The sequence below is a fragment of the Hydra viridissima genome, unplaced genomic scaffold, assembly GCF_058129835.1.
Source record: "Hydra viridissima isolate aposymbiotic clone 2 unplaced genomic scaffold, HvirCarnegie_v1 scaffold_5, whole genome shotgun sequence".
Lineage (NCBI taxonomy): Eukaryota > Metazoa > Cnidaria > Hydrozoa > Anthoathecata > Hydridae > Hydra > Hydra viridissima.
The window spans coordinates 6,144,162-6,276,063 of record NW_028324304.1 but is presented as its reverse complement, the minus strand read 5'-3'; the positions used below and the strand labels follow the sequence as shown (position 1 = coordinate 6,276,063).

Below are 131,902 nucleotides of genomic sequence, written 5' to 3'. Positions count from 1 at the left end.
TCGCGCACCTTTTCTTTATCGATAATTTTTTCTTCGCAAATGTGACAAACGGTTTCGCATTTAAAACTTATTTTCATCGTCCTTTGTAAAGACCATATTTTTTCTTCTGATCCTTTCAAAAACTTTTTTTATTTCTTTTTCCAACTCGCAGACAAAAAATTCGGCAATGTCGTCGTCCTCGCTTTCCGACACGGAGATTGTAGGCCCACTGTTGTAAATGGTTTCGTTAAAACATTTGATGTAAAAGGAAAAGGAGCTCGGAACGTGTCTTTGAAACTTTTTGGTGTACGACTGGTCTGGGTTTTGTTCGCACGAGTACATCGGTTTGACAAAGCTTTCAAAATCTGCGTAAACAATGAATGGTACCCTCATCGACCTTTCTATGTGCCCAAATTTCATAAAAGAATTTTTTGGAGGAAGATCCATTCGGATCGCGCTGTGCTCTCTGCAATAGGCTGAATGTTTTGAAAGATCATCCTCGCTTTTCATCCCCTGCAAGCAATTTCTACAAAAATATTTTTTTCCTTTTTTTTTGGATGCTTGGGAAGAAATGAGTCGACTCAGATTTTTTATCAGGCAATAATGATTTGTTTTTTCGTCTAAGATAAACAGCAAATCTATTTCATGCTTTCTGTTCAAACATTTCGATATTTGCAAAGGGTAAATGGATTCATTTTCATACCCAAAAATGTTGACGCTTATTTCTGGATTATTTTTTTCAAAATTTTTTATTTGATCGAGTTTGGTCGGAAAATACCCTCCCAATTTATTTTTTTTGATTTTTCGATCAGGTTTTTGTCAATCCTTTCTCCGTGTTTTTCTTTCATGTTCAACGCCCTGGTGACGCTCCACTTGAAGCATTCATTGTCTTCGTTTTCCATGTTGATGATTGATTTTTTGCTTTCCAAAAAGTCGTCGAGAGGGATATACGAACGGCCTCCGATGGGTCTGTAATCAATTAAATTAATGTCCATTTTCAAGATGGCGGACACTGTGCAATTCCAGCCCATTTTGTTGTATTTTTCCATGTTTTCCAGGGTCTCATCTTTTGCTTTTTCGTAAAAGTCTCCCAAGTCCGTTGACTCAAAAATAATCCCAGCCTTTGACATAAAAGGTACAATTCGATGCACCTCCTCTCCCGTAGTAAGGTTAACGCTCTCCATATCGCAAGTCAAAACAAGGCTCGCTTTTTTGTTTTTATTCTCTTGAAGAATTTTTATCGCTCCGTCTTTCGCCAAATCTAAAAAGGCAGAAGGATCCTTTTGGTTTCCTTCGACTTGATGCGAAAATTGTTTTGCAACATGTCTCAGCGCGTGATCGGTCAAATGAAAATCAATTTCAGGTTTTCCGAACACGAGCGATCGAAGCGACACGATTCTTTTTTTTAATTCTCTTTTTTTATTTTTCAATCTCTTTTTTACCGGCTCTGGAACGTACGGATCAACGAACTCAAGCAAGCTGTTGAAACTGTTGACGACCGCATTTTTCACAGCCGTCGTAAACCTTGAAAAAAATCCAGGAGTCATCGCAGGAGGCGAATCTGGAACAGGAGCGTCAGCGATATAACGCGACGGCTCTGTAACAGTCACAACGACAGGTTTTTGCAAATGGGATGGTTTTTGTGGAAGAGCTGGTTTCCATATTATGGGCCTCGGTGGGATTGTTGATGGTTTCGGAGCGATGACAGGCTTTTGAGCGATGACAGGCTTTTGAGCGATGACAGGCTTTTGAGCGATGACAGGCTTTTGAGCGATGACAGGCTTTTGAACAGTTTGACTCGGGGCGATCGAACGAGGATCAGGACGCGGAGCAGGAACCGGTCTCGAAACTGGGCTTTGAGCAATCGAACGAGGAGCAGGAACAATTGGTCTCGCATCTGTCGTCCGTCTACGAGCTACAGGATTGAGACCAATGACAGGTCTTGTTGTTTTTATAGCCTCAACTAGCTGTTCCCTGGTCATTTTTGAAAAACCTTTTATCGCTCGGTCTTTTGCCTGACTTTTCAATGTTGCCATTGAGACTTTTTTTTCTTTGACGGTTTTGTTTTCCATTTTTTTATTGCCAAGAAAATTATTTAACTCAAAATCAATTTTTTTGGTTTTTCCGGTTTTTTTGGGCTTGCCGATTTTTCGCATTTTGTTTTCCATTTTTATTATGCCAAGAAAAAAAATTTTTTAATTCAATTTTTTTTCCGAGAATTTTTTCAATTCCTTTTTTTCCGAGAATTGAAAAATTTTCTTTCGGACTTGGATATTTTTTTTCATTTTTTCGGACTTGGAGTTTTTTTTCTGTTTTCGAGTTTTTCTGAATTGAAAATCTCAATCTTGATCCCATCCTCCACTTTTCCATTTCGACGCTCCAAATATATCCAGCCATGCCCAGTCTTTTTCATCGCTTTGTAAAGGGATCCGTATTCAACAACCTCCCCGGTTTCGATGTTGGTCGTTTTCACAGAAACAGGTTTTTTTCGAATTGAACCAAGCCTCTCGTATTTTGGATCGATCGATTTTTTTGAATTTTCCGTTTTCGCATTTTCCGTTTATATTTCTTTTTTTGGTCGACCCACCGGCTTGTATTCTTTTGCACCTTCCAAAAGCGAATCTTTGCTTACAAGATTGTTCTCAACCGCAATCATCATCAAAGTCAATAAATTGTTTGAGGTTTTTGTGACTCCATTTTCCCTCAGCAAATTTTTCAGATAATTTTTTGTTAGTCTCATGTTTTATTTTTACAAAGAAAAAAAAATTTTTTAAATCATTTTTTGTCAAGAATCTCATGACGGTCTTTTTGATCTAATAAACAGCGTTCATGTTGGTTCCGTCTGAAACAAATTGCATTTTTTTGTCGGAAAAGATCACTGCAAAAATAACGGTGCCATCGGGCACTGCCGTTCTGAATTTTAGGTTGACAACCAATTCAGCCGTTTCGGAAACAACTCTTTCCTTTTGCTTGCTGATGTCGACAAAAAACAACGGATACAAATTTTTATATTCAAGCAGAGACAAACCGGATTGACAAACAAGCTCGTTTGTGCCGTAATATTTTTCGTCAAACAAGAACGCGTCGGAATGAGCCATGACAATTTTCTTTTCTCCAAAATTCAAGTCGTAATTGTAATTTGGATATTTTATCCCATTGACGGTCACGAAAAAATTGTTGACGTCGCAATGGTCGAACACGGCTGGGTTTGCGGTTTGACTGGAAGGTTTGTTTGTCTGAAGGCCGAACACGATATATCTCGGAACGCTTTTGTCCGTTATCCTTCCAAGGGTCCAGGTAAATTCTGTGAGACCAGCTGGAATGGCTTGCCTTTCAACTTTGTTTGCTTTATAATCCACCGGAACGAAAATTTTCTTTGCCATCAAGTTTAAAAATTCGGATTTTTTCAAAACATCAAGCTCAATTCTAGGCATGAAAAGTCGAAGTTTTTTGATGTCGATCACTCCTGCAGTAACAGTTCCAGCTCTGTAAATGGCGTCGTCGTATTCTTTTTTTGTAAAGGTGATAGTGTGTCTAAATCCGTAAACGACTTTGCTGTAGGTTTCGCAAAAACCAAAAATGTGTTTTAAAGGTACCCTAAAAGAAAATGCTCCAATGGATGTGGTGTTTGCAAACAAGTGGTCTCGTCTGACGTTGAACCCTGCGTTTCCAGTGGCGTTTGAAGTGTCTTTGTACCACATTTGCTTCAAACCATCGGAAAGCTGAAAACCGAAAGGACATTTCAACAATCCAAGCATGGTTGTTCCCTGACCTGGGTACATGACTCTTTCCACTTGCTGTCCTGACAAGTCGTAAGTGACGTCGCTGAACAAATACATTATGGCGTTGTTCACCAGAGCAATTTCGCTTGCTGCTGTGTAAGCGGTTCCGTCTGTTTTTTTCAGAACCCCTTCGACGAGGATGTAAGCCTCAGACGGAACTGTTTGCACAGACTGGCAATCAATCTCAAAAGCGATCGATCCTGAAGAAATTAAATCGAGATTTGTTGGAAGGTACTCGAAAAAATCAACTTTTTCAATACCGGTGTCGTACTCGGGCATTTCATCAACTCTTAATCTGTCGGTGTTTATCATTTTTTAAAAATGAGAAAAAAAATTTTATGTCATTTTTGATTCGTTAAAAAAATCACGCAATCAAAAGCCCGCTCCCTATTTTGACCAGATCTTGGATTCTGGAAGCGTTCTTTTTTGTCATTTTCTTTTTTACTTGAATGGACGAACCAAACATTTTTTTATGCAGCTCTTCCATCGGGCTAATAGATGCATACTGATTCACCTTTGACGCTTCGTTCAAAATCGTGCTTGCCAATTGGTTTGGATTCACCGTCCCCGTCTTGGCGTAAACTTTTTTAATCGCTTTTTTTCCTTTATCGATGGCAACGTCTCTGGCGGTTGATATGGCCGAAGAGGCCAATTCTTTTCCGGCAGGTCTGGCGGCTGTGATCGCTTCTCTTCCAATTTCGCTTGCTGCTGCTTTCCTCAATAAATGAAGAAATGACTTTGATGCGTTTGAAGCTATCATTCTCCTCAAAAAAATTTTAAACGTGTCCATGATCCCTCCGACGACGACGACGTTCTTTTTTATATATCTTCTGTTGTTCACAATGAGCATTTTTAAAATGAGAAAATATTTTTTTAATTCGCCATTGTGTTACACGACTCGATGTATTTTTGAATCGATCGGTATTCCTCTTTGTTTATTTCCCCCTGCCTCAAAAGCTCGTCACAAATGGCCACAGCTTCGTTTCTCGATGCAATATTTCCAGCATGACCAGCGGCGATGCTCAAACTAAGTCTTTGCACAAGAGCATTTGGATCGCTCGGAAGAATGATCACTCCACGACCTTTTATTCCCCTCGTTTTTGTGTAATTTTTTTCCCAAAATTTTGAAACAATCTTATCCCACTTTTCGCTTCTCGAAGCTTTTGGTACGGTTGGTTTCCCTTCTCTCTCCATTGCATGCGTTTCGACCAGTATTTTTTCATAATTTTCCAAGTCCTCGTTTGTTACCTTTGTTATATCAGGTCTGGATCTTGTGATCAACTCCCAAAAACCTATCGTCCCATTGTACTTTTCTCCATCAATAATGATGTCGTTTTCATCGATAAAAATTTCTTTGTTTCCAATAAACATTTTTCCGCGTTCTTTTGCGTGGATTCCAAAAACTCTGTCTGCAGAAAATTTTTTGGCTGCGTATTTTAACAAATATTCCAATGCTATATTTCCAACATTCATTTTTCCAAAAGTTTTTTCAGCACTTTTTAAACTTTCAGAAGGCGTATCGCTTTCTGGGTAAGTCAAAGACAGTGGAGTGTCTCCAACCTCTTTGTATGCGATGCTCTTTATCTCGTTTTTCACTTTTTCGTTGCTCTCGATCAGCGCCTTGAAAAACTTGGTCAAATCAGTCTGATAATTTGCATCTGAAACGTTTGCGTTGAGGCTCTCATTGTAAATTTTTTCCCTGTTAGCCATATAATTTTTTACGATCTCATCTCTCTTTTTTGGGTCATGTATTTTAAAGAACTCCATTTTTTAAAATACGTAGAAAAAAACTTAAACAAAAACGAAAACTCGTTTGTGTTTTTTTGTTTATTGACCTTTTTTAAAAAGGTTGTTAAATGCTTGAATGGCTTCTTCTCTTCCTTTTTGGATCAGTGACTCTTTAGCCAATTCGTTAATGCTGCTTTTTGTTTTTGTTCTGATTTCTTCAGTCATGGTTTTAAATTTTTGAAGCTCGCTGAGAACTAATTCGTATTCGGAATCGCTCACAAACCCGTCCATGAGCGATTTTGAAATGTGATCGCTAATCGTGTTCAATTTTGACTCGGAAAGAACCTTTAATTTTTCGTGCTTTTCAGCCTTTATCATCATTTTTTTGTTTTGATGGTTTCCAAAAATGGACGAAGCACCCATTCCAAACGCAATCCCCTCGCACGCAATCGAAACTGGGGTGGCAACGACGGTTGACAAAAGTGCAATACCTGTAATCCCCAAACCAATGCACAACGTTTGCAACCCATCGTCCGCAAAACGAATAATTTTTGCCATTCGATGGTACTTTTTGCTCAAAGCCATTCTTTTCACTTTTTCATCCTCCATTTCTTTTTGGATCTCACTTATTTTTTGAAGACGGTAAACGTGTCCTCTATCGGATGGTGCCGTTGGAAGAACTGGATAAATTTTTTCAGTGTTTTTTATTATCTCCATCTTTTTAACAAAGACAGATTTTTTTAATTCGAATCGATGTGATTTATTTTGCAAAGCTTTTCGCCTTTTTTGACTATGACGTCATTAGTACTGTTGTTGCTCACATCCAAAATGACGTCATCCACAGGCTCTGAAAAAATCACATCGTTTTTGTAAAAGTTTAATTGGTCACTTATTTTGTTCATCAAAGTGACGACAGCAATTCCTTTTTCAAAATTCAATCCAACGGACAACGTGTATATTAGCGTGTGAGAAAGAGCAGCAAATTTAATGTCTTTCTGAGCAAAAATCTCATGATGACCGTTTATGTTAAAACAATTTGGATGATCAAAATCTTTTTTTGCCACAATAATATTTTGCGATGTCTTTTTTTGCAGGTTTTTGATTGTCTCCACCAAATTTTCCAACTCTTTGATTCTTTTCACCAAATTTTCTAAATTTTTGGTTCGATCCGACTCTTTGAATCGCTCCAACTCTTTGATTCTCTCATCCATGTGTCCCAAATACATTTTCGAAATTTCCGTGTTCGAATCGACGTGTTTTTCTGCCGAGGCAACGTTTTTAAAAAACTTGTGAGGGGCATGCATTTTTTATATGAAAAGAAAATGTTTTAACTCATTTTATTTTCTTTTTTTTTTTCGTGTTTTCACATTACTTCGTCAGATTCCATTTCCCCCAAATCCAAATCGTCACTCATGATGCTTTGAACTGAAGGCTCATTTTTTGCAATGACCGCTTCGGGAATCCTAACCTGAATGGACTCGATCTGCGCTCCGACAAAAACACCTTCAATTCTCAAAGAGGCGACAGCGTAGCACTTTTGTCGAACATATCCCAAAGGATCTGCTTTCACCATCTTTTTGTTCTCCTTTTTGAAAAACAAAGAAGAAACCTCAATGTTTTTTTCGCTTTTCTTTGTAAACGATTTTCCGAAAAAAATGGGCGCTGCATGTTGATTATCGGATTTGTTTTTAAAAATGGACAAATCATCTGTCGTTATTTTTTTCGTTCTTCCTCCTTTTTTCAAAGTGGGAATCATTATCTTGACTTTTTCGCGAAGAAATTTTGATATTTTTTCAGTCGTCTCGATAAACTTTTTTTCTTTTTCGTTCATTCCGTTTTTTTCGTTGAAACCGAGAAAGGACATGGAATATCCCTCCAGCTCGTTCGTTCCAAAACTGCAGTTCTCAAACACACCCAGAGAAAACAAAACGGGGGTTCTTAAAATAAAAGGACCTTTTCCAGATGGGTACTCATAAAAAAGCGAAATCTTTTGGTACAAATTGGTTTGGTTGCGGAATATATTTCTCCAACCGATAATTTGCCCTCGTCAAAATTTTCAATCGTAACAAAATTCATCTTTTTAAAAAGAAAAGAAAATTTTTTTATATCATTTTTTCAAACGGATCAATTCTTTATTGTCCACCCATGAGTTGAACGAGTCTGGATATCCTTTCCATTTGACCAGTGATTTGCTTTTTGTTCTGCGAATTATTTTTTCAATTCTGAATATTTCTTGATGCGTCTTTTGCATTTCCTGCTCGTAAAAAGTGCCTTGAATGTCTTCACCGTTGGCGTCAACTATTTTATACGTAGGTGGATCCGTTTGCTGAATTTTTGACACGGTAAAAACCTCCTCGGTCCATCTCGGCGTGTACCCTTTTTCAAAATTGGCCTTCTTTTTTGTAATCCTCACTTTGTCACCCATTAAAAATTTTGGTTCTGGTCTTTCTTTTTGTATCTTTCCATTCAGGTTCATCCAGACCATATTTTTATTCTTTTTCTCGCTGGCTTCAATTGGAGTCATTTTTATGGACGAGTGCTTTGTGTTGTTGTAATTTTTTACCATTTCGTCCAAAACGTCAATGTATTTATTGGTGCTGTTGGCTGAAAAATATTTAAACATTTTTTCTTTCATCGTTCTGTTCCATCGCTCAACGACACAGCTTTTTTCCTCGTTTTCAGTGGAATATAATTGAACACCCAGCGCTTTCACGTGCTTGTTGTAAAATTCTTTTCCTTTGTCCACCCACATTTTTACACTTTTTTTTTCACCAAAAATCTTTTTCAACACTTCAGCCACTTCAAGACCCGTTTTGCTTTTCAACGGAACAATCCACCCATACTTTGAAAACACGTCAATCACCATGAGCAAATATTTTACGCCCTTGTTGAATTTTGAAAACGGTTGCATATCAACCAAATCGGCAGCCCATATTTCATCAATGTCGTTCACAAACACTTTTCTTTTTTTAAAATGGCGAATGGCCGGTTTGTGAAGCTCCTCTGCAAGCTGATCCGTCCATTTTAAAATTGAAAAAAATTTTTTTTTTAGATCCTACACCCAGTCCAAATTTGGCTTTGGCTTTGATGATGGGCGCGATAAGTTTTCTTTCGTTTATTTCTTTTTGAGTGGGGTTTGGAATGGAGTTCATTTCTTCAAGCATCATTTGATCCGCCAAATTTCTGCTTTGAACGTTGTTTAAATATTTATATGCCAAATCGTGGTGGTACGCTGCATTGTCCACTCGGTCCACCGGTTTGCTCCACTCTTGGTACATGTCGGTGGATGTGAGCCTTTTGTCAAGGTTTGTGCCAGGCCCTGCAAAATTCATTCCTGGAATATGCATTTCTCCTGGAAATTTTGCCCACGGAAGCTTTATTTTTTTTGAAAAATTGTTGATCGTTTCAACCAAGTCTCCCCCTTTTGCCACCGAAGATAATCCCTTTAGCGCATGCGAAGAAACAAACTTGCATTTGGTCGTTCCACAAGAGTCGCAAGTCCCTTTGATCATGTTTCTGTTGTTTTTTGAGATTTCATTTCTCAAATGGATCGTTTCTGTTTTCCTTTTACATTTGACGCAGTACATTTTTTTTATTTTAAATAATAATTTTTATATTAAAAAAAATGGACGTTACCGATTTGTCATGGAATATTGGAAAAAACAAAAGGAACAACAACGATCTTTTACCAAGAAGCATTCGAGGAATCATCGTTGGAAAATCAGGTTGCGGAAAAACAACCTTGCTTCTCAATTTACTGCTCAAGCCTGGATGGTTGGATTATATCAACTTGCAGGTCTTTGGCAAATCTCTTTTCCAAAGACCTGCAAGTGGTTATAATCCAACCATCAAAATACTGAAAAGTTCGTTCGAGAAAAATTTACCAAAAAAGATTATCCTCGATTTGTTCAAGGTACAAAACGAAATGGAAAAATTAAGTTTAAACCCTGAATGCGTCATCAACGACCTTTCAAAAAATTATTCAGAAACCGATGACATGGAGTGTCAATTTTTTGAAACGGCTGACGATGTGCCTGAACCTGAAGATCTCGATTCAACAAAAAACAATTTAATGATCTTTGACGATTTGCAATTGACCAAACAAAACAAGTGCGAAAAATATTACATCCGAGGAAGACACTCCAACGTCGACTGCTTTTACCTCGCTCAAAATTATTTTATGCTACCCCGACAAACCATCCGAGAAAATACCAATTTTATTTGCCTGTTTCCTCAAGACTCAAAAAATATTGACCACATCTATCGAGACCACGTTTCGAGCGACATGAAAAAAGAAGAGTTCAAAAAATTTTGCAGACATTGCTGGTCTGAACCTCACGGATTTGCCGTTATCGATTTGTCGTCAAAAAAATACGATGGAAAATATCGAAGCGGATTTAGCAATTTTTATTTTCCAAAAGAAGCCATTTAAAAAATTTTTTTCACCCATTTAAAAAATGTCAGGCATAATCATCGATGTGGATGGAACATCAAACATAATAATAACAGAATTTTTGGACAAAATCGTTTTTGAAAAAGGAAAAAAATATGAGATGGCTTTTCTCGGTCTTGAGACGTACAACAGCTTTCCAAACATCACCAGCAAAAACAATTCTTTCCGGTACAACATGACCAACGGTGCCAATTGGGAAAACGTCGTTATTCCAGAAGGAAGCTACGACATTATCGACATCAACAATTATTTGCAAAAAACCATCTCAAACACAATCAAAAATTACGCGTCTCAAAGCGCAAGCTACGTTGTCGCAAATAAAATCAGCTACTCTCCCGAAAACATAAAAATCGGATCCAATTCAAACACTTTAAAATCAACCATCAAACTTGGATTAAATTATTTGATGGATTTGAACGTGGAAAACAGCATCGCCCCCCTTTTGGGTTTCACAAAAAGACAATTAGACTCCAATTCCGAATACGAGTCCGACGACATTGTCAGAATTACAAACATCAACACGATCAGAATCGTCAACAACGTTATCGGGTCTGCATACATCAACGGCTCGCAATTAAATTGCATTTACTCCTTTTACCCAGCTGTGGGTCCTGGCTTTAAAATCATCGAAAGACCCACCCATTTGGTTTACCTCCCTGTCAAAGTACCAGAAATTTCCACGATGATCACACGCGTTGTCGATCAAAACGGAAATTTAATCGACTTTCGCGGCGAGGACATCACGATCCGTTATCACATTCGAGAAGTGAAATAAATATTTTTTCCGGCATTTTAAAAATGAGCAATTACATTCGTGTCAAATTAAATGTGTCTCAGGGACAGATCGATGAAATAAAAAAATCAATCATTGAAGGAAAACCCGCGAGCATCCGTATTTCAAAAGATAATTTACACGGAAACGACGTTTTACTTTTAACAGAAAGCCAACATCGAAAAATTGTGGACGCTCTCAATCGAGGAGTTGGAGTCACCATAAAAATGAGCAAAACTCAATTGGAACACAACGCAAAAGTAGAAGGAGGATTTCTTGGTGCTCTTTTACCTTTATTGGGAAGGGTTGCAGCTAAAGCCGTCCCAGTTTTTGGTAAGGCCGCTTTGGGCGGGGTTGCCTCTTCTCTTGGATCCAATATGATCGACAAAATTTTACGAAATGGAATAAAATCAGAAGGAGGATTTCTTCCTTTTCTTTTACCTTTATTGGGAGCTCTTGCACCCACTTTGATCGAAAAAATTGTTGGAAATGGTATTGCTTACCTTAAAAGCAATGGAAAAGGCATGAAAATTGTCACATACAAAGGAGACAGACTGTTTTTAACACCCTGGGTCACAGGAAGCTCACTCAAAGATGGATTTTACTTCAAAAGAGATGGAAAATATGTACCTATCCTATCTTGATTGCTTCTCGGACAAAAACTCCCCATTCTCAAGAATCCTTTTTTAAAAAAAATTTTTCTTGGCATAATAAAATGAACAAAAAAACTAGAATATTGCGAAATGAGGACGGAAAAATTAGAAGCATAAAAACACTTGACCACATTGAATATTTAATTAACAAAGGAGTAGGATGGCGCGAAATTGAAAGGTACAAATCAATTCTCGAAGAAAAACAAGAACAAGAACAAGAACAAAGAAAAAAAGAAATTTTTCGCGAAAGATTTAAACACCTTTACAAAAATTAAAGTTTTTTTTCATTACGCGTGTTTTATCACGTCATGAAAAAATAAAACGTTTTCTCGTCGTCGTCAGGAATTTTTATCCCAGAAAAATTTTCAACCCCACGATTATCAAAAAAAATCATTTTTGGCTCAGAAAATTTTCAACCCCGCGATTATCAAAAAATTCATAACGGAGATGAAAAATGGTTTTGTCCCAGAACTCTTCTTTTCTAGTAGTTATATCTATAATATTATTAATATAAAGAGTTCACTTCTCCTTGAAAAAACTTTGTAATGTGAAAACTCAGAAAAGTTAAAAAATTACATTTGCCTTGAAAAAACAGAAAACTTCCATAATTACTGCTTTTCTTCGAATAAATTTAACACAAACATACTGAAGAGACATTGTGTAAAGGTGAATTATTTGTGACGAAAAAAATACATCTAACTGGTCTCTAAGTTCTTACTTTTGAAAAGGTCCATTCAGTACAAGGTCCATTCAGTACAAGTCTCCCCTAACTCAAAGCTAGTTTTAAATTAAAGTGACGTTAGATATAATTAAAAGATCAATCAAGTAGAACACTCAAGTAAAATCCCAAATTGCACTTAAAAAAAGAAGTATAAAAGAAAAGTTAAACTTATTCTTGTATTCTTAAACTTATTCAATCTTTCGCTTTTATCCTATTCATTCTTAACCATCTGTCCTTTATTCAAGATCTCTCCGTGGGTTCCATGCCGCATTATTTAAATACGATGTAATGAAATTTGTATTTTACTTATGAGAATGTGTACTAAGAACTGTCTTTCTTCTTTGTAACAAAGAGAGAATTAAAAATGCAGGTTTTTTATAACAAAAATGAAGCGTGGGAGGCTTGAGTGACTGCGCGATTACGCGTAACAATACTCGCATGAATGACTGATGTAAACACCAGAGTTTTTAATAATCTGGGACGTGCGGTGAATAAAAAGCTGAGGATACGCATGCAGAGGCAGGAGATTTAGAGCTTAAATTTTTGTATTGAATATTGGGGAGTTCGAAGTATGTACCTAACAAAAGCGCAAAGGATTATTACCTCTAGACTTCAAAAGACCTGTGACGACCATGCTGAGCCGGGAAATCTCTGCTCCGTGCACACCTTTCGATTTTGGGATAAAATCCAATTGTGATTCTCTGGACCTGCACACCTTTCGATTTTGGGATAAAATCCAATTGTGAACCCTTATATCCTAGTACATTGAGTTACCTGCTTGAGTATAAGATCATTTTTACTGACCGGTCACAGGTATCTTAGTACATCAACACCAGCGCGACACTAAGTTATTCGCTTATAGATAATAGATAGATATTCGCTTATAGATAGTAGATAGATATTCGCTTATAGATAATAGATAGATATTCGCTTATAGATAATAGATAGATATTCGCTTATAGATAATAGATAGATATTCGCTTATAGATAATAGATAGATATTCGCTTATAGATAATAGATAGATATTCGCTTATAGATAATAGATAGATATTCGCTTATAGATAATAGATAGATATTCGCTTATAGATAATAGATAGATATTCGCTTATAGATAATAGATAGATATTCGCTTATAGATAATAGATAGATATTCGCTTATAGATAATAGATAGATATTCGCTTATAGATAGTAGATAGATATTCGCTTATAGATAATAGATAGATATTCGCTTATAGATAATAGATAGATATTCGCTTATAGATAATAGATATTCGCCCAAAGAAATTCTCACAAACATTGTTTAGCAGTAATATTTTGGTACTTTTTCATTTTCGTTATTCTTGAGTAAGAAGAAAAATTTCAAATGAGTAATAATTTAGTTGACCAATAAATTTTAATTTTTCCTTCATTCAATACCATGGGCACAAATTTTTCCATAATATCGGAATAAAAGGACGGAAGTCCATCTACGAAATTCAAAAATGGATGGTTTTAACTTAGAACTTTTGTACACTTGATGAAGGTAATGAAGCTTAAACTGAAGACAAAATGACCAATATTCAATATGAGGCAAGGTTTTATAATATTTGAAATTCTTTTTCATTGAAAATGAAATAAGTTTGCGAATGATGTACTTAGAAAACATACAATAAAAGTTCGACATTTCTAATATAAAAAAATTTATCTTTAAATATTTTAACTTTAAATCACTTTATACATTTTTTTGTTTAATATTAAATCGCTTTTTATTTAATAATAATCGTTGCATAATCTGCAAAGAATTTACAACATAGAACTTGGAGAACCAGACGGTACACAAGAATCGTTCTCTTCATATTAACAATTCCAGTTTGCTTTGCCGACTAAAACAGTAAAAAATATTTTGTTACAAATCTCTTCAAAATAGTTATTCAGCAAAAAAATTTTGGTCGACTGAGATACTTAACAGAGACAATAATTTTTTTTTTAATTAGCAGCAATTAGAGGGTTCCAAGCAAGCTTAGCAAATTTGAAAGGATTACATAACAAATTATTTCTAAATTGAACTTAACTAGGTAAGTAAAACATGAATAATTTTTAATATTAATAAAACTGCTCTTCATTAGTGTAAATGTAGTATTTTAAAGTGTATGGTATGTACGAATTAAAAATATGTGATTCCATACTTATCTTATGTCCAATTAATGATCCCTTTATGCCTTCTTGGCGAAAAAATAAAAATGATATTGTATTTACAATGGCACGACAAAAAAATAAGACGAAAACTGTTGGTTGAAAACAAAAACTTCGATATACAGATAGTCAATTACGCGATGCTATTGATTCTGTTAAAAAAGATACAATTGTATACGAAGCAAGCAGGACGTTAGGAAAATTTTTCTATCGAACTTAGAGAGTTTTGCTCTAAAAATGGAATAATTCTTATTGCTTTGTTCCCAAATACAACACTTATCTCCATGAAGCTGCTTTTGGGCTAATGGAATGGTATGGTGGGTAAGAAATTGCCATTAGAGATTTATAAGTAGCTTTGTTGATAAACCACATCCACCTTTATTTGGCATATTACGTATCATAAATATCTTAGGAATAGCTATCTTTTCAACGATACATAAAATGATCAAAAAAACACGACAAAATACAAAAAACAGATATTTTTACGTTTTTATTGCTGTTTTTTTTTTTTTGTTTTTATTACGGAATTTTGTTATGGAACTTTACAATGGAATTTTAATATGAAATTGATGTGATACCTATTTACTAATATAAGTATATGTAATTTCCAAATAAATTTACTTTCATTTGTTTTTGCTTTTTATCATTTTTTTGAGAAATAGTTTTGTAAATTGTAAAAAAAAGCGAAATTAGAAATTTGTAAATATTTAAGAAATTTAAGAAAAATTATTTTCTTATTTTATGTAAAATCCAATGTATAACATTTCGATGGAATTTATTCATACGTTTAAATTATCAAAACTTCATTGGATCATTTTCACGAACCTACCTCTAATTTTACTACAATAGTCCAATTATAACAAGAAGATTAATAGTAGAAAATCCCCCTTATTCATAAGGTACATTCAATTTGAGGGAATATTTATGTATGTATGCGTTTATGTATTTATGCATGCATATACATCAACAAATACTTGGAAAACAAAAAGAAATCGAAGAAGCAAAAGAATAAGCATTAAAACAAGTGAAAGATCTTAACCCTCTGCGGTCCAACGTCGATTCGGACTCGATAGTCTCAGCGTTAGTTATAAGGTCAGTCGAGTTGAGCTCGACAGAGCAGTGTGCTTAGCTATAATAGAGGTAACCCTTAGTAAAAAAATACAAATATGAATAATGAAATATAGAATGTTAGTATCTGATTTTTTTTTCTTTTTTCTAAAAAAAATGATTTGGACCAGACTGTTGGAATTCCGAAACAAATATAGGACCGCAAAGGGTTAAATCTAAGAAAAAAGAAACATCAATACTCAAAGCAAGCAGAACGATTTCAGGTAATAAAACTAATTAATTACATATGTTTTCAAAAACTAATTTCATTTTTTCTTCGCTTACTATTTCTAGACTTTTTTTGATTATCTAGGAGTCATCTAAGCTTCCAACAGACATGGAAAATCTAAAGTAATTAGCGAATAATAGATATCGGGTAAATGGTAATTTTGAGATACCCTCACAGATAATAAAGATTCAAAGACTTTTCTATAGTCGAAATGACCATTCAAAATGAGCTGTTGGCATGATGGAGCAGTTAGTTCAAAAATAAAAGAAGAAGCAGAAAATACATTCCACCTTTCGAAATAATGAAAGGTCAAATGGAATAAAAGAAAAAAAAAAAAGAAAAACTCAAGAAATAAAGTGTGGGAAATATAAGAAAAACTCTGTAATACTAAAGCCACATCAATGATTCAATAATGAATCAGGGTGTTAACTAGCCTGATAACGCTGTATAAATTTTATTCCTGAGTAACACACTGTGAATGTGTTTGATGAATGTGTTTGTTTCAACAACTACGTCTTTGTGAATGTACATTGAGACTGAACTTAAATAAATTCATTTGTCAATTCATGGAGTACATTTCCTAATTTTGGATATTTTCATTTGAAAATTTTTGAATTTTATCTGATTTTGAAAAAAACAGATTGACGTAACTTTTTACTTTAAAAGATTAAGCCATTTTACTACACTTTAAAAAAAAAATCAATAATACTTTTGCTTTTCCTACAAATTTCATAAAAGCGCCGTTTTTGATTTTTTCATATTATTCCCATGTGTAGAGATTTATGCACTCTGGTTTTTAGAAATTCTTCATACTGACCGCACCTATTACCCACTATATTTATACAAATAATATAAACCTAACTAAGTTAAATAATCTAAAACTTTTTTTGTGGCTTTAATACAGTTTAAATTTATTATTTTTTTAAAAGTAAAAAGGTACCTTTTAAAACAATAACTTTTGACAGTTTCTATTACCAAAAGGATGCACTGAAATTAAAAAATAATAATGCATCATCAAGTATTTATGATTAAATCTTGAAAAAAACAAAACATTCTAAGAGTTTTTTAGAGATTTAAAATATCACTTACCAAAGTTAAAATTATTCCAGAAAAAATCTATGAAGTTAAAACAAGATTTAGTTTAGTACTTCTTTAAGATTTGTTATACATATAGTTATAAATATAGTTAGATAATTATACATATACACGTATACGTATTATACAAATTGATATAAATATTAGATATCAGACTTTGGTTTTTTAATTTTTTACGATTAATAACGATTAAAATAAAAATTTTTGTATAAGTTACTTAAATCTGATTTTGTTAAAATAGAATAAAATCTGAAGTTAATTAAAAATAGAACTCTTTACGCGTTTAAAACAGCCAGGTTTTCAGTGCAACATGTTTACATTCATTTTTGATAAAACCGTAGAGGTTAAAATTAAAAATTGGCTACTTGATATGGCCAATCTTGGTATGCCAGTCAAAGTAACTTCTTCTTAAGGGTGTATCTATTTTACCACATAAAATGAATCTTGACCAAAAAGTAATTGGCACTCGTTGGGCATGCAATTTTTTCAAAGGACATTCAATACTTTCGATTCGAAAGGCTCGGACACTTCCAAAACACAAAACATTTGTTTGCAAACAAGATATTAATATGTGGTTACAAAAACTAATAGTGTATGGATAAAAGTGATTTATCGCCTGTGTTTGAGGATCCTAATCAAATTTGGATCCTTGATGAGTCATCTTTTGATCTGTGCCCTTCTATTAAAATGCAATTGGAATAAAAAAATAATAATAATTGTATAACATCACTGCAAATAGTGATAAAGAAAGTTTCTCAGTCATGATAACGGTAAATACAAGTAATTTATTTGCATCACTTTTGGTTTTCTATCCATATGAACAGCAAATTCTATCAGAAATTGAAGCTGAAATTCCTAACGATCGGGTAATGAGTAAATCAGCCATAAGTTACCAGATACATCCCAAACATTTTACAAGTATATATCTGGACCTTTCATTGAATTTTTAAGAAAAAATAATGTCTCATTGCCAATAAATCTTTTTCTAGATGACCACAAATCATATTTAACCTTAGATTTGGGACAATTTTGCAGAGAAAATGGCATTGCCATTATTTGTTTGCCACCTAATTGCACCCATTTTGCATCTTTTGGATCTTACAAAAGCCCCTTTAAATGTACAAGAAAATGAAGTTCAAAGGAATCCCAAAGAATCCATTGAAATTCCGGTTATAGCAGAACTGTTAAGTCCAATTGATAAGGCCAAAAATGATTTAAAAACTGATATGACACATGACCAATTAAAATCTTTTAGAGCCCATTGTAATCTTATATATTGAACAGGTGCAATAAAACAAGAAGTCTTATTTTATTACTGGCAAAAGAAAATGGACAAAAAAGAAGGTGTTGATCCTACAACTCGAGAAAAGAACATGGTTCTAGAAATGCCATTAGAGGAAATTCCAGTAAGTAATGAGAACTTTACACAACCAGAATCTACAATTGAAATTAATGAAACAGTTTTACTAAAAACACTGTCATTTGTTTGCAAAGTTCAAAGACCTTTGCAAACAAATGACAGTGTTTTCGAGTTATTATTTATTAGTCTAGAAGAATTTCAGAGCAAAAAAGATCAAAACAAGCAACAAAAGTTTCATAAGTCATTACATCTGAAGAATATATTGCTAATTTAGAGGAGAAAAAGAGAGCTAAAGAAGAATTAGAAAGACAGAGAATTGAGAAAAAGCAAGAAAAGTAAAAGGAAAAGAAAAACAGAGCTAAAAAGGAATTAGAAAGACAGACAAGAGAGAGAGAAAAAAGCTGAAAAAGATTCTGAGAAACAGAAAAGAAAGCAAATTTGTCAAGAAAATTTTAAAGAAAAACAAGAAAAAGCTAAAAAGTCTAAAACTAAGTAAAATTATAAGTAGAAAAATGGAAAGGAATTTAAATTTTATTTTATGTGTAGAATTAATAAATTTCTGTCAGAAAAATAATGTCTTTAGTGTATTAGTCATTTAGTATTCAAGAAATATACAATACTAAACATTAGGACTTTCTTTTTTACTTATTAGTACTTTCTTTAATTCCAAACAAAATTATAGTAATTTCTTCTTGTCATCACCTCAAACTACACCACAGCTTATATTAAGACTTTTTTGAATATATTCATGCCTAAAATAGGGTAAAACTGAAAATTTATTTATTATTCTACAATATTATCAAAAAGCAAAAATTTGAATTCATTATTTATTAGTATAAATTCGCTCCTATAAATTGAGATACCGAAAACTAGGACTTTCTTACATCACACCACGGTATACAGAAATTTTTTTTTAATAGTAATTAATCGAAAAATCAAAATCCAGTCTCCAAAGAAGACTCATTTAATGCGCATAAACACAATTTGAAAAACATGTTTTAAAATTGTTTGTAAGTACTCTCTTAAATAAAAGTTCTCGATGTTGCTTACACAAAAATATTTTGCTTATATTGAAAATCCTAATTTTTATAGAAAGTTTTATTTGAAACTATTGATTCATTTTAAAAACAAATGTGGATAAAAAAAATATTTTAATGAATGCCAAACTGAACACCAAATCTAATTAAAATATTAGTAAAAAATCATTTTATCAAATACAAAATGTTCTAAAAGTATTAATTAGACTTAAGTATTTGATAACTTAATGACTCTAACAAAATCAATTAAGATTTAAACAAAAAATAATTAACTGTTGCGGTGGACTCAAAAGAATATTTTTCAGTAAGAAAGCTTCCCAAAGTCGGACCAATAAGGGCCCTAATAAAGATTTATAGAATTAAAGTATGGAAAAGGTAAAAAAAGGTAAAATAAATATGACAAACAAAAAATATGTTAAATGTCAAGTCATCACCTTACTTTTAACATAATTAACTACAGTTTACCCGATTGAGAAACAGCTATTATATATTCCAGAAATAAGCCCGCTGGTTGCTATTGAATCAGTATATCCAGCATTACTAAAGAAAAATTTTAAGAAAAATAAATACCAAAATATTTTCTGTACAATCTATTTCTTGTTATCTTTTGATTATTTAGTTACTTACAACTTTTAATTTCTTTGTTTACTCTCTTTTATTTCTATATTTATTTAAAAGCAATTAAAAATATTTATTTTTAAATGTTGGTCTTAAAACCTTTATCCTTACATAGCAGTTAAATGCATGTCTGCAATAGATGGAATCAAAGCACATGAGATAGAAATTCCCAAAACACCAAGTGAAAGACTCAATGTTAACAATGTTCTAAAATAAAAATCTTTTTTTTTTAAAGAATGTTTGTGGTTTGTAATGTTTAAAACAGCAATTAAGAATTATATAGAATTGAATAAAGAGATGGTTCCAAAAAAAATCTCTTTCAACTCTATTACATAGTTTATATACAAAAGAAAAAGCTGAAATAATAAAACAGAAGTCAACTAATATGGGAAAAAAACTAAATAATAAAAAGTTTATTGAAAAGGTTAGACAATTGGAGGATCTGATAAAAGATGATAAAATCTATAAACTAAGAAATTTAAGGAGATATATTTAAAAAAAGGAAGCATTTGACTGCAGTCATACAAAAAGTCCTACTGAGGAACAAATGACTTTAAAAAATGAGATGGCCCAAGAAACAAAAGCGTAGTAACAGATAATAGCTGCCCAATGATAATCAAGTATCGAGATTTGATCTAAAAGAAAATTAAAGTTAATAAAGTAATTACAATATAAAGAAATCTTAAAAAGGATATTATAACAACAAACCAATTTATCAGTGATGAAACCTATTAAAGGTGTCAGAACAGTGTAAGTACCAGGCATAATCAGAAAGAAATAACCAACTTTATCACTTGCTAAACCATTCTAAAGATAAAATATAACATTTATTTACATTAAATGTTTTTATTTCACATTTTAAAAATAACCTGAAATTTTATGAAAAAAAACATTTGAACCTTATGTAATAAATATCATAATGGCAGCAATTTACCTTCTTTCACTGAACATTTTAATTGTTCAGAAATGCATGAATATTATTTAAAAAGATTTAGGAGGTTTGGAATAAAATAATTGTGAATGAAAATGATAAGGTATTTACTATCCCTTACAAAGATCAAAACTTTTATTTTAACTTTTAAACTCATAGTTTGACTAAAAAAGCCCAAACAGAGAGGCTGAAATTCTCATATAAATGTTACATAAGGCTACATAACTTATTTGCTTTGGTATGTAAAACTACAAGTTTGAAATACAAGGAGTTTCACATATGAAATGTTTGTAGTAAATGGTACCATTCCACATGATTGTACTTGAATGTTCATGATAAGATAGCAAAGAGCTGGGTTATGTAAAGGTATGATATGACTAATTTTAATGTGAGTACCAACAAAGAATGCCTTGACAAAAAGGACTATTGTGCATCTATTATGTGAGGCATCTTTAATGGTAAGAGTTAATATTTGTTTTAAGCAATATTTCTTTTAAAGAAACAGAACTTTGAAAAGAGATAAGTTTAGGAAGAGATGATGCATGAAGAACACTATAAAGAAAAACTACTTTGAAAAAAGTTCAGTTGGGGAAGAGATGATGCATGAAGAACACTATAAATCCTTGAAAATAACCAACATTGTGATTAAATCATTGGAACAACAACAGAAATTACAGACTTACACTGCCCCTGCCTCTTTATACAGCCCACCTTAAACTCAACATTCTATTTATTTGGATCATATTTAAGTCGCTTCAAAACTTTATTTCACACTTTTATAAGACTTCACATGGATTGCTTGTTGGTAGCAATAATATTTTTAGGCTATCAAAATAACTTTGATTGATGGATTTAAAATGTTTTATTTTAACTTTTTTGAAGCCCTTAAATATTAAAAGATAAAACATATAAAAATACAAAAACTTACATTTGTTATTTTCTCAAGTTGATTGGTCAACAATGGTTCAATAAATGTGATCATTGCTGCACAGAGCACAACCACAAAAGCTAAATGAATAATTAATTACTAGAGCTCAAAAAATCATGAATGCTCTAACTGCTAGGAAACCTTGTCAAATAATTTTTCTTTCCAGTATAAATTTATGAATAAAACACTACTTAAATAATCCACTGAGGAAAATCAATATAATGCCTAAAAAAACATTATAGAGACTTTTTTGCTACACCTGTTTCTATTTTAGATTGAAAAACTTTGATTGGATTAATGATTAATTTATTTTGGCTCTAAGAGAAAGTTCAACCAGCAAAATTACAACCAAGTTTAATTAAAAATTAGTTTTAAAAAAAATACACAAGAATAGTCATCATCAAGTCATCACAGGACAAATATCAATTTGATAAATTAACTTACACACCAAACATATGCCAGGAATAGAAATGATTTTTGTTAATGAGCCTGGTTCTTCGTTTCTTTCATCCCCAATAGATGAGAGCTCTATAATTTTACCACATCAGCAACATTTAACATAAAAGCAAATTAGAATAACTCTATAACAAACTCTAGCTTAATTGTCAAATCCATAAAGGTAAATTTAAAAATCTGTACAATTATTACATCAACATTATTGTTAGTTTAGTAATTATTGCGGTAATATCATTACTTTTGTATTCTTAGTAAATTAGCTGTTAATGGCAAATTATGCTTTCATGTTTTACGTGAAAATTAAGCTGCCAGTGTTGGAATAATGTCAATAAAGAAAAAAATTGAACCCAAAACAGAACTTTGTTTCTGAATGGAACAAGTATTTTCTGAAAATTTCAGAATTTAAAGTAATTTGGTTTTTCAATGAAACAAACTGTTATGTTATAACTACATCAATAGATCCTCAACACAAGTTCCCAACACAAGATGGTTTGAAGACACATGTGTGACCCTGGTTTATAAAATGATATTTTATGTTCTAACTTCTATTAAGAGTTCTCTAAAGCAAAGGATTTTAATATCACAACCAAATTTTTTTGGTGAAAAATAAAACAAAGATGTTTTTACCACATACAAATGTTTTTAATTTTTACAACACAAGTGTATTTTAAAATTTATATAAAGTTTTAAAAATCTTCAAATGTATAACTCAATGCAGAAAACATTTATTTAGATTAATTCTCAGTACACCTTCTATTTAAAAACTAAGTTATTTTATACTTTTGCTGACACATATTTATTCTTCTTGATGTTTATTCCTGCTATCTTTGCTATATGAAAAACCCATGTTGTTATGTTTGCTGGATATAGAACCCACCCTAATATTCAACCCATAAAAATCTACTGAACTTTTTAGATATTTTTAATTTTTTTGGTAAGTTAAAACCAGGGCTATAAAAGAAACAGCATAAAACAACATGCGTATTCTTATAAACAATTATACCAATACAAACTGTTAGTATTTTTGCTCAAATACATTACAGTTATATAAATGTTTATTAGTATCAATTTTAATGTTATATTTGTTAATAACATTAATGATTTGTTTATTGTCAATACAGCAAATTGAAATTATAGTAATACTGCATATTGTAATTATAGTAATACTGCATATTGCAATTATGTTAATAGTTTTTTTATCATAAAGTAATAATTACCAGCTTTATTTGGAAGAATAAAGTATAGAAGCACTAGAAGAAGAAATGTCATGCTACCATACACTATAAATGGAAGCTTAAAATGTCCTACCTAAAAAATTAAAAAATTTCACTGCAAATTTTGTTAAAGTTATTAAGATTTTAAAACTGAACTCAAGCTATGTCAAATACAAAGACAACAATTTTTCTCTATTCCTGCAGTATTGCCATTCTAAAAAAAGATGAAGATGGTCATTTTGTGAGATAAATTTCAAAATTGAAGAGTTTAACTGATAGTTTTTGAAACATAAACTTGATGTTATAAGATGAGATGATATAAAACAATCATTAAAAAAAATACTTTTTCTAGAAATATTGAACAAACCTTGTACAAGATTCCTCCAACAACAGGACTAGTCATTAAACCAGCACCAGTAAATATTTCCAGTATGCCCTGAAAAAGTAAATGGAATAAAATAACAACTCTATAACAGCTTGATAATAATATAATACAAATTAAAGACTGGTTACATACAATAAAAATGTTAGTTCAAGATAAGCAGTCTATAAAAAACAATAAACATTCAAATACAAAGTTATTCCTCAAACGCTTTATGCTCTTTTGCAAGATTATACTTCCTGCTTAAAACTAAATTCTCATAGAGAACCAAATAAAATAATTTAGAAAAAAAATAATTCGTAAATTATTCAAAGAAAAATTAATGCTCACATAAATTACAGCTTTGTTTTCTTTAAACACCACAGCAACAATTGCTAATTCTGCAGTTTGTACACATGCTGTACCAAAAGCAGTTACAGATCGAATAGCAAAACAAAAAACAATAAATAAGGTGCTATCAGCAATAAGGGAAGTATACCTAAGACATAGACATACAAGTAACCATTAAAATTAATACAGTTAGTTGGAATCGCAATGCAATTAGGCATCAACAAATAACCTAAATTGAATGTTACCCAAAAAGCACTTCAGCGTAAGCTTCAATAAAACAACCAATTAGTAATGTGAACTTTGGACCAAATTTAGGAAGCTAAAAATCAAATAGAATTGCTTTTTTATAAAATTACAATCTATATTCCAAATTTTTAATAGTGATATTTATCTTACTATTAATATTACTAATATTTATATTACTTTTGTTAAAGAGTGGCACAAAAGGCCACTCTTTAACAAAATCATATAAGCAGATTAAATTTCAATGGTTTTGAAAAAAGTTTTTGAGTTTTTATTTCAAGAAACAAGTGTGAGGCAACTTTTACCCCACCCTATCATTATTTATTTTTATTATTAATTACTATAACTATTATTTACTATTATCATTATCATTATTATTATCATTATCATTATTATTATTATTATTATTATTATTATTATTATTATTATTATTATTATTATTATTATTATTATTATTATTATTATTATTATTATTATCATTATCATTATCATTATCATTATCATTATCATTATCATTATCATTATCATTATCATTATCATTATCATTATTATTATTATTATTATTATTATTATTATTATTATTATTATTATTATTATTATTATTATTATTATTATTATTATTATTATTATTATTATTATTTTTATTATTACTATTATTATCATTATTATTATCATTATTATTATTATTATTATTATTATTATTATTATTATTATTATTATTATTATTATTATTATTATTATTATTATTATTATTTTTATTATTACTATTATTATCATTATTATTATCATTATTATTATTATTATTATTATTATTATTATTATTATTATTATTATTATTATTATTATTATTATTATTATTATTATTATTATTATTATTATTATTATTATTATTATTATTATTATTGCTGTTGTTGTTGTTATTATTATCATTATTACTACTACTACTACTACTACTACTACTACTACTACTACTACTACTACTACTACTACTACTACTACTACTACTACTACTACTACTACTACTACTACTACTACTACTACTACTACTACTATAACTGTTGCAAATGAGCCCTCGCGTCACCTAACTAATCATCGAGCATACGCAACGGAAATTTAAGATTTAGAGCTACTTTTTTTTTCTAACACTGCGAAATGATGATAACTTTGAGTTTATGGTATTTTCTAGTGCATAAATTACATCAGCGCCACTCAACTTTACGTTTATTGACAAGCAGTTGCTTATGAAGGTAACATGAGGGCAAAACAACATTCCCTCGCTAAGAACAAATTTGAAAAAAAAAAACAGCTTAAGAGTTTGAAACACCATTAAAATCCCCCTAAGTTTACCCCAGTTTCACAACTTTTCATAAATTACTTTTGCTAAAAAATTTCCCTACTTGCATTTTTATTTTCTGAGAATAAGCTCGAGCGAAGTTACTGAAATCTGTTTGATCGGCTCGCTTTCGTGAAAACTTTCAATGTGCAACAGTAAAATGATACATTTAGACGATCGCTTTATTTTCGCACTTCCAAGCAAAAGTAATGCATTTTTTTTATGAAGTTTTTATTTAGAAGTATAATTATGTCTAAAGTAACTTAGTTTGAGTGTTGACATTATCTTGAAAACAAGTAACAGCCTACAAAAAATTCTTATTTCGTGAAGCATGAGGGCTCACTTTTTTTAAAAGTAAAGTATTGATTAGCTTCTGTTTTATACATGCAAAAAGTTTGAAACTTCTAAATAAGTAATAGATTTTTTTCCAAGACTTGTATATTTCATGCTTTTTATGCTAAATGCTTGATTTTGCGGTTGAATGTTGACTTTTAAGGCTCAAACTATTAGCGTAACGCTAGGGCGCCTCTACAAAATTTGATAAATTTTCTAACGTTTATACAGATATAAATTGAAAATAACTGGGGGATTGTTTAGTGCAGAGTACTAGAAGGCTCAAAAATTTTTAACAGCTAAAGGTATTTTTTGAAATTATATTAAACAAAGCAGCCACAAAAAAAAAAAAAATAGATTTTTGACACCATGTTTACAACACAACAGCTTTAATAGCGTTTCCTGGCAAAAGTATATGAAAGAAAATGTAGAAATTTGAATCGCTTTCATTGTTTCGTTCTTCGTTTGTTTCAATCGCTTTCGTTTAAATCAGGCGATTGTAATGGCCATCTTAAATCAATATATTTGGAAAATATTCGGTGTGGAAATTGTTGCCAATAAACTCCATTGCCACACGTTGTACAGGGTGTTGCACCATCTTGCTTAAGCTATATGCTGGCATTTGGTGGCAAAATAGCGAACCAATATCATGAAAACAAAAAAAAAATTTAATTAGAAAAACTATAAACCAATAATGAAGTTGAGTAGTCATGAGTTTTAAACAAAATTATAAGCACCAATTACTCAAAACAGACTCCTAATAAATCTCAACACAATTTGTTGACACTTCATTTCCTTATTCGCCTTGGCTATTAGTTTATGATTTAAAAGAAATATTTTAGTTTTAAAATGTGTTTTTTAAATCATAATAACAGTGAGCACCACGAGAAGGTTAGCCATAGGACTTTGCTCACCGCCTTCGATAAGTTACACTTTGCCTCCTTTTCAAAATTAAAAAAGCCATTTAAATTTAGCTAAAGTACCTCAAAACATAGCTATACAGTTTCAATATCTATTTTCACAAGTGTCATATTCTGACATTCTCCTCCGTTGACTAAAAAAAAGAACAAAAAGTTGAACTAAAAAAAAATCAAACAAAAGCATTTACAAAGAAATATTCTTTTGTCTTTCAGTTCTCATTTTAACAATCAATGATTGAACCCCAAACTTTTTTACCAGGCTCTCTAAATCTGGGTGCTTTGTTAAATTTGATGTAAACTTTTTTTTCACAATTGGCTCGTCAGAAAATATAACAGACGATAGGTGCTTGTATATAAGCCTGTTATCTTCTTCAGAAAACTCTTTTCGAATCTTTTTAAACACCATTTCTGGAGAAGGTGCAACAAAATCAACATCGTCATCACTAAACAATGTTAAATCTTCAGGTTCAAAAATTTTTCTTTTGTTTTGGTTTTCATTTTTTCGTCTAAGGTTATAGATCTTAGGAGAACTATTACAAGCAGTGCTACTGGTAATTTCTTCTTCTTTCATTTTTACTTCTAAAACCTGATAAACTGGTTCGACTACCTGATTTATTGCTCCTGTAGTCGAAGATGTAATCAATTGATCAGCTGGAACCGATGCCGTAGCTATGCCTTTTTTGCGGATTTCATGCCTCACTTTATCTACAATTTTCTTTATCTCAGTGTTGCATCCTTTAAAACCATCCGCCACTGACATTTTTTTTCTAACATCAGCTACTGTAATTGACCCTTTTTTAATCTCCTCTTTGAACAGATCCATAATGTTGCTTTCCTCTTTCTTTTTTTCTTTGTTACCTGAGAAGTCAGACGATCTCTGAACATAACGTAATTGAGAGCTGGTATTAGATGCCAAATTACGCCTATCAAATAAAGCATATTTATTTTCAGCAACTTTTAGACTGTGACACAGATGCTGTGCAGCATCATGCTTTAAACTTGGAAAGTCGCCATGTACTTTGCTCGTTGTATATTTCCTTACCAAGGTTGGATTCATTTTGGAAAAATCTTTTGGTTTTTTACCTAAAGCACGGTTCCAAAACAAACTAAACTGCGATGTTATCATGGATGAATCCATCGCAGCACCGTTGTAACTAAGAAAAACAGTTTCCTTGTCAGTGGGATTAGATATTCCTTCTAATTTATTTCGAAGAAATTCTATGTACTTTGATACTTCATTGTACAGCTCAACGGTCATTACAATATTGGCTGGACCTTTGTACCCTGTCTTGTGTTTTTTCACACTGATGGTGTAACTACTATCTTTATAGAGTGCCTGGCGAAATTCACCAATAGTCATATTGGCAGTTGCCCCAGGCCTTGATGCATTGTTGAATAATGTGTATGCCAGCAAATATGACCTGGCTAAACAATAATTAGACTTTGTTATAACAAAACCAGTGCTGTTGCAAATTTTAATAACGTTTTTTGCACTTTTAACATAGTCAGATTTGTCTAGCTGAACTATTTCTTCTGCAGAAGGAAAATTATGAAAGTCTTCCATATCTTTTTCATGCTGTCTTTCCTGAATCCCCTTCCATAGACTACGCTTCCACTGCTTTATTAAAACTTTTAACTTTGCATACTCATCACTGGAAAGGATTTCAGTTCTTTCTTTCAATATGCAAAAATCCAAAAAAATTTGGACAGAACCTAAATATGTTTTAATTGTTCCTGGCTGTTTTTGGTCTTGCTGCAATTTCAACATCCAAGAATTCAAAAAAGAAGTACATGCTAGATGCTTGTAATTGATATCATCATCTGCTGCATGTCGAACAGCACCCATAACTACATTTTTATGTTTTAATGCAGTACGATAAGGTTTGATTCCACCATCAGGACTTTGCATCCAAACTACAAACTCTTTCAGAAAGCTTTCTTCTTCATTAGAAGCCATGTAAAACTTCTCTTCGCCATCATCAAAGTCAACAGAGGAACCTTCAGACTCAGAACCAGATGTTACCTTTTCACTTCTGTTATGGTTTACGTTTAGCTTAGTTTTTTCATTATTCTCTAGTCTCTTATCAAGATATTGTAAGGCAAGCCAATCCTCATCTTCACTGTCAGATTCACTAGCCAAGAAATTACTATCTTTGTGAATGGCTCTTTCAAAGCAATTTTCCAATAACCCATCTTCTTCTGTACTTGATGAATCCTGAGATGAACTCAAAGTCTCATGCGGCACTTCATCTCTAAATGTTTCAAGGACAGGTCTTGAGAATGCCATTGCTTTTTGAACTTCCTCTTTAGTTTTCAAACCATGGAACTGCCTAAGGTGATTATTCATGCGTTTCACTTCTTTGGAGCAGTGCAAAAATCCACATATTTGTTTTTTGTAAGTGCGGACCTTAGAGCGCCTTTTAGAAGGAGAAAGAACTTTTCTTTCCAAGTTCAAGTTAAAATTTATTCTTGCACTCTCTGCTTTTGAGGCATCCCAGCCATGTTTTTTAGACATTAAATGTCGCTTTAGGTTTACCACTTCTCTAAAAGTAGAAAACTTGATCAAACTCAAAAAAATTAAACTTCATTAAGTTTTACTAGCTAAAAATAAAGTGTCTAGCTTTCAAATTAGTACTAGTCTTCTAAGTTATTAAGTAAAATCCTAACAAGTTGTCAAAACTGAATGCCATTTAACAATGATCTATGGTAGTGTTAAGGTATGATAAAACTGTTGTAACAGTTGTATTTCTACAAAACTCACTCATCACAAGCAGGACATTTTACTTTACGACGGGTATTAGGAGGCAATAATTCTTTTGAGGCAATTCTTTTCATTTCTGACAGTACCTTTTACAATAAAAAACAAACAATGTCACATAAAATAACTTGATTTATTAAAATGCATTACATTGGCCTGATAGTGATCAATGATAAAAAAACGAATGTTAAAGTAAAAGATGCATACCTTTGTTGCTTCTTGAAAATCACCTTTGTCAAGTGCTCTCATTATTTCACTCTTCATGCTTAAATAAAAATACTGAAATTAAAAATATAATTGCTTAGAAAAACATATTTTTTTTTATTATAATATTATTATGTTATTAATAGTGTTAACTTAAAACTAGTTAACCTTTCATTATTCATTTTGGAGCCTGCAGTTTTTACCATCAATACGGCCTAGAAAGCAAAAGTGAATAATATATATATATATTTATTTTTTTTATGATAAAGAGTTTAATACACTTTTGATATGAACACTTTGCTTTAGGTGCTTTACTCATTACTTATATTTTCTATTAAAAGTTTTTCTAAGTGCAGAACAAATACAAACTATGCTCTTAACTACTAAAGTCTACTTTTAAGTTAGGCTTAGTCTCATTCATTCTAGGAAACAACTTTTGTTCATAATTGTGAAATAGTGGTATGCTATACAAAATACTTTCATACTAAAATTAAATACTAATACAATGTTAATAATAATTAATACTTCATTGTCAAATCTTCTTGGGGAAACTTCATAAACCTCTAAAAAGATTTAATATTTTTGAATAAAGACTACAAAGCAATCAAATCAAAACATTGTTAACTAACATTATTTATGGTAAAACTACAACAACTGTGTACCTAAACTGGTTTTCTGAGCCCACCTTTGAAGACGCTCTTCCTCTAAAAAATTATAACACCAGTCATCCGTTTTCTCATAACCAAGAAGTTGAAAACAAAGAAATGAACAGATATATGAAAGCTAAAAAGATCTGATTCTTTAAACCAAGACAGGTTTTATATTTAAAAACATTGGAAAAGGTAATTCCTAAACAAGTTATGCCAAAAACCCTATGTAATTTTTATTGCAAATCTTTCAGTTTCAGCAGGGAGATAAAAACCTAATAAAAATATTTGTAATGAAAATGAAATGGAATAAACTAGAAATGCAAATAACATACTATTCAATTCTTTATTCCTTAAGCCTCTCATTACAAAATCAGCAAATGACTCTTTCTCACCTATATATTGAGTTAAAAATATTATGCTGTAGATATTATTGTTTGCTACTAGTAAATCAAAATTTCTTATTCTTTTATCGTTTTAAAAACTCAGTATGATTAAACAATTCTAAACATAAATCCCAGTCATCCAATCAACTATTAAAAACTACCCAATATTAAGGTTAAATTTTAACTTCTTAAGAGATTATCTCTCAAGAAATCAAAACTTATCTTTTATACATAGTAACTTAATAAAGGATAGTATCTTATTATAGAGATATGATTTTAATATTTCACGGTATTTGATTGGTTAAAAATGATAACAAACACTGTAAGTCAATACCAGTGTCATGTGAGCTTTCATCACTTAAGTTTGAACTGTTTTCTTTCCTGAAAATCAACAAATTTTACTACGATAAACTATATTAGACAACGAAAGAAACAAAAACTATATTATTATGAAAATAAGAAAAAAAAACCATTTAAAAAGCCTACCTTTCAGTAAGGAACTCATTTAAAAAAACTTCTGCCTGTAAAAAAAAAAGTTAAGTAAACATATTTAATAAGAAAAGGAATAAAAAAACATCAATTTAAACTTTAATTAACTCAATTTCTTACCGTTAAAGTTTACCCAAAGAACTCATTTAACTGGTTTTGAAAGGATAAAAATATAAAGTTTAATTTCATACTTGAATTCTTGACCATTTCTGAAATTTTGAAAATAGACTTATTATTGCTTCAGGTACAAGAACCTTGTAAACATAATCATTGTCCTAAAAGTTAAATAACAGCATAAAATTTATCAAAAAGTTAAACAATATCAAAAACTTTGTCAATACACAACAGAACTAAAAAATGAATTCAACTTCTTAAATAAAAAGAATTACTCAACTTCTTGTATATACCTTAATTTTAGAAAAAACTGATCCTAATGCTGAATATAGGTGGCTAGCTTGTTCCTCTGATAACAAATCAAGCAATTCAATATCAGACATATTTTCTAAAATTAATTGTTGCAGTTCATAGACTTCATAAGTTTGAATTTAACTATGCAAATTCATTAAGTATTTAATTAAAAATTGTTTAAAGTAAAACAATGGCTTTTTTAAAAACAATTAAAAAATATATATACTTTTTTGAAGACCACCTTCTTTATAGATGTTGTGCCTGTAACTATGCAACTATGAAAGTTAAATAAGACATTAAAGACAATTATTTTTAATGACTAAAAATGTTTGTTGATGTGTGTGTGTAACAGCATTTATACAAACAGCCATTTGGTGTAGAATTAATTACTTACTTCTCCAGAAAAAATCATTTTCATGGTTTGAGATGCAGCAATGTCTTTCAACTCTTCTTTATTAAATTTTGGAAAAACTTAAACATATGAAACATATTTTGAAACATTTTCTGGAGAAAGAAACATAGATAAAGAAATATACATATATGTATGCATAAAGAGAATATAGATATACACATATATACAGAAAAAAAAAATTGTACTAGCATTAAAACTAACCTTGACCAACAATATTTTCTTTATCTGTTATAACTTCACCAGCAATGCTACCTATGGTATAAAGGGGACAGCATCTGTATCTATGTTATCTATTCTTAATCAAGTTTCTGTAAAGACAATGATGTATGTATGTATGTATGTATGTATGTATGTATGTATGTATGTATGTATGTATGTATGTATGTATGTATGTATGTATGTATGTATGCATGTATGTATGTATACATGTATGTATACATGTATCTAGCTAGCTACAGATGCAATTAACTACGCATGTAACTAGCAATGTATGTATCTATGTGTGTATCTAGCTATGCATGTCTCTAGCAATGTGTGTATCTAGCTATACATGTATCTAGCAATGTGTGTATCTAGCTATGCATGTATCTAGCTATATATGCATCTATCTATGTGTGTATCTAGCTATGTATATCTCTAGCTGTGTGTGTATTTAGCTATGTATTTATCTACCTATGTATGTATCTATCTATGTGTGCATCTAGCTATGTATGTCTCTAGCTATGTATGTAGCTAGCTATGTATTTATCTAACTATGTGTGTATCTAGCTATGTATGTATCTTGCTGTGTGTGTATTTAGCTATGTATGTCTCTAGCTATGTATTTATCTAACTATGTATGTATCTAGCTATGTATGTATCTAGCTATGTACGTATCTAGCTATGTATGTATCTTTGTGTGAATATCTATATTGTGTGAATATCTATATTTACTTACTAGTTTCACATTACCATATCTTATAGCAGCTCATATTTTACCTTGATAGCTGCTATGGACTGTATATGCATTTATAAATTTAAAAAAAACATTAGCACAAACAGAATAATATAAACGAATCAATATACCAGAACAAGTTTTACAAATAATGTAGCCATTCCCAACTGTGCCTCCTTGACATTTGATGTCTACATTATTTTTACACAACACACATGATGAGCCAAGTGTTGATGTATCATGGCATATTGAGCAAATTAGCATTTTTACTAAACTTTAAACTTAATAAAAACTGAACAATTATAATTGAAGCATAAAATATTATATTTTAAATGAACCAAAAAACGTAGAAAAAAAAAAATTCATAGAAAACCCACTTAAGGTTTTCAGATTTGTTAACGGCATATTATTAAACTCGCTCACTAAAAATATTTGAAATCGTAGCGTTAGGGCTCAAGAGCCCTTATGCTACCCACGTACGGGCTCAAAAGCCCGATGTTGGTAACATGAGGGCTCAAAAAGTAACGTTAGGGCGCACTTCGTAACCTAAGGGCGATTTTCGTAACGCGAGGGCTCCAAAAACGTAGATTCAGGGCTCACGAAAACTACTACTACTACTACTACTACTACTACTACTACTACTACTACTACTACTACTACTACTACTACTACTACTACTACTACTACTACTACTACTACTACTACTACTACTACTACTACTACTACTACTACTACTACTACTACTACTACTACTACTACTACTACTACTACTATTATTATTTACTACTACTACTACTACTATCATCATAATTATTATCATGATCATTTTTATTTTTATCATTTTTCTTATTTTAATGGTTCTTGTTCTTTTTGTTGTTAATTTTGTTGTATTGCTGTTGTTATTGCTATCACAACTATTATGACTTATAAAAGTAATTTTTCAGAGAGAATGTTATGACTAAAAGTATACTGATAGTATCAAATGCTTTTGAGAAGTTTTTAAACACAGACTGTAAGAAACCTATTTTGTGCTTTTAATAATTCTATAAAATGGGTGAAATTTCATAAGCAATTACTAATTGTTAATAACATTTAATTATTCATAACACAATTACACAATAAAGCAAACAAAAGAAGTTGTTCATCTATAATAGTTTTTTTTAACTTTATTCATATAATTTAGAGCATTTTAACAAATTTATAACCCTAAAAAAAATTCTTGGTTAGATTGGTGAGATCACTTACCAACTTTCCTATCAATGGTGCAAATATAAACATCACCAAAGCAAAAGTGGAAAATATCAGTCCAGATACAGTTTGACTGACTCCTTTAGTTTTTGCCTTTTAAATAGTAACATAGCATGTATATTTTGCCTATTAAATAGTGTGTACATATGTATGTATGTATGTATGTATGTATGTATGTATGTATGTATGTATGTATGTATGTATGTATGTATGTATGTATGTATGTATGTATGTATGTATGCATGCATGAATGTATGTATGTATACATTTATGTAACAAATACAATAAGTATTTTGTTTGTTACTTAAATCAAACTCAGCAGAATGTACTTACCACCATTGTAAAAAATGGAGCCATTAAAGCTAATGCACCATATGATACAAAATATCCCATAGATAGTAAAATAACTATTTTTGTTTTCGTTTGAACTTTTGGTAAAATTGGATTTCTAGCATTATTAAGTTCATTACAAGGATTGTTCAGCTCCTGCATAAGACTTTTGTTAGAATCATTTATTGATGAGGAACATTTTCTTTGGCCTAATTTCACCATTTCTAAAATATAAACTGGGTATAGAATATGACTAAGGTATATACTACTTCTTAAAAAACTGATTGTTATTGAGTTCTATCTTGATATTGAACTGCATTTTTAGATCGTGAAAACTAAGAAAAAAAATACAGACAAAATTAAGGTTGGTTTTCATCATTTAATCCTATATATAATATGTTAACCCTTTCATGCACCAATTATTTTTCCATAACTAATACAACCCATAAAAAATCATCTACAAAATGACAGTGGTACTATGAAATGTTAAAGTAGACTTTTTCTACAGCCTTTTTCAATTCACATTTATAAGATGATATTGTTTTTAATCGGTTAGAATGCATCATTTGAATTGGGGAAGCTTAGTTTAATTTGTTGTTATAAAAAAACCCAGCGCATGAAAGGGTTAACAATGAAATAAGAAAAATTTTAATTTGAAGAGAAGAATACAGCTGTTTAGCAAAGATTCCCAGTTTTCAGGTTTAACTAACGTTAAAATTAACAAAATCTATTCTTAGGTTGTCACTTTTTACTGCTTTAAGTTATATAACTTCATAATGAATATTCTGCAGGAGTTTACAATTTTAACGAATTCTTTAAAAAACCCTTGGTCAATAACATTCACCACGTGCGTTGAAAAGAGACCCTTACACCCAGGTACATGCAATTTTAAAGTATACCCCCGTTGGCTAAGAATTTTATAAATCTGAAAAACTTATGGTTGAATTTCTAGAAGAAAGTTGTTTCTTGAAGAAAAGAAGTTTTTCGAAGTTCTTAAAATCTCTAAGTTTCGCGCCGTAAATTATAGTAAACAAGCAGTTTAAATTTTTTTTTTTTTTTTTTTTTTGCGACACAATAACTTTCGCTAATGACCAATTAGAAATGTAAGAGGAGATTTAAGGTTCACAAATAAATTTATCTTACATACACAATCGTAATTTACTTTAAAAAGAAAAACTGAGTCTGTTTTATTTACTGCTTTCGCAAAAACTGAGCAAGCGTGGTAAGAAAGTGATAATTTGACTTGAACTTTCTCAAATAAAAGCATAAACTCTTTTTGCATTTTATTTTCAAACTTCGAAAAAATTCAAATTAAAAGTTTCGTGTGATTCGTAAGTTTATTTTGTTAAGAGTGAAATAATGGAGATCTTGTCTTAATGTTCCGAATGCTCTTATAATAGCTTCTATGTTGTATTTTTCTTCCTAATTGTAATAGAGCTCATCTAATGCGTTATAAGAGACTCATCAGTATACTTGCTTTAATACATTTAAAAAAATATTTTGGCTAAATTTGGTATCTGTTGGATATCCAGATGGAAGGTATTTTTCGCAAACAACTTTTCAGGTATATACAGGATAGTCAGGTATAAAAGTTTGTTAAAAAATTGTACCTGGCATGTTTTGAATTAAAACTTTGTGATCAAGAAAAACCTTGGGTTACACACATTATTATTTGCTACAAGGGTGTGGATGGACCTTAGGCAACAATCAAAATAAGATAAAACAGCTTTTAATTTGTGGTACCAATAGAGAGAACTAAAAGTAATTCAGACGATAATTATTTTTCTAGCATTTATACAGCGGTGGTCAAAAATTAAAGACCACTAATTTTTTAGTTGGTTTCTTAATCTTTAAATTAAAATTAAGAAGATTCTAATTGACATATTAAATTTTTTTTTTTAATCTTGTTAATTAAAACATACGGATTAAAGTGGTATAATTTTTTTAATCTAATTCTAACTAAATAGCGTTTAACTTATTAAAAAACTGATGAGTACTTATAAATCTTCTTTAGATAAGTTGGACAAAATTTAACGACCACTTTCAAATCTTTAATTTGCACTTATTAAAAATAATAATCCATTATTTTTTTTAACTGTCTTAATTGCTTATTACGTTGGCTGTAAAATAAAATGTCGAAACCTGAGTTTCGATATTAAATAAACATTTATTTTTTGAATTGCAATAAGGATATAAAAATATTGCAAAAATGCGTGCAAAGATCGAAGAAAAAGACAGATACGCGGCTCTTGTATTAAAAGAAGAAGGCTATAGCATCAGACAAATAGCAGAAAAGCTCGGAAGGTCTCACTCTTGCATTATTAACATAATTCAACGATACAAAGAGACCCGGTCAATTAATGATCGTCATAGGACTGGACGCAATAAAATTTAAAATGACCGTGATGTTCGCTCCTTAGTGTGATTAATGAAAGAAAACAGACAAGCATCATCTGCAGACTTGTCTACGAAATGGACACTGTCAAATGGTCTGAAAGCAAGCCCTAGAACTGTGCGAAGGGTCCTCCACAATTTAAATTATTTATGGCGTGCTGCTGCAAAAAAACCATACTTAAATAAAAAACAAAAATTTGCCAGGAAAGAGCGGTGCAAACTACATAAAAATTGGTCAACAGATCAGTGGAGTCGTGTGGTCTTTAGTGATGAAATGAACGTTGAGGTAGACAACAGAAAAGGTCGCGTAATGTTGCGTAGACTTCCAAGCGAACGGTTCGATGAATCATGCATTTTGAAACGAACAAAACAAGGCAGTGGTTCAATAGGCATTTGGGCCTGTATGAGTGCCTGTGGAGTTGGCGTTTTTCATTTATTCGATGGTAGACTCAACAAAGAAAGGTACATCGAAATTTTGGAAAACTCGCTTATTCCTAGCATTGATTTATGGCAGTTGCAAGATGGATTTATTTTCCAGCAAGATAATGCGTCGTGTCATAAAGCGCATGTTGTTAGCGATTGGTTCAATTCTAATAAAATTCAAGTGCTTCCATGGCCTGTCAATAGTCCAGACTTGAATCCAATAGAGAATTTATGGTCGTGGCTTGATCATAAGCTTGGTAAAGAACAACTTTACAATTTGGAAGATTTGAAGTCTTCTATCTCTCATCATTTGAAAAATGTGCCTAATGAAGTAATCAAAACTTTAATGAATTCAATGACAGAACGAGTACAAGAGTGCTTGAAAACAAATGGAGGAACAACACGTTTCTAAATTATTTTTTTATTGCTTTTTGAAATATTTTTGAAACTGGTCTTAAATTTTTCTCCAATTTTTTTTTCCATTTATATTTTTTACTAGTCAGTTTTTTAATTTTTTAACATTATTTTGTAAAAAAATTAGAAATTCTTTTATAATAAATATAAAATACAATAAAAATTCTTTCTAAAAATGTTTTTCTTATTTTGATACTTTTTTCCAAAATAAAATTATACTAAGGTTAAAAATAAATTTTGAAAAAAAAAAGAGTGGTCTTTAATTTTTGGCCACCGCTGTAACCTGTTATACTGCTCACACTGCATATGCAGTGTCCAAGATTGAAAAAAAATGAATGGACACAAACTTTTTGCAAAAATGTTAAATGTTTTTAAAAAATGTTTTCATGATGCATCACTTTTAAAGATATAATTTTTATATAGTTTCATTATATTTGTTATAATTTAATTTTACTAAACATAATATAAAAGTTTGGGTTATTTTAATAATAAATTTTTATATTTTTACTTAACTTGATACTTAGCTTTTACAATTTGATTTACTTTTTTATATTATATTTGTATATAAAATAAAAAACTCCTTTTAAAAATTACAAAATAGCTATAAAAGGCATAACAAAAGTGGATAGTGAAAGGAAAACGAAAGAATTAATAAACATTATTTTTAAGTTTTACTTGAGTTAAACGTAACGGAAAAATGCGAGACACCCGAAACACCAGGTGGGTACATGTACAGTTGCATGAAAAATAAACCAGCCACACCATTAAAGTTTTAAAAGTGTTTTTACATTAACGACCAGAAACTCGATTGTGTTTCCACCACTGATCTCTATAATAACTGGATAGCGCAACTCCGAGCAAAGCTTCTAATTTTTTGACGCCAAAGTCGCCATTTTGGAAAGCCCCAAAAATTTAATTCCCGTAAGCCTCAAGTTCTGTTTTTCGGCTTATCGCTTTAAATACACATATCAGATTTCAGCGTTCTGGGGCTTTCCAATATGGCGATTTTGGCGTCAATTTTGATATTAGAGATGCGCTATCCAGTTATTATAGAGATCAGTGGTTTCCACCGATAAAATGATATTTGCTGAATTAGTAAGGTTCGTGACAGTTCTGTAACTATTTTGTGACTTTTATAAACAAGTCGCGATCAAACATAAACGTCAATCAAAATATAACTGGTAAAACCTGTTTTAGAGAACCATTACTCAGAATTCGAAACAAAAACACTAAACGAACTTGAAAATAAAATCTGTTGTCTATGCTCTAAGACCGCCTGATTCAAGAAATATCTTTGGACACATTGAAAATAGAACGGTTCAGAAAAGCTGGAGCATCTTCTTTTTTGAGATTTTTGAAGAGAATGTTTTTTGAAGGAGAGAAAGAGTTTTTGAAAGAAGAAATTAAAAAACTAAGTAAAGGGACATTTTTAAGAGAAAAGAGAAGACAAATTTGAAAATAGTTTTAAAATGAAAATAGTTCAAATATAAGCACACACTCCCGTCATGAATTCCAAAGGTGGTAAGAATATACTTTTATATAATTGTGAATAATTATCTTTAATTGTAAATGTTTAAAGAATTTACTTGAGTTTAATATTTGAGAGTATTTGATAATTAAAACAAGGAGGACCATTTGTAAGCATCAATATCATTTTTATTTCGATTGAGCAATTATTATATCGTCGTCATTTGTATTAAGATTTCGTTGTTAAGCTTTACGTAGGTCTAGAATTTGTAAGTGTGAGAAGTCTAGAATTCTATCTTTACACGAACCATACACAACCACTTGCATCCACACACACTTGAGGTCAACCAAACAACTCAAAGATAAACACCTAAAGACTCTAATACAACCAAACACATTTCCCCAAAGACTAAACAATATTTGCCCTCTCACTATGATCATCAACTATAAAGTCAGTTATACATAGGACTGTCGACAAAAATTGTGGTATAAACTAAAAGGTTAGCTGTCTGGTTTCACTACGACATCAAAGAAATAGAAAAACGTTACCAGAGACTTTGGAGTATCAATATGATATTACTGCTGATCATTTTACCAAAAACAACAAAAGACACCACATTGGAGAAAGAGCTATATAAGAAGCTTAAAAGAGATGAGAGAAAGGAAATACAAATTTGTAAACACTTAAAGAACATATACTAAAGTGGTATACGGTGAGTTACGTTAAAGAAAATCTGTAAGCTTTTTTGCTTAAAAAAATGTTTTTTTCGATAATTTTTTTTTATCAGTTTAAAGCCTATTTTTGTAATAATTTAGTAATGATAACAAGGTGATCGCAATATGATTAAAGTTGCACAATTTCTGAGAGGATGAGGGGTAGGATGGAAAAGTGTGGAATCTGGTTTCAGTATTAAACTGATTGAGAACAACGAGCTGACTAAAATCATTTAAGGGAAATTTCCAATTGCTTTTAGAAGTAAATAAAAACGAATAGCTAATTAATATGTTACCTGCAACAATTTTAAATAACTGGAGAGAAATCTATCATTCTTTTTCATTTTTTATTTATGTATAGTTGGTGGAAAAGATACTCAAATCGTGTTTAATCATGACATTGAAGAACTTGTTGCAACCGTGCTTCATCACGGAAATTAAGAAACAAATAATGTTGATATCAAAATAGGTGTAGATGGAGGGCAGGGATTCCTTAAAGTAACTCTTTCAATCATCCTAAAACCGGAAATCGACAGTAATAAAATCCCAAAGAAAATGAGCTAGTGTGACAAAAGTTTCAAAAATTTGTTACACAAAACTATTATAATGGACTTTTTGCCTTCATTGAACGAATAATTCCATAATCTACGGATAATTTCGGATAAGTTGGATATTTCTACCTTAGATTAAAAAGTATCTAAGGATCTAAAGGGTTTGCTTCAAACGGTGGGAAAGCAAACTTTAATATTAAAGTGCTATTGTTCGTTTTGCATGGCCTCATCTCCTAATTTTCAAAAAGCTGACCATTGTGCTATCTAATCTTTGAGAAGATTGTACAACCAATAGGTGGTTGATGGTACAAAATTAAAAAAAGCAAAAAAGTGCACAAAATGCTAGAACTATTTAAATATTCTTTGTCTACATATACTGCTAGGTGTTGTAGAAAAAACATCAACAGAAATTTTAAAATTTGTTTAAACACAAAAGGTTTGGGTTATATTTTTTTAACCAATATCAGTCTTAGATAAACATCTGCAGGGTAACATGTTTTGGATGGCAGTTGTTGCAATAAATTCCTTAAAAACATAGACATCTTTGAGCTGTCTATGTTTTTAAGCAATTCTGACTAACATGCTCAAGGAGAGAGCCCAACACCTCCTCCAGAAGCCATTAGATTTCGATGATACATGGGTTCCATCAGGCAGTTGTAATACATGTTGCAATCTTCTCTTCAGATGTCAGCAAAGGGGAAAAGTCAATCTGCCACCTCTATATGACTTTGACAAAATCTTCCTACATGGTGCACTGACAGGAACATCACCCATGTATCAGTGCCTGCTTTGCACTATCGGAAGAGTTAGTGGAAAGTTATTAATTCAATTGTTGCAAACCCAGCCAGGAATTAGTCCCAAAAACTCGCCAGTTGTGGAAAAAAGATGATGCTCCTGCTTTTCATTGATTGGAAAAGGGATTCCACACAACTGCACAAACGGTGTCTTTCATAAAAATTTGCTTTAAGTGGCAAAAAAAGACCAAATAGCATTTGAAGTCATTGCAAGCTCATCAGCATCTCCCGAAGGGACAATTAAGCTTTACAGTTAGTAAGATTGACTTCCAATGTGTTGGACAAACAGTTATTAGAAAAATGTTGTTTATTGCACTGATTTGAGGGACATCATTTCAACAATCATTCAACAAAGATAATACACCAATGACTATATCATTAAGCTTAGTATTGATGGGGGTGGAGGCTTTCTCAAGGTCTGGATTGGAGTCATGGCCTCTGAGTCTTCATCTAATAAGGCCTCTCCACCATCGAAAAAAATTTTTCAGACATAGTTCTCAAATGATTCTGGGCTTCTAGCACAACTGATTGTTGCCATTTGTGAGGAGCTACTTGAGACCTATCACAACATTAAAATCCTCCTGATGCTGACTTAAGCAGGTAAAGTTTCTTTAGTAATCCTCAGTGACATGAAGGTTGCAAACAATATCTGTGGACTTCAGTCACGTCACATTCGAACAAACAGCCATGCACTTGGTGTAATATTGACTCGCAAAATCTTTATCTCCGTGGTTCACCTCGTATTTTCGGCTCTTTGAAATTACCACAGAAAGCCATTGTTTGATTTGGTGGTGATTCATGAGCCAATTCTCTTTCATTCACATGAATCTCTAGAGCTTAACGTTTTTCAAGCCATTGAGCTTTATCTTTTGCTTGGAGTTGTGAACCACTTTTGAGGTTTCTTAAGAGCACTTGGCCTCATCTTGAAGAATGCCTGAAACATTTAGGTGTTGCTCTTAAACCCTATTATATAGTGGAGGTCAATTATCTGGCCCAGCGTCTTGAAAAATCTGAACCTACTTCAACAACAAACAGAAAACTAGTGTGCTTTCCAGACTATCGCAGTGGTTGATATCCTCAAGAAGTTCAATCTCGTAGTTGAGTCTTTGCTTTGGCGATAGTACTATGAGGTTTTTGATTACTGTTTATTTGATAACTGGTACAAATCACAAATCTCAAATCAGCAGCAATCTTCGTTAGCTCAATACTTTTTAAAGCCGAACAATCTAATTCTTAAAAACTAAGGTTGGGGTAGCTAAAAACCAGCTGCACCCATAGTCATCACAATAATGCTGTTATTCCTCTTTTTCCACTTGTCATAGAGAACACAACAGGTTTACTGATTTGTGCATAGGAACATGCTCTTTATAAATTCCCAGAAATTCTTTTTTTGATTACGATGCATTTCCTCCAAAAATGTAAAAAACAACTTTTTTCACTGGGTTTCTGAGGTGAAATCATTTTTTTTGGGGGGGCCTTTTCTAAGGGGTCAGGTCTAATTTTTTCCAATATTAACAAGAATGTTCACGAAGATTACTTCCGATTAAAGAGTAAATTTGTGTGCGATTTATGTGATATTTTCTTTATAAATTTTGTCTTTCTTTTCTGTAATGCTTTATTTTAATTAGGGATTCATGACTGGATTAGGTAAAAATTTTAATAATAACATATAATATATTTCCATATTTTGCTGCTTTTAAACTGTGAATATCCTGTAAAACATAACTTAACAAAAAGATGTTCATTGTTTGACTGACATGTTTTTTTGAGTGTCTCATTTTGCCCTGCCTCAATAACTCAAAGTTTAGATTCACTTTTTGTCGTTCTAAAACGAGCATAACTTTAAACAATGATTAAATATTTGTTTATAAATTTGACTATAACTTTGACTATGAATCTAGTTTTTTAAATTTAGGCAAGAATTTCAAACTGTTCTTAAATGTGTTTTTGTAAGATGTTGCTCTTGAAAACGTTACATAGTAGCAATAACGAATATAAAACTGCATTAGGATAAAATGCTTCTTCGCAAACCAGAAGTATCGGATGCAGCCAGGTTAAAAAAAACAACAACAACATAAGATAAGGAAATTTTTTGATAATTTCAATAAAACTCGACTTAAACTTTAAGTCTTTTCCGACCATAAATTTTTTACTAAATTTTGAACTTTATTATGATCTATTTCTCCGTTAGGTAATCTGAGCTCGTCTAACAGATACTTTAGTTCAGGTTTTTGCTGAATCCTATTTATTAGGGCTTCATGGACGCATTTTACTTTCATCGTGTCAATATGCACATCATAGTATAAAAAAATGCGCCCACTAAATGTTACGTAACAAAAACACGGGGTCGATACATTAGAATCGGTAGCATAATTTCCAGCACAAAAAGCAGCAACGTTTTCGCTGAATTCGAAGCTAACAATATCTCGTAATTTATCAATGACGTAGGTAATTCCGTTTGCAGCACATAAAACGACCTCTTCATCTCCATTTCTGGTTACATCAACTTTAGACATGGCTAACCACTGGTGTTGCGATCTCGTTTTTGCTGTGTGTTTATTGCAGTGAACTGAGTTGTCAAGTATAGCAAAATAGCCATCTTCAGTGCACATAGCTAATACTCCACTTTTATTCCCTTGACGTTTTATACCTCCAATTATTTCTGTACCCGTATGATTAAGTTGAGATGATTTTGGTTTAATGGGATAAAACGTTGGAAAAGACTCTTGTTTTGCCGACGAACAGGTTTCGACATTACCTGGAGAATCCTGAAACGTAGTTGCAAATATTTTAACAAAAATAAACTTAGTTAAAAGTAAATAAAAAAAACTCCAAAAGATAAGCGTGACTTTATCATAAATATTTACTAACAAAAAAATAATAATAATAATAAAGTAATAAAAAATTACGACAACCCAAGATGCGTATCGAGAATAAACTGTATAACAAGTTATTAAAATAGCACCCACTCCACCCATAATTTTTTTTACGAGCTATAAATCTTTTTTATACATAATTTACTAGATTGTTGCAAAGCTTTTGGCAGACACTCTTTTCCAAATGGTTTCTTGCTCTGTTTCAAGTCATCTACGCAAAAACCCAACTCTTTGTCCATCCTACCCCAAATAAGTTCGTTTGGATTCAAATCCTATTATTGAGCGTGATAGGACATTAAAGTTGTTTTATTTTCTCAAACCCATACTCTGATTGTGCGAGATGTGTCAGCAGAAGCGCTGTCCTTCTAACTACGACCATTCGCTTCGATCAATCAGCACGACTACTGATGGGATCATGCAGTTCTTTAACTTTATGTAGTTGCGTTTGTTAGTTTGACATGAATAAATATTGCATAAATCTACACCATTAAAACTAAAACAGCCCTAAATACCAACGTTTGGTACTTCAATCCGATTGCAATACTTTTTAGGTTTTAGGGAATATTGCTTGTCCTGTTTATTACTTCGAAGGTAATTTCAAGACAAAATATTGCGCTTAGGTCAAGCAATTCTCTCCTTACACCAATTAATCTTCTGAGTTTGTTTCTGCTTTCCTAACAATTACATTTGCACCAATGTCTTTCTGAAATAAAATACTACTAGAGTTACTTGAAGAAATTCGTTTTTTAACGGGTTTTCTTCAACGTTTCTCGTAATTTAACAATAACTAACACTTGGAATGACTTTAGATGTAATCCTTCTTGTCTGCCAATAATTTGTTGCGTTTAATGCTTTTGATCCAATTTATTTTGACTCACATACTGTGAAGTCAAATCTCAAAATCTTATAAAAATCGTTAACATTAAGATTTTTAAACAATTTTTTTTTTTAAGAAAGAAAGAAAAAAAAAAAGGAATTTAAAATGCCTTTTTTCTTTTTTTTGAAACACTATGTTACGTACTGGTGAATCAGCAAACTCATTTTGTCCATTAAATGCGCCTAGAATACAGTAGCCGCCATTTGGTTGTGACGCAATCACCTATGAAGGACAATTATATCAAGTATAAAACAGACGCTGTGATCTATAATATCAAACTGGCGAAGACATCAGCAAGAAAAAAAAAAAACATGATAGCGAAGACGTAATCATTAAGTAAAGTCTGAGGTGCAATATTTAAATTAACTTCAAGATAAAGTACAATGAACTGCAAAATTTATTGGGAAGGTAGGCTTAAAATCAGCAAAAAAAATAAGTTGAATTACAAACCTGGTTTAACCCATCCATTCTGCAAACAGCAATAGAACCAACTTGAGCAAACAATGAAAACTCTTTCATGATAACGAAATGTCCAACTGAAGTTTGACGAGCTCGAGGAATTTGAGCAGGAAGAACAAAGCATTTCACCTCCTGATTCAATTGCTTAGCAGTTGGAATAGGTGATGGAATTGTGATTGCTTCTCTGGGCTCCTTGATAGAAATGCTGACTGACCGCGTTCTTTCTTCCTTATCACTAAATGAGTCTTTAAATGATGCACCTAAGGGCGTCGAGGGTTCTGATTGACGGAAAATAGATTTGCTAATGATTTGATTGCAAGAAAGATATTATAGTCTACGCATCGGCGTTTTGTTTTACCATGAATATCAAATAATAACGAAGAAAGTATAAACTTCTATATCAGTCATTAAAAACATCGAATTTAAAATATTTAGACATGTAAGGTTATAAGATGCAAGGAAAAAAAGTTACCATACCTCACATATCTTATATAAGTTTGCTTCAACCCTTTAAGATATTTTTTTAAGATAATTTATTTTGCGCAGAATTGATATTCGATTAAATCCGTTAAACTTATTTTTCAAAAATAACAACTTTTGTGTGAATATAAATTTGCCGCATCAAAAACATTCGCTTTTATTAAATGAGTTCTTTTTTTTAATAAACCTCAGAAACCTTTTACTGATCTCAGCATTGATGTAAAAGTTTAGAACTTGTTTTTTACTAACGGAAAAACCAAATGGCGATGTTTTTTAAAGCCCGATTTAGGATTTAAAAACTATTTACGCTGGATTAGAGTAAAAAATATACTTTTTGCGGTATTCATTTTTTTATGAAAAAAAAATGCTTTAGAGTAATTGACATGTTCTGACTCGCGAAACGTGTAAAAATGTCAATAAAATCATTTCAAACAAAAATTAAACATTTTATTTAACTATAATTAAATTTTGATGAACGAAATTTGCAATGACTGAAGATTATCGTGTTTTTTTTTATACTGTATGGATATTATCTATAAGATGACCAGAGACAGAAGAAAATTATGGTAAAAAAAAAAAAAAAGTACGTGGCGTTTGTATCCGTGCTTTTTTGTAGTTATCTGTTTTTTTTTACCGCGATTTTCTTCTCTCCCCAAAAAAAATACAAGTAAATAAATTATGGAAATTTTATGAGTGACGAAATTTAGGATATGTATGAAAAAGAGGACGAAGAAAGGAAAATAATGAAAAGGAAAAAGAAGAAAAGAAAAAGATTCGTGAAGAACGAAAAATAATACAAGAGCAGAGATGGAAAAAGCGAAAACAAAATTCATCTGAGCCTCTTGCTTAAAAGAAGCGTGGAAGACCAGCTAATATTAAATAAAATGTATTTTGTAAAATATTCAATAATATGTATTTTAAGTTTTTAGTAAGTCTTTGAATATTTTGAGAAACTAGATTAAATTTTTTTTCCATTCTTACAAGCTAAAATGCAATAAAAGCTATTTAATCTTGATGTTTCTTAAATTTATTGTCATTTTTCTCATAAAAATTTTACAATAACCATTTTTTAAAATACCCCCAAAAAATTTTTTTATCGCAAAGGAGATTTCGTACCGCCAAAAACAGATTTGTTAGATAGCTTCGTTTTTTAGTAAGACCGGTGCAAGTAAAATGGAGTAGTAGCTTTTATAACAGTTTCTTTACCGCGCATTTTAGTGCATGATTCATTTGAAAAGAGTATGACTCAAAAGATATACTTTCTCAAAGTTTTTAAAAGCAGAAATACCGCAAAAAACAAATCTTTTACCCTAAATCCATTTCACTTGAAATAACTTTTTTTTTAGAAAACGCAGGCGTGCTTAAGTTATTGTTGATCTCGAATCTGTGTTTGAGTCTCTGTCACTTTGCTTACTATGATTGCCAGTAGTTTCTTAACAGCAAAATTTCTTCACTGTTCAGAAAGAACTGGCGAAAACTTTAGAAAAAAGAGTAAAATAAGCTCACCATTTTCAATACTCCATTTATATATACGCACAAATCGATCTGTTGTACCAACAATCAACTCGGCAACCCCATCGTCATCTATATCTTCAACAATAGCAACTTTTGCGTTACTTGCGACTTTTCCTTCACTAAGTAATCGTAAGTCAGTGGATAACTCGAACGAATCTTTTGGTAAGGGATACTAAATTATATACATTTTAAGCATTTAGTTTCTTCCCTATGTTATTGAATTTATAAACTTCTAATTTGATTGAAACTTGTCAGTGACTATGAATTGGCATTGATTTCCTAAATTATGTTAAACGAAGTAACAAAATGGCAGATGAAAGGTACGGAAGGATGGCTTCAGTATCAGCAACAGAGAAATAGAAAGTAGATTATCAATTTGCGAGAATTGGGTCAGAAATACTTTAAAGATATTTAAAACAACAAGTGGTATTCAACGTCTTTCCGGCATTTGGAAGGTTAACAAAAACCTTTGAGCGTGAGAACAGTCTATTATTTACTTACATTAGCCTAATGTAAATTACCAGTCTAATATTTCTTCAAGAGACAATCCAAGAACATCGAGAACTTAAGTCTTGAAAGAAAACCGTGAAAAACGTGCTTCTTTGAATACAACAAGAAATATTTTAATTTGGAATAATTTAACTAAGAAAAAAACTGGTGAAAATTATGCAACCGTTAGAAAACGGATGATGACGGCTACAAGTTTATGTATTAAGGTGCTGTAAGGAGAGTATTGCTTGGTCTATGAAAAGGTGAAAGCAAGAAATTTTCACTGATGAAAGTAGATTTGAAGTATTAAACCAAAATTCTAGTTAAAAGAGTTAAAATTTTAAAAATAGTGGAAATTTTCAATTTTATCAAACAATTTATCCAAAAAAAATACTAAATTTAAAAATGAACTTTTTTAGTAAATATTTTAATCTTTATGAAGGTCCAAAACATTCTTAACATCAAACTTAGGCACAAAATATTTTTATCCTATAAAATTTTATCCTATTTTATCTTGCGGATTACAAAGGAATAATTATGTATAAACCTCTTTTCCTGTCTTATTTTGTGCAGTAGGTGCATCAAACATGTGACATCTGCCTTCTCTATCTAAGGTTAATAGCACAACCTCATCTGAGTCTCGCAAGTGACCACCACACAAAACCATAACTGAACCAAGACCTGTTGCTTTCCATACTTGTGTTGGTTGAACACCTTGAAATTCATATTTCATAAAATTATAATTTTGCAGCCACTATGTATGAGCAAATGATATCACGGTTTTAAACTAGATTGCAAACCACTAATTGGTCCACATACAATGGCTAATGACAAGATATTAGAAGAGGGAATAGAGCACTTATGAGTTTAATTAGTTAACTTACTGCTAAAGTTATTTGGTATGATTTTTTATCTAATGGGTTTGTTTTTTTACATAACAGTAATTTGTCATTAATTCATCGCATCAATTGATTGTAAATGACAAGTTCAACATGTTATATTTTTTTAAAAAAAGATAAAGATGACGCAAAATACATCCTTGACATAAAAAAACTCAGTAAAACAATTGAGTAAAAAGAAAGCATAATTAAATTTTATTTATGTTTTTTGAAAGTCTCTTTGAATACCTTTGTAGACATGCAAATCACCATTTGTATTACAAACACACAGCTCATTATGCCCATCATTGTCAACATCCACCAAGGCTACAGCATTTTGAAAAACTGTTCCTTTAAAATCAACCTCAACTTTACGTACAAGTGAAATGGACCTCATTTTTAAAGCATCTGATATTTGCACTACAATTACATTATTTATATATATATATCATTGAATAAGTTTCAAAGAACAAAAAGCATGCAAAGAATATAGACTTTATAACTTACGCAAAATTTTAAGGTAAAAAGTACCATATAAAAAATCTCTTAAATTTTTAAAATAATATTTCTTCTATGAAGAGACATCATCTTTCACATAACAATAAGTGAATAAGATAAAGATAATCTGGCTAATAAGACAAGATAAGTTGTTTTTAAGAAAATATATAAATCCATATAAATCATGTACAAAAATATATCTTACAAGAAATTTGTTAGTCAAAAGAATTTAATTTGATGAAAAATCATACAATCAAGTCAAGTCTACTCAGCTAAAACTGCAAGCAGATAGTTTTCTTCTCAGTAAAGAAATCAAACGAGTAATCTTGACCTTCCCTTCCTAAGCCAGACATTTTCATGCCACCAAACGGCATCCGTAAATCCCGAACCATCCAACAATTGCACCAAACTGTTCCTACCTTAAACATGAAAAAGAAAAAAACAAAAGTTATAATCAATACTTGTGAAAAAAAAAAGTACAGATAAAAGATACACCAGTGTTTATAGGCCAACTTTCACAAGAGGAAGAAATAGAAGCGATAACTCTTTGTTTGAGTGAGACTTTCACAAGAGGAAGAAATAAGAGTAATAACTCTTTTGTTTGAGCTAGAAAAAACAACTTACGTCAAGTTTCCCAGAAACCCTTTGTAAAGTTGATGCATTTTTACTCCAAATACATGCTGATAAACCATATGGTACATTATTGGCTCGCTTCACTACCTTTTAGAAAAGTAACCAACTCCACTTAAAATTAGACTTAAATACTCCTAGTTTTCTTGTCATTTAAAAAAAAGCATAACAAAGCTTATCAACACGTTGTGGCACACAGAATATAATGGTCAAGAATATCAGCTTTAGTTATTTAGGAATAAAACAAAAATTGAAATCTAATTCATGTTGTATGAAATAATTCTCAGAATTATCATTTTAATGGAAAAGGAGTTTTAATTTGAAAAATCCTAAAAAAGAAGATTCTTGATACAAAAGAATGAAACAACGATTTTTAAAAGAAAATTTGATGATATTTTACTAGCACTAATTGCTTACATATCTACACAGCTCAAGGTTAACAAACACTAAATTTCAAATGTATTTAGTGACATACATAGGTCAGCAACTAAATTTACCTTTAAACGACTCTACATACAGATTTCCAGCTTTATTGGTTTACCTTTTTGTTTTTTTGTTTTTTTTTTCATTATAAATTAAAATGCATTTATATGTTCAAGATAATAGTATTTGCTTATCCAAGACAACAACTTATTTTATCTTATGATAAAAAAAATTACTTTTTTACTTTTTTATGATAAAAACATCTTTTATTTGAAGAACCTTAATATTTATAAGTCCAATATAAATATTAAGGTTCTTCAAATAAATAAAAAAAAAAAAAAAAAATTGAAACAAAGTTGTTCTGTGTCCTTTAAAGAAAATGTTTTATCAGAATATGTAATCTTTTCAGATTTAAGAAAGTTCAGATGATTTCTATGGGAGCAAGGATATTTAATTTCTGTGCAACCTTTTGATAAAGCACCAATAAACAATAAAATGGTTTTAACAGCAAACTACATCTTAGATGTAATTATTCTTCTTGCTTTTTATTGAAACCAATTACTAAATAAAACTTAATGTTGAAGTAAAAACTATGGAGTGACTTACATGTTCAAAAAAAATTTCCTCAGAAATGTTAAATCTTTTTAAGTAGATAATTCGCATCACTAATTCTTTTAGTTTTTTTATTATGATTTAATTTGCTTTCAGCAAATAGGTGAGACAAACATTTTAGGAGGCATTTCGTGCATTTACATTGCAAACTAAGAATGATCTGATTAGTTTGTGCCCTATTAGTTGCAAAAATAAAATTTTAAATTCACTTGCAGTTGCACATTCAATAAATAACATTATTGTACAGTGATAATATTTTTAATTTTATTATATTGAGTCAATAAATAACATTAAAAATATTATCAGTGCAAAATCTTAAAAATAAATCTCATTTACCTCATCTTCAGTTGAAAATGATGAAATGCAAACAACAGGACCTATTTTTAAAAACAAACATTAAAGTGCAATCAATTCATAAATAATGGATGATATCTACAATTTCAAATGAACATTAAAACTTACAAAATTAAAGAGCAAGTTAGAATCTGAAATGCAAATAATCTGCATATAATATTTTACGCAAAAAAAACCTAAAATTTACATTTTAATTAAAATATATATATATATATATATATATATATATATATATATATATATATATATATATATATATATATATATATATATATATATATATATATATATATATATATATATATATATATATATATGAAAAGTGTACCCATGTATAGAGCTTTAGAATAAATAGAAATAGTGTAGTATAGATGATTTACTATCCTTAGCAAAAGCTCTGGAGTGAGATGACATTTTGAACTTTTGCTTAGTTTGCCTCGCAAAAAAGAAGTGGGGATGAAAAGTAATTTGTTGAAAAGCAGTTTTGAAAACTTTCAGATCCTTTCTGTTTGACTTTTCTTCAAGAGTCAAACAAAAGGGAATTTTGTCAAGGTGGTCTAAAGTTTGTTTTTAATTTTTGACATTAACTACATGATGATATACAATAAGGATTACAAACTTTAGACCACCAGTAAAAACAAACTTGATCTCTTGATGAAACTTTTGCAAAATTAAACCAAGTATACTCTAATTATGCTCATCTTGATTTCAGCAATTTGCCAAGTGAAGCTTCTTAAAAATTATAGAGGAAACACACAAATGCACAAACACAAAATACTTTATTACTTTTAACAGCCTTTTTTACTTTTTTACAAGTCTTTGTTTGAATGATTGAAAATGTTTCTAACAGTTTCCCTGCTTCCATAAACTTTTCTTGAAAATAACATAAAGACTCCACTGCATTTTTGTATTAACATTTTTTCAAAGAAAAATTTTTTTCATTTCCTTATTTGAGAGATTTGTTGATTGCTGAATGCTTAGTATTTTAGAAATAGAATTTTTTTGAAGATGTTTCTAAAAACTTGAAGCAATTAGAACTGGCAGTTTTTGCCTTGTAACTTTATTCAATCTATTCCTCTTTTTATCATTCTTTTTGGTGAGACAAACATTGATCGTTTTACAGTTCTTGCAGTTTTAAAAAAAATGTACTAGCATAACTCAAAACTTTGTTGCTTTTTAGAAAGTAGTGAAAGGTTAATTGGATCATAAGCTGTTTTGATAGAAATTTCTTTAATAAAGATTCTTCATGTTCAGCAGATAATTTTGGATTATCAAAATTAATTTCTGCTTTAGAGAAAGAAATTTTTTGTGATACATTTAGAAACTATGTTAGGAACACCCAAAAGCCTATCTTTAGACAACTTTTTTGTAGTACTTTAATTTTTACAAACGATTAATATTTAACAAAAACTGAAATCAAATTATAATTCCTAAACATTTCTACACTCCTATTAAGGCATTTATTGCATATATTATGATTGTTTTCAAGAGAATTTAAGTGAAATTAATTACAAAAATTTATCTCACCAAATATTTCTTCTTGCATGCACCTTGACATATCTGGTAAGTTTATTAAAACTGTTGGTTGGACATAATATCCCTAAATATCAATTTAAAAGTAACATTAACTTTCTTTCTCATGTTTCATCTATCTCAACCACTCTGGTTTTAGCATACCTATTTACTTTACAGACAGTTTTCAAATAATAATTGCAATGTATTGACTTTCAATTACCCAGAATGAAAACCCACCTTCCACTGTGTCACGAAATGACTATTAATTCGAACCTCTTGTCCCGAGAAAACCCTTTGGAGGTTTGAGAGTACACATGTGTAGAATTACACTAGAGTTGGTTTTGAAATCTTTCATCATTGTCCGAGAAAGAAAAATCAGTTTAAAGTTTCTAATTTTATGCTTATTTAATAAGGTCAATAAACTAAGAGTTTTTTTTTCTTTCTCAAAAAAACTGTCTATTTTGGTTATTTGTTTTACAAATAGTACATACAAAATATTTTAGCAAAAAAATAATTAACTAAAAAATTCCGGGAAAAACCTGCAAACAGTTTAGAAACCGTTTTAAAAAAACAAGGTGTGCATCATTTTTCAAAATGCCTAACCAAGCAAAAACTCATGAAGACAACAGGAAAACTGTCTGTTTTCTCTGTATGAACAAAGCTAACAGGCAGCTGACTGATTTTATGATTAAACGCAGTCAAGAAATTTTGGGCCAAAGAATCAACTTTGAAGACCAAAGAGTACCAATTGGAATCTGTGAAAACTGTCGAGTAAGTCTCAGAAGAAAAGGTGAAGGGAGAGATGTCCAACTTCCTTCCTTGCCAGACTATCAAAACATAAAGATCCGTCCTGCAACAAGAGAATCAGCATGTGATTGCTTGATTTGTAGTGTGGGAAAAGCAAAATTCAGAAGCCCTCAGATAAGTGGAGCAACAAACACTGCCAGTCAGCTTATAGAACAGCCATTTGTTGAGAAAAGATGTTCAGCATGCTTTTCATTGATAGGAAGAGGCATCCCTCATGTCTGTACTAAAGCAATGTTACGACAGAACTTACTCGAAGTTGCAGAAAAGGACAAAAAAGCAGCAGAAAGAGTGGCTGTTTCTGTAATTGCCAACAAAGTTCCTTCCCCCCATGGCACTGTCCATCTCAATCATGGAGTAGGAAGACCCTTTCCAGTAACTCCAGGTAAAAACTGTACTTTTTAAACAAAAAAAACTTTTGTCAAAGGGCATAGCAATAAAATATACACTATGAATTTCAGAAATGATACAATGGTAACTTTCTGTGATTTTTTGCAGGTCCATCACGACAAAGAGAATTATTTCCTTCATCTAAACCCACCTTGACTGCACAACATCTAGTACAAGTTCAAAACCAGATTGGTCTTTCAAATAGAGGAATGAATATGCTTGCTTCAACTCTAAACAAAGTAGTTCCACAGTGTGTTGTGGAGAAAAATTTCAGAGAAAAGTTTGAATCTCTTGGAAAGCAACTTTCTGACCTCTTTGTCACCTCAGAAATTACTGATACATCCAAAAGTACTAGCCAAGAGTCTAAATATTTATTGGTGTACTGCAATGAAATGGAGTCATTAAGAAACACTGTTGCTGAAGTCAGAGGCCCTCAGTCAGACCAGCTTATTAAGGTGGGGATAGATAGTGGAGGCGGGTTCGTGAAAGTTTCTTTTGGTATTATGAGCTTAGAAACACCAGATACTTCTCCTCCATCAAAGAAACCTCTCTTTAAAAATTTCAAAGACTCAGGAGTGAAGCGTCAACTTTTGGTGGCCATTGCAGAAAATGTCTCTGAAAACTATGACAATGTCAAACAAATCCTGGATAAACTGTGTTTAGAGAGAATGTCTTTTGTGTTGTCATGCGACATGAAGCTTGCTAACATAATTTGTGGCTTGCAATCTCACTCTAGTGCACACCCTTGCACCTGGTGTGACATTGAGTCAAAGAATCTTCATCACAGTGGTGAGCTTCGAACATTTGGCTCCATTCGTTCTGATTTTGAAGGCTTCCAAGCAGCCGGTGCCCAAACAAAAAAGGCAAGGGACTTTCAAAATGTTGTTCACCAGCCAATAATAAGACTTTCTGATGATACTCTTGTCCTAGATTTTATTCCTCCTATGGAACTTCACCTTCTTATTGGTGTTGTGAACCACCTCTTTAAGAACCTCTGTCAGGTTTGGCAAAATGCAGATGAGTGGCCAAAGATGATCAACATTCAACAACAACCTTTTCATGGAGGACAATTTGCTGGCAATAAGTGTAGAAAGCTTTTGAGAAATGTTGACTCACTTCAACAACTTGCAGAGAAGCATGCTTGCTTTTTGGCATTTCCATTTATTGAAACCCTCAGAAAATTTGATGCTGTTGTTCATGCCTGCTTTGGGAATACACTCCAACAGAACTACTGTGAGCTTATTGAAGAGTTTAAAGCTTCCTATCTCAACCTTCCAAACACAAGTGTTACCCCCAAAGCACATGCTGTTTTCTTCCATGTGACACAGTTTATTGATTGCCACAACCACTCTCTGGGCATCTTTTCTAAACAAGCCACAGAGTCACTTCACCACAACTTCAGTCTTCATTGGCAACATTTCAAGAGGCCAGCCATCCATCGGGATTATCCCAGGAATCTTCGAAACTGTTTGATTGAGTATAACAGTAAACATTTATTTTGATTTCTATTTGTGGAAGAGACATTTACAGTTATTAATTACATATGCTATGTAAGAGTTTAATAAAGGCTTGCTTCTTAATCAATTGAGTAGAATAATTTTGTATAAGTATCTAGAATGATTAATGTTTTTCACAGCTTGAATTTCAAAGCTGAAAGTAGAAAACTGTTTGTCTTTCAAGAATAGTTTGTATGTATTTTTTTTGGTTTTGCTTTGTTTAGAGTTGCAAACATATTATATGTTGAAGAAATTTATATGTTATAATAGAGAACAAGATTTTTTTAAAGAAATTATTTTTTTGTAAAATTTTTATTCTGAGCAATAAAATTAAAAACTTTAAACTGATTTTTCTTTCTCGGACGATGATGAAAGATTTCAAAACCAACTCTAGTGTTATTCTACACATGTGTACTCTCAAACCTCCAAAGGGTTTTCTTGGGACAAGAGGTTCGAATTAAAAGTCATTTCGTGACACTGTGCTTCCCTTCCTCCAAAATCAATCAACAAGAAGAACCAAAGGGACAGTTTTTTTGAAGTACAGCACTTTACAAATTAAGAAATCATTCTGCATTTTTAGTATCTTACAAGTTTATTGGTTGTTGCTGTCCAGTCTGTCGCTGTCTTGTACTTATACAAGTTTGTATATGAAATTATAAAATGACAAAAAAAAAAAAAAGAAACTACATGTTTAATTTCTTCTGGCAAATCCAATTTATCAACTGTTTCTCCACATAAGATTGTTCCACCATCTTCTATAGCATATCTAATGTAAGACTTTACCTAAAATGGTTTAATATATCAGGAAAAATATGATCATTGATTTTAAAGGTTAAAAACTTTAACATTTGGATTAAAAACATCATTTTAGTATCTTAACATTACACTTTTTTCTTTTAATTGTTTTGCAGTTTATAAATATTCAACTATAAATTTATAAACTTTATAAAAACTTGCAATTCAATGATAAGCTTTTTAAATTTTTTTCTTTTATGAAACAAGCTTATAAAAAATTTACATCAAAATAAATAATATTCTACAATAAATATTATTAATCTTTAGGAATACAATTTATGTTTTACTCTTAAAATTATTAAAACTATTTTCCTGTGATTGGTTTATAGAGCAGCAGGTGGAATGTAAACAAGAAAGCACAATTCTTGAAACTTTCTTAAAAGTTACAATTCTTGAACTTTTTTACAATAATGCAAAATCCCTGATTTCAGTTTTTTTCACAAAAGAACTTATCACTCCAGTAAAAAAAAATAAATAAAATAAAAGAACCATTTAAAGCAGAATTACAGAGAAATAGTTTGTATTACAATTAAACCAAAATAATCTGCATTAATTAATTTGTAATCACCAGAAAGAAATATTATATATTATGGTGAATAATTCTTATGGAAAATAACTAGCTATTTATATCCATAAATTCCATGAAATAAGAAATTACAGACATACACAGCTAGTTTATCATATTTCAAATTTAATTATGCATTTATAAGAGACATACTTTTTCTAGATGTTCCTTACTCACTAAAGCACCAATTTTTGTTAATGCATCATTTGGATTTCCAACTTTAAGCTCCCTATTTTGAATCAGCAAATCAGCAATAAATAAGGATAAACAAAACTTAAATGAAAGTGAAAAGTGTTATTCAATAAACACTAAAGTGACATTCAAACAACCTGTTTTACAATAATTTTCATTCATTTTTTGGATTCATATTCTATACAAATGAGAAATAATTTTAAAAAAAAGATATATTCAAAAAAAAAAAGCCAAAACTTTTCTTTTATACCAAAACAACTTTTAGGTTTTATGACAATTTACTTATTACATATTTACTAACTTTTACAGATATATTTATTAAATTATTGTTACTTTTTAAGAAATCACCTTATCAAAGAAACATAACGCTCACAAAACACTTTGTAAATATCTTCATGAATAAACAACCGACTGGTGCACAAGCAAACTTCACCTTGGTTTGTAAAAGCTGACCTTCATAAGTAATGATAATTAAGTACAGCAAAAGAAAATATGAAAGTCTCTACTTTACAAAAGGTGCATAGTTAAATAGCAGAACACTAATAGAAGACTAGAAAAATAAAGCTAAAAAGTTAAATTGGAATGCTAATATCAAAGACAATATGAAAAACATGTAAGAAAATAATTCTACCTCACACATGTTAATAAACATTTATCTAAATCAGCATCAGCAAATACTACTGCAGCATTTTTTCCACCCAGCTTTTGTATGGAGAAAAGCATAATTAAAAAAAAAAAAATTAAATAATGCTTGCACTAAAATGTAAAGCCTAAACAAATCTGTCATACAGTAAACAAGACTTAAAAGTTCTGCATTAACAATACCACCTTATATTTCTGTAAATGATTTGCACTCTTAAGGTTCTACAAACCTCCAAGGAAACTTTTCTCATGAGAGAGGCACTTTTTTCCATGATGTATTTTCCTGTTATAGTAGAGCCAGTAAATGATAGAGTTTTTATTTCAGGATGGTTAAGAACTGCATCTCCTGTGATTTTACCAGAGCCGAATACAACATTTACAACCCCAGGAGGTAATCCTAAACAAATTAATTAGCTTACAACTCCTTTAGTAAATGGGAAAATACATTAGACAAACCAACATATTAAAGTAGCTAGAGGGCATGGCAGCAGTTTACTGACCTTTTTTTTTTACAAGAAAAAAATGCCAAAACAAATTACATCAGAGTAATATTTATAAAAGAAAAGATCAATATAAAATGCCTTGTATTTTGTGTTTGTGCATAGGACATCATTAGAGCTTTTATGAGTACCTTACTCTCCACAATTCTTCAAATTGAATAATAAAGCATATTCAAGTCTGGGATCAAAGAAGGCTAAAGGATTCGGGCCAAATGTAACAGCCATAATGCCTTTTAAAAACTGTTGGGTCTTTTTCACCCCATGGTTAGGAGCTTCACCTTGTTAGAACACATAACTTCCATCAGAGAATGATCCATTACACCACCTATTTTTTCAAAAAACTGATGTAAACCTCTGTTTCACTTTTCTTTTATCTTTAATATGAATTAATTCGGTCAATTGTCTATTAAAATATCAAAATATTCAAATGTCTGAAATTATCAATGTGGTATCTCTGCTTTATTGCTGCTTATTTAATTATTATTATTGACTTCGTAAACTAATTGTGAGTTTTAAATATTTTTATTGTTTCAAGCTTAAATACCACATCTCTTATTTAATTAATGCACAAGTAAATCATTTTAAAGTTAAACACCACTACAGTCTTCAAGTGACTTCTTTAAAGTAAAGACATTTAGTTGAGTTGCTGTCTGAAAACCATTACTTTGACATCAAACTAAAAAAAAAAAAATGGCTCCTTACTCACAGTGAGTGGCTAGTAGAAGTTCAAATAAATGATTCAAAAAAAGAGTTTATATTTGGCAAAGCAGCACAAAAATGCCACCAGAGTGTGTGGTACCTATAGTGAAACATGGTGCAGGCTCTTTCATGGTTTAAGGCTGTTTCTCAAACTCTGAAGTTTGAGATTTAGTTAAAAGTGATGGTGTAATAAATAGAAGTCTTGATAATGCATTTCCATCTAGTTTGTGATCAAATGTGCTCAAAATTTCTTTTCCAGCATGACTGGAATTTGAGATTTAGTTAAAATTGATGGTGTAATAAATAGAAGTCTTGAGCAAAAAGCATTTCCATCTAGTTTGTGATCAAATTGTGATAGATTTATTTTCCAGCATGACTATGATCCCAAACATAGCTATAAACTGTGCAGAGGGGATTTAAAACAAAAACCAAATGAAAATATTTTTAAGAACATGATTTGGCCTCCACAAAACCATGATCTCAATTTTTTTTTTAATGAAAAATATGTTTAGAAATATCAATATTTAAATCTTGTAATACCCATTTTTATTTTGTGTTATTACATTAGTCAATTTTCTTTTAATACATTTATGTTCATATCTTATTATTTATTCATTAGCTGTCATTTATTACTTTTTTCATAAGGGTCCTAAACTTTTGGCAGGCATTTGAAACAACAGCAACTAGCATCATTATGGACTGAGGATACTTTGTATGGTACACACTAATCTTCTCATGTGTCTTTGGAGTCTTTTTTGTACAGTCTTTTCATCAACTTCAAACATTTTGGCTATGGACATGGTAGGATTCATGTAAACAAACTTCTTTAGTTATTTTGTAAACTTTTGCTAATTTTTTGATTGACAGCAGTTACAAACTGTACTCTAAGCACTCCTGATATTCTGATCACTTCTCCAGTAGATAAACACTTAAGGAACAATTTTTGTGTCTATATTTAAACTATTTAAAGGAAACTTATCTGTTCACTTTGTTGTAAAAACTATAATATTAGGTATCAACAAAATACAAAACACAAAAGCATTTGAAGTCAAACAATCTTTCTAAAAATTAGTCCGCAAGTTACTGCCATACTCTGTAAATACTGTCAGATCAATTAATGCTTCACTTATTCTTAGTTTTATTTTATATAAAAAATATTTTAACCAGCTTCGCACAAAACTTTACACAACATCCATGCAGTGACAGATGTCATTTCACTTGGCTTTGCAACCACACAACAACCAGATGCAATAGCAGGAGCTAATTTAAAAGAAAGCAAATACAAGGGTAGATTCCAAGGTGTTATCAAACCCACAACTCCACATGGTACACAAACAGTGTAGTTTAGAACATCAAACTCAGACTGTTCTGTTGATCTGAAAAGAAAATGCATTTTAAATTTATGCATTTTAAATGCATTTTAAAACTCTCTGATATATATATATATATATATATATATATATATATATATATATATATATATATATATATATATATATATATATATATATATATATATATATATATATATATATATATATATATATATATATATATATATATATATATATATATCAGAGAGTTTAGATCAAAAGTCTTGTTCTTTTATCCTTTTAAAATAAAATGGATAAACATTTTCTTAGAAAATTGAAGCAAACTTGTTCTCTATTTTGGTTTAAAACCAAGCTGACTGTAAATTCATTTGATAAAATTTGTTTCACATTTAATGTTGCCTTTGTTTGTTGAATAACAAGCATCAAAAGTAAAATTAGTTCAAATTTTTATCCTAAGTACAATAAAATAATTTATAGTGCTTAAGGAATTGCAGTTTTTAAATCTTTTGAAATAACACACTTAGATCATAACAATAATGAAAGTGTCAAAATAGCTTCACAATTAAAAAAAGTTTGAAACTTTACTAATATGAAATATTTTTCGTACTTCTGAGTTATTACTAATAAGAAGTTAAAATTTAGTTTTTCTTTATTTGTGCAGATATAGCTTCTTGGGTAAAAATCGAAGATGAGACCAAATATTTGAAATAGCTTTTGTATCATTTCAGAAAAATGACATGGATTCCAGATATTTTGATGACCTCCTCTCTATTAGATTGATATCTATAGAGCTGGTGTTAAATCATACTGTTTGTAAAAATGCAAAACATGAGAGGTAAATCTTGAGCCAGAACACAAAGATTTCTTCTAATAGTTCTTAAAAAATGACTTTTAAAAATTGCAAGGTAGTTTAAGCAGAAAATGCTGGTTAACCTGTCCTAAATGGCCATAATTCTTAATCATTTTGAATCCTTTTAGAAATATATTCTTTTATGAAAAATACAAATTTTCCTTTCTCCAGTCAGAGCCTGATTCTTTCAAGATTTCAGCATTGTTGATGAACTCAATTTGCAACGTGTCATAGTTTAAAACTGATAATAGTATTACGAAATATAACAGTAAAGTATAAAAGAAAACTTTTGCATGTTAAAACTTACTGATTTAAAGTGTGAAGAATGGCTGTTCCAAAAAAACGAAAATTGTGCACAACACGAGGAATGTCAACTTGTTTAGCAAGCCAAACTGGTTTGCCTTGATCCTTTGACTCTGCAACTGCAAATTCATCTATTCTACTTTCAATAATATCAGCCACTTTAAGAATTATCTTAGATCTTGCTTCTGAGCTAAGAGCTTTCCATCTATATTATTCAATCAGGAAACATGAATAAGATGAACTAAGATTATTTAGAAAAATAACTATGATCATTTTAAGCAACTGTATGAAAAAATTAAATTACTTTAATTAAACTAAGTTACAAAATGAATTGAAAAAATTAATTCATAAAAAAAAAAACAGAAAAAAAAAGATATTTTTTATGGTGCAAAATCTCAACTAGTTTAAAACTTTGGAAAAGTATACCCAGGAAATGCAGCCTTAGCAGCACAAACTGCCAAATCTACTTCTTCTTTGTTGCTATCTGGAACTTGTGCATAGATTTTGCCATTTGATGGATCAAAGCTGTCAATCAAACTTTTTCCATCAATAAATTTTCCATTTATAAAGTTTTGTATGACTAACATGCTTAGAAAGTCTGAAATACAGTCACTTTTAAAATACAATCAATGTAATTAAAAGTGTACAAAAAAATGACATAAAAATTAAAAAAAACTACATCCTAATGTTAAAAAATTCAATTACAATCATGAGAATTTATTGATAAAAGCTGCATGTTGCATCCATAAATCAGATTTCCATGCAACTCTTAAAAATTTCATAATCATTTCAATTTCATTTCACATTACAAGCCTTGTTGAAGAATAAAATTAATCAAATTGATGGTTTGAAACTTGAAACTTGAATACAAATTCAATCCAGCTTAATGATTTGTCTTACTATAGAAAGAAACATTACTATATTTTTTTATTAAATCATTATTATTATAGTTTATATCATATATTTATTATAAAATTAATATTAATTTTTCTTTATATGCTTTAAAACTATATTTATTTTTTTCTAATTATTATCAAAATTTTAATGATAAAAAAAGTAACTTAAAATATTATATATTTGCACTATATAGCTGTGTAAACTTTTAACTGCTCCCTACAAAACCATTCTATAAAAATTAAGAATTTGTTCAAAAAATAGACTTTTAAAATATATTCTTTATTTCAAATAAAAAATAAAAAACAGCATTTAATCAAATCTGTTTTAATTTACAAAGTAGATATTCTGGTTGAATTACCAAAATATTCTTTCCAAACTTATGGAAAATTTTATTTCACATTGTTTAAGTTTTTAGACATTTTATTAATACTATAAATTATCATTCCAAAAAATATATTTACAAATGAAAAGTATTATATTAAAAAACTTCTTCAAATAATTCAAGGATATAAGGTAAATATGAGATATAGGATATGAGAGGTTCAAAAAATAAGGAAAAATTTTTTGGTTTAATGAAAGAACCAAAGTTTAAGCTTTTCAAAAAAAAAATAAATATTTAAAAAAAACTGTCATTTTAATGTCACTGCTGAGGCAGTAGACACATAATCCAAAAAATTATGACGCAGCTCTGGCACAAGTTCCATGATAATCAATTCAATAGCAGAATAAATGATGTGCCTAGAAATGAAAAAAAAGCAAATTCATTTTTTAAAAGGTAAGCATTTAACACAACCACAACTTAAAATATTTTGCATTTTGTATTAAAATATTTTTATTTATGCCAACAGGTGTTAGTCATTTGTGTGTGCGCCATTTGTATGTGTGTTTGTCGTAATAACAGGTGAATCTTTTAACAGGTGAATGTTTTGATTAAAACTGTAAAAAAGATTTATAAATGAATTAAAGTTATAATTAATAGTCAATACTTGTTAATTTTTGGGTATTGAACTGTTTGAACCAAATTTTCACAACACTTTTCAAAGTTTTTTGTGCCAACCGTTAATGCTAAAAAAGCTTAAATGAAAAAAAAAAAAAAAAGTAAAGAAGATAAAGCAAAATTACTCAAAAGTAATTTAGAATCATCAAATAATAAGAATGCCATTAACATGCATAATGACTAATAATTACTTTTGAAAAACATTTTAGGATGAAAATTCTAGAGCACAATAAAAGCCCGTAAATTTTTTCTCAAGTAAAAATAAAACCATACATGGCATTATGTCAATTAAGCTATTCAAAAGCTTGGCTCTAGTTTCTTCACGCTGCTGACTAGTTGGCTCAGGTTTTCTTTTGCGAAGAACTCCCTCCTCATCCCAGATCAAATTATACAAATCACAAAGGTACTTGTAACATCGTTCCTTGATTATAATTTCATCTATTTGACGACCAAGTAACCTTAGAAACAAAATTTTAAAAATATGTTTATACTTTTTGTTTTTTTTAAAGAAAATAAATGAGGACATCTTTCCTTTTTGAGGAACCATCAGGTAAAAAACTATATTTTATTATTTTTATTATTATTATTTAAGCCTAGATTTTACTAATTATTATATTAGAGGTTTATGTGTATCATAAAACTTTACCATTCAATGACACCACCAACACTAAATAAAACTGATTGTTGAACTCTCTCAAAGGTTAAACATGATGGATATCCTTTAAAAAACTGGCATAGAATAGATAGAATAGCATTTGTTAATGGCCATGAGCTTTCAAATAAATCTTTTTCACGAGCAATAGCACGAGCCAAATTTCCTTCATGCAAATCAGCAGCCAGTTGCTGGTAAGTAATAGAAAATAAATTTATTTTTACAATAAATTTAGTAGTAATAATAAAAAAAAAGAATTGTAAAAATACCTCTGAAAACTTTGCAGCAATCTGAATAGAATGTATGTTTGTATCAAAGAAAGATCTACCGCTTGGTAACTTGCCAGTAGGCTCACATGAAGTACAGTCATAACATTCCATCTCAGGACTTTCAGCTCCATCCCTTGAGGTTTTTCTTCCAAGCTCATTAGCAGCTAAATCAGCAACTTTCTTAGACTTATCAACATCATCAACACCAATCAAAAACTTTGGTTTTTGGATAGGTTCAGTCATTGCAGAGTGTGACATTCTTTGCAATTGGCGAAAAGATACTGTTGAGGATTTATGATTTTGAAATAATTTATAGTTTGCCATGAATTGTTTTAGGTAAAAATAGGAATGCTTGTCCTAAATTTTTAAATAAAAAACTTAATTAACTGTATAGAATATCAATTAGAATATTCTAGGTAAATAATTTCAATATCACTTGCAACTTCATCTTCATCTGCATAACCAAACATTCGGGGAATTTCATAACCATGAATAAAGTATTGTGATTCTTTTATACACATCTTCTCAGCTTTGTGGACTGATGGAAAAAAGAAAAAATGTTACCTTAATTCATAAAAAACTTATTCATAAAAACTCATATAGTTATGTAATATTTCATTCCATAAAGTTATGTTTTTTTTTAACTATTGGTAGTTTTATACATGCTTTACATCATTATCTCAAAAATAACTTTTCAATCTATCAATGTAAAATTATGAATTTTTTCTTTTTATGACCACATACCTTCAAAATTATGTTCATCAGGCTTGATGGATGAAATCACTTTGTTTAACTGTGATTGGTAGAGCTGCATAAAAACAAAAATGTAACTGGTAAGTAAACAATTTTAAGAAACTCTTAAACACAAAGATAATAATAATAATTTAATTTTAACATAGTTGTCATTACCTGCCTTTTGGAAATCTTTGTAGGTTTTAAAACAGAAACTTCATCTTGATCTTCAGATCCCAAGAAATCTTTAAATTCTCTACTATTGCACATCTCTGGTCGTGAAACCAAACTCTAAAATTTTTTTTTTTTTCCATTTACAAAATGTTAGTTGATTTACAGAAATTACTTGACTTAAAATAATTAAATCAAGAAAATGTAATAAGTTTAAATTGCTTTAGATCACAGTTTATTGGAGTATTATTCTATTCCTATCATTTAAACTTTAATTTTTTAAATTAAATTTAACATTCTATTTTCCAAGTTGAAATGACAGGTTCTTTTACTAACTATTTCTTACAACTAAATATGACTCGAGTATCTTTCTCCTCCCTTCAATTACATCTGGATCCATTCTACCAAATGGCATGGCGTATCTTCTATTTGGCCGCAAGACACCCTTCATATGCTTTGCCATTGGACCATGTGTCAACCGATTGTGAAGATACAGAAACTCTCTTTAAAAAACCAATTATTAATAAATACTGACATTTAATTTTAAAAATGATAAATAAATTTCCATTTTTAAAAAATGAAAAAACTCAATAATTTAAATAATTCTTTTTTAACTATTTTTTCTTATTAATATAGCTAATTGATTTTTCTTTTAAAAATAAAAAAATCAGTTAAATTCATTTTGCAAATTTTTTTTGAAACTAACACCTCAATTAAACTTTTTTGCATAGCTGTAAATTTATCACTGTTGGGGTAAAAGCAAAAGACAAATTTCAGATCTCTGTTAAAAACTTGATCTCTTCAATAAGTAATGGAAAATTAGTAATATTACCTTAATATGTCAATCTTAAAAAAATCATTTGCATTTAATACATAGATTTTTACTGTGCAACTAATTTTTTTCAGGGAAGATAGAAAGAGTAAGGTAGGCTAAAAACTTGTTTCATTATGCTTTAAATATAGAGCAGTAAGGAGAGGGAGGTTTTTATGGAATTTTGTTAAGCATGGTTTTAAGATTCCTTCAAAATTACACCAACATTTCTTCAATGCACAATTGTTTTTATTTATAACTAATCATAGTTTTTCACATATTTGTCTTAGAGTATTAAAGAGTATTGAATAGAACCATGGTTCTGGAAAGTCTTGTATTGTGAAGAAGCAGAAAGAATGAAAGCAGGGAATATTGTCCATGAACTAGAGACTTTTTTAAAAACCATTAAAATCCATCGAGATTAAGTCTTATACCAAAAACGCTTGCTATAGAGCTGCACACTCAGAAGCAGTATGTAGAAGCAGTATGTAGAAGCAGTATGTTAAAGACATGGTAAACAAAAAATGAAACATTTTGTATTTTGTGTGGATTTATTTTGGGAACTTGTTGAGATTGCAACCCAGCCAGTGAAACAAAAAAAAATTTAAATACATAAAACTAAAAAAAAAAAAATTAAGACATGAAGGTATTAGAGGAATAATATACTTGATAAAAAAAATTATAAAAGTGGCAAAAGTAACAAAACCAGTCATCTGGGTTGTTTTAAAGTTTGAGATTGTTATCAAGCCTTTACAAACTCCCAATTCTGGTTTCTATGAAATTCTAATTGTGAACTAGTGACAAACTAATTACCAGTATAAAAATTCTGATTTGTGAACTAGTGACAAACTAATTACCAATGCAAAAATTTTTTGCTGGACTTTAGTCAGTCAAATCATGGAATAATAGAGTTAGTAAAGAGGATTTAGCAAGTAAAGTAGTTTGCACCTTTGTGAAATAGGCCCTAATGTTTGTAGAAAACCTAAAATAATTTAAAACACTTCACCTGTATCTCCTTTTTATCTCCCTAATTAATGGCATTGTGTCTTTCCCCTCACCAATATTAAGATCAGTGTTTTGCTGATTTAAATGTTTCTGATATAAATCCGGCCAAATTCGAATGTCATACTAAACAAGACAAATGATTCTATCAGTTATTAAATAAAAATATTATACTGTTGTCCTTCATTTAGTTGGCACCAAATATTCAAAATTTCAGCTCAAAACCTTTTGATATTTTTGAGATCTTTAAAAAATAAATTTTTAAAAATTTTTGACTATTCTTTAAAAACAAAACTCTAGGGGTGAAAACAAATTTTTTGCAAACTTAGGAGCCTAAATTTTTTAAACAACTTGCCTTTAGACCTTCACATTTTTAAAATTAATAACAACTCTATATACACTTTCAGTTTCAACTTTTTCATGTTCACAACAAGTTAAAGACTTTAATAGCATTTTTGTTTATTTGAGTTCTGAAAAACTTTAGGCCTCTATTGATCTGATTTTTCCTGTACCTTCCCACTCATTTTTTTTCCCAGACTAAAGTTAAATAAAGTTAAAGCATAAATTAAAGTTAAGCATAAATTAAAGTTAAGCATAAATTAAAGTTAAGCATAAATTAATGTTAAAGCATAAATAAGATGTGTGATCATAGTTTTCTGGTTTTTTTTTAGTTTTTTCAAAATTTCTATCTCAGGAGCAACAAAAGATTTTGAATTTAAATTTTAAAGATTTGCTCACCTTATATAAACATATCATCTCACAAAGTTCTCTGTGAGATGCATACAGGAGGACACCTTATTAGAAATGACTCTTAAACATAAAATTAATATATATTATACATTTAATGTGCAAAATACTCAATTGCAAAAATTATATTTATTATTTTGGTTGATAAAAACCTTTTTTTTCAATCTTTTTATTTAAAATGCACTTTAATGAAGTAAAACAGTTTTTTACTAAGTGTGCAAAAGTTTACAAACAGTAATCTTTGCTACTAAACATCCAAAACTTTTGATTCATTACTTAAAAAGATTTTTAAACATTCTTTTATCCAATGCAAATACAAAGCTCACAAATTTTATTTGGGGTAAGTGATTTTTTAATAATACTAATGTTTTTTTGGCAGGACAACAACCAAACAAATTATGCTGATGCTGGCAACATTTTGTAGTATCTATGCTGCACTTGACACATTTCTTGATCAAAATGCCATTTAGTTCAGTTTGAAAAAAAAACTTTTTGCAACTTTTTGCTTGTTTGGATTGTCTTACCAAAATTTGGCCTTTATGTTCTGTAGTTATTATTGGTCTGCCTGATTGATGCTTGTTTTCAAGTATCTCATATCTTAGCTAGAATGATAATTGGTGATTTACCTGCATTGTAAAGCTCAGAAACTTGCTCATAAGGAATCTTCTTCTCTATAGTATGTAAAATTAAATCTTTCTTTTCTTGCAACCATTTTTCTTAAAACCATTCCTTAGACTTTCCCATTGCTTTGTTAATTCGTTTTAAGTTGGAAATTATTTTTGCAGTAAACTAATTTTGATATAGATGTGTTATTCTTAAGGAAATTTTGATTTTTTTTTATGGGGCATTGAACTGTTTATAAACGTTTGCACAATTATGTTTTCTAAAAAATTTGAATTTCTTTTTTTCTGTTAAAAATTATCACTTTTTTGAGTTAATTATATTGTATTTACTTTAGAGGAACAATTGTTAAAATTTTTATTCATTTTCAGTGGAAAGCCAAAACATTATGACAAAAAACTTGAAAGACTTAGCTGTTTGTAATCTTTTGCATGCTACTTTATATACATATATTGCTGAGCCTAAAACATTAAGATTTAAGATGCATTTAAAGCAACATTTGGAATATGACATGTATTTAAACCAACATTTGGAATAATATTTTGTCAGGATTTAATTTTCTATCAAAAATGAAGCTATTAAGTTTTGATCATCAAATAAACTTATGTTAAATCTTGAAAAAGTTTTCTTAAGTTAAGAAAAAAATCTTTTAACCCTTGGCTAATGATGCAGCTCCATAAATCATTTATAATTTGCTACTGCATCTAAAATAGCTTGATGCTGAACCCTTAAAATGTATGTTATTATTTTGACTATAATCAAAAAGGTAATATAAAAGTTACTTCAATAAACTTTTATTATCTTAAATATATATACATTAATTCTATTGTATTAATGTATTAATTTTTTAATCTCATGTTAATAATAACTTTTATCATAAAGAAAAAAATTATGACAAGTTTAAAACTGAAGTTTTTTGAATAAAATAAAGAAGAAGACTTTCTCAACTCATTTTCTTCAAAAAAAAAAAAAAAAAAAGTAGTGTTAATTATATTTATATTTTTAATTACATTATTAGTTATAGTAAATATTAAATTATTAACTATATTAATAATTACATTATAAATTACCTTATTAAATATTTTATTAATTATATTAACATAATGATAAAAGTTATCATTATAATAGTAGGCTTTTCTCTGGAAAGGCTATTAGAAAAATTAGAAACTTTACCTTTTAGTAACATTTAAAAGTAGGGTTTATTTTTTAAGCATTTGGGTACATATATATTTTTATATATGTATATACAGGGTGCAGCAGCGATTTGCGCACTAATTTTTGGCTAGATTTTGTTATGTAAATTAAATTCTTTTGCAATATGTTTTTTTTGGTTAATGTTCAATGACTGTCTTAGATTTTAATAAAATTGTGAATAAAAAACATTTTAGTTAAAAGTTTTATGGAATGGAAGCCAAAAGAACTGAAATTTTAAAATTGATTCACGTAGGTTTGCCTGCACATGAAGTGATTTGTGCTTCTGGAGTATCTAAAACTACATTTTACCCAAATGAAAAAATGTGACAGTGCAGAGAGCCAAAATGTCCTCTCCAGTGAAAAAAAAAGTTAATAAAAAGTTCACAGAAAAGCTAAAAAAGCATGTTGAAAAGAATTCTATTGTATCTTTCAGAAAGACAGCAAAACTGCTCAATGTTGATGAGAGGACAGTAAGAAGAACTCTAAAAACACTCAGAAAAAGCAGTGTGGCCTAACCTTCATGTCAAATTTTGACGAGAAGACTAAAAACTTAGCAATTGGACCAATTAAACAACCTTCTGAATCAGCTAAAAAGCCATGTTTTATCAAGAGTTAAGTTTTTTCAGATTAAAAACTTTTTAGTGTTGACTGTGTGATAAATAGGCAAAATGACAGATTCATTGAGCAGAAGGGTGACAAAGCACCACTTGTACCAAGCACCCTCAGTCCAACATGATGCTAGGAATCATCACTTCTAATGGAAAGAAATATCTATCAATCTATATCAAACAGAAAGAAAAAGTTACCTTTGATGTGTATATCAGCTTACTAAAACGTTATGTGGTGCCATGACTGAAGAAGACATTCCCAGAAAATAATTACATCTTTCAACAGGACAATTCATCTTGTCATGGGTGCAGAAAAACTCAACAATATCTTCAGGACAATATGGCTAATTTCTGACCAAAACACTTTTGGCCACCATCCACCCCTGACCTGAATCCCCTTGACTATAGTGTGTAGAGCATAATTGAGAGTACAAAAAGGCCCACTTAAGTGTCAAGTCACTAAAGACATCAATTACCTGTGCTTGGAACTCAATGTCAAGGGACTATATAATCAGTACCTGCCAGTTCTTCCATCCTAGGCTTGAGGTAGTGATAATAAAAAAAAGGAAACCTTATTGAATGTTAAGGTGGGAAAAGCATTTATCTTCAACTTTTCTTCTATTAATATTCCATGAATATAACTTTTTACTGCTTTAAAAATTCATTTAAAAAAATGTTTCAAAAAGTTCACAAATCGCTGCTGCACCCTGTATGTATGTATGTGCATGTGTATATATATATATATATGTATATATATATATATATATATATATATATATATATATATATATATATATATATATATATATATATATATATATATATACATATATATATAAGACTCTTGAAAACAAGAATCATTCAGGCAGATCAATAATAACTACAGAACATAAAGGCAGATTTAAATGTTAATTTAATTGATGATATACTGGTATTCCTACAAATGCCAGTTAAGTGCAACAATACTAATTTGAAAAAAGATCAGAAAAAAGGAGACTTACATGAATATTGTATAGTGTATACTTGTTTATACCTGGTTCCCAGCCTTTCTCATATGCAATTTCTGTCGAAGGAATAGAAATCATTTGAATAGGATAAAGCCAAGCAGCAGGTAGTTTACTAGGGTGGGGCATAATGACTTGCCCTTCATACATAGGGATATAAGTTTCTTTTTTCACTACACGTTCTTTGGAGTTAGCTAAATTTTCACTTGATTTTTCACTAGAAACTTTAGACTCATTAGACTTAATAGATCTTGCTGATTTTACTGACAAAACATCATAACCTTTATCAGTAACAGCAATAACTTTAGATAAAGGATCAACACGTACAGTTTCTGGAGAAGAGGAATAACACTGGGAGTTTGCATCTTGAAATTCTTCAAAAAAAATATCATCTTCATTTACTTCATGTGCAACTTCTTCAACAAAATTTCCCATGAAACTATCACGTTGAACACCAATTTTGTCAGAATCATTTTCAGGAATACTATGAAACCTTGTTTTGCTGGTTGATATTGAAGAAGATTCTAACTTTTGAATTTCATTTTCTTCTTTTCTTGTAAGTGGACTTTTAAAAATCTTAGAAATTTTATCTGCTTTTGTTTTAGAAATATTGTCTTTTGATGAATGATTTTTTTTTATAACACCTTGGTTTGAATTTACTGTTTTTTTAGATATATCAGATCCCTTTTTAAAAAGTTTGAAGACAACATTCTTTGTCTTTTTTTTTAAACTTTTTTTTCCTTTCACTTTATCTATAGATAAGCTTTTTTCAAAAACACTTTTAAATGTAGATGCTGAAGTAGATCGAACTCTATGTTTCCGAATAAGATTTACATTTTCTTTTAAATGAATTTGATCTGAGAAACTTGTACTTTTTCTAATACTCTGATATGTTGGTGAGCTATCAGATGAGCTTTCAGTATCTGACTGAGATGAAACAATATCAAAACTCTGCTGATACTCAGCAATATTTTTTTTATAAACAGAATTTATGACACCTGATTGGTGATCCAACAACTCATTTTGGTAGTTGTTACATGAAATGAAGGATTCATCATCTTTGGTATCTAAAGTAATATTTTCTTTTTCAATTAATGCTGGGTAAAAAAAATGCTGACTATTTAAGCCACAATCATGTTCATAAACTTTGACTTTCTTGTCAACATTAAATACAACACCACCTGATTGATTTTTAAATGGGCTAGCAAGCAATGTCATTTCCATGCAGGTGGGACATGATGGTGCTGTGTCATAAAACATACCCTCTTCCCCACTTTTATGCACTTGTAGAGCTTGAAACTGATAGCTTTCAGATAAAGCATTAACAGATTTTCTATGTTCATCTTTGTCAGAAATATTGGAATTACTTTTATATGATTTTTCTTTAGAATCTTTTTTAATTGCATCCATTGAAGGTTTAGAAGAATCTGATCTGTCAAAACAAGAAATTGGAGAAGGAATAACAGCATCACTAAATATTTTTAATTTGACCTTTACTTGCTCAGAGATATTATCTTGATTTCTTGGCATTTCTAAAAAGCTTCTAGCAAGGAAAACATCAGAATCAGAAGATGGGCAAATTCCCCATGAAGAAGTTTCAGGATTATGATTATTTACAGGTAATTTATCAGTATCATCTTGGAGCTTTGATGAAAAAGAAGGGATGGATGAGCAGCTCTCTGTAAGATTTTTTACTGTTAACTTTTCATGATCTCTTACTGACTTGGAGCCATATACTGGGGCAGAAGACCTTTCATCAAACTTGTTAAACCGAATAATATTATTACCAGATAAACTATCATCCTCTTCTTCTAACAATGAATATGCTGACATTGAGCTTTCCCCATTAGTCTCTAAATGAGTTCTTTCCTCACTAATGGGTTCATATGCACCCTCTTCTTGTCCATCATGTTGTTTAGTGTTTGATGATATTGATGGGTCTTCAAGGAAATGATTTAAAGAAGAGGTATCTTCAACACTTAACAATGCTTCATTCCACTTTTGTTGAATAATTGAGAGTGGTAAAGATGGCTCAAGTACATCAATAAATATCTCATTTAAAACATGAGAGTCAATAAATTCTTGAATTAGAGGCTCAACTAGTTGAATTGCTAAGACTTCCCTTAACATGAATCGACCGCTTTCACACAAGAATGTTTCTTTAGGGGCAAACTTGTACAATATAATATCAATTAAGGATTTTATATAATCAATCTCAGCACCTTTATTTAATGTTGCTATATGTTTATTGACACCAGCTTCATAAAGTTCTGTGATACAAATTGCAAAGTCTTGTTTACTAATACTAGGATATTTTTTATTAATTATGTTACGACATTCATCAAACAAATGCATGTGCCTTTGAAACATTCTAATAAGAACAGCAATCAAATCCTTTAAATCTACATTTTGTAGTTGTGCATATATTTCTATAATTACTTTTTCTAATGTAAGTTCAACTTCTTTAACAAAATCCTCTTCATCTGGCCCTAGATAGGTATACCATGTTTTAATAAAGTCATTGATAACAGAATTAATTAGCTTTTGAAGAATACCGGCTATTGGCTTAGGAAAAGATTTTACTTTATCTAATTTAGAAGCATGATAATCATTTGATCTTGGTAATGCTAAAAAAAAAAATTTTTAATTTAAGTAATATAAATTTTGTTTTTCAAAAAGGGATCACTGTTAGAAAGAATGTAATTTTCAATTTTTTTCCCCTAAAAAATGTAGGTCAGGTGAGTCCCAAAAATCAAAATAATTGAAAACTTATATTACATTTGTAAATAAAAAATATTACTTTTTTAACAGCCTACAATTCCACCTAGTACAGTTATCTTTATTAAAGAAAATTATTTAACTAATATATTGACTAATTCTTGAGGGAAAAAATGGGTATTTTGAAGTTAAAAATAAAAAAATTTACTATTAACTTGCCTGTTCCACATTTAATAATAAACGTGACAAGTCTCTCAAGCTTTAATTGTGTCTTAAGTGAATAGCAAACGTATGTAGTAACGGTTGTAATAAAAAATACAAACAAAGCAGCAAACAGACCATATCCAGAAAAAAGTAGAACGACAAGAAACAAAGTCAGCAAAAATAATTTAATGGCTATCATCTTAATTTTCGTATAGTGTATTTAACGTAATACTTTCATCATCCATGCATACCATCCATCTCACTTTTTATTTCTTTTAAATATAAAAAAAAAGATAATATACATGTATCATAAAACAAGGGAATACATAAAAAATTTTAAAAGTCGTTTTGCATATAAATACGCTCTGATTTCTTGTTATATATACGGACCCAATGTTAGGACAGAATTTTAGTGCGGTACCCCTAATAGAAAATAAACCGAATTGTTCTAAAAATAGGCTTACGGCTAAGGGGAAAGTCACGTTTAAAAGTAAAACAAAAAGAAATTAATCACAATTTCTAAGAACGCAGATGAAATAAATCCTGGCAAATGTCTAAAACAAGGTCTGTTCCGTGGTTAATTCCTAAGTGGCTACACAACTGCATTATATTAATTACTCATTGCAAAAAGGGGAGGAGAGTGAACTTAGTTTTTTTAATATATTAATTAGAATATTAGAAAGAGAATTTATATTTCATATAAGCACAAGAATTAAATCATAAACAAATTCATTTTATGTGATATTTGTTTTTGCTTTGTTTTTTAGTTTGCATAACTAACAACTTCATGTTCAAACAAAATACAGCTGCAATTGTAATAAATGAAATCTTTCTAACAAGAAAGATATTCTCGAACGAAAGGTATGTCTTCCAAAGTGAATTTTTCGTGCGCTATTTATTACAGTGCTGTCACTAAAAGTCCGAACAAGTACTGGTTAATTTTGCTGTATGCGTTTATTGGTACTTTGATACTTGCATTTAATGGAGCATTAATTTTTGGGATATATAAAACAAAGAAAAAGAAATATGCGAGAAACGAAAAACTTGTTTTTTTCGCATCAATTATAGACTTCTTAGTTGGCTGTGTACATGTGCCATTGCAAATCGTACTTATAATTAATTTGGATCGCATTGGATGCATGCATATTTCTATCACAGGGTTTTGTCATATTTTCTTAGAAAAGTTTTCTGGATCTGTTACCGCACTTATTTGCTTTGATCGTTTTATCACAATAGTTTTGAATAACAACTGTTGTGGCTTTTTGTTCAAAGACAGTCATTTGATATTTTGCGTTTTAATTTTGTTTATAACGTCCTTGGGGATGTCCTTTTGGTACGCTATCTGCTTTCTTTCAAAAAGTCATTACCAACTTTCAATATTTTTTTTCAATTTGGCAACTTGCACACTTATCCTTTTAATCGTAGTCACAATAGTTAATCTCTTTTTTTTAAATGATACGGCGAAGAACTTAAGAAACGTTGGTATGCAATATCAAAGAAACCAAATACTAGAGAAAAGATTAACTAAAACAATTATGCTTATTTCAATTACGTTGGTTATCTCATATGGACCGTCAGTAGTAGTTCATTATTGTTTAGCAGTGGCTTTGAGAAATGAAGATCAGAGTTCGGTTATCAATGTAATGCTACTTCAGTTTTGGATTCTTGCTCTATATAAACTTAACTCCGCATTCAACGCATTTATTTATATATCGCGTAGCTCACGCGTCTCGCAAATGTTTCTTTCTAATTTTAGAAAGCTTTCAAATAAGTCAGCTAGGAAATAGTAAAAACTGAAAGTTCCGCTGTTAAGTCAACTCTTCCTATTTAAAAATTGGACACTACACTGGCTGTACTATTGTTTGTCACATAATTAACACAAGTTCATTTTTACATCTAGAGCTAGGAATAAGTAGCTTTTTAAAAAAGTTATTCATTACGGTAATGTGTTTCACACCAAAGTTCTTGAATATAACTCGATCATTATTTTACTTTATCTTTCAGCATTTTTTTTTTTTTTTTTTTTTTTTTTTTTTTTGTTACGTTAAAATTAAATTTTAAAAATACAGTTTTAGTTTATATTAAATGTATGAAGAACATATGAATTATAAGTGCATCCTACATTTGTCATTTGTGCTACTCTCATGCTATAGTCAGTACCTATGACCATTTGTACATAAGTAACGTATTCGGAACTAGATTTTTCTTATTTTATCTTTAAAACTAATTTTGAGCCCGTCACAATTCTTCATTTACTCATACAGCTCTTTTATTATTATTTTTTTTTCACTCACCACTCTCACACCACTTTCTCTTTCTTTCTCACACCACTCAGTGGTTCTTAATTGGATTGTGATAACCTGGCCAAACTTTAAGTTCTCGGATCATTGTTAAGTATGGTTGTTCCTATAAGAGACATATTACCAAGTGAAAAACTCGATATGGTTTTCTAATATCTTTGCAGGATTTACATATAGGCTTAACAAGCTATAGTTTAGTGAGTGGGCAATTTTTATATATACTTAAATATATTGCGGGCAGCTGTAGTTGTATTTATAGCATAACTTTTAAACGTTTTTTTTTGTCAATAAAAAAAATATATATATAGACTTATAACTTGTTTTTACTAGATATATATTTATAATTACTAAATTATAATTATATTATATTATTATTACTAAATATATATTTTGAAAGAACTGCTCATTAAAAACTACATAATTTTTTTATCTTATTTTACAACAATTTTTTCTTTATTTAAGTTTATATTAAGACTTAAGAGGGTATTTCAAATTTCCTCTTTGCATACTTATTGCATGTATTATAAAAATGTATATTAAAAAAGTATCACTTCTTGGTAAGTAGTTGTAATATCGCAGGAAATTTTCAATTAAAAAAAAAAATGATGTGCATTATATTACATCTAAATGTATGCTTGTAGTTAAACCCACAAAATCTCCGTTTATCAAGGTACTAAATTAACATTGATAAGCTCTACATTGAATAGAGCATTCGATTCAGAGCATTCAACTCGGTCTCATAGACATAAGAGATAGTTTAGAGATAGATACATAAGAGATGTATTTTAGTTTACCGTCCTCCGGCTAGTTGCCTTGCAGACGCATGCCAACTCCGTCCAGAGGAGACCCTGTGAGCGTCGTCCCAGAGTTTGCTCCCCCTTCGGAATGTAGACAAAGACCCACCGTCGTCTGGTTCAGTATCCTGATGACCGCTTATGGCAGGCTAGCCCCATGTTGATCAAGTTTACTTCCCCGTCAGGTAAGTATACATACGAGAAGTATAGAGATGATACATAAGAGATGTTTTTGAAGCTGAAGACTTGTAGTTAAAAAAATTGCTTTTAATTTGCATTGCAATAAAACATTAATAATTTAAAACTCTGATTTTTTGAGGGTGTTTTTTTTTTTTTTTTTTTTCATTTTTCATTTCATTCCATATAGAACTTATCTCTTGCTATCATTTGTAATGCGACTTTACCTGACCTTAAACTTTAACATATCTTTCAAATTATACTTTGTAAAAATTGCCTCTATCTAATTCATATAGATCTATTAAAAAAAAGTCAACAAAGAACTTTCTTTTAGAGGTATTTTAGCCGGTAATATAGGCGTCAATACTTTCTTATTTTACAATTGACCTCTTACGGATTTTTTTTTTACGTAAGTAGAGTTTTGTGAATTTTTTTTACCCACCGGGAAATACCCTGATATTGAATTTTACTGAACACCTTTAATAAAATTTGACTTTAAACCACACTTGGCTTTGAACTTCGGTTCAAAACCAAAATAAATGCTCTAACTGTATCTTTATAATCATAATCCCTATAGAAAATCGTATACTATCCTATTTATGTGTATCTTATTTCGTAAGTTTTTTTAATCCTTTATGGTAGTAAAACCATAATCATGTGGATGTATGTGATAATATTTGATAAAAAATGAAATTTGAGAACTGATGATTATCAGTAAAAAAAGGTACGCCAAAGGTACGGCTGTCAAGTACCGCCGACTTTGCTTCAGTTTACTATAAAAGAGTTGTACATTGTACTTTTTGCTTTGTCGAGAGACATGGCAATTTCCATAGAGATGTATAATGGAACTTCTTTTTTTTTTTAACTTATGCATTTATATGTGTGTATATATATAATACAGGTCTAATACGTTTTAGAAACAATCAAACCCTCTCAGGTTATTTATTTCCCTACAACTAAGTCCCAACTGAAGCTTATGCTTTTTAATATTAGCTGTTGAATCGCATCATGTACATTATTGTCAGTTGACCCACAGGATCTTATTTCATAAGGAAATCTTGCAGGATTTCAAAAAGAATAATGTTTAGGTTAATTACGCTTCCTATATATAACTTGTTATAAATTCTAATATTAATTTTAGTTTTTAGTAGTATTAACTTAATTTACCAGACTTTGTCTTTATAAATTCAGCAAATCTATATATGCATACGCTCATTACACGCAAATACGCATACAAACAGATACATACATACATGCATACATGCATGCATTCATGCATACATGCATACATGCATACATGCATACATACATACATACATACATACATACATACATACATACATACATACATACATACATACATACATACATACATACATACATACATACATACATACATACATGTATACATACATACAAATATAAAGCTTTTCTAGTATTATAAACTTTTCTCTCAGCTAATTTTTTAACTTAAATATTTTTTCAACAATAGATTAGTATCTCTTAAATTTCTTTAGAAATGATAAATCATTTATTACAGCATCCTCAGAAAATATGTACAAGAACCATAAAGACAATTGAGATAAAAACCATAAAGACATAAGATAAGAACCATAAAGACAATTTAGATAAAAAAGTTAGAGGACAAATTTCTCCTCTTTCGATGTCGCTTTAAACTGTTATATTTAAAACATGTATAATTTGATGTATTAGATGACTTTTGTCAATCAACAAGTGAGATAAAATACACCAGGCGTGTTGTATTGTATTCCACTAAGAGAGATTCCATCAAGAAGCAATATATATTCTAAAAGCTCTCTATAGTCAGCTGTTTGCAAGCACTTAATTGCACATATTATGGCCTTATCTTTTTACATTGTTTTACAACTTTTCTGTTAATATACAAAACATTTTATAGACTTTTGACATACTGATAACATACAACTTTGTCTTTAAGATTTCTGTGCTAATAAAAATTGTTTGTCTTCTTCTATTTTAATCATTTTTATAGCATTTTAATTTGCAATTTCATAAAAATGTTCTAATTCCTTTAAAAAATCTTTTCTTTTCTGAGTTTAACTTGTGCCATATTTTTTCTAAATATTACCCAATGTGTATTCTGATGTTATAGACAAGTATATTTTTTCATTTGAATATTTACTTTATTGGTTATTTTCTAAATATAAAATGATAAGTTTGTGAACTATTGCTTTTAACACGAATAAAAAGACTATATGAAATAGAATGTAATTTAGTTGACTATTTACCATAACAAATAGAAAAAATTTCTACACTGAAAATTTTGCAAGATCCACACTTCATAGTGTTAAAAACTTCATAGTGTTAAAAAATATTATTACTCATTTTCAATTATTTGCTAAATTTAATTCTAAATAACTGAAATGTAAGTCTGTCAATAAATCTGAACTGTAAAAACAAAATATGTTATATACTGTCATATTTGTTTTGTTAGAAAAAAAATATTCATTGCCTTTTTAATTTGAAACATTCAAAACAAACGCTGTAAGCACTAATGACCATAGATATCAAAACTATCAAATTTAAATTATCAAACTGAATTGAAATGTGATTTTATTTTAAAAATTGGAAATTCATCATTTGAAAAAAATAAAAATCTTGAAATATTTACAAAATTGGATTTAATCAGTTTCAAAATTTTTTTGAATAACTCCTAAATATTTGTCACCTTTCAATATAAAAGGTTTTAATTTCAACATTTCAAAAAACATTTTTCTATACATACACAGTTATATATATATATATATATATATATATATATATATATATATATATATATATATATATATATATATATATATATCTGTGTGTGTATGTTTGTATAGATATATAACTACATACTGATTGCAGCAACTTCATGGCACTCTTTAAATAAATATAAAGAAGGAATTGTAAGTTTGAATCCATGGCCCTAATAAATATTGAAGAATATTAGATGGAGGTATAGTTTGGTAAATATATTGTCATAGTTATAAATAGTTTTGTCTAATTTGCTTTGTAGTCTATAGTATTTTTATATCATCCATAAATCTTTTACATGTTTTATTTTTTATACAGCTGAAACATACACACTAAGATGTGTTTTTTTATATGAGGAAGAAAAGAAATTTTGACTTCAACTCGGCATATAAGCTTAGTTTGTCGTTATTTACTAATATGAAAACATTTTAAAAAAATCAAGTAGATTAAATAATGTTAAAAGACCTCTCAACAATATCAAAGTTTCGAAATCCTGCTATAGATAGCAATTTTTCAACAGAACTTTTATTTCTTATCAAATTTTGAAAATAGTAAAAATTATTTTCATTCTAAGTAATTAAAATGTGCATTTGTTTCTTAAACCTAATCTTTTTTAGTAAAGCTCTTTTTAAAGGTTTTTTTCACCAATTTTCTATGATTTATTACTTGAAATATAAGTTTGCATTATCTTGAGTATATTATATCAGATATTAAAATCAGATGTCAACTTCACTACATGTTCAACTCAATCATTAACAACATGCACTGATGAAGCTATCTTTCTAACTGCCCCTAGAGCTAGTACAACAGTGTGCATTGCCTCTAGGTGTTGCTTTTGAACAATCTAGACTTGCTGCAAACAATAGAATTTGGAGTAAACACCATTTTGCAAATTTAAAGTTTTTAGATTTTGTTAGAGTTTCACTGAAGCCAACAAACTATCTTTCAAATTCAGTTGTAGTTTTAGATGTTAAGTTTTTCATCTAATTCATTATTTGTGTATTTGTTGATTCATTATCTTAATTACAAGTTTTTAGAGAACAAGAAATCATAGATGTCTCTTTTCTTTGTTTAGCTCTTACCTGCCTCTGAATTTCTATAAGTTTCTGTTTTTGTTTTTTTTACCTTCTTATATTTTTAACTTCCATCACACTTTCTTTTTTGTTAACTTGGGGAAATTGGTAGTCTTCTGAAATTTTAATTAAATTATATGAATTGGCATGTAATACATCAAAAAGTTTTTCAAAGTAACCAGGAATGTATTTTCAAGTTAAATTTGTCTATTTGTTCACCTTGTCTTGTTTTTTCTAAATTTGCTTGTCATATAGTCCTTATATTTTTTTACAGCATTTGGCTTCTGAGTTGTTGGAGTATAGTTGTATGCCAAATTCGGTAAACCTCATTGATGACATTCAAATAATTGACAAACACAGTTAGTTAAATTTTAAACTATAAAACTGGCAATGTAGAACCTGTTCATTAATCAGCAACTGGTTATAATTCAGTACATTAAAAACATGAATCTGTGGTCCTACTAACCAAACATTTGTTGAAGATTGTGTTGGAGTAGTTATATGTAAACCCATCACATTGTAAATTTTAAAAATTGTAGTTATAATATTTTAAATCAATGTTTAATAATATATTATTAGAGTGATTTAAAGTTATTTTAAATTTAACCTAAAGTAATTAATAATCTAACCTTACACAAGCTCATTTTATCTCCAGTAGATATTTTATAAATTTCACTATTTTATTTAATGTAAATTAAAATTTCAAAGTGAGTTAAAACAAAAAGATTACATATGTAACATACATAAATAGTTTTAAAAAAAAAGACTAAAAAATACAAAGAGTTATCAAATTTGCAAAAACAAAAAATTGTTTGAGAGGTCACTTACGTTTAATCAATTAAAAAAAAGGTTTTTTGAGGTTTATCACATCATCAAATCATTCTATTTTAGCCATTATGCATGGCTTTTAAGATATATTTTTTTGAATACATCCTATTACACACTTTTTCTGTTTGTAATAAATTAAACTAAGAATTTAAAATGTGCAAATATTGTTAAATATTTTGTGCAAAAAAATTAGGGTTTTTTTTTTTCATTTAAATTTAGGAAGGAACTGATGATCTGGCCGATGAGTTGCTACTATTTCGTCAACAATGGCATGAAGAGTTAGCAGTTTTACAAGACAGTAAAGAGAATGATGTAATTAAAGAAAATTTGTCAGTTGAAGAAAAAGTAAGTAAATTTAATGTATGTAAACATTTCAGAAATAAGTGTTGACACCTAATAGTTGTAGAAAAAAATATTCATGATCACCTAAGATCACATCAGTAAGTTTCTTTTTTTACTCAATTTTGATTGTTACACAATTATTAATTCAATATTATTTTTGCAATGTACCACTATCTTATATATAAAGCCAAAATTTTATTGTGTGTGTTTTTTTATCCCTTATAGAAATGCATAACTTTCTCACCAATCCTCACTAAATTTGGCATAGTGGCCTTTTCAAGGGCCAGTTTACTACAATAAGTATCATTGGGACAAGGAATTTTAAAAAGTTCTTTAGGGTGTTAGGATTATATAAAAAAATTTTTGTCTCTTCTTCAGAGTGTACCTCCTTAAGATAACAGGGTATGAACAAAAGTAATCTTTATAAGATTGAACCGAAGAGATCAACCGAACCGAAGAGATCAGATATATATATATATATATATATATATATATATATATATATATATATATATATATATATATATATACATATATATATATATATATATATATATATATATATATATATATATATATATATATGTATATATGTATATATATATATATATATATATATATATATATATATATATATATATATATATATATATATATATATATATATAGGGTTGACTATTTGAATATGTATTTGAAACTAGTACTATTTGAAAATAGTCAACCCTATATATATATATATATATATATATATATATATATATATATATATATATATATATATATATATATATATATATATAATATATATATATATATATATATATATATATATATAACTTTAGAACATTTCAATAGGTTGTTATATGAGAGAGTGCTAAAAAAATTGTTAAAAGCTAATTCAAAATAAGTTAAAATAATGTCCTTACTATTTGATTTAGAATTTATTTATTAATTAGAATTTTGCTATGTTCAAAAAAAATATATAAACGTTTTTTTTAATCACAAATTACCAAATTGAAATAGTCAACCCAATATATTTATAAATTTAGGATATTTTGATGTGTGTTTCTATGAGAGGGTGCTGAAAAAAATGTTAAAAGCTAATTCAAAGTAGGACAAAGTAGGGCCCTAACAGTATGATTTAGAATTAATTTAAATGCAAAAGTGGGCTTAACTTTTACATTATTCTTATCCTTAATTGTATATCTAATTTAGAAATTATATTGCAGAAAAGTAATTGAATAATGTCTATTGGCTAAATAAAATAAATGGTATATATAGTCAAAAGGCGGTTCCAGGACATCGACCCCTTCCCATACTTAAGGATGCATAAAAAATGGTGAACACTTCATATCATGACAAAACCAATACTTAAGAGTCGTCTTTAAAAATCAAGAAGAAGTATAAAAATAATCATGTTATTTCTATACCAGTTCTTCAAGATGCCTGTTCTTCGCTTGGTTTATTGCCTTGTTTTGTAATGTCCGATGGCCAAGGTGTGAATTCCGTCTTCCAAGATGTGTCTTTTGTCGTCGTTAGCGCTGAGTGCGACTTTGTTGATCTCTTCGGTGTAGACATCGTGATGACGTGATCGGAAGACGTTCATGGTGGTGAGTTTTTCTTGTTTAGTCATTAAGCAGTCGTAGTAGTCTTGATGAGTGATGTGATTTTTAACAATACACTTCTTAACACCTTTGCATTTTTTATGTTCTTGATCATCTATTTCTTCAGGGATGTAGTAAGAGTAGAGTTTGGGTCGAAGACCAACAAACTGCGTGATTTGCTTTCCACCGGTTTCATCTTTAAACTTGCCAATGATCTTTTTATTTTCGCCTACTTTGAATCCAGCGTTTTGAATGGCGGGATGATCTTTAGGAAAGTTGCTCGTGTCAAATTTTTCAAGTATGTCATCAGCAATGTCTTGATAAAAATCATCTGTTTTGATTTCGTAAATGAGCAAGTCAGTGTCGGTCATGAGTAGTTTTGCACGATCGTTGTATTTAGGCTTGATGTAGTTGTAATGATGCTCAAACATGAGTGTTTTGCTGATGTCTAGGATGCTCATTCCCAAGTAAACGGGTTTGTCATAAAAGCATTGTGTTTTCTTCATATGAATTGCGATGAGTTTTTCATCAAAAATGGTGTACCGATTATATCGAGGTTTTTTGGATAATTTTAAGGCTTCTTTTCTTGTGGTGACCAGTTTAATATCGACATGCTTTAGAATATTTTCCATTTTTTTTCCAAAAACGGAGTTGTTCATGAGTTTAAAGAATTCTTTTTCAAAGTCGTTTTTAGCGACTTTTCTTTTATTGGTGTTGAGGTCGATGTATTTTTTCATGAAAGGTTCTTCCTCAAAGGTGATACCACGATGAATTTTGGTAATAACTAAACCCATCCGTTCATAGAGTTTTAGGTTTTCGTGATGAACGACGTATTTTTCTTTGTTGTTTAAATTGGGAACGAGCTTATCCACTTTTCCAATGGTCAGTCTTTCAGGAGCCAAAGGATAGTCGTTGTGTAAATCGTGTAGACTTTCAGGATAGGTTAAATCAACTTCGAGAATGCAAGGCATGGATTTCCAATTTAAAAGTTCATCCTCAACCATCCATCTAAATCCTCTAACGGGAAGAGGTTTGCTCATGGCCCACCCATAAAGGTTATTAGCGTCTAAGTACTGAATGAATTTCGATGGTTGTGAAGGATCATAGTTTTTCATGTATTTGTTATTAGCGTTTCCAAGTCGGTTTGAGATCATGCATATTCTGCCGCGTATTCCTTTTTGGATCATGTTGAGCATATCAATATCGGTTATTAAGTCCAATTTAATTTTAGTTTCCTTTAACATGGCGTCCTAAGCCAAACCAGGAGAGGTGTAATACCAAAGAGGGTCTAGACCGTAATTTTCTATGCAAGTGTCTCTGAAATTTTCAAAGACATCAGCTAAAATGAGCACGTCTGAGATGTTGTACAGCTCGTGGTAATCTTTAAACGTTTCACATCCAAATACCTTCCAAACGTTTTGAGCATGTGCATAGTCTTCATCGCTGATGTGTTTATCGTCTAGTTTAGAGTAAAAAGCTTCTTTGGGTGGCAATTGTGTTTCATAGAATTTTTTAATGGAGTCCACCCATTCGTAAGGGTAAATGCCTTTTCTTAATAGCAAATCTCGTTTTGCTCCGCTGTGGAATGAATTTAAGTTTTTGCACATGATGTCTCCTTTTTTAGATCTTCTATGAGCGCAATCTTCACAATTGTCTTTACATTTGCATTTTTTACCTTTCTTAACCATACAGTCCTTTTTGCATGTTTTTGGATCTAATTTTGAGCACTCCTCACACAAATCTTTAACAAGGTTGTCAGTTAAATCTTTTAAAGGGCTTGACATGAACCTGTTGCTGTCAACGAACCGTAAATCTCTATACACTATTTTTGGTTTACCTTTCTTATCAATAGAATCTCTCACTTTGATGCTTTTTGTGAAGCTGATATATTTTTCTTCGTTATTAGGTATACAAGTGATCTTTCCTATTTTTCCACCTAATCTCTTGATGAACAAATGGCTGTCATAGCCAGACAAGTTATGAAAGACAATGGGAATAAATTTTGGAATTTTATAATCCAAGTTGCATTTCTTATGAGCAGCACCACGGTACTTTCCAGTCAAATGGAAGTGATCCCATACTTTGTCACCGTTAAGATCTTTTTTGCAAATATGGCATTGGGTAGCAGATTCATAATCTTTCTCATCCTCATTAGTCTCTATTCTCTTATTTTTCCATTGTTCTTGCCGTGAATAACTATCGTCACAAATCTTTATAAAGTTAGCTTCAAGCATGGTAACAAATTTTTGAGCCACGTCGTCATCATCACTTTCTGCTGTATACGTTTCAAGCTTTCCCTTGTAAATGGTTTCGTCGTAGCATTTGATATAATAGACGATGGAGCTTGGAACATGCTTTTGACATTTTTTGGTATATGACTCTTTATTATTATACTCAGTGTTGTCATCGATAGGTTTGATGAAACTTTCAAAGTCGGCATAGACGCAGTACGGAACTCTCATACTATTGTTGTAGTTTTTAAACTCAAGGGTCGACCCTTCTTTTGGAAGATCGATTCTCATAGGCGCGTTATGATAGCAGTATTTTCGATGAATTTGGAGCTTTTCTTCTTGGTCATAGCCGTGCATGCACCTTCTGCAAAAATATTGTTTATGTTGATGTTTTGATGCTGAAGAACGAGCAAACCGACTGAAATTTTTAATGAGGCAATAATGGCTGTTGTCTTTGTTTGAAATATACAACAAATCAACACAGTGCTTTCGATCATGAAATTTGGATATTTGCATAGGTTGAGGTTTATTCATTTCGTAGTGAAAGACGTTCACGCTGATGTCAGGATTATTTTTCTCAAACTTTTCGACTTGAGTCACCTTTAAAGGAAACTCCATTCCTTCCCAATTCAACTCTTCTGATTTTAAAATCAAGTCATCATCAATTCGTTCATTATGCGTATTTTTCATGTTAAGCGCTCTGGTGACGCACCACTTGAAACATTGATCATCATCGTTTTTCATGTTGATGATGGCATTTTTGCCTTTTAGCTCTTTAGACAGCTCCATGTAGGAAGAACCCTTGAAAGGTTCATAATCGATAAATCCGATATCCATTTTTAAAATCTTAGACAAGACGCAATTGGATCCCATCTTGTTGTAATTAGCGCTTCGCTCCAAGATTTTTTCTTCCATTTGACTCACAACCGTTCTTACATCTGTACCCTCCAATATAATTTTCAAGTTGGATGAAAAGTGAGCCATCTGAGTAATCTCTTCACCTGTTAAGATGCTTACGCGAGTCATTTCACAGATTAAAACAATTCTTACCTTTGTGTTTCTTTCTCCTTCTATGGTTTGAATGACCGACTCTCTCACCAAGTTTAAAAAAGGAACAATGTCTTGGTATTGAGAAGAAGGTGTGTAAGAAAATAGTCTAGCAGTACGCTCTGCAGAATGTTCAGTCATATTAAACTTTACTGTAAAAGGCTTTGACACTGGCTGTTTATACACTGTTTTTAATACAAGTGATTTGATAGACTTTACCTTTTCATTGATTTGATCCACTGATTCGCTTACCTTATTCTTGACTACTTCAGGAACGTAAGGATCTATCCATTCTTTAATATCATTAAACTTATTTGCAACATAGGACGTCACACTTTTTGCAACTGCTTTCAGACTTGAAAATAAAGGTCTTGGTGCTGGAACCGGTCTAGGTGTAATAACGTTTGTTGAATCGATAACCGGTGTGTTAAGAATAGAGGGTTCATCACCTGTCACCCGATTTTGCAAGAGAGCAGAAGGTTCGAATGAAATCAAGTCGTTAGTCCTTAACCTTGGAGCAGGCACAGGTCTTCGAATATTAGGATTTTGCAAATGAATTGGTTTCGGAGCAATAGGAGGTTTTACCACAGGTCTTGGTGGAATGAACAATGGTTTAGGAGCAATGACAGGTTTCGGAGCGATGGGTGGTTTTATCGCTGTGGAAGGTTTGACAACAAACCTTACTTTTGTCGGCTTTATTGAAACTTTTGTCGGCTTTATTGAAACTTTTGTCGGTTTTACAGAAACTTTTGTCGGTTTTACAGAAACTTTTACAGCTGGTCGAACAAACCTAACCACGGTAGGTCTTTCATTAACAGGCAAAGGTCTCGCCTCAGTCGTTCGTCTACGAGGAGCAGACCCATAACCAATGACAGGTCCTATAGCTTCAATGAGCTTGGCTTTTTTCATTTTATAGATACCTTTGATATCACCACGGTCTTTAGCCATCTCTCTTAATTCTTTCACAGTCATTTTATTTCGATCATTAACAGGCTCTTTGACAGCAATGACAGGTATTGTTGTTTTAATAGCCTCAACAAGCTCTTCCCTGGTCATTCTGGTATAGCCTTTTATAGCTCTTTCTTTAGCATCCCTTCTTAATGATGCCATTGATACTTTTCGATCTTTAACAGTTTTACTTTCCATTTTTATTACGGAAAGATTTTTCTTTATGTCACTTTCAATTTTTCGCTCTTTGGCGGTAGTTTTTGCTTTTTGCTTTTTAGCATCAGTTTTATCATCCATTTTATTAATGGAAAGAAAATTTTTTTCGATGCATTCAAGTTTTCGCTCTTTAACAATTAATTCCGGTTTTGAAGAATAGATACTCATTTTTATTATACTAAGATTTTCTTTAAGTCAATTCAATTTTTTTTTAAATCTTGGCACACTTTCAGCATATTTTCTTCTTCGAAAAGTTTTTACCGTTTTTTTAATTCTCCCGTGAAAAGAATTAAAAAATTATTTGGAAAGACGTGAATACATATTTTTAATCTCTCTAATATGTTCAGTGATTTTACGACAATTATTACGTCCGCTAGCATTTAGTTTCCAATTTGTTCCTATCAGGAATTAATTACGCAGATCAATGTCTTCTTTTATATTTCTGATCACTTCTTCAAAAGGTGCTACTTCAACCATTTCTTTGAAAATGATTCGATGTTCCTTTGGAAGTTTTCTTATGTTTTTTAGAAATTTTAGCAAACTTTTTGATTTAGTCGTATCAGAAGTTGACTCAAAGCTATCATCAAGAGCATTTAAAAGATCATCCTTTTGCATGCTTTCCATCTTTTTATTTATGCCAAGAATTTTATTTAAGTCAATTTTTTAACATGTTAAAAGTTAAAAAATCAATTTTGCTGCTTTTTACGTTTTTCAAGCTTTTCAGAATTTAAAAATTCAATCTTGATTCCATCATCCACCTTTCCATCTCGACGCTCTAAATATCTCCATCACGTCCAGTCCCTGCCATCGCTTTGTAAAGAGACTTGTATTCAGTCACCTCACCCGTTTCAATGTTGGTTATTCTCACAGTGATGGGTTTTTTCTTAACTAAACTAAGCCATTCCCATTTTGGATCAACAGGTTTTTTTTCTTTTGGAGGAGGCTTTACTTTTTTTTCTTTTGCTCTTTCTAAAATCTCATCTTTACTGATCAAATTATTTTCAACCGCAAGCATCATCAATGTTATTAAATCATCTGCTGTTTTACTAACTCCGTTTTCATTCAACAAATTTTTCAAATACAATGTTGTATATCTCATTTTATTATAACAAGATTTTTTTTAAGTCAATTCAATTTTTCCTGAAAAGACATCTTAATAAACTTAATAAACAGCAGTCATGTTGGTTCCGTCTGAAACAAATTTAAGCAGTTTGTCAGAGATCACCACTGCAAAAATAACGGTATTTGCAATAGTTGAAGTTCGAAATTTAAGGTTTACCACTAATTCAGCTGTTTCCGACGCCACTCTTTCTTTTTGCTTGCTGATATCCACAAAGAACAACGGATATAATTTTATATATTCAAGCAAGCTTAACCCAGATTGACAAACAAGTTCATTTGTGCCGTAATATTTTTCATCAAAAGAGAACGCATCTGAATAAGCCATGACCACTCTCTTTTCTCCAAAATTCAAGTCGTAATTGTAATTTGGATACTTTATTCCATTAATAGTCACGTAAAAATTGCTAACATCACAATGGTCGAATAGTGATGGATTAACTGTTTGACTGGAATTTCTGTTTGTCTGAAGTCCGAACAAGATAAATCTTGGAATGCTTTTGTCAGTAACTCTTCCAAGCGACCAGGTAAATTCTGTTTGACCGGCTGGAATAAGCTGTCTTTCACATTTGTTTGATTTATAAGCCACTTGAATGGGAATTTTTTGAGCTATTAAATTCATGAAATCAGTCTTTTTCGAAATATCCAATTCAACGCGAGGCATATAAAGTCTGAATTTTTTAAGGTTGATCATTCCTGCACTAACGCTCTCCGCTCTATAAATCGCATCATCACATTCTTTCTTTGTAAAGGTGATGGTATGCCTAAACCCATAAACAACTTTGTCATAGGTTTCGCAAAATCCAAAAATGTGTTTCAACGGAATTTTAAACGAAAAAGCTCCAACGGATGTAGTGTCTGCAAACAAGTGGTCTCGTCTAACATTGAATCCTGAATTTCCAACAAGATTTGACGTATCCATATACCACATCTGTTTTAATCCATCAGCAAACTGAAATCCATAAGGATATTTCATCAATCCAAGTATGGTGGTGGCTGGACCTGGATACATCACTCTTTCCACTTGCTCTCCCGACAAGTCATAAGTCACATCATTAAACAAATACATCAAAGCGTTGTTCACCAGTGCAATGTTGTCTTTAGCATCATAAAAGGTTCCATCGCTCTTTTTCAACACTCCTTCAATAAGAATGTAAGCCTCTGATGGTACTGTTTGAATCGATTGACAGTCTATCTCAAAATTAATCATGCCTGAAGAATTTAAATCGAGATTGGTTGGAAGGTACTCAAAAAAATCAACTTTTTCAATACCAATATCATACTCTGGGTTCTCAGTAACTCTTAATCGCTCAGTACTTATCATTTTTTATATAATAAAAAAAATTATTTAATTCATTTAAATGTCTCTCATTGCAAGTCATCGCAACAAAATGCTATCTTCATACTATTTTCATGCCCTGCCCCATTTTCACCAGGTCTTGGATTCGAATCGCGATCTTTTTAGACATTTTCTTAATTTGAATAGATGAACCAGTCTTTAATTTCTCAATGGTCTTTTTACCTTTATCAATAGCCACGTCTTTAGCAGCGGAGATGGCTGAAAGGGCTAACTCTGTCCCAGCAGATTTTGCAGCTGTAATCGCTTCTTGTCCAATTTTACTTGTAGCAGCATTTTTAAGCAAATTCACTGTTGCTTTTGAGACACTTGACGCAGCTGCTCTTTTTATGAAATTTTTAATCATGTCCACAATACCACCTCCTCCAACAACGTTCTTTTTCACATATCTTCTTTTGTTCACAATGAGCATTTTTTAAATAAAAACAATTTTTTAAATAATTTTATCAATAGTCCTCATTAACGATTTATATTCCTCTTTATTAATCTCTCCTTGTCTCAACAGCTCATCGCAAATAGCAACAGCCACATTTCTTGACTCTTTATTCCCAGCATGCCATGCAGCAATACTCAATTCAAGCTTTTCCACCAACGCATTAGGATCGCTCGGAAGAATAATGACACCGCGACCTTTTTTACCTTTTTCAATACGCATCATTTTTTCCCAAATAGGAGCAATAAGTTGCTGATACTTTGGTCTTCTTGATGATTTTGGTTTATGCGGTTGCGAATCAGATCTTATAGCATCACTATCCATTAAAATTTTTTCATAATTTTGCAAATCTTCATCGGTATAGCTCTTTGGTATTGTTAATTCAGTCATCAGCTCCCAAAGACCTTTTGTCCCTTCATACCTTTCACCACCAACAATGATATCATCTCCATCTATTTCAACCTCCATTTTTCCAATATACATTTTATCTCCAACTTTGTTCACTTCGAAAGGCCTTTTCTTTTTTTGATCGACTGACAGGCTCTTGATCATCTTTTCATTGCTCTCTATGATCGGCTTGAACAGCTTGCTCAAATCAGCTTGAAAATTAACATCTGAAATGTTGTCGTTGATGCTGTTCTGATAAATTCTCTTTCTTCTGTCATTAATTTGTTTCACAATTTTATCCCTTTTATTCAGGTCTTGTATTTTAAAGAAAAACATCTTTTTAAAATACGTGAAAAAAAACATAAATTGGTTTTACGATTATGTTGATCCTTTTTAAAATACGTGGAAAAAAAACATAAATTGGTTTTTACGACTACGTTGATCCTTTTTTAAACAAATTGTTAAACGTTTGAATCGTGTCTTCTCGACCTTTTTGGATCAAGTTTTCTTTAGTAACTTCATCTATTCCCTTTTTGGTTTTGGTTCGTATTTCCACCATCAAGGATTTAAATTTTTGAAGCTCCCCAAGAATCAATTGAAACTCTGAATCGTTTATTTTTCCGTCTATCAACGCTTTGGAAATGTGCTCGCTGATGGTGTTCAATTTCGACTTAGCCAACACTTTGATCTTCTCATGCTTTTCCGCTTTTAATACCATCTTTTTATTCACTTGACCTCCAACAATCGATAAAAACCCCATGCCAATAGCCACACCTTCACACGCAATCGCTACTGGACTGGCAATAATCGTAGACAAAAGCTCTATTCCAATCGCACCCAATGCTATACATAATCCTTGCATCACATTGTCCACATTCGAAATGATCCTAAACACACGATGGTACTTTTTGCTTAGATGAACTCGCTTTGCTTTTTCACTCTCTATCTCTTTCTGAATCTCACTTATTTTATGAAAACGGTAAACATGCCCTCCTTCTTCTATAGGAGCTGATGGAAGAACTGGATAAAGTTTTTCATTCAATATTTCCATTTTTATTAAGCGAAAAAAACTATTTTAAATCAATGTAACTAATCTTACAAAGTTTTTCTCCTTTTTTAACAATCACGTCCTGTTTGCTGTTACTATTCACGTCCATAATAACATCATCTACAGACTCTGAAATAATAACTTCGTTTTTTCTATAATTCAATTGATCAGTAATTTTATTCATTAATGTTATCACTGCAACACCTTTCTCCAAATTCAGCCCAATGGATAAAGCTATCATTGTATGTGAGAGAGCAGCAAATTTAATGTCTTTCTGGGCAAAAATCTCATATTGTTCGTTAATGTTGAAATAAGGTGGATGATCTAACGTTTTCGTAGACACAATAATGTTGTTTGGTCTTCTTTCCTCCAACTCTCTAACCCTCTCTTCCAAAATTTTTAATTGCAAATCCAAACTATGAACTTCTGCTGAGGCAACATTTCTAAAAAACTTGTGAGGAGCATGCATTTTACATATTAAAAATAAATTTTTAGATCATTTTTGCAAACTTAACAATTCATTATTATCTACCCATGAATTAAACGAGTCTGGATATCCCAACCATTTGACTAACGACTTGCTCTTGGTTTTGCGAATGATTTTTTCAATTCTGAATATGTCTTGATGCGTCTTTTGCATCTCCTGCTCGTAAAAGGTGCCTTGAATTTCTTCACCGTTAGCGTCAGCGATTTTATACGTGGGTGGATTCGTATGCTGAACATTTGACACTGTAAAAACCTCTTCAGTCCATCTCGGCGTATACCCTTTTTCAAAATGAGACTTCTTTTTTACGATCCTCACTTGATCACCTATGAGAAATTTTGGTTTTGCTGGTAATGTTTGATCCTTTCCATACAGATTCCACCATACCCTACCTTTATTCTTTTCATCGCTAGCTTCCACTGGTGTCATTTTGATAGAAGAGTGCTTTGTGTTGTTGTAATTTTTCACCATCTCATCTAATACGTCAATGTATTTATTGGTATTGTTGGCTGAAAAATATTTAAACATTCTCTCTTTCATCGTTCTGTTCCATCGCTCGACAACACAACTTTTTTCCTCGTTTTCAGTGGAGTATAATTGCACACCCAACGCTCTCACGTGCTTGTTGTAAAACTCTTTTCCTTTATCTACCCACAATTTGACGCATTTTCTTTCACCAAAAATCTTTTTCAACGATTCTGCCACTTCAAGACCCGTTTTGCTTTTTAACGGAACGATCCATCCATACTTTGAAAACACGTCGATCACCATGAGTAAATATTTTACGCCCTTGTTGAATTTTGAAAACGATTGCATGTCCACCAAATCTGCGGCCCATATTTCATCAATGTCGTTTACAATCACCCTTCTTCTTTTAAAATGATGAATCACCGGTTTATGAAGCTCCTCTGCAAGCTGATCCGTCCATTTCAAATCACTCACACCCAATCCAAATTTAGCTTTGGCTTTGATGATGGGAACGATGATTTTTCGCTCGCTTATTTCTTTTTGAGTGGGATTGGGAATCGAATCCATTTCTTCAAGCATCATTTGATCAGCTAAATTTCTGCTTTGAACGTCGTTTAAATATTTATATGCCAAATCATGGTGATACGCTGCATTGTCCACTCTGTCTACCGGTTTGCTCCAATCTTGATACATGTCCGTGGAAGTGAGTCTTTTATCTAAATTGGTTCCAGGTCCTGCAAAGTTCATACCTGGAACGTGCATTTCTCCTGGAAACTTTGCCCATGGAAGCTTTATTTTTTTTGAAAAATTGTTGATCGATTCCACCAAGTCTCCTCCATTGACCGCATGCGAAGATGATCCTTTGGGCGTATGAGAAGAAACAAACTTGCATTTTGTTATCCCACAAGAGTTGCAAGTCCCTTTCAACATAGGTCTGTTGTTTTTTGTGATCTCGTTTTTCAAGTGAATGGTTTCAGTCTCTCTTCTACACTTAACGCAGTACATAAAAAATGGAAGTGATGAAATTGTCGTGTAAAATTGGGAAAACCAAAAGAAACAACAGCAAGCTTTTACCGAGAAGCATTCGAGGAATCATCGTTGGAAAGTCTGGATATGGAAAAACAACGTTGCTGCTCAATCTACTTCTCAGACCGGGATGGCTAGATTACAACCGATTGTATGTCTTTGGAAAATCCCTTTTTCAACCTGAATACAAAATACTCAAAAGATCCTTCGAAAATAAACTTCCTAAAAAGGATATTGTTGATTTGTTAACGGATGATGTACAAGACGAAATGGAAAAATTGAATTTAAACCCTGAAGATGTTATTAACAACCTTTCAAAAAAATATTCCAACAATGATGATATGGAGTGTCAATTTTTTGAAACAGCGGACGATGTGCCTGAACCTGAATCCTTAGACTCGACCAAAAACAATTTGATGATCTTTGACGATTTGCAATTAACTAATCAAAACAAGTGCGAAAAATATTACATCCGAGGAAGACACTCTAACGTCGACTGCTTTTACCTCGCTCAAAACTATTTCGAGATTCCAAGACATACCATCAGAGAAAATGCTAACTTTATTTGTCTCTTTAAACAAGACCAAAAAAGTGTTAATCACATTTATCAAGACCACGTTTCGTGCGATATGAAAATAGAAGATTTTAAAGCCTTTTGCAATCATTGCTGGAATGAACCTCACGGATTTGCCGTTATTGATCTCTCTTCTAAAAAGAACGAGGGAAAGTACCAAAGCGGGTTTGACAATTTTTTATTTTTCTAAAACAATTTAAAAAATAATTCTTATTTAAAAAAATGACAGGTATAATAATCGATGTAGATGGAAAATCAAGTGTTATCACCACTGATTTTTTGGATAAAATCGTTTTTGATGAAGGAAAAAGTTATGAAATGGCTTTTCTCGGTCTTGAGACTTACAACAGCATTCCAAATGTAAACAGTAAAAACAATTCTTTCAAATACAGCATGAACAATGGAGCTAATTGGGAGAACATTATCATTCCATCAGGAAGCTATGACATTAAAGACATCAATGAGTATTTGCAAAAGTCTATTTTAAACACAATAAAATCAGCTCAACGTGGAAGTTATATTATTGCAAATAAAATTAATTACTCTCCAAACAACCTTCAAATTGGAATCAATCTTAATACTTTAAAATCAACCATTAAACTTGGCTTGAATTATTTGATTGACTTTAATGTGGAGAATAGCATCTCTTCAGTTTTAGGATTTACTAAAAGAAAATTAAATTCCAATTCCGAATACGAGTCGGATCATATCGTTAGAATTTCAAGCATTAACACCATCAGAATCGTTAACAACGTTATTGGATCATCCTATATTAATGGAACCCAACTCAATTGCATTTACTCGTTTTATCCGAATGTTAGTCCTGGCTATAAAATCATCGAGAGACCAATGCATTTGATTTATCTTCCTGTTAAACTGTTTGAAATTTCAACAATGGTTACTCGCATCATTGATCAGAATGGAGATTTGGTTGATTTTCGTGGAGAGGATATTACAATACGATATCATATTCGAGAATTGAAATAAATAATTTTTAATACATAAAAAAATGAGCAATTATCAAAATATCAAAATTAACATCTCGCAGAGCCAATCTGATAAAATTAAAAAAGCCATTCAAGACAAAACCGATACTAGCATTAAGCTTTTTCATCAAGACTTGAACGGTAAACATTTTCTCGCTATCACTAATACGCAATTGAACAAAATTAGAAAAGCGTATGAAGCTGGAAAAGGGATCACTCTTAAATTGAGCAGAAAACAATTATCATACAACTCGAAAATAGAAGGTTTCATCGGAGCTCTTTTACCGTTATTAGGTATGTTAGGCAGCACTCTTGCAACAAGAGTAGTTCCTGCTCTAGCCACAGGATTGTTAGCAGGTGTAGGATCTTCTGCTGGTTCTGCTATGGTTGATAAAATTGCTGGGCGAGGTCTTTTTTACATGAGCAAAAATGGAAAAGGAATGAAGATAAAAACTTTAGGTGGAGAAGGATTGTTTATTACCCCATGGACTAAAAATGTTCACGGTGATGGACTCTTTGTTAAAAATGGAAAAGGCTATCAATCTATTGGATCCGGATTATTGCTCGGACCAAACTCACCCTTCTCAAGCATACCCTTTTTAGGTGCTATTCTATGAAAAATCGCTTGTTAAAAAAATTCGGATAAACTTTTTAAGAAATTTAAAAAAATGATCAACTTTCAATGGATTGACGTAGAAGGAATTGTTTTACCTAATGAAGCTTTAACTAACTTTCAATTGATAAAGTCTGCTAAACAGTTAAAATTAAAAAACTTTCAAGGCGTGTTTGTCAGGGATGAGTTACCAAAAAAGCCAAGAAAAAAAGAATGTGGTATTGTGAATACAGGAGATTCAAGCACTGGTGGGTTTCATTGGGTGTGCTGGTATAAAGACGCTGACAAAAAATACAGCTTCGACTCTTATGCTCAACCTCCTCTTGTCGAACTTGTCCATTATTTAAAAAGCTCAGTTTATTATAACAGCGAGAGAGTTCAATTTGGTGATACGTCTTATTGCGGTCACTTGTGTCTTTATGTTTTGAAAAAATTGAATGAAGGTCTTGACTTTCAAGAAGTTATTAATACCTTGTGGTGACTGCTTAATGACTAAACAAGAAAAACTCACCACCATGAACGTCTTCCGATTACGTCATCACGATGTCTACACCGAAGAGATCAACAAAGTCGCACTCAGCGCTAACGACGACAAAAGACACATCTTGGAAGACGGAATTCACACCTTGGCCATCGGACATTACAAAACAAGGCAATAAACCAAGCTAAGAACAGGCATCTTGAAGAACTGGTATAGAAATAACATGATTATTTTTATACTTCTTCTTGATTTTTAAAGACGACTCTTAAGTATTGGTTTTGTCATGATATGAAGTGTTCACCATTTTTTATGCATCCTTAAGTATGGGAAGGGGTCGATGTCCTGGAACCGCCTTTTGACTATATATAATGGTTGCTAATGTAGTAAGTAATCGATTATAAATAGATATATATTTTTTTCTTTTCAGGCTGCTCAAATTTTTAAGCAAGGTGCACTATTTGAAGCTGATGGCAATATAAATGCAGGTAATATGCTTTGCAACTCCAAATCTTTTTTTAAATATTTCATAAAGTTTTTCTCATCATTTTAAAATTTCATTTCATAATTGAAATGTCAATATTTTATAGCACTCTATTTCTATCGCCAAGCAGTAAGATTGGTTCCAGATATCGAGTTTAAGATTAAGTATGATGACAGAGAACAGAGTGTGACAGGTAAATCTTCTATTTAAGCTGTTTGCCATATGATGGTTCTTATATAAATCTCCAATATAGCTCTTGAATTTTTTTCATTTAACAGTGTTTTCTTTTAATTACTAGATATAAAAACTCTAGGTAGTATAAGTTTCAATCAAACAAGCCAGTCAAACAAGAAATGAAAATAAAAAGTCTCCCAATACTTTTTGAAAATTAAAAAGTAATTACAACCACATCAATCATCTGTAGTTAAATTTAATTATATAAAGAGTATGAGTTTTTTGAAGGTTTGAATATATATTTTTGCTTCACTGTTTTTTGTATAACAATATAAAACTTCTTAAAAAAACAGAATTAACAATAAACAGTGTCATGATTTTTTTCAAAAAAAAATTACAAGATGTTAGAACCATGTACTGAATAAATTGATTGAAATGAGTGTGTAAAATTTGATTGGGTAATAAAGGTAAAGCTAATGTTTTGAGAACCTAAATCTTATTTAAACATTTTTTTATTTTTGTTGATTTTTACATTCAGAAGTTGTTTTTTTATCTTTTCGACTCAATTCAAAGTTGTGAACTGAGAAAATTGAGAGATTGCAATATAGTCATAAGAAGAAGGGCTCTTGTCTTCTTTTATTCTATATGTTGGTGGAGAATTCATTAAAAGGAAACTCTTAAGATGTGGCTAAACCTTTGGATCCAGATATTATAAAATTGATTACATAGTTCCTATGTCATGCAATACAAAATAGCATTCTAATTGTGAATTAGTAAATGCATTAATAATAATAGCTCTTATTGATACTAATTGTGATATGAATGTTTGAAACGCACTTTAAGTGTAACAAAGAGGGTTATACTGCCTTTTAAAAAACTTCTAAATATTGAGACTGAATGCCTGCAGTGATAGGGAAAAACCAAAGTCTATATGGTTTTTTTAACAGGAATCTTTAAATTTCTTGTTACGTACCTTTTCACTGCATAACCTCAAGCATCTCAAAGCAAAGACTTAAGAAAAAAAAGAAATTTGTGGAAGATAGTTTTGCAAAAAAAGACCTCCTCTTTTCTCTTCAAAAAAAGCCAACTTTTTTTGTAAAGAAAAGAGGAGGTTTAAGTGGTGTCTTAATATTCTTTTGCTTATTAGAACGTTTTTATCTTTTATTTTTGACCGCTAAAGCAATCAAAGTTACTGGTTGGTTTTTTAGGTTGATTTATAGCCTATTTTTAATTTAAAACATAGTATATTGAAATTATATGCTGTTTATGAGATGTTGAGTATAAAAGTGTAAGAGTATCTTTTTTATCAATTCCCTTTCAATTAAAAATCTTTCAAAAAAAAGCAAAAATTTAGGACATTCCTCTCATCTTTATAAAAAAATTAACTTTTTTTAATGAATCCTGTTGTTGGTTTTTAAGAAGAGTTTTTAGAAGAATTGTGAGTGAATGGCAAAACAAACAAATTGTTCAGTGATTTGTCTCTATGGTGTATTGTAAGATGTTTTTTGAAACTTCTTAATACTATCCTACATTTACAAAAGTAAAAGTTGGCTTTCTAGCATAATATTCCTTACAGATTAGATAAAGCACTTGCAAACCCTTAGTTTGGCTTTACAAGAAAAGGAAAAAAATGATCTTTAGTTTGTAACAAACTCTTGTTAAGGAGTATTGAGTTTTTTTATATATGATCTTAAGAACAAAATATTTATTTATTTTTCATAAGTTAAATCAATTACAATTAACATTAAAGAAAGAAAATGGTGGAGAATACAAAGAAAAGTTATTTTTTGCTAATTTATTGACTATAAATAAAAATTTAAAAGATTTTTAAAATGTTCCACATGAAAGGACTTTATTTTAATGAATACTTTATGCATAATACAATTATTTTTAACTATGGGAGTTTTAGAAAGAATTTTTTTTTTTTTTTTTTTCATTATTTGATATCAAACAATGTAGTTTGTGAGGGTAGCTTTTTCATAATAATTTATCAGTGGTATTATGGCTAAAATTAAGGTTTAGGGATAGTTTGGTTAGGTCTGGGCAGAGTTTAATGGTTAAAGGGTTAAAGTTGTTTTTACCATCCTTAGTATATTCTATTATACAATATAGCTCAATAAATGTTCTATTGGTGCGTAATAGTTAGCTCTCTTTTATTCATTACTTTTATAAAATACAAATGCTACTTGTACTTGTAATAATACTTACTCTTCTTGTATTGTTTTTGTCAATTACTCCTCTTTTTTATACAAATATCTCTTCTCCTTCTTTATTTAAATTGGCCAAAACATCTGATTATTTTTTAATCAATATTTCTTCTGATTTCTGTTTAATTCCTTACTTCTTCTGATTATCAAAAATTTCTTCTTCTTTTTCTCTTTTGTTCACTTATAAAACTTCTTGTTTATCCTAATATTTTTCAATCACAAAAATTCTCTCTCTTTAAAATTCTTCTTAAAACTTTCTTAAAAGCTCTCTTTTACTTCTCTTTAAAACTCTGTCTTCCTCTCTTTCTGTCCTTTTCCTTTTCTCAACTCTGTCCTACTTTTTTTTTTGTTGAACTTTTTATAGTTTTGGTTGTTTTTCGTTGTGATACATTTATTTATATGGCAGATTGATGAGTCATCTTGTTTATATTTTTTCTCAGTTTTTTTAACTTTTCCTTCTATTGAAATACATATTACTAGTTCTTTTTTTTTTTTTTTTTTTTTTTTGTTATTTCATTTTTTGTCTATTTTCTTGTTTGGCTTTGATTTCAGAAGGTTTTTTTTATTTAAATAAGTATTTGTTTTAGTATCTTTATCACTAATGTATAAATCCATATTTTTATTGGATTTAAGAAAATATGTTATTGAGGTATCATTGTGTAATACTAACTTTAGAAAAAGGCTTTTATTGAAGATTAACTCAAATTAAAATTACCAAATTGTGGTAGGTATTTGTATATAAGTAAATCATAATTTAAACTTTATACAAGTAAAATCTAAAACTTTGAAATTAAATTTTAGAAGAAGTAAAAGATGACTTTGCTGAAGATGGAGGAAAAATGCAAGTATTGTTCTTTTTTTAAGAATTTTATCTTTCTTATTAAGAGTTAACTCTGCTGAGTTCACTCTTACTAAAGCAGAGTTAACTCTCTGAGTGCTGTTTGCTAATGTGAGCATACATTACCTATTTTAAGCAAGGGTTGTGAATGCACAAATGTGATTTTAAAATTTTTGTATAGTCAATAACTTTGTTCCTTGAATCCAAAAAAATGAAATAAAAATGTTTTAATTCAGTAACTGCTAACAATAAGGTTTTCACTGCTACTGACGATTTTTTTTAAAAAATAAGTTTTTCAGTAGTGAAAACCTTGTATTCAACTTGAGGCATTAACGTACAATTAAAAAATGAATTATTATTTTAATTATTCATTAGTGTGTTGGAAGATATGACGAATTCCTTGCAATCTCTAAGCATTTCAGGGTTGTGCAGTGCTGAGCTTCCCCAAAAGGTGCATTTTAACTATGTTTCTTTTTAATATAAACTGCTTTTCGTAGTTATAATAATTCATATTAGTTCAAAATATTTTAAACCTAAATAAAGTTCACAATTATCATCTTCTTTCTTCATGTATTTTTAATGCTGTTATTTTTGTTGCTTACATTTTTTTTTTATGTATCATTTATGTTTTTTTAGAGCTTACACATATCAGTCCTGCCTACTGAGCTGCTAAATGTTATCATTCGTTGGGTTGTTTCACTTGATCTTGACATCAAAACTCTGGAAAGATTGTCCCTGGTAAATTATTAAGTAAAATCAAAATTTTATCTTGTGTCCACTTTGGTGAGATATTTTTTATGCCAATACAAAACTTAAGGCAACCATTGAAATTCTCCTTCTATTGAGAAGTATGTGAAAGTGGGGGAAAAAAAAAGACTTGATTTTCTTTAACCTGTGTGATTTATGATTTTACGATTGCAATAGTTAGGAATCAGTATTTAGTTTCCCAATTTTGTAATTTTCTTTTTTAAAAATCAGTATAAACAAATGTATGTAAAGTTATTTTAATCAAAAAACCTTTATTATTTCATTTATCTGATAAATCATGCAGTACTTAATCAAGTAGTTCAAGCAATCAAGCTTTGGCTGATCATTTTAACTAATAATTCTAAACTGCTTTTTCTAGTGCTTTTTCTTGCTACAGTAGAAGTAATGATCTTGACAAATCCAAGATCATTACTCCTATTCTAACTTAACTCCTATTCTAACATAACTCCTATCCTGAACTTTTACAAGATTAACGCTATTTTGTTAGTTTCCAGCAGCTGCTGGGTAGACTTTACCCTGTGTACTGGAGCAGAATTTAATATGGTCTCGTTAAAAGTTTAACAATCTTGTCCAAAATGTAACTGAGGCATAATTTTGCATTTGTTTTCAAGCCCTGAGCACAAATTTTGAATGACTAAAGCTACTTCTTGAAATCTGTGTGTATACACCTTACCTTTTTTTTTTTTTTTTGGTTATTTCTTTGATTTTGACAACATTTTTGTCAGAAAGAATTTTGTGATGCATTTTGTTGCACCACCAGTAAATTTCTTGTCTGAAAAACTATTTAAAAAATTTAGCACATGTAGAAAAGTAGAATAAATAATTTTTTAAAAATGAATAAAAGAAGTTTTGGATTGGTGGAAATATCACCAGGGTAACTTGACAAAACACAACTTAATTCCTAAAATTGTTAAAAAGCTTCTGTTCATCCACCAAAACTATAAATCAGAGTGAGCACACTTTGTTTATCTTTGGGTGACAGTTCAATTTCCAGAAATTGTTAAGACTGTAATTTGTGTAAGCAAATTGATAAAGAAAACTAAAACTGCAGTAAATTAAAAAAATATCAATAAAGAATTACAAAAAGATGTGAATTACTATGTTATTTTAAATTAAAAAAGTATACCAAAGTTGCATACTTATTCTGATTTTAAATTTATTTCATTATTTTTAACAATAACTCTTCAAATGCATTCTAGCCTCCTTTACAATTTTAGTGTAATCCTTGTACCATTTCATGCTAATTCTAAAAATGGCTTTGACTGTTGCATGTCTGATTTTTAAGATATCTTGGTTTTATTTTTCTTTAACTTCTACTATTAAGAGGAGGATATTAAAATACTTACCAAAATTTAATTTATATTCTGAATTGAAGTGTCTACATTTTTTGTATTTTTTAATCAGAAAAGGCATTTTACATAAAATATAAAGACAGCATATAAACTGTTGTATGGATGAAAAATTGGTGAGCAAGATTGAGAGACTTATTTGCTGCATTTCTTGTTCCATCAACCTCAGTTAAATAATAGTCAACTTTCAATAACAATAAAAAAAATAAAGTTTAGTGCAATAAGTTGTTTTTTCTTTAAATATGCAAAAAAGAACGATAGTTACAACAAAAATCATAAGATTTATGATTATTCATCACATTTCTTTGAAAAGCAATGAATAATCATGAACTTTATAATTTTTGCAACTCAATCAAGTTTCCTTTACATTTAAAAAAAATTCATATTAGCCTAACATCGTTAAGTTCATTTTGTCCTTCAGTTTTGATTAAGGTTTAACATTTATTATTTGTATTCAAAACAGAATTTTACTTTAATTATTTAATGGGCTTCACCTCACATGAATTTGAAGACCAAATGCTTAATGTTAATAATTCCCTTTATATGATTTTAAATGTTTCAAAATTTCTCTTATATTTGTAAATCAGTGCCAATTGTCATGAATGTGTCAGTTTTGAATTATGGTATTTATTATTAGTATTTACATGATTCCCTTTTATTGATATATGTGATTCAATGAACCTTAGGTATGCAAGTGGTTTTATGCATGCGCAAGAGATGAAGATTTATGGAAATTGATTTGCAAAAAGTATCTGTTTATAAAATATATTTACAAGTTTAAAAGATTTTCAGGAAGTTTTTAATTAATTTACTGATAACTTTATATTTTCATTACTTTTTCAATATTTTTCTTAGAGTTTGGGGAGCTTCTTGTAAAGTCTCTCAGTTGTACTTTAATTCTTGGAGGAAAATGTATTATCAGCGGCCTCACATTCAATACAATGGTTTTTTTTTTTGGTTTTTTTTTTTTTTTCAATTGTAATAACATTTTTTAAATTGGAATTTATTTTTTGGATATTTCGTTGGTTATTGACAAAGCATAAGCTTTTTAAATTTCCTTTTTTTCTTTTCTTTTTTTTTTTTTTTTTCTAAGAAAAAATAATTTCATTTGTCATCTTCAAAACAAGTTTACTTTTTAGGTCTTTATATCAGCGTGAATACTTATGTGCGTACAGGTGAGCAAACTTTAAATAGCTGCTATAAACCATGTCATCTGGTGCAGTATTGCAAGTACTTGCGTTTTTTCACTGATGGTAAATACTTTTTCCTCTCATACAGTGCTGGTCAAAAGTTTAGAATCCTCAAAATTTAAACTGGATTTTTTTTTCATTTGTTTTTCAGGCAGTAAAATTTTTATTTCTTTATCAATCTTTTTGTTGAAAATCAGTTAAAATAGATGGAATAATAAAAAAAAAAGATTGAGTGAATTATTTTTTTTAAAAAAAAACAAACAGTAAACAATAATGATATGTTTAAAAAAAATTGGAGTTCCCAATATCACTGATAATAGTATCTACAGTGACGAGGAAAAATCCTAAGTGCTCCACAAAAGAGGAACTTAATATGGCTCTTGTAAAACATGTATCAAAAATAGGATATAAATAGAAGGTTAATTGAACCAAAAGTTATGCTGCTAGGTTGCCACCAGAAAACTCTTGCTAAAACCAACTAATTTAAGAAAATGAATAAAAATTTTCTGACAAATCTCAAGAATGACTAATTATGATTAAATTGAATAGCATTTAGTAATAAAGCAAATAAAACCATCAACAATCAGAAGAATTGAGCAAATGTTTGAAAATGTCACAATGAAATGTCTAATAGACATTTTCTTGCCAGAGAATTACAAGTGAAAGCAAGCATCTGTGATTCCACTACTTATAGAATTGTTAAATGGATAGGCATAGATATATATACAGAAAATAGAAAGCTTGTTTTTACTTTTTTTTTTTCCACTTTTTTTTCACAATGTTGTTATTTAAATCTTAAGTGTGCTAAACTTTTCATCAGTACTGTATATAAAAAAAAAATCTATCGAAGCCAAAGAATTTTTTATATATGTTTTTTAAAGAATGTTATATCAGTATTATTACTGTCATATAAATACTTTTGTTTATTTTACTGCATAGGTTCTGCCCTAGTTTATGCATCTGCAGATGATCCCAAACTTGTAGTAGAAGCTTTACGTTCCCCTCCTTATCGTGATCCTACTGTTTATAAAGGACACTATCGGCTAGTCGGCTTAAATTTTGTTCATGTTTATTATATGCGAACAACATCTACTGTACATGATGGAAAGAGGAAACGCAATACAGCTCCTGATGCACAGGAGCAACATTTTTTTATGGTAAAAAAGAATTCTTGTTTTTTAATGAGATCTTTGTTAAAGAGTTGTTGCTAAATGCTTGGTAAACCCTAAATGAAACCTTGTGAAAGTTTTTCATACTGTAATTTTAAGTAAGTTACAGATCATATATTGTCAGTTGGTTTCTTCATATTCTTTTTGTATATTTTTCTAGCAATTGATATTAGAGAATACTAAAAAGCAAAAGAATAATAAACTCTCTTGGGAAAGTTACTCCTATCAAATCAAAAACAAGTTTGTTATTTACTTATTTTTTGATTGAATTTTTTATTCTTAATTTAGATAAAATTCAAGTTAGTAAATTCAAAAGAAATGCTTAAAATCATAGATTTTATTAAAGTAAATTATGGCCGCCAGTAATTGATAAACATTCTTTTTCTCTCTAAAAACATTCTGTAAATCCTATAGAGAAAAGTGCTTGTCCTTATTGTTCAGCTTTACTTTTAAATGGTATTCAAGATTAAGTATCAACAATTATTTTTGTTTGTAGGAAAAGTGGGCAGTTGAGTGAAGGAGAAGTGAGCACTGCTTTTCGTCCATACATTTTTAATGCTGTCCCAAGTTATAATGCATATTCATCTAAAAGTTTATAGTTTTATAAGGTTCAAAAGCTTTAGATATAGTATAGCATATTTGAAAATTTATCAGTTTGTCTAACTTAAAGTTGCAATGTTGTATAAATATTTTGTTAAATTTTAAACAATATTCTATACAATTTTAGTCTTATTGTGCACATTTTTACTTGTCTTACGTACTCCAAGATGTAATTTGTAAAAAAGCAACTGGAAAAGGTTTTTCTTGTTAACCTTTTCAAAGATTATAATCTTAGGTTTTCTAGAAAAAAATCAGCTTTTTGAGAATTTCAACTTTAGTTCCTTATTTTAACTAAGTTTTTTCAGTTAAAGTTTATTAGTTGAGGTGTTTTGTTCAAGAGTCTCTATGTGCACTTTTCTGTAAATGCTGTAACAAATTAAAAGTTACTCTAGTTTTAAATTTTTCCTAAATTATGGTTTCAATTAATGTTAAATGCACATCAGTAGCATTTTAAGGCAATCTATTTAATTTATCTTTAAGAAAAATGTTATTATTAAACTAATAATGTTTCTATTATTATTTTTATAATTCTTTTTGTTATTATTTTTTTTTTTTACTATTATTATTTGTATTTTGATTGTAATTATTTTACATCTTTGATTTTAAAGAATTTTGTGTTTCTCAAATCCAATAGAAGTTTTTTTTTTTATTTTTTTTTTTTTGTAATATGGTTGAAGATATGGTTGTAAAGTTGCAAAATGTCAACTGGATGCCAACCCTGGATGCTCCTATTTAAACAGTGATTTTATCAAAAATAATTTTTAACTAAGTTTTGTTTCTAAATTATTGATTCCTTATGTCAGTTTTTATTTAGTTAATTCAGTAAAAATTTTATAAAATGGAATTTACAGAGTTGATTAAGACATCAAAGGTAGATGATGTACTGCTATTGCGGCACGGTCATCCAAAAATTACTGGTACTTTATGCTTGACGAGTCACCATATTATATTTGCTGACCGCTTTTCTGAGGAAATTATGGTAAGTCATGGTAAGTTTTGTTTACCTGGCAAATGTTAATTACTTATGTTAATTGCAAAATACTAATGAGTGTTAATGATAAGCCATTATACTTCTTTCTGTTTTGGTAGTTACCTACTGCTATTTAGTTTAAGATGTAAACATTATTGTTGAATGTTATAACTCAAAGATCATTTGTTTATTGTATCAGTTTTTTTAAAATAAAGTTAAGTAAAATACTTAAGGTTATAAAATTTAAACAAAAATTAAGTATAATTTCACTTCTCTTTCACATTTCTCTTCTTTGACACTTCTCTGGTAAAATAAATGAAGAAATTTAATTTGTCATATTCAAATAAGCTTAAAAAAAAAAAGTTTAGCAGTTTAGCATTAAGCAGCAGTTTATCATGAAGTATAAAGTTTTGGGGGAAAAAAAAATTGTTGCTCTCATTTCAGTTAAAAGTAGGAGTTTGACTTAACACTGGGTTGAAATATACAAAGGTGCTGCAATATTTGGTTTAAATGCTACAGTAAAACTTAAGACACTTATTATCTTTTTTGCTGTTTAAATAAAATACTACTGTATTGTGCTTACACTCTGGCATATACATTATTTATTATAAATATTACAGTAAAATTAAAGCAGTATTGTTTTTTCATATATTACATTTTGTAAAGTTTTTGCTTTCATAATGTTTGTTTTTCATTCTGTTTGTTTTCATATTTTTATGTTTGTTTTTCATATTTTTATGTTTGTTTTCATATTTTTATGTTTGTTTTTCATATTTTTATGTTTGTTTTCATATTTTTATGTTTGTTTTCATATTTTTATGTTTGTTTTTCATATTTTTATGTTTGTTTTCATATTTTTAAGTTTGTTTTTTTATTTTGTTAAAGATTCTCTACTTGTTTGTTGAACATATTGAGAAGAAACTTTCACCCAATAATTGTTTGTTGACGATTGTATGTAAAGATCTTTCATCTTTTAAATTGAGGATACCTAGAGAAGAAGACGCTTTTAATATTGCATCATCAATTGAAGCCCTTAGTACTCTAGGTATAATTTGAATTTCTAAGTTTGTTTTTAAACAGATTTCAATTGTTATTATCTTTTTGATAGTCTGTACTATTTCAGTTTTTTTTTCTTTGTTGTTTTTAAGATTATGGTTTAGGAAGGTCAAGAAATGCTGCTGTGTTTCTGTAAATCAACTTGTTTAATTTTCTTTTCAGAGAGTGCAGCTTCTTACTATCCATACTATGTCAATAGAATAAATTTTAACATTGAGTGCGATGGATGGGCATTGTTTGATATGAAGATTGAATTAGCCAATATAATTGGTGATTCTAAATCATGGAAAATAAGCAATATTAATGCAAAACATGAGGTATGTGTATTTTTCTATTGAGTGAACTAGAAATAATAGTGGTAAACTAGAAATTTCTTGGTTCTTTAACAGCAATTTCATGTTTGAGCATAAGTACTGAACTATTTATTTTAAAACTCTTAACTGCAAGTTTTAAAAATTTGTAATGAATAATTTTGATTTTTAAAAATTGCATTTAAGAGTTTTAAAATTAATAACAGAACCAGAGAATATGGACAATATGAACATAAGAATATTTTTTTAATCTGTTTTCAAGCCAAGTACTACCCTAAGTCAAATGAGCCAACCTGCCAAGTTGCCTTAACCTGGGTTTAACCATGATCTATGTTTATTTATGTCAATGTTAGTTTATTTTAAATAAATGGTGTTGTTTGGCAAAACAATAACCATTAATTTAAAATAAGTTAACATAAAATTTAGTTATACCATTGATATTGCAGTTTTTTTTTTTGTTTTTTTTTTGTATCCTAGGTATGCTTGTCTTACCCCACACTAGTAATTGTGCCTTCTAATGCTACCAATGAAATGATTAAAAAGTCTGCTAAGTTTCGTCATGGTGGTCGGTTTCCAGTCCTCTCTTATTTGCACACAAATGGAGTGAGAATACATTTTTTTTCTTTCTTTATTCTACTTTATGAAGTTTATCATCTTCATTTTATCATCATATCATTATAATTCTCTCCCATTAGATATTCCTTTTTCTCCTACATATTCTTCTTACAGTTATAAAGATAGCATTGCAATTCAGAATATTTAACTATGCAAAATTTGTAGTTTGTGTGAAACAACAAAAAGTTTTGAAAAAATTCATCAGAAAAAAATTTGTTGCTTTTAATAATAATGCATATAAGTATTAGTTTCTATATATAAAATCTATTGGTTGTCAGGTACCATTAATGCGCTGTTCTCAACCTCTCAATGGTCAAAGTGTTAAGCGGTGCAAAGATGATGAAAAACTTCTTTCACTTGCAATTGCTGCTCATGCAAAGAAAGGGCATATTATTGATACCAGATCTCAGCAGGCTGCTTCAAGTCATCGCAGTAAAGGTACTGCAGTAAAATGCATTTTTTAAATTACTCATGCTGTTTTTAAAGTGGCTCAAAATATGTCACTTTAATCACAATAAAAGATAGTAATCATATTGTAGGGGGTGGTTTTGAAGAAAGCGATTATTACGCACAATGGAAACAAACATTTCACAACATGGAACCACACTTTTTTTTAAGTGAAAGCTTATTCAAGTTGTATGAAGCATGTATAGATCGTAAAAACAGTGCATGGCTCAGTAAATTGGAGGCAAGTGGCTGGTTAAATTATGTGCAGTGTGTTCTCATAGCAGCTCTGAATACAGCCAGACACATACATTTTGAAGGTAACATAAAACATCTTTTTTTTGTGAAAATTCAAACTTTTATATTTAACACTCTTTATAATGATGTCACTATGATAAGCAAAAATTTTCAAAAAAAGTTTGATATGGGCAACTTAGACTATCTTACAGCTAACACTTTCTTACACCTAACAACTATCTTACACTAACTTCCACCATGATAAGAAAAAACTTTTCAAAAAGAGGTTGGTGTATAAGTATTTACTGGTTAACTTTTTGGATCCAAGGCACTACAATTTAAGTACTAGAGTTATTATGATTTTTATCTCATATAAAATGAACAAAAGGTAACCATGAGTTTTTCTAAATTTAGAAATCATGATGGATTCCTTTTTTTTTTTTTTTTTGTTTAAACAATCTTTCATAATCTGCAATAAGAAAGGAATGTAAATGTACACTGCAATAAGAAAGGAATGTAAATGTACACTGCAATAAGAAAGGAATGTAAATGTACACACCAGTACATTTTTTTTAAGCTTGTTTGGATACTCCATGTAAATTGACCACATACAAATGAAAATTTGAATACCAGTTCTGTAATTCCAAATTCTCAACAGATAGTGTTGTTTGTCCAGATCAAAATAAGACAGAACATATTATTCAATTTGTTTTTCATTAGAATTCTTCTGCTAGATGTTGTATATTGTGTAACTTATTTTAAATTTGATTCTGGAACTAAACAAAAAATAGCACTTGCAATGTTACTGAAGAATTCTTTAAGCCATTAAACTAACTTAAAAATGATTGTTGTTTGTAATTAAACAGTCTTCAGTCAATACTGGTTAAATAAGAAAAGAAAATATTATTGGGTTTTAAGAAGGAAATTTTCTATTTTAATGTTAATATTCTTCATATGCTGTGCTCTTTTTTTGATAGAAGGTTGTAAGTAAAGAATTAGACAAAACTATTAAAAGCTCTATTCCACTTTGTAATTATGGTTTGTGTTCTTGACCAGTTCTACTTGGTTACACCTAGTATAAAGTGGAAAGTATCGAGTAGTTTTTGGAGGTTTAAAATCATGGAGTTAGGCAGGGGAAAAGTGCTCAGGTGACCTTTTTTAATAGATACAATTCCACCTATTTTAAAGCTTAGAAAAACCCATAGTGCTGTAATTTTATTGCCTCGGACCCAAAATTTTGACCAGTCATAACTTGAATTAATTATTTTTTTGAAAAAAATATTTGTATTTTTAATGGTATCATTATAATGAGTGAAAATTAGACTGTTTAAAGAATATTTCTTATTGACACTGATTCTCTTAGAAAATGTTACTAATAATTACTTTTTTGTGTGTAATTTGTCTATTAAAAAGTTATACTTTCAGCTTCGCCAACATTAGTTCATGGGGAAAAAGGAACAGATTCTACATTGTTGGTAACGTCGTTAGCTCAAATATTGCTCGATTATCGATGTCGAACTGTTGTTGGGTGAGCATAATATGTATAAAAAATGAACGTAAAATATTTTCGATCGCTTTCTTTTCATTTTAAAAACTTGAAAAATATTTTTTATATTCAATTTTTTTTTTAGCCTTCAGTCACTAATTACCCGAGAATGGATTTGGGCAGGCTATCCATTTACTGAGCGTCATTTAAAGATCGGTGTTTCTCCAAACAAGAGAAAAGAACAAGCGCCTGTTTTTTTAATGTTTCTTGACTGTCTACACCAGGTATGTTAAAGACAATTAAAAAGTTAGAATATTTAAAATTAGAATATTTAAAATTAAAATATTTTTTTAAATCCAACCACTAGTCACATGCTTGATAATCCGAATGATGAAATTATCCAAGTAACAAATGGTGTATTTGTATATTAATAAATATTATTATTTGTAGTTTAATGAAATAAATATTAATATTTGTAGTTTAATGAAAATGAGTAAAATTAGGGCACTTTTACTTCTTTTTATAATTTATTTCAGATAATGGTTCAGTACGCATCATCGTTTGAATATACCGAAGACATGCTATTATCTCTTGCTGAACATGCGTATGCTTCCCAATATGGTATGTCATAATTGATGAAGTACCCAAGATCACCAACGTAGTTTATTTGAGATTTTAAGTCCGGTAGTGTCTCTGAGTGCATAAAAAAAAAAACGAATATATTACCTTAGTGTTTTATTTTGTCCAGGAACGTTTTTGTTTAATAATCAGTTGCAGAGGGAGCAGTCGAAATTGACAGAGCGTACTGTATCATTGTGGTCGTATATGAATCGCCAAGAGATGCGTATGATTTTGTATAATCCTATATACGAAGAAAACAAAAATATTTTGTGGCCATCCGCTTCTCCTCAAAGTTTAGTAAGTATACTTGATTTGTGTGAAAGTATCTTTTACTAGACTGGAAAAGTATGATGCCTTTTTCAGTCTAGTAAGATGCTCTCACTTTTTATCTTTGATACAAAAGCTTTTTTAGAATATGGTCACCACCCTAAAGAAGGGGAAAAATTGCTGTTTATTCTTGTTTAGGCTAAATGATAATGTGTGGGGAAAAAAAGAGACGTTTTAACTGTACATTTTCTGTTTAGTGGCTATGGGAAAGGATGTTTAAAAAGACTTCGCACAACTCTGAATCATTAAAGGAGACAATAGTTAGCGTTAAAAATGAAAACGATTTACTCAAAAAAACTGCGAAGCAGCTGCAAACGTATGAATTTAAATATTTACTCTTTATATTTGTTTCATTAAATGACAGATTTGAGTTTAAAATAACTTAATTCTCTAAACAAGTTGTAATGATGCCTTTTTAAACCTATTGACTTCCTAAAGTGGAGAGGTCTGAATCTAAAGTAGCAAATAAGTATATCACAGGCTAATCACGACAGTGGTAGTGTACACATCGAAATTTGATAACAATTTTTCAGCCTTCTCAGGGATCGAAAAAGCAAATTTGATAAGTAATGTTTGGGGAGTTGGGACCGAAGAAATGGATAGTAGCAACTGTCTGGCAAGTGCCCAAATGGTTTGTCAATTTTATTCTGTCATTTTAATGAACTCAGACCGGGGTGCCCACTAAAATTTAAATTTAATAGTAGAATACAATCCACTGCAAGTAATAAGGATTTATCAAATAAGTTAAATACACCGTTTAGATAGGTAGAGTCAGCGATGTTTAAATTCAAAAACAAAAAGAAAAAACAAAAATTAAGGGTAATCTCTTTTATATGCTGTGTCTTAATTTCTACTTAAAGGACGTCATTTTTGATTGGAGATTTTCAACATTCTCATTTCTTAAAGTGATTTTTCACTTTAACAAGTGAGAATGTTTTTTCTTAGACATCACCAAGAAAATTGATGTCAGTGCCAGACTCGAGTGCTACGGAGTTTTTGGCAAGGCTTCTCACACTACTTTTGACTTTAAAATATATTCCATGCGTATAAGTGGAACTATTTTTCCGAATGTAGCCAACATTGTAACTTCATCCGAAACTAAGCAGACAACGCTGACGCCAAATTTTTTCAATGATATTACTGCAGCTTTTTTTTCGGCCGACTGAGATCAAGAAGTTTAATTCAGGTCCAGAACGGATTTAATATTTTCAAAGTAGTGTACTCATCCAGTAGTATAAAACGATTCCCACTTAACATTCACACCAGCTGCAAACTTTTTTATTATCTTGAGAATTGAGTCTTTTCAAGAGTCTGGCCTTATTTTCTAAAATAAGCTAAAATTGACTTTTGCAATTAATAAAACACTAGGAAAGTAAAACCAATCACGTTTGTGGAAACTTTTCACATCTAGTTGAATATTTCGTCAAAGGCTTCACCACTTTACCTGACGATTACGACATTTCACCTGATGATTACGACATTTGCAAATAATAGAGAATTTGTCCTTGATTATAGTATAATTGTTTTGTTTTTTATCAGGGGGTTTGGTAATTATTGATGATTTATTTAAATAGAGATTACTTATGATTCAACTTGATATTTTTTAGTATTGTTTTAATAGTTTTATTATTTCTTTAATTTTTAAGGGAATATGAGAAGCTCAAGGTGAGACTGATTTCCGAAAGGTTTTCTCCTACAGCCGACGTTTGATATCTTTTTAGTGTTTTAGCGCCTTTTCTTAGATTGTGCGTAATAAGTTACGATCGCCATAGATTCTCTTAGTGCTGCGCCGGACTTGACTTTCTCACGCTGGAGAAAAAGCCCCATTACCAAACGCGTCTATATTTATTAGAGTGCTAGCTAAGGTCTGCTTACGTTTATTATAAAGGCCTTAATGATATATTTAGATATTTTTTTAGTGAAAATTGAATAGAATTCAAGTTGTAATTTTTCTATTTTGGCAACCTTTTGTATTTATATGTATATAAATTTAGTATAAATAATACATTCAATTAGCCAGTTTTTATAAATCTAGTGCGAAATAACTCATCAAGAAATGTGCTTTTTTTTTAAGAAATGAAAAAATTATGAAAATGATTTAACCCCTTTTGTTCTTTTAAATGGGGGGGGGGGGGGGTAGTCTATTTTTAGAGATCAGACCATCATAAAATCTCATAAGAATTGAGACTTATTCACAATACTCCCGGAGTTAAAAACCAATATTTGGCCTCGTAAGCTGATACATACTTAATAAGCTAGTTTTGGTTACATTAGAAAGCAGCAAACAAAAAAATTATATTTGACTATGAAATTAAATTACAATGCATTTTTATAACTAATCTTACAACATATTGAACTTTTTTATTAATTCTCGGTTTCACGAAGGAAAACTAAAAGCCATGGTCCCACTTTGAAAACGTCACCTGTGTTTCAACGGTATCATCGAACCAGACTCACAAATGCAGTCATTACAAAACTATAAAAGGTCAAAATTTGCGTATCGGATTTGAGAAGCTGTCCATTATGTAATGACGCTATTAAACAAAACATTTTTTTCAAAGAAGCCAATTTTCCGAAAAAGTCTTATGAAGATTTAACATAAATGGACGGTGTGGTTCAAAGATAGACCACACCCTTTTTGCGTTGCTTATTTTTAGCATTTCGTATTTCGCATTTTCGGAAAACGGAAGAAGTTATCAACATAATCTTAATATTTTACTCCACACACAAGCATATACCGAAATACCAGGTGGACTCATGTGCGCAACTGCATGAAAAGTAAATCAGTCACACCATTAAAGATTTTGCAATGACGACCAGAAACTGGATTGTATCTGCACTAAAGAATAGGCGATACCGCATCGGCGGTAAAAATGCGTAAAATGAGAAACGTTTACCACAGCCTGCAGTAAATTTACCGCTTTTATCAGTATTTACCGTTTTTATCTCTATTTACCGCTTTCGATTACCGAATTACTACCTCCGTTTCACAATAGTTGTCACATTCGGATACTTTTGGTCCAAATATTGAAAATGTATGCTATTTAAATAATTTTTTTTAAAGATTTGCTAAATTTGTACCGTTCTAACTATTTTCTAAAAGTGCAAATTTTAGAAAAAAAGTTAGTTGCACCCACAACACAATACTTGTTGTATTACAGTGTGAATCTGCCCTAAACAAAGAAAAACTTCGAAGTGAAAGTCGACTCCCCATAAATTTAAAATGTAATGTCGAAGCTGTGAAGTCTACGAAAGGTTTTTTAAGTATTGAATAACTGAAATGAATGTTACTACTTTACAATTAATAAAGAACTTGTTTCTGATTCGCAATTTTTTGTTCACCTATTGATCACCTATTTTTAAGTGCCCAAGCTTCTTAGAAAGCCTTGGGTAACCCTTTTCAACAAGCCATTACTTAAGAAAATCGATCTAACACAAACGAAGCTATAGCTATAAAAGTTTTATGAAATGGGACAAGTATTATGAAACAAAATTTATGCATCAAATGTGACAAATATTGTGGAATTGAGGAAGTATAAAAAAAACATTTTTTTGTTTGGTATTTGCATTTTTATTACTAAATTTATTATTTAAAGTTTTAAACAAAGAAGTTATTAATACAAAATTAATAATCAGATTATGCATCATTTGACTATAGTAAGAGATTTACAACCTAAGATGCTCTATACTTTTTTTTCTTCCTTTTCCTTTCCCTTTTAACTTCATCATGTGACTTAGTTTTGCTTTTTTACTAGTACTACACTACTTCTTTGGGTTTGTTGGAGTGTCATTGCAATCAACAAAGAGAGACTTTGAGTTTGGATTTCACTTTGAATCCCTTTATTTCCCTTCTTGCTGAGCTTCTTGTTGAGTCCATTGACTCTCTTGAGTCTTACTTTTAGATTTTCCTAGTTGTTAAGTTTTCTCCAGTGGTGGTGTGAAATGAAGTAACTCATATTGTTCACCTTCACAAGTTTTCTCCGAATCCTTAAGGATGGAAGTAACCCTTGTGAAATTCTGACTTAGAAAAACTAGCATGCTTATGTTTTCTGGGTTTATATTATGTCTAAAATCTGTAACTCTACTACCTGCAACTGGATGGTCTCTTGATTGTCATTTACGGTTCGTTTGCAAAGCAAGTGGAGATATAATATATCTTTTTGAACTTTGTGCATGGTCATTTGTTTTTCTTCAGAAAAAAAGGTGACCTTGTACCAAACATACACAAACTACACGCACCCACACAACACTGTGTGCAACCCAACAATCTGATCATAAAAGCTCTAACATAACTTAATACAACAAACACATTTCCTAACGATAACGGTAAAATTACCTAAAAATGCAGAAAAATGGTAGATATTGGAAGTTCCGGCAACTTGAGATAATTTCCATAAAACTAGCAAAAGCGCCAAATATGGGCAAAATAATATAAAATCTTCCTTTTTTCAGATAATTTTTAAATAATTAGTTACCTCCTAAAATTAAATTATCCTCCTATATAAGTTTGACTATAGTTAAGAAAGACTGCCAGTCTTAAAGTTCTTACTTTAATGATCTGATTGCTATACCAAAACTATTTACCGAATTATTTCACCAAGCTTGACAGAGAAAAGTATAAAATTTTTGGCTCTGACAGAAAATCAGGATTTGCCGACTTCAATAAGTGCAAAAAAGTGATTAAGATGTCTCAAGGTAGCACTCTTTAACCTCCCGTTTCATGCTATTGAAACTAGTGGCTTCAAAAGTGGCTGTTGTTGAATTATCTTTGTCTGAAATATCTTTGCCACCATAAAAAGTCCAACCATATTATCCAAATACAAACTGCTAATGATTTATCGCAATCGAAAACGTAATGTAAAAAAGCAACTTGAGAGAGACACCCTGCATCGCGAAATGGCAGCTTTCACTACAGATGGATGCCTGCATGAAATGGTGATACACTCGTCTCTCTTACATTGCGTATGTTACCAAAGACTTTGAACTCAATAAGTTGTCTTTGGATTGCCAAAACTTCATTGGGAGACATACTGGTGTTTTGGTTGCACAAGGATTAGACAATATGATTTCTCAACTTCCTAATCTTTAGGGGGAAGACCTTTACAAAGTGAGTGTAACTGATGTTGCAGCCAACATGAAGAAAACAACCACGGAAAGCAAAGGAATCAGTGATCATCTAACCTGTGCTAATCATCTGCTTAACACTTGCTTGACAAAGGCTGTAAAGAAAAAGAAAGGCTCGATGCTGTAATAAAGAAATGTAAAAGACATGCTCAATAGACCCACCAAGGTTTACTGGACTGACATCAAGAAATCATGAGTAGTAGCAAATAAAGAACGAGTCAAGATCATTTATCCTGTGGTAGCAAAGTGGAGTTCCATTTTCATGATGTTTAAGTCAATTCTCAGACTTAAGGCTGGTTAATTGGTTGCCCTTAAAACCCTAAACAGACCATATCTTCAAAGCTGGATTCCGGATGAGTTAGATTTCATAGTATTTACAATATTTTACCGTTTCTGGCATGTAAAAGATGCTCTGGTTCCTGGTCTTTAGAAAAACAGATGACCATGCACAAAGTTCAAAAAGACATATCAAATCTCTAATTGCTTTGCAAAAAAACCGTAAATGACAATGAAGAGCATGACCTTCCAGTTACAGAGTGTCTACAGTACTTCATGGAAGAATTTGAGAAAAGACTACCCAATAATTGCATGAATGAGTGTTAAATACTATAAAGTAGGTTTACTTCTGCACCCATGTTACGGAATTGTTTGACAATCGCCCAACCACAATCCAGTTCACGAGCCATCGGATGTTGATTATTCTTCGTTAGAAATATCAGATCTAAATAAAGCTATGGATGCAGTGGACCTTGGGTTTTTGAAAGACAGGAGGTAGGTTTCAGCGCAGCGCCCTGGGACTTCACAGTCAAGGCAATCAAAGCTTAAGCCATTCTTGATGCTTGAATGTGAAAAATACGAGACAATTGTCTTACCTAAAAAGGGTTGTGGATGCTTTGGAATGGTGTAAGCAAAATGAAAATGAATTATCCTAGGTATAACGACTAACAGGGAGATTCCAAAAAAAGAAAGGTGCATCAGAGAAATGCGTGAAAACAACAAAGATAAAACGTGAGGCTAAAAACACTGATTTAAGACCTGGCAGGCCCCAGAAGCTGACCTACCAAGACATCGACTACATATTTAATTAGGTAAGAGTTCTAAGCTGAGTAATGTTAATTTAGCAAAGTTGTTCAACGAGAAGTTACAAGGTGTTAGGATATGCACTGAGAAAAAGAGATCAAAGAAATAAAAAATGGGATCGTTCACAGCACTTAGTTATACGCTTTTGTCAATTATAGACAGATTAAGGCGGCGTAAGTGGTGTAAAGATAGAATGCGCTGATCCATAGAAGATGAAAAAATTTTTTAAAAGACAATTCAAATTTTGAAATGATAAGGATTTCCTATCATTGTATCAGATGTTGCAACATTTTTACGGGTCAAACCAACCGATTCTTATACAAAAAAAATATTGGAAAACGTACTTTTACCATCAGCGAGCCTATTCTATAGAGAAAGTCAAGCTTTAAGCTTTAACAAGACAGAGCATCTTCTCATACAACAAAATCGATTTCCTAGTTCGCTGAGAATAATGTAACAGCCATAACATGGTGTGCACGATCACATGATCACAATTCTATTGAAAATATTTAGTCATATGTGGACAGAGAAACAGTAACCACGCTTATCACATCAATTTCGGACCTCCAGGAGAAGCTAGAGAAAGCTTGATTGAATATTCCGAGTTATCCATGAAATTTGTCAAATCTATGTTTAGCGCGTTTGAGTATGTAACAAAGTGTCTTTTTAATTGCTACTTTTGAAAATTGCACATTATTCATTGCGGCAGTTGTTTAAGGGAACAGAAGCCAGAAAAAACTTGGCAGCCACATTGGAAGGTATGAGACACAAATTGAAAATGCTGTTTATGAGTTTATACATGAGTTAATGCACGAGATTGATAGGTATTGTCTAAACACTCTAAATAAATTTTTCTTTATTTAGCTAAAATGCTGCCATTTTCATATACATAAATGTGGCAGCATCGTAAATTCGAAATTATGTGTTAATATTACAGAACTAAGTTAATTAAAATATTTTATTTTACTATACTATCATATATCAAATTATATATCAAATTTTATATGATAATATAGTAAAATAAAATATTGTAATTAACTTAATCTCTGTAATATTAACATTGTTTCCAAGCTATTTTCAGTTATTTAAGAAATCAGTCAATTTAAGCGGAGTAAAAGGATCTGCGAAAAAAATAAACGGATCTTGCTAAAAACTATAAGTTAAGAACCTCGTCCGTAACGCAATTCTTATGAAAGGGTATTCAGTAAAATGCAGAAGATCGAAGCTGATAAACCTCAACAGATCTCAGGAATTTTTAATAATTCTGTTATTAAAAATATCAATGCAGGTTTCCTTTATTTGTTCATAGAAGCATTATTTCAAAGCTAGATGATGAGTAGTGATAAGTTAATGCTAAAATTTTGTAATTATGAAACGCAGGCCAAAGAATTGCCAAGTTCTGGTAAACACATAATTGCCTATTATGATAATGATTTTATAGTCGTGTATCAAGCTTACAAACCATCAATAGCTAAATATGCAGTAGAAAATCAGCATTTTGGTGGACCTGAGTACAATTTTAATCGAATGTCTTGGATTAAAACAAGCTTTTTGTGGATGATGTACCGTTCAAGATGGGCAACCAAATGCAATCAAGAGAGAATCTTGGCTATATATGTTTCTCATTCGGGTTTTAAAGAAATTATTGAGAATGCTTACACTGTTCAAAGAGAAAAAGAAGAAAATTTAACAAAGGAGGATATATGTGTACGCTTGCAATGGGATCCTGATCATGACCCACATGGATTACCAATACAGCGTCGTGCCATACAGTTAGGTTTAAAAAACAAAATGTTAAAACGCTTTAATGAAAATTTCATTTTGAAAATAGAAGATATCACTTCTATTGTGAAAGAGCAAGAAAAGAATTTGAAAGATATTCACATGTTATCTGTTCCTTTAGAAAAAATTTATATTCTTTAAAAATCAAAAAGGACTTACATTGCAGACCACTATTTTCCTATCTTTTAAAAAGATTATTTGATTTTTTAAAGGATAATCTCTAATTTGGAATCAAATATTTGGTTGTTAGGATTAAACACATAAAAACAAACACTTTAGTAGAAGATTAAACTTTGGTAGATGTTTAAATGAACTATTTTTTAGAGTAAGCAATTAACTTTAAACATTAAAATTATCCATTTTAATGTTTAAGGTAAACATTTAAGTATGAGCAATATAAGTTGTTACATTTTTAGCCAGTGTGATGTGAAAAATTTTTTTTAAAAAACTTAATGTTATTTTGGGTGATATGTATGTATATATGTATGTAAGTATGTTTGTATGTTTTTATGTATGTATGTATGTATGTATGTATGTATGTATGTATGTATGTATGTATGTATGTATGTATGTATGTATGTATGTTGTTAAGTACTAACCTGTAAGAATTGTATTTCTGCTGTAAAATTAATTTTGCATATAGCATGTGACTTATTGTGTGCAAAACAAAACAAAATGGTAGATTTGTTTGCAAATTTGCAAACTATTCTGGTAAATAGTAGTAAGTTTCAAGTAAATATGTTAAAATTTTATTTATCTTGCACAGTAGTTTATGTGATTAAAAGGAACATTACTAAGGGTTGTCCTTTTCAATATCTGAACCACTCATTATAAATATCACAAATTTTGATATAAAAATAACTTTGTAAGTATGTTGTAAAAATATCAATAAGTTAAGACTTCTGTTTTTCAAACTCTTTTGTTTAACTTTCTTTATTTGTGGTAGATTTTTTTTAGTCTTAGGTTTAATGCAAATGTGTTGCATTTACATTTTTGAAACCAATTATTTTTATATTCTATATAAAATTTAAGTCTTTTTATAGTTGTATTAATTTGAGGAGCAACTCTTATAAATATATTTCTTATACTTAGATGAGATCAGATTGCTAGGTGTCTCCTTTATTTTTAGCTATTTTTGCAGTAGTTGAGTTGTCATTTGTTTATTATTTTAAACAATATTTATAGAAATAAAAATATTAATTTAAAAAAAAAAAAAGGAACCTGTACAATTTTTGTTTTAGCGGTTTTTTACTTTAACTGGTCTCATTCCAGTTATAAGTGAATTGAAACTTAGTATTTATCTATTAAGGACATCTATATTGCATGATTTTTTTTGAAAAACTTTCTTTTGTAGTTTTATCGGTGTGTAAAATTTTTTTGCTGATAATTTCTGATAATCGTTGAATGGGCAACAAAGAATGCTTAGCAATAACAGGATACCCAATGGCATCCACGATGTACATGGATTTCGTGCATCCTTGATGGCATCGGATGCCAGGAATAACTTAAAACTTTATAAATCCTTTGTATATTCAAAAATTTTCCAATATTGATATAATGTCCGCTAGATAAGGTTTAGGTGATGATCTTTGTGATGCGTATTGTGAGGAGGGAGAATTAAATTAAAAGCAACGATTAGAAAAAAATGTACCCACGAAGACTCATCAGCCTGCCATATAAGTAAATGATAAAGCGGAAAGAAAGATAATTAAAAACAACGATCGGAAAAGACGTGCACACGAAGACTTATTCAGCCTGCCATATAGATGATGGATAGGTATCGCAATCGAAAATAAGCAAAAACTCTAAAAGCTCAAAAAGAATAGAGTTTTACAGAAAGGAGAAGGAGTATTGAAGGAAGCCTTTAAGGGTTTGTTAATTAGAGTTCTTAGAGAGAGAGAATTTTTGTGGTTGAAGACTTTTTGGATAAACAAGAGGTTTTATAAGTGGACAAAAGAGAAAAGGAAGAAGAAATTTTTGATGAACAGAAGAAGTAAATAAATAAACAGAAGTCAGAAGAAATATTGATTAAAGAAAAGTAAACGGAAGTTTTCGCCATTTTTAGTAAAGAAAAAGAAGACGAGAAGTCGTTTTCAAATAAAGAACTAAAAAGGAGTAATTGATAAAAACGGTATTAAACACTACAAGAAGAGTAACATTCCTTAACATTCCTTACGATAATAAAATTTGAAACTTGATTATTGTAAAGAATAAGAGTGCTAACTATTACACACTAATTGAACGTATATTGTATAATGAAAATACTGAGGACGGAAATCACAACCTTAAGCCTTTAGCGATTAAACCTTGCCCAGTCTTAACCTAATGTTTCCCAGACTTTTTACTTTCCTAACCAAACAATCCCCATACTCTTAACCTCCACGATTCCTTCCATAAAACCCTCAAGAAATAAACAAAAAACATTTTTAAAAGACCGCCCTTACAGCATAAATATGAATTCACAATAAAGCTAGTTATTTCATCTGATAAATAAGAACCCATAATAAATCTGCGGCTTATACCACCATTTGTATTTCTAAAACCAAGCTCGGCTACATCTACAATGATACCCCTTTTATGTCTACTTTCCTCGTGGATGCAAAGTTTTCTATTTACATTTTTATCATTTTTAAACATTAATTGCCATTTCTATAAAAGGACCTCGTAGAAAAAATGCAGTAAGGTTTCATATAGAATTCTTAAGTACAAATTAGATAAAACAAGTCAAAGGGAATCCTAATTTATTATCTTGATATTGGATAAGTTGTTAAAACCTTTGATGTTAGTATCACGTTCAAAATGTGAAGCAAAATCTTAGTCTTAACTGAAAAAAATATTTCTTAGCTGAAAATGTGTGTATAAACGCAGTCATTACACACACATCAGGTTCCAGTTAATCCTTTTAATTTATATTGATTCATTAGGATATATTATCGATAATTTTAATTAATTATCGACTCATTAGGATTATGTATGAATTAGCACGATTAAACTTTTTTTTTTCTAATTTTCAAACTTTTCTTACATTCATATAAAATATATAAAAAGAACTATTCGGACATCTATCACAAAAACTATAATTATTAAAAGAAAATTATATTAAAAGTAAATTTCTTTTTTTAACTATAACTTTAGTGTGTTTTCTAATTTACGCAGCTCTATTAAAAAGCTTTCTATATAGTTACAAAAGTACCTTGAATAAAATCCATATTGCAGAACGGATATCAATTTTCTAACTAAACAATTACGAAGATCAGCAAGAAGTCTTGTCGACCAAAAAAGTTATGATTTAACACCACCTTATTAAATCTCAAAAAAAAAACTGATTATCCCTACCAAGATAAGTTTAAAATAATAACGTTTCATACAATTTTTTTCAAGTGGAAACAACCTTAAAAGAATTACAGCGATAAAACAATGACTGATTTAAAATAAAAGAACAAGAAAGTATCACTCAAAAGGTGATCAAAGTCCACATGCTAACTTAATATAACTAATGCTTAATTTATTCCGGTAAATAGAAGAACCTTAAACTATAACTTAATTATATATTTAAGCATAGCAAAATAAAATGTTTGTTTATTTTTCAAAACAATGTTGTTGTTTTTTTTAAGTATTAACGTATGTTTTTACAATTTCAAAATTTTTCAGGGGTGACCACACATGTTATGTTAACTGGAAAAAGACATAAGTTTTACATATTTATCTAGATGGACAAGAAACAAACTTGAACAAAAATTGAATAAGAATTTTACTAAACTTAGATGACTACAAAGTAAAATTTGTCATTTATCTAATTTTGCTGTAATAGTTATCTCTTCATTTTGCAAACGAATGTTTTTAAATGAAAAACATTTACTATTCTTGTTGACATAAAAATTATGCTGTACTAAAAAAACTACAGGATAGATATTTATAAGTCTTCACTTTATTACTATGTAAAATAACTAATATATAAAGAGTGGATGCTTTCATAATTAAGCAACATCTACCAATTCTTTTATGCTTCCTATTGCATTATTGCTGAGTATTTGATAATATAGTAGGTTTGATAGGATACTCTTGCAACTGATTTTAGCCTTGAAATATTATTGAAAGTTATGAACAGCATGTTGGAGCCATGAACAGCATCTTGAAGGTTGCATGGGCTTCTTAATGATGGTGACTGTAAAATAACGTTGGTCATTTTTTTGATCAAATTTAACATAGTGTTAACCTTTTTAAACCCTTTTAACCTTTTAAAACCTTTTAAAACCTGAAAAATCTTTATTAAAATTTTCTTGGTCTTTTACAGATATTCTAACAACGATTGGCAGGAAATGCTTAAAAAGCGTTATAAATGAATAGAAAAACCCAACGTTTAAGTAAACATTTCCGGCCTGAAAAGAGAGGTATCAACGATGAGTTTTTTTTTTATATACCTAACATGCTTGCTAAAGAAATATACAATATATATATATATATATATATATATATATATATATATATATATATATATATATATATATATATATATATATATATATATATATATATATATATTATATATATATATATAATCATAGCCGCCGAGAGGGGAGGGGGGTGGACGGGGAAGATTCCCGGGACCCCGCGTGTGTACAAACAGTTTTTTAAAGTAATTTTTAAAATATTTAAATAGTTTTGACTTTTAAAAGATTTAATTAACTTTTATTTTTCATTTACAATGACCAGATCACGCTTCTTTTGGTCCTGAGTATGTAATTGATCATAATGAAGGCCCCTTAAGAAAACTTCCCCGGGGCCCGAAATTTCTCTCGGCGGCCAAGTATATAATAAACAGTATATTTGCTTGCTAAAGAAATACTCTACCACTGTAAAGTCCGTATTTTTTTTAACTGAAGCATATAAACTTTTCAAATGAAACTTTAATTCAACTTAAATGTCATTTCATTTAAATTATGTTATTTAAATATATTATAAGAGAACAGAGAGAGTAATTATATTTGGGAACAGAGAATTATTGGTTACATTAATATTTTGATTTTAACGTTGAATAGTTAAAGGCGAAATCACAAATGTCCTAAAATGCTTTTTTTTTATAAAGGATTTTTTAAAACTGTACTTTCTTTTGCTAAACCTATTTCCAGTACAACACGATGGAGAAGAACCTTAAATTTAATGAAGTAACATGTTTAATAAAAACACATGTTGGTTACCGCGAAAATCATTACAAGAAATATATAAACAAATTAAACGCAAAAATGTATTAAGCAAAAATGTTCTACTGTAAAAATCAATAGCCTTTATTGTAAGACTACAAAAGTTAGATTCGTACTAAATCCTCACTGCAAATCTCATCAAGAATAGAAGATAGAATATAGAAGATAGAATAGCGTGAATACATCAAGTAAAAGAAAGTATTTGAAGAAATTGAAAAATCAAAATAGTTACGCAATATTTACCTTCCCTTAACACAATTATCTGAGGCTAGCTGCGCATGTCTACAATTTCAATAAAGAAAAACCTCTAACTCTTTTTCCTGGCAGTATCTTAACGCTTTCGGATTTTGGAAACGCATTGAACTGATTCCACATTTCAGCAAATGATTCCTCATTTAAAAGCACTAACAACAACGTAATTTGGATTTAAGTCAATACTGGAAGCATGTTTTAAAAACGCTAATGCAAACAAACAGTAAACAGTGTTTGTTTGTTGGTACACTGGTATAGCGCGGACAGTCATAATACACTCACTGCAGCACATTATTCAGCATAAATTTTCCAAATAACAAGATTTTTCATCTTGCCACAGAACATACTGTTTAAAAGAAAAAAACATCCAGATGTGCTAATTTTCTACCATTGGGCATTGCTATCATTTAAATGAACACCTGTTTAATAGACACTGTGTAACACATGCCTGGACAAAAGATGCTTTCTGTACATGTAATGAAAGGTTCTGTCCATGAGCTGGACTACACACATCTTTTGTCATCTTTTGCATGGTGTGCATAAGTATCAGACATCTGGTTCCTTGAAATATCTTGCAAATAATCAGAAGATAACAGTTAGATTATAAATGATATCTTTCTAAAAAAAAATTTTCAATAGCATCAAAAATAAAAGCCATTGATAAACATATAATCCACATTTATAGGTTCTTCAACAATGTTCACCTCAACTGGCCCTGTTGCCGCATTTTTTTAAAAAATATTTAAGAAGCAGCAGTTAATTTATCTTTAAGAGAATCAGCATGGTTATTAAGTAGGTTTATTGTTTTACAAACAGGAATTAGAATTTACACTTTTATGGATCTGGCAACTTGATATGAACCTGTTAAGATTCCTGGAGGCAATTCTATTTAGCTTAAAAGTATTTCAAGAAGTTAATTTAAAAACATATTTCAGCTTTTTACAATTGTTGCATAATTATTTAATTATGCGCTTTTTTTATTAAATAAGCAAAGTAACGTTTTTACTTTTTTAGTTTCGTACATAAATTACAACTCCAACCTTTAAAAAATGATACCTGTTTAACTTATCAATAAGCAAAGTCAAAATTTCAATCAACAATGAGTTTTTATGTTACTTTGCAGTTTTCTTCAGATTCGCGGCTTTTTCATTCACTAACTCTACCTCTGCTGTAGCTCGGTATTTTTAGTATAATTTGCATAATTCCACTTGAAACATTTATCATGTACATTTCACTCGTGGACTTTGATCGTTCGATAACCTGCGCAACTTAATTAAAAAAAAAAAAAAATTATGTAGTGTTAATTTAACTGCTAAATCACAGTATAGTTTTGTGAAAATATACACAATAAGTCAAATTTAGATATCTTGTAATTTGTTGGTTTGTTTTTTCACTGCTATTTAATTTTAACTACCTACCATGTTATTTTCGGTCTTCATGCATTCTAGCATGGTTTTGTATAAACAATTTTATTATGGTATTTACCCATCATGGCAAATCTAAAATGTATATGATTAAATCTAATTTACTTTCCCAAATAAACCCAATGTTTTTTAGCTAGCTGCTTGTCAGTCAATAGCTTCCTTCTGATTAAAGTCATTATTAAGATATAGTCAAGAAGAATTTTTGATGCAATTTACTCTGTAAATTGCTTAAAAAAATTTCCCTTCAGTGCAGTGTGGATTTTTTTAGTACTTTTTAAAATAATGAATTATTGATACAGCTGGTTTTGAATGATATAAATTGATTGTTATACAAAGCCATAAACTGCCATGTTATACAAAGCCATAAACTGTCATTATGTTACTACTCATTGTTTTTTTATTTCAGCAAAAGACCTTAGAAAATGCATAACACAAAGTACTTGCGAGCAAACTCTTATGAAAGTAATCATAGCCAATATTCACACAACAGTCTTTCTTCAAGCATTGTCAAAGTGCCATCAGATGACAGCATCAACAAACTCCTTTCAACAGAAATAGACTATCAGCATGTTTCAACAGCTCCAAAAAAATTAATAAAAAGTAAAACAGATTTGCTCGTGATTATCTCAATGGGCTTAATATTTTTTATAGGCCAAACAGCAAATTCTGTAATTGCACCATTTTTTACTTTAGAGGTTTGTTTCCATTCTTTTCTTTTAATACTTAATTTGGGTCTTTGATTTGCTAATTTATATAGGTACTTAGAGATAACTCTGATATTTTACTTTTTAGTAAATACATCATTACATATTATGTTATATTCAGCCAATCTCTCTCTTTTTTTGTTAAAAATAATAGCCAATTATAAGTTTGTATCTCTACAAACTTATATTTGGCCAATATCTCTTAACAAAAATAAATGTAATTATCAATAATTAGGGTTAAGCTTATTTTTTAACTTTAGAATTATAATCTTCTTACCTTCTAATTTTGTTTATATGTATAAAATAATAATTTAGACAACATATGAGCACAATTAAAAATATTTAGAAGTATCTTAATGATAGTGAAGTTTCCAGCACTCTGGTTGTCAGACTCTGATGGGTCCATAATTGTATTCTTTAGGTGTAAAATTATTTTTCAAGATGTTTTACTGATTGGGGGCCTTCATCATTTTTTAGTCAATTATAACAATCAGTAACAGCTAGAAATGGTCATTCAAACAAAAATAAAGTAAACTTACGATATTACATAACTATTTTTAACATCATAATATTTTTTCATCAGCTTATTTTTTATTTTCTAATTAAATTAACTAATTTTTGTTTGTGATGCATGCATGTTTGCTTACTCACAAGTTAGAGACAGTGCAATAGACTCCCAAAGCTAACAGTCATTTGCTTTTAAGCAGAAGATTTATAATTTTTGTTTTTATCGATTATTTATGATTAAAGTAGTGATAAATATATATTTGATTATTCATAAATAACAAAGTTTGCAAAATTTCATAGGAAAGTTGGAAACATTTGTGGTGCTCTGCATGGTTGTTGGTTATAGCCTGTGTCTTTATAATTATTGCTGCAACTTGATAGTTTTTTCTACCATTTCATGTTTCAGGATCTTCAACCAGGAATCTATCTGGCATGAGGGTAGCTAACAGGTTCCTGCTCTATTTTGATGCAAAATTGTCCCTTCTATCTTTCTGGAAGAGCTTGTCTTTTAGATTTTCAATTAGCTGCATGGCTTCAGGTTGTGCTATGTCAAATAGTTCTTCAATTTTAGCTGAAAATGTAGATTCATTAATTTTCTAAGTCTTGGTCTGATGGCTTTAGTTCTTATTCAGACACTTTCACTTGTAGAATAATTACTCAAGCTTTTTGAAAGAATCTTGATGATAAAAATTGGTTGGAATTTTTGCCTGTAGTCAGAAGTCTTTGACTCTTTCATTAGTGTGTGTTGCTGCTTTTCTAATATCAAGTTTTAAAATATTGCGATAATGGAGTAAAATAAGCAAGAATCTGTTTCCCTGAGAGCAATTTACTTCCTTCAATACCTTCAACAGGGCTAATGAGATCAATTAAATATTGTCTCTCATACCTCACAACAATATTTTATTAATTACTATTCAATATTTTATGCAATGTAAATTCTAAAGTTACTTATTTTAGTTTATAACGAATAAAAATATTTTATACATTTTTGTTGTTTACTTTTGCTGCTGATTCTTTGACAATATAAAAAGTTTTTTTTTTATTAAATTTTTTTTCCTTCTAAGTAATAGTCATTCAATAATCATCACCATAAAAAAAAAAAAATTAAAAACCAAGACGTCTATGAAGAACTTGTACAAGATTTATTTAGATATAAAATGGTCAAGAGGTAAATATTACTAATAGTTTAATAAAATTAGCTTGTGCTAATTATATTAAAATATTAGTAATATTTACGAATTACTTAAAAAGATATTAAATTATATATTTATTTAAATATTTATTCACTTATTGAAAAATGAACTATATAATAATATATAATAATACTAAATAAATACTAATATATAATAATACTAAAGAAATACTAATATATATTTATACTAAATTATAGAAAACCTAGTTTTTCACATTTTACATTTATTGATAAATTTATAAATATATAACAATTGATATAAAAATTCTGCACAAACATTAATAATTATTAATGTTTGTGCAGAATTTTTATATCAATTGTTAACTATTTATTTAAAAATGCTACATTTTTTACAGTATTAAAATTTTTTGCAGTCCTTTGTGGATGTTGATTTCTCGCAAAACTAACACTTTGTTGAGCCAGACATTGGAAATTTAAAATTTAAAAAATATGGGTCACCCTAGTGCATAATAAAATTTTCAATAATTTCCCATAAGTCTAACAAAGGCAATCCAAAAAAAAAAAATATTCTGAATATGAATATGTTTTTCACTTTAGTCTTGCAATATAATTTCCCACTTAAAAAGCTCCTGAACTAAAATCATTATTTGCAAGGTGATGTGGCACCAACAGTGTGTATATGTGTGTATAACAACATAAAGTTTTCATCAGGAGTTCTGCATCTTGAATAAGATCTTCAGTATTTTTTTGGTGAAAGTAACTCCTTAGCCATGTCAAACAATTTTTCTAACTAATAGGATTTTTCTGCTAAGAGAATAACCTTGTTTCATAAACTTTGTGAACTAAGTTTAGTAACATTACAATGTGTCTTTTTGGTATATTAGCCAAGTTTAAAAAAATGTTCTAGACTATGTTTTCTAATACCTTACTAAGCTACTAATGTAATACCTTGATGAAATTCTTCCATCAAACTTTTTAACTTTTCTTTAACTCTATTACACAACAGTGTATCCTTACTTGGAACATTCTTCTAAACACCCTAGAAGCAAGTTTAATACTTTGTTCTGATTTGTTTTCTTCCTTCAAGTTTTTGATCTTTAGAATTGTTCTGAAGATATTAAATTGTAATAATCTGAAATATCTGATTTCCACTTGTATTAAAACAATCTTTAACAGATTTTGCAGTATGTTTTGCTATTAGATCCATCCAAAATGCATTTTATGCTCAATATGGAAGCATTACTTTGCAAATATCTTTGTAAATATCTTGATCAAGGATACCATCAATATGGTAAATCAGGGCAATTAGCTTGTGGGTAAAGTAACTGCAAACTATTTTATTCCTGAAAATATTGTCCCAATCTTTTGATGCTCCTTGAAGATGGCATTTGGCAAACTTAATTCAAATGGTTCTTTGCCTTCCATACAATCCTGAAGTATGAAGATGTTGTTTTAGTTATAGTATATTCCTTTAGCCATCCACCTTTCATGGTGGCTGACTAAAAGAATATACTATAGCTATAACATATCTCAACTGGAAAAAAGAGAACTCGATCAGTGACATCATTTACTACAAGAATGATATGAGACAAGGTAAGAAACTCCATGTAGTCCTGATGTTAACCATTTCCTTGTTAATTTCCTTACTAATCCAGTAGGAACTAAACAATGCTCTGGTGGATTGTAACAGCCTCACTCTCTCAGTTTTTGTCATAACACAAACATCAGTGTCTCTGTCTAGAGATGTATAGTTAAGCTGCTCAGCAAGACTTTTCCTTTGAATTTTAAAGAAATATAAATCTGAATAAAGTTGACTGCAGCAATTATTTTGTAAATGTGGTTTTGTTAATAAAAAAAAATGCGTTTCAAAAGCATTCTGGGTCACATTGATTGCTTCTGTGTTGATTAATAGGAGTATTAGTTTTAAGTATTATAATACAATAATATAAAAATATAATACAGTAACTAATTGAGTAATTATTGTGAAACCTTCAATTTTCAATATGCATTGAGGAATCATTTCTATCAAAGATATAGGCTCAAGGTTTATACAAGTTTTTTCTATCACTAATTTTTACATATTTAAATATTATGCAAGCTATTTTTAAAAACGTTTTTTTAAGACACTTTAACTAACAAGTACCTGTCATAAAAATTCCATCAATTTCTAAGAGCACATTCCAAAGCTACTAGCAAAAAAGTGATCTAAAAAATATGGTCTTTTTGATTACTACTGTATGCACATGTATAATGTTATTTATTTTTCTTATGCCTAGTTGTTGCTGCTTTTTTGTCTTTTAAAAGTATTTTATGTGTAGTACAATTGAAATTATGCAAAAATCTTTTTTTTTATTATTATTTTAT

The 131,902-nt window shown here is 30.2% G+C and overlaps 14 protein-coding genes across 25 annotated transcripts in view; 8 read left to right on the top strand and 6 right to left on the bottom strand.

Annotated features, from left to right (window-relative positions):
• Positions 1-2,539: 2,539 nt before the first annotated feature.
• Positions 2,540-4,073, bottom strand: LOC149888219 (uncharacterized). Its single transcript, XM_090089029.1, has 2 exons — positions 3,310-4,073; positions 2,540-2,681 (listed from the first exon to the last, which is right to left on the bottom strand). Exons 1-2 carry the CDS (start codon positions 4,071-4,073, stop codon positions 2,540-2,542), a joined length of 906 nt encoding a protein of 301 aa, XP_089945155.1.
• Positions 4,074-13,769: 9,696 nt separating this feature from the next.
• Positions 13,770-34,900, bottom strand: LOC145188959 (MFS-type transporter SLC18B1-like). Of its 4 annotated transcripts, none has more exons than XR_016452609.1 (16): positions 34,598-34,897; positions 34,262-34,357; positions 24,195-24,268; positions 23,950-24,097; positions 23,605-23,673; positions 23,241-23,331; positions 22,012-22,095; positions 21,568-21,647; positions 20,417-20,515; positions 20,234-20,343; positions 19,820-19,915; positions 19,556-19,630; positions 19,364-19,430; positions 16,688-16,714; positions 16,539-16,585; positions 13,770-13,952 (listed from the first exon to the last, which is right to left on the bottom strand). XR_016452609.1 is itself a non-coding variant. In XM_090087889.1 (16 exons), the coding sequence occupies exons 1-16, from the start codon at positions 34,814-34,816 to the stop codon at positions 13,922-13,924; spliced, it is 1,401 nt and encodes a 466-aa protein (XP_089944015.1). In that variant the 5' UTR covers positions 34,817-34,898; the 3' UTR covers positions 13,770-13,921. The 4 variants fall into 4 exon arrangements, 2 of the variants coding, with proteins under 2 accessions (XP_089944015.1, XP_089944016.1); XM_090087889.1 differs by having other exon boundaries at positions 20,246-20,343; positions 34,598-34,898; XM_090087890.1 differs by lacking the exon at positions 16,688-16,714 and having other exon boundaries at positions 16,539-16,566; positions 20,246-20,343; positions 34,598-34,900.
• Positions 26,369-33,342, bottom strand: LOC145194297 (uncharacterized). Of its 2 annotated transcripts, XM_090087887.1 has the most exons (15): positions 33,148-33,342; positions 32,284-32,334; positions 32,065-32,141; positions 31,897-31,945; positions 31,670-31,764; positions 31,454-31,537; positions 31,260-31,294; positions 31,108-31,154; positions 30,723-30,782; positions 30,403-30,444; positions 30,266-30,303; positions 29,909-29,955; positions 29,744-29,801; positions 29,540-29,625; positions 26,907-29,321 (listed from the first exon to the last, which is right to left on the bottom strand). In XM_090087887.1, the coding sequence occupies exons 1-15, from the start codon at positions 33,278-33,280 to the stop codon at positions 26,963-26,965; spliced, it is 3,261 nt and encodes a 1,086-aa protein (XP_089944013.1). In that variant the 5' UTR covers positions 33,281-33,342; the 3' UTR covers positions 26,907-26,962. The 2 variants fall into 2 exon arrangements, with proteins under 2 accessions (XP_089944014.1, XP_089944013.1); XM_090087888.1 differs by lacking the exons at positions 26,907-29,321; positions 29,540-29,625 and adding an exon at positions 26,369-26,473.
• Positions 34,901-43,426: 8,526 nt separating the features above from the next.
• LOC145188971 (KICSTOR complex protein ITFG2-like) lies at positions 43,427-49,810 on the bottom strand. Of its 4 annotated transcripts, XM_090086884.1 has the most exons (7): positions 49,675-49,810; positions 49,175-49,345; positions 48,595-48,761; positions 47,550-47,730; positions 45,555-45,841; positions 45,249-45,326; positions 43,427-44,119 (listed from the first exon to the last, which is right to left on the bottom strand). In XM_090086884.1, the coding sequence occupies exons 2-7, from the start codon at positions 49,320-49,322 to the stop codon at positions 43,475-43,477; spliced, it is 1,506 nt and encodes a 501-aa protein (XP_089943010.1). In that variant the 5' UTR covers positions 49,323-49,345; positions 49,675-49,810; the 3' UTR covers positions 43,427-43,474. The 4 variants fall into 4 exon arrangements, with proteins under 4 accessions (XP_089943010.1, XP_089943011.1, XP_089943012.1 ...); XM_090086885.1 differs by lacking the exon at positions 49,675-49,810 and having other exon boundaries at positions 49,175-49,361; XM_090086886.1 differs by lacking the exons at positions 45,249-45,326; positions 45,555-45,841; positions 47,550-47,730.
• On the bottom strand, positions 49,477-62,165 carry LOC145188960 (2-aminomuconic semialdehyde dehydrogenase-like). Of its 2 annotated transcripts, XM_090086893.1 has the most exons (12): positions 61,954-62,165; positions 61,532-61,732; positions 60,205-60,416; positions 58,072-58,238; positions 57,831-57,901; positions 57,548-57,652; positions 57,161-57,236; positions 56,335-56,430; positions 52,970-53,042; positions 51,425-51,465; positions 50,048-50,143; positions 49,477-49,842 (listed from the first exon to the last, which is right to left on the bottom strand). In XM_090086893.1, the coding sequence occupies exons 1-12, from the start codon at positions 62,112-62,114 to the stop codon at positions 49,696-49,698; spliced, it is 1,446 nt and encodes a 481-aa protein (XP_089943019.1). In that variant the 5' UTR covers positions 62,115-62,165; the 3' UTR covers positions 49,477-49,695. The 2 variants fall into 2 exon arrangements, with proteins under 2 accessions (XP_089943019.1, XP_089943020.1); XM_090086894.1 differs by lacking the exons at positions 60,205-60,416; positions 61,532-61,732; positions 61,954-62,165 and adding an exon at positions 58,473-60,159.
• LOC145195225 (uncharacterized) lies at positions 53,532-54,207 on the top strand. The gene has a single exon (XM_080073031.2). The coding sequence runs from the start codon at positions 53,552-53,554 to the stop codon at positions 54,164-54,166; it is 615 nt and encodes a 204-aa protein (XP_079929157.2). The 5' UTR covers positions 53,532-53,551; the 3' UTR covers positions 54,167-54,207.
• Positions 54,304-55,751, top strand: LOC149888218 (uncharacterized). The gene has a single exon (XM_090086898.1). The coding sequence runs from the start codon at positions 54,361-54,363 to the stop codon at positions 55,651-55,653; it is 1,293 nt and encodes a 430-aa protein (XP_089943024.1). The 5' UTR covers positions 54,304-54,360; the 3' UTR covers positions 55,654-55,751.
• A 522-nt stretch (positions 62,166-62,687) lies between the features above and the next one.
• On the bottom strand, positions 62,688-74,552 carry LOC145188947 (uncharacterized). Of its 2 annotated transcripts, XM_080065463.2 has the most exons (12): positions 74,170-74,552; positions 71,230-73,859; positions 67,063-67,184; positions 65,592-65,748; positions 65,252-65,365; positions 65,087-65,150; positions 64,783-64,880; positions 64,343-64,699; positions 64,068-64,264; positions 63,695-63,879; positions 63,411-63,498; positions 62,688-63,162 (listed from the first exon to the last, which is right to left on the bottom strand). In XM_080065463.2, the coding sequence occupies exons 1-12, from the start codon at positions 74,351-74,353 to the stop codon at positions 63,054-63,056; spliced, it is 4,305 nt and encodes a 1,434-aa protein (XP_079921589.2). In that variant the 5' UTR covers positions 74,354-74,552; the 3' UTR covers positions 62,688-63,053. The 2 variants fall into 2 exon arrangements, 1 of the variants encoding a protein (XP_079921589.2); XR_016452550.1 differs by lacking the exons at positions 62,688-63,162; positions 63,411-63,498; positions 63,695-63,879; ... (3 more) ...; positions 65,087-65,150; positions 65,252-65,365 and having other exon boundaries at positions 71,262-73,859.
• Positions 74,553-74,903: 351 nt separating this feature from the next.
• Positions 74,904-76,177, top strand: LOC149888217 (uncharacterized). Its single transcript, XM_090087660.1, has one exon. The coding sequence runs from the start codon at positions 75,018-75,020 to the stop codon at positions 75,939-75,941; it is 924 nt and encodes a 307-aa protein (XP_089943786.1). The 5' UTR covers positions 74,904-75,017; the 3' UTR covers positions 75,942-76,177.
• A 4,082-nt stretch (positions 76,178-80,259) lies between these two features.
• On the top strand, positions 80,260-106,376 carry LOC145189129 (F-box only protein 9-like). Of its 2 annotated transcripts, none has more exons than XM_090086895.1 (13): positions 80,260-80,405; positions 82,324-82,449; positions 97,896-97,953; positions 98,056-98,142; positions 101,132-101,171; positions 101,544-101,619; positions 101,805-101,906; positions 103,972-104,033; positions 104,141-104,229; positions 104,425-104,538; positions 105,415-105,632; positions 105,805-105,884; positions 106,141-106,376. In XM_090086895.1, exons 1-13 carry the CDS (start codon positions 80,400-80,402, stop codon positions 106,241-106,243), a joined length of 1,161 nt encoding a protein of 386 aa, XP_089943021.1. In that variant the 5' UTR covers positions 80,260-80,399; the 3' UTR covers positions 106,244-106,376. The 2 variants fall into 2 exon arrangements, with proteins under 2 accessions (XP_089943021.1, XP_089943022.1); XM_090086896.1 differs by having other exon boundaries at positions 80,260-80,415.
• On the top strand, positions 95,476-96,804 carry LOC149888216 (uncharacterized). Its single transcript, XM_090086897.1, has 2 exons — positions 95,476-95,553; positions 95,636-96,804. Exons 1-2 carry the CDS (start codon positions 95,487-95,489, stop codon positions 96,373-96,375), a joined length of 807 nt encoding a protein of 268 aa, XP_089943023.1. The 5' UTR covers positions 95,476-95,486; the 3' UTR covers positions 96,376-96,804.
• A 510-nt stretch (positions 106,377-106,886) lies between the features above and the next one.
• LOC145188933 (myotubularin-related protein 9-like) lies at positions 106,887-114,368 on the top strand. Its single transcript, XM_090086883.1, has 12 exons — positions 106,887-107,223; positions 108,100-108,259; positions 108,433-108,587; positions 109,059-109,184; positions 109,475-109,634; positions 109,736-109,960; positions 111,303-111,405; positions 111,509-111,647; positions 111,900-111,984; positions 112,112-112,281; positions 112,509-112,627; positions 113,958-114,368. Exons 1-12 carry the CDS (start codon positions 107,083-107,085, stop codon positions 114,019-114,021), a joined length of 1,647 nt encoding a protein of 548 aa, XP_089943009.1. The 5' UTR covers positions 106,887-107,082; the 3' UTR covers positions 114,022-114,368.
• A 5,308-nt stretch (positions 114,369-119,676) lies between these two features.
• Positions 119,677-121,419, top strand: LOC145188934 (uncharacterized). Its single transcript, XM_080065447.2, has one exon. It carries the CDS (start codon positions 119,845-119,847, stop codon positions 120,436-120,438), a length of 594 nt encoding a protein of 197 aa, XP_079921573.2. The 5' UTR covers positions 119,677-119,844; the 3' UTR covers positions 120,439-121,419.
• Positions 121,420-127,578: 6,159 nt separating this feature from the next.
• LOC145189498 (MFS-type transporter SLC18B1-like) overlaps positions 127,579-131,902 on the top strand; it is a 12,343-nt gene continuing 8,019 nt past the window's right edge. The window contains exon 1 of one of the 2 annotated variants that reach the window (XM_090088049.1): positions 127,579-127,869. Coding sequence is in view for 1 of the 2 variants with exons in the window: in XM_090088048.1 (XP_089944174.1) it covers positions 127,597-127,869 (273 nt within the window). In the remaining variant the exon portion in view is untranslated. The remainder of the gene's footprint in view (positions 127,870-131,902) is intronic. The other variant, XM_090088048.1, reaches the window with a different exon arrangement.

Bases quoted from the DNA above. Each gene is read 5' to 3' on its own strand.
- LOC145188960 (XM_090086893.1), bottom strand. From the start codon at position 62,114: ATGTTAGTCATACAAAACTTTATAAATGGAAAATTTATTGATGGAAAA. The intron at 60,417-61,531 runs GTAAGTTTTAAC...TTTTCTTTTCAG, and splicing joins ATTCTTCACACTTTAAATCA to ATCAACAGAACAGTCTGAGT. The intron at 49,843-50,047 runs GTAAGTTGTTTT...TTCATGTTTAAG, and splicing joins GGGTTTCTGGGAAACTTGAC to GTAGGAACAGTTTGGTGCAA.
- LOC149888216 (XM_090086897.1), top strand. From the start codon at position 95,487: ATGAACCTCACGGATTTGCCGTTATTGATCTCTCTTCTAAAAAGAACG. The intron at 95,554-95,635 runs GTTTGACAATTT...TAATCGATGTAG, and splicing joins GAGGGAAAGTACCAAAGCGG to ATGGAAAATCAAGTGTTATC.
- LOC145188959 (XM_090087889.1), bottom strand. From the start codon at position 34,816: ATGGTGAAATTAGGCCAAAGAAAATGTTCCTCATCAATAAATGATTCT. The intron at 24,269-34,261 runs GTAAGTGATCTC...TTTGATTTTTAG, and splicing joins CACCATTGATAGGAAAGTTG to CTTCCTAAATTTGGTCCAAA. The intron at 20,344-20,416 runs GTTTGTTGTTAT...ATTTTCTTTTAG, and splicing joins GTTTCATCACTGATAAATTG to ATCAAATCTCGATACTTGAT.
- LOC145188971 (XM_090086884.1), bottom strand. From the start codon at position 49,322: ATGAGGTCCATTTCACTTGTACGTAAAGTTGAGGTTGATTTTAAAGGA. The intron at 47,731-48,594 runs GTTTATACATAA...TATATAATTTAG, and splicing joins AAAATAAGACAGGAAAAGAG to TATCCCTTACCAAAAGATTC. The intron at 44,120-45,248 runs GTACGTAACATA...ACTACGTTTCAG, and splicing joins ATGAGTTTGCTGATTCACCA to GATTCTCCAGGTAATGTCGA.
- LOC149888219 (XM_090089029.1), bottom strand. From the start codon at position 4,073: ATGATAAACACCGACAGATTAAGAGTTGATGAAATGCCCGAGTACGAC. The intron at 2,682-3,309 runs GCAAGCCATTCC...AAATTTGCTGAG, and splicing joins AAAGCAAACAAAGTTGAAAG to GGAAAATGGAGTCACAAAAA.
- LOC145188933 (XM_090086883.1), top strand. From the start codon at position 107,083: ATGGAATTTACAGAGTTGATTAAGACATCAAAGGTAGATGATGTACTG. The intron at 111,648-111,899 runs GTATGTTAAAGA...AATTTATTTCAG, and splicing joins TTCTTGACTGTCTACACCAG to ATAATGGTTCAGTACGCATC. The intron at 111,985-112,111 runs GTATGTCATAAT...TATTTTGTCCAG, and splicing joins TGCGTATGCTTCCCAATATG to GAACGTTTTTGTTTAATAAT.
- LOC145194297 (XM_090087887.1), bottom strand. From the start codon at position 33,280: ATGCTAATTTGCTCAATATGCCATGATACATCAACACTTGGCTCATCA. The intron at 30,783-31,107 runs GTATTGACTTAC...CTCAATATATAG, and splicing joins TGAAAGCTCACATGACACTG to GTGAGAAAGAGTCATTTGCT. The intron at 29,802-29,908 runs GTTAACTAGTTT...TTTTTATTTAAG, and splicing joins TCCAAAATGAATAATGAAAG to CATGAAGAGTGAAATAATGA.
- LOC145195225 (XM_080073031.2), top strand. From the start codon at position 53,552: ATGCCTAACCAAGCAAAAACTCATGAAGACAACAGGAAAACTGTCTGT.
- LOC149888218 (XM_090086898.1), top strand. From the start codon at position 54,361: ATGAATATGCTTGCTTCAACTCTAAACAAAGTAGTTCCACAGTGTGTT.
- LOC145189129 (XM_090086895.1), top strand. The intron at 82,450-97,895 runs GTAAGTAAATTT...TTTTCTTTTCAG, and splicing joins ATTTGTCAGTTGAAGAAAAA to GCTGCTCAAATTTTTAAGCA. The intron at 101,907-103,971 runs GTAAATTATTAA...AATGAACCTTAG, and splicing joins CTCTGGAAAGATTGTCCCTG to GTATGCAAGTGGTTTTATGC.
- LOC149888217 (XM_090087660.1), top strand. From the start codon at position 75,018: ATGTCTTCCAAAGTGAATTTTTCGTGCGCTATTTATTACAGTGCTGTC.
- LOC145188947 (XM_080065463.2), bottom strand. From the start codon at position 74,353: ATGATAGCCATTAAATTATTTTTGCTGACTTTGTTTCTTGTCGTTCTA. The intron at 64,265-64,342 runs GTATTTTTACAA...ATTACTTACCAG, and splicing joins TTGCTGCAAAGTTTTCAGAG to CAACTGGCTGCTGATTTGCA. The intron at 63,880-64,067 runs GTAAAGTTTTAT...TTTGTTTCTAAG, and splicing joins GTTGGTGGTGTCATTGAATG to GTTACTTGGTCGTCAAATAG.
- LOC145188934 (XM_080065447.2), top strand. From the start codon at position 119,845: ATGATGAGTAGTGATAAGTTAATGCTAAAATTTTGTAATTATGAAACG.